The sequence below is a fragment of the Canis aureus genome, chromosome 7 (assembly GCF_053574225.1).
Source record: "Canis aureus isolate CA01 chromosome 7, VMU_Caureus_v.1.0, whole genome shotgun sequence".
Classification (NCBI taxonomy): domain Eukaryota; kingdom Metazoa; phylum Chordata; class Mammalia; order Carnivora; family Canidae; genus Canis; species Canis aureus.
The window spans coordinates 22,074,170-22,208,898 of NC_135617.1; the positions used below are offsets into that span (position 1 = coordinate 22,074,170).

General features: G+C 36.0%; 2 long non-coding RNA genes across 7 annotated transcripts; both read right to left on the reverse strand.

The window, feature by feature from the left end:
• Positions 1-1,637: 1,637 nt before the first annotated feature.
• Positions 1,638-95,795, reverse strand: LOC144316782 (uncharacterized). 2 transcript variants are annotated; one of them, XR_013382634.1, is made up of 5 exons: positions 90,719-95,795; positions 79,676-79,780; positions 78,343-78,483; positions 23,587-23,675; positions 1,638-1,930 (listed from the first exon to the last, which is right to left on the reverse strand). It is a non-coding gene; the product is annotated as an uncharacterized LOC144316782 (long non-coding RNA). The 2 variants fall into 2 exon arrangements; XR_013382633.1 differs by lacking the exons at positions 1,638-1,930; positions 23,587-23,675 and adding an exon at positions 72,195-72,777 and having other exon boundaries at positions 90,719-95,794.
• A 3,701-nt stretch (positions 95,796-99,496) lies between these two features.
• On the reverse strand, positions 99,497-115,282 carry LOC144316783 (uncharacterized). Of its 5 annotated transcripts, none has more exons than XR_013382637.1 (4): positions 115,185-115,282; positions 108,637-108,695; positions 102,638-102,803; positions 99,497-100,989 (listed from the first exon to the last, which is right to left on the reverse strand). It is a non-coding gene; the product is annotated as an uncharacterized LOC144316783 (long non-coding RNA). The 5 variants fall into 5 exon arrangements; XR_013382638.1 differs by having other exon boundaries at positions 102,638-102,852; XR_013382639.1 differs by lacking the exon at positions 115,185-115,282 and adding an exon at positions 114,207-114,410.
• Between the last annotated feature and the right edge of the window lie 19,447 nt (positions 115,283-134,729).

Genomic DNA, 134,729 nt, shown 5'->3' on the forward strand with positions numbered 1-134,729 from the left:
CCATTTTTTTACACCATACACAAAAATAGACTCAAAATGGATGGAAGGAAGACCTAAATGTGAGACAGAAATCTGTCAAAACCCTAGAGGAGAACACAAACAGGAACCTCTTTGATCTTGGCTCTAGCAACTTCTTGCTAGACACTTGTCTCCAAAGGCAAGGGAAACAAAAGCAAAAATGAACTATTGGGACTTGAACAAGATAAAAAGCTTTTGCACAGCAAAGGAAACAGTCAACAAAACTAAAAAGCAACCTACAGAATGGGAGAAGATATTTGCAAATGACATATCAGATAAAGGGCTAATATCCAAGATCTATAAAGAATTTATCAAATTCAACACCCAAAGAACAAATAATCCAAGAAATGGGCAGAAGACATGAATAAACATTTCTTCAAAGAAGACATACAAATGGCCAACAGACACATGAAAAAAATGCTCAACATCATTTGGCATCAGGAAAATACAAATCAAAACTACAATGAGATACCACCTCACCCTGATCAGAATGGCTAAAATTAACAAATCAGGAAAGGACAGATACTGGCAAGGGTTGCGGAGAAAGGAGAACCCTTTCACGCTATTGATGGGAAAGCAAACTGGTAAAAACCAGTCTGAAAAACAGTATGGAATTTTCTCAGAAAGTTGAAAAAAGGGCTATCCTAGGACCTAGTAATTGCACACTAGGTATTTACCCCAAAGATACCAATGTAGCGATCTAAAGGGACACCTGCACCCCAACATTTAGAGCAACATTGTCCCCAGTAGCTAAACTATGGAAAGAGCCCAGATGACCGTCAACAGATGAATGGATAAAAAAGATGTGGTATATACATATACAATGGAGTATTACTCAAACACCAAAAAAAAAAAAAGAAAAAGAAAAAAGGAAATATTGCCATTTGGATGGCAACTAGAGGGTATGGATGGAACTAGAGGGTATTATGCTAAGCGAAATAAGTCAATCAAGGGAAGATAATTATCATATGATTTCACTCATCTGTGGAATTTAAGAAGCAAAACAGAGGAGCATAGGAGATGAGAGGAAAAAATAAAATCAGACAAAATCAGAGAGGGAGACAAACCATAAGAGACTCTTAAAATCATAGGAAACAAACTGAGGGTTGCAGGGTGGAGGGGGTTGGGGTAACTGGATGATGGACATTAAGGAGGGCATATGAGGTAATAAGCACTGGGTGTTACATAAGACTGATGAATCAATGATTCTCCCTCTGAAACTAATAATACACTATGTTAATTAATTGAATTTAAATTTAAAAAAAAAACTGTCCTGCATTACAAATCTTTCATAAGTCAGGTATTTTCTCTTTGCTTTAAGTTCTCCAGAACAATTACTCTATAATGTCAATGAATTTTACAATTAGTAGGAGTATTAAAAATTATCTAATCTACCTACATCTGAGGAAAGAGATCCAATAATTAATGTCTTTTTCAGGAATATACAACTTTCAAGGAACAAAGCCATTATCCAAACTCAGAAATTCTATTCTCAGATCTGTTGATCTTTCTACTCCACTGGATGTTCTCTCATCATGACAAGGAAAAAAAAAAGTCAAAATACACTGCAGATGAGAAATGTAAAAAGAGTTTTAATATTTCTATTTCTGTGTGTGCTTAATAAAAGCTTTTCCTACAAAAATAAGGAGGACAAGAGAGCAAAGAAACAATTCTTGCTGGGCAGCCACTTAGTTAACTTTTTCCACTCGTTAAATGGGATTTTGTTTTTTTTCTGTTTCTTATATTTGTTTATATTAAGGATGGCTTCTGGGAGGCCTGGGTGGCTCAGTGGTCCAACATCTGCCTTCAGCTCAGGGTGTGATCCCAGAGTCCTGGGATCAAGTCCAGCATCAGGTTCCTGGTGGGGAGCCTGCTTCTCCTTCTGCCTATGTCTCTGCCCTTCTCTCTGTGTCTGTCATGAATAAAGAGATAAAATATTTAAAAAAATATATAGTAAGGATGGCTTCCAGTTCCATTTTATCTTTCATTTCAACTATTACAATTAGTTATAAATACGGAGTGAGTAGATTTTCCAGATCTAATCCTCAGCTTTTGGAAATTAAAATTCAACATATTTTTTGCTCTAATATCTAAGAAAAACTCAATTACATATAATTTTATTTAAATTTTAGAATGGCTACTATTTACTGAAAACCATATAAAATTCAGGAAGAATCTTTGAATGTAACTTAATTATCAGCAGTAATTACACATGGAAAAAATGCTTCTAGTTTATTTTGAGAGGTAGCTCAGCACAGCACATGTTGCTGATTACACTCATTGTCTTTGCTTAACTGAACATGAGCAATCTCATCTCTACATTTTACATCATAAAGCATCCTCAATTTAGAGTTACTGATATATTTTCTGTTTTCATACTGTCTCCATTTAAATGCTACCCTTGGAACATATATTTTCAGCAAATAAAAAATTCATAACCCTGTGTAAATGATTAGAATAAAAATATGGGTTCTGAAGAATGCTTTTCAAATAAGTCCAAGGACTAAAATATTACTGTTGTATTCCCCTTATTTCACTCCCTCAATCCTATGTGAAATGACCAGAGGTACATAATGGTTACTATTATAATATTTATGCAAAAAATGCACACAAATTATTATCCCTAACTTTTGAGCTACTTTTATATCTTTAAAAAAAATTTGTTTGCAAAGTGTAGTAAACACAATACTCAAAAAAAACCAACCTTAGAACTGTGAATGTATCTTTACATAAATTCTTCTCATAGGTAAAACTCTCAAAACTTTCAACAAATAACTCTTCTCCAGTGAGTAGTCAACTCCCAATGAACTATTCTTCTTTGTGTGGGAAAGATGAAGAAATGAATGTTTTTGTGTGAGCACACATGTACATTGGCTTCACAGAAACAATAAAGAATCTCATCCCTTTGTTGTGAGATAATATTCCATATATGACTTTTGACAGCTCCTAAGTTGACTTTGTATCCTAATTCTAGTGCAATTTTCACACTAGTCTACGTTCTGGGGTTGGAAGTTTATAGATATTATCGTAAGTATAATAACTCTTTGACACCAACAAACAAGCAGTTAATATACTAGGTTGATAAAATTTTAACAAATGCACAAAATAAACCATGTTAAGATTGAAGTGGAGATTTATTTGGTACTTTTTTAATTTGGGGAAAAAATTTTCCCACTCTTCACATAAATATATTGTTTTAAAGATATACACATTTAAAAATAGGAATCGGAGTATAAGCCACAGCCAGATAAAATTAATAAAAGCATAAATTTTGTATCATTCTTCACCCAAATTCACTTAAGTGCTTTAAGTGATCTGAAAAGAAACTATGGTTGAGCCTCCACTATTAGGCCAAATTTCTGGGATGTAGTATTCTAATCATGAATTTCATTGAGTGTGTATATATACTACATGCACATTATATTTTATATATGTATGTATAGTTATATGTGTAAGTGTTGTGTTATATATGTTCTACATTATATTTGTATGTATACATATGCATATGATGAAAGGGCATAACATATAGTATAATAATAACAATAAAAATTAAAACTGCAATGTCAAAATAAGAAACAGACAATAGGGCAGCTCAGGTGGCTCAGCGGTTTAGTGCCACCTTCAGCCCAGGGCGTGATCCTAGAGACTGGGGATGGGGTCCGCATAGGGCTCCCTGCATGGAGCCTGCTTCTCCTTTTGCCTGTGTCTCTGCCATTCTCTCTCTCTCCTCTCTGTGTTTCTTATGAATGGATATATAAAATCTTTAAAAAAATAAAAATAAATTAAATTAATTTTTTTAAAAAAGAAAGAGACAATAGTTTTTATTCAGCAGAAGATAACCTAAAATATGTTGACCTATTAAAATCAGAATAAATAGTTTTATTTTAGGAAAAGAAATCACTTGTCTTATAAATTCTGCTCAAATGAGTAAATAATTAGCACACTATTTAGTTTAAAGTGCATAAATTTAGTTTAAAATTAAAACAGAGGAATCAAGGAATTTAGGGCTACATCCTATTTTTCCTTAGGAAGGGTAATTTTTAAGCTATGCTTTCCACTCCTCGTGGGCTACCTAGAGAAAGACTGTGGACAATTGAAAACTTATGAAAATTACATAACCCTGAGTTTCATAAACATTATGCCAGAGCACACTTGTATCTCTCCTTTGATTCCTTTTTTTATTATCTGACCAGAAACAACTGACTTTCACCTCCTTTACAACTGCATTGTTTCCCCAGTCTATCCATTGGATATTGATAGTTTTCAGATTACGGAATGCCAGATTTTTATTTGCTAGCTATCAGGCAACTGGTATTAGTAAAGAAGCAAAAAGAAAATGCAATTTCCTTAAAAAGAAAGAGATACATAAATTGAGCCTGCCCTTTCTGACAAGAAAATAATAATTGTCTTACTTTTTGAAAACACAAAGCCTATTCTTATTAGTATGGGTTATCGTATAACCTTTGGAATCAGGTATAATAATATAAATGCATTTCATAATAAATAAATATTGTTACTATGGTTGCAATATGGTCCTCTGATGAGAAATTATGTCCTAAATCAATTCTGGTGAAATAGCTCAAGGCTTTATAGTACACAACACACTGCAGAATTCATTCTGACTTCTTCCTCTCCTCCCACTTCCTCACCCTGAGCACCATACTCATCTGCTGCTAAAATCCTATTGACGCATAATCTGCAGTAGAGCTTCTACTATCCCATTACTTCCATCCTCAAGCTATTCATTTAGTTGAATCTTTGTCATTTCTTACTTACACTTTGCAGTGGTTCCTTAATGGACTCTACTTCTCAATTCTTTTCCTCCAAGGTAGCCCGCACAGAATTAGTAAATCAGAGATCAGATGTCTTTTGCTCTTTTCTTTGCAAAATCTTTTAATTGTTTATAGAATGAACAAGTTTTTAGCTTAGAAACTGAGGCATTTCCTCAGTTCTGTGGATCCACCTGATGCTAACTTCTTCATTCTCCCATCAGGTCCACTCTCACTGCTCTCTCTCTATTCTGATCATACCAGGAAAAATCTGTGCATCTGTGACATTTCCTATGTGAACCCAAAGCTGAGCATGGCTATCCCTATATCTACACATCTCTGATTCTAGTCAAGGTTCAATTTAATACCTTCTTCTCCATTAGTTCTCCCTTATATCCTAGAGTGTAATTATGATGCATTTCACTGCCAACTGACCACCCTTTGTTTACTTTTTACTTGATTATGAATTCCATTATTCTCTTATAATATAGATTATAAATGCTTTAGAAAAATTATTGTTTTGCCCTAACATTTCTGTCTTTCTTTCTCTCCAAATCTAGTATTTTTTTCCCATCTACGAGGTGCAGCACATCAAAGTAGTAAAGCATATGGGCTATGTAATCAGATAAACTTTGGTCCAAATCTTGAATCTACTATTTAGGAGCATCAGATCCTGAACAAATTCTTTTTCTTTTTCTTTTTTTAAATATTTTATGTATTTATTTGACAGAGAGAGAGAGAACAAGCAGGGCAAGCAGCAGAGGGAAAGGGAGAAGCAGGCACCCCACTGAGCAGGGAGTCCAATGGGGGGCTGCATCCCAGGATCTTAAGATCACAACCTGCAGTGAAGGCAGATGCTTAACTGACTGAGCTGTTCAGGTGCCCCAAACAAATTATTTTTCCTATGCCCAATGTGATCTTAGTGGAATGGGTATGTTCATAGTGCTTTATATTAGAGGATTCTTTTTTTTTAAAAAAAGATGTTATTTATTTATTCATGAGAGACACAGAGAGAGAGAAGCAGAGACACAGGCAGAGGGAGAAGCAGGCTCCATGCAGGGAGCCCGACGTGGGAATTGATCCTAGGACTCCAGGATCACACCCTGGGCTGAAGGCGGTGTGAAACCGCTGAGCCACCCAGGCTGCCCCACATTAGAGGATTCTTATGAAAGTTTATTCAACAAATATTTATTGAGATACGTCTTTGGTCCAAGCATAAACTGGAGTATATAGAAACAAAATAGCTGCTCCTACCTAGAAGGGTTATTATAAAGATTGAATGATACAGTCTGTGATAAGCACTTTACTTATGTTGTAAGTGCCAGAAAAGGATTAGCCATGAAAAATGTGGTTTCTGTCATGTCTTATTTGAAAGTCTTCACCAAACATTTCCTGAAAAACTACTAAATGCCACAATTGGTGGTTACTCTAGAAAGAGAGAGAAGTAAGCAGGGCTCTTAAGCTCCAGAATTTAAATCATAACAGGGGAGCAAACTAGTAAGCAAACAACATGGTGCAGATATACAGGTGTTGATATGATTTGGATAAGTATATTTAACTTTAAAAAAAAAACACACAAAAAAAGTCAGTATTTTCATGTTACTCCCTGATTATTAAAACTGAGAGAATTTGGTTAGGCATACGATGTAATAGTTTAAGTTGAGATGATATTAAGTAACTGCTGCTACCTTTGGCGGTTTTAGAACAGGCATTATGATAAACATAGTTGGGTATTTCTTGATCAATCATCTTAGTCACTTCAAAATACCAATTAGCCCTTGTAAATGTTAATAATATAAGCAATAAAGAACAGATGGCCGCATGAGCAGAAAACAGCTGCTGTTTTCCTGTCAAACCAAAAGATGTGAGCAATGTTTCTAAACAAGGGCCCAGCAGAGAAATTGTGGTGATGAAATTTTCTGCTCCGGGCCCATGCCATATATCTTCTATCTAAAGCTGCTTAAAGGCATTTACAGGCGGTAAGGGCCATAATGGTGTTGATGATCTCCGCGGTGTGGAGTGTTCTGAGATAACAGGCAGGTCACCTTCTGCAGGCCTGCCAGCGAACTTGGTGGATAATCTCTTCAAAGCTCAGGATAAGCTCCCTGGCATCATTCAGTTCTCTGCTCTGAGGATCTTCAAGAGCTTAGGAACCAAGCTGGAGGACACTTAATCTAAATGAACTCCAGTGTTCCACACAAATGGGATCATTGCCATCAACAAAAGACAAAGGAGGATTTTCCTGAGTTTACCTGGAATGGCCGTTCGCACCCTGTACCTGCCTGCTCTACTGTTTTAATTTCCACCTGCTTGATCATTTTTCATTCTTTATTCCCCTTGCTTACCGTCCCCCTACCTCGCTCCTGTGCCAGGAAGAGTACAGCAGAGAGAGAAGGTGTGTCAGATTCTTTGGCAACGAACTTAACTGATACTGTCAAAGGAGCCCATTGTGCACGGATGCCTTCTGGAATAGTTGTCTTTGCATTCACCTGCCATAGATGTGCACATTATTTATTTTGAATCATTTACGTAAGTTAACAGCCTACATTCTCAACTGACCATAAGTATCTGACCACTAAGTACCTAGAGTAACTGTATAGAAATGATTGTGTGTTTGGATGGGTAAGGGCTTTAGGCACATACTTGTAGTTACAGAAAAGGCAATGTTCTAGATGTGGGGCCTATTCCTGTTTATAGCAGGGACTGAAGGCCTACAAAGGTACTTCTAGCTCCATCTATCTGTACCTATGGCAAACTTAAGTCAAAGCAGCTGATATGTTGGCTCAGAGCAAATGAACTTTATGGAGCCAGCAAATCGGCGCCCAGAGATCACTTAATAGAATTTCATACAATTTTGGAAGTAACTTTTTCTGAGGGTGATAGGGAAAGAGGTGAGCAGCTCTGCTTGAGCGGGATGTGCTTGCTCTTAGAATGAGGTCAGATGGATCATCCAGAGTCAATTTCATTTTCATAGCCATGGACACCTTCCAGCCTCTCTCTCTCTCTCTCTCTCTTTCCCAACTGCCAACGGGTGCTCCACTCTTCAATATGCATAGTCGTTGTCTCAGAGATTGTCTAATTCCATACTAAACTTAAATCCATTTCTTACTGGCTCATAGTCAGATCACCCTTCCCAGTTTCTCTTGGTGTTTTGCATGAACATGAGCCTGAGTTCTAGGTAATACGATATGAATACAAATAATGTGGATTTATTTCATAATTCCTTAAAGATCTCCCTTGTGTAATCCTCATATTTTTCTTCTTCCAGCTGCTTAATCCAAACAAACGTGAAGACCTTGAAAGCCAAGTGTTAAAGACAAAATGGACACAGGATGGAAGAAGCCTGGGTCCCCAGATGATTTGGTCTTATTGTTTGGGAAAGTTTTAGCTCAGTTCGGTTCTTCCTCTTAGGCTATATGGCTTTTCTTACTGTAGGAATGATCCTTGCCCCTGAGGTTTGGCCCTCTTGAAGTCCCAACCGGACTGAGTCTTCAGTGAAGTTTCTTTACTTCAGCTGTTCATGCCAGAACAACAGCACCTCCCAGCACTGAACAGCCTTGGGTAGCTCTGTTAAGCCCTCATCCCTGAGCCTCTCTCTGCTAAGGTCTAGGAAGCTTCTCCTGTTTCTGTGTAGCCTGATGGTTGGGTGGAAAGCTATAGTGAGCTAAGGAACAATCAATATACATATGTACCTCCTCCTTACCCTACACAAAGCTTTTACTCCCTTGTGTATTCCTGCAACCCTAAATTACAATATCTGCCACTTACATATCAGTAAAATCGTCACTCTGCTTGGAGTCCACCTCATTACACCAAAATTACTCACCAAATACAATGAATATTACTGAAGTGTATCAATCTGTATTATTCTCTACCTCTAGGTCACCAAAAGTAATTCATTTGTGTGATTCTAATGCTTTATTTTTTATGTGATTCAAAGGCCTTATTTTTTATAAACCCTATGCTTTTGCAGTTTTATGTGTATCTATTTTGCTTGCAAGTCACAGGAATCACCTGAGAGTGTTTATAATTTTGGAAGATAGTAATTGCTTTAAAATATCTGCTGTTTAAAACGTGGAGAAAGTGTGGTATAAATAATATGTTCAATTTGAAATCAAAAGAAGTGGTTGGTTAAAGATGCTCCCCATAAAAGCAGGGACTTAAGTGTCATTTCCAGGCATGATTTAACTTTAGTGTGATGGGAAAAAAAATAAGCATTTCTGATATTCAGAAAAGAATCAAGAAAGATTCACAGGTAAAATCTGAAAAGGTGATTTTAAAAACCCATGAAGGTGACCATTCTGATTGGAAAAGAGAAAAAAACAAACATGATTTTTTTTTTTTACATGATTTTTTTTTTAAGATTTTATTTATTTATTCATGAGAGACATAGAGAGAGAGAGAGAGAGAGAGAGAGAGACATAGGCAGAGGGAGAAGCAGGCTCCATTCAGGGTGCCTGCTGTGGGACTTGATCCCGGAACTCCAGGATCATGCCCTGAGCTGAAGGTAGACACTTAACCACTGAGCCACCCAGGCATCCCCAAAACATGATTATTGATGTAAATATATTTTTGTTGAAATATATTAATATTGTTTACCATGCACATTTTTACAATGAATGCATATCACTTACATAATGAAAAAAAAACTTTTAAAGAAGATCATACAGCCATGTGTAGATACTAGAAAACCCTTATAACAAAAACAAAAGAAAAATATCTCAGTTGTAAAAACATTGTATATTAGACTTTTTGAATAAAACTTTATACACTTTCTGCTATCAATTAAAGTAATAATGGTTGGATGCGTAAATAGCTCCTTAGACACTATAAGAGAAGGCCATGAGACTGTCTGGTATATGTTGGGTAAAAAAATATTAAATACTGATTATGTGATAATTCAGAGAAAAAAGTATATGGAATATAGATTAATTAAATTAATTGAAGATGGAAATTAGCTGAAAATATTCAAAGTATTCTGATTTTTATTACTATGTCTCTGTCCCTCCAATCTTAAAATAACCATGGCTCAATTAACTGATAATTTCCCATACAACCTTGATCCTTATGTTTCAGAAACTGAACAAGATATTGGACCTGAAAAGAGGCAGATGAGCAAAGCTTGCATTTTAGGTGTCTTAAAGATGAGGTTGAGAAAACTCAGCTAAATTGTATACTTTTGATGTCTCAGCTTTCATGTCAGTCCAGACTGAGCTCTGGTCTAAATGCAAGGACATCGGATACCTCCATTTCAAAGCTTTTCATTTCTCAGGATGAGGTGTTCAATTTTTTGAAATGTAACATTCCAATTCCCTCATGATCAAATGGTTTTTGAAAAAGAACAGAAGCTTCTGAAACATTGTTATAACCAAAAAATAATAAAAAAGGGGGAAAATAACTACAAAAGAATAGATTCTTGCTTAACCAAAACTAAAAAGCAAAAGGACATATTCCAAATAGTTCCATCCAAGGACAAAAACCAACAGAAAAACAGAAAAACAGAAAAACCTTTCAGCAGGGGCAAAACACTGCAAATAAAAGAAAGTATCCCAAGTGTATGTGTCTAAAAGAGCTAATGGTTATATAAACTTTTAAATATATCACTGAATATAAAGAAGTAACACGACTTAGCAATGGCAAATCATCAGAGAAGGTATGAACTGTTAAAAGACTATCATGATTCTTGTATATATGTTAATAGGAAAGGAAATACCTAATTTCAATTAAAACACAGTAACATTTAGGGTGCCTGGATGGCTCAGTTGGCTAAGCATCTGCCTTCAGCTCAGGTCATGATCCCAGTGTCCTGGAATGGAGCCCCGTACCAGGCTCCCTGCTCAGTGGAAGTCTGCTTCTCCCTGTCTCTCTGCCCCTCCCCCAACTCATGCTCGCACATTCTCTCTCTCTCTCACACACACAAAACAAATAAATAAAAATCCTTAAAAAAAAAAACAAAAAAAAAACACTGCAAGATTCATAGGATGAAATAGTACTATCCAAGAAAGCATGTGTGTATGTTTATACACATACATAAATCACACTCAAAAATATGTATGTGCCTAAGTAAATAGCATAAGATTAGTCAATTCATAGCACCTTTATTCAATTATTCTTCTTCCATTCAGTAAATGTTTGACCTCCTATGAGTTAGGTACGGTATAAGGCACTGGGGATACCATGATGAATGCAACATACATGATGCCTAATTTTCAGTTCTGAGCAGTCTATCAGGGGTAGTGGACAATATTTACATAGCAAGAAGTTTTCGGGTAATTTAAATGGAAGATAAGTGCAAAAAAATGTTTGGAGTTTTCATGTTTGCCAAAAAAAGTAAGGCATTTATGGCAGCAATCCCTAGATGAGTTATAGCAAGTTTAGACATTCCTGAGCCTGAGTCTAAGAGCATATTCTACACAAGCTAATAAAGGAAAACAGCAACTAGCTAATGGCATCAAAATGTCCCTGTCATCATTATAACTTTTACTTTTTACATTGAATTATAGTACTAATGAATTTTAATTAATTAATAGAATTTGGAAAGCATTTTATAAATAAGTACCTCCAATATTCCACATGGGTATATGTTCAGGAATCATTAAAAAAGGTTATTTATTATTATTATTATTACTATTATAATCTTTAAAAAAATATTGTTACAGTAGCAAAGAGCAGCAATGTCATACTCTAGGGACCAACATGTGCAATGTGATTATTAGAGCAAGAAGGCATAGTGAAAGGCATCTTTTGAATGCTGAAATATGAATTTAAGACTTGTTGGCAGAAACAGCCCATGAAACAAGTGAGTAGCTCAGAATCTGCATGAGTAATGATTTTCAGTTTTTAGTTATGAGAAGGTCCTAAATAATCTATATTTGATAGATAATAAAGTTCATAAATGTCATGAACTAAAAAGGTAAAAAGGCATCCTGCTTCAATCTCTCCAGACCTTTTGTTCTTAAATTAATTTTGTAGAGTCATTTCTCCTCCAAAGACCCATATGGAGAGGCATTTCCCTTTTCTTTTACAGATTTTACTCTAAGAATGCTCATCCATTTGTTTAGCATTTATGTGAAAAGAAGAGTCTTTTATTATAAATACAAAGGATATTTAAGGTCAAATTCTAAACAGAATTAATAGATAACAGATGCATCGTCTCTCACATATTTCAATTCATTTTGGCATAGGTTACTGAAGACTTGGCTTTCACAGACTCATGAACCTCCTTTCATCCCCATGTATAGCATCCAATGCATGATCAGAGTAGTCTTCCCAGTCTGATTGCCAATTCCTTTGTTAATTAAGTGGTAGGTCAATTATTCTCTGAAAAACTACCTACAAGTCAAGTTGGACAACGTCCCGGGTCTCCTTAGACTTTCTAGCAATGATTCTGAAAGTGTGGCGTGGCGCAACCAACCAACAGCATCAGCATCACCAGAGATCTTGTTAATAATGCAAATTCTCAGGTTCTACCTAGACCTATGGAACCAGAGACTCTGGAGCTAGGGTCCAACCATCTGTGTCTTCACAGAGCCTCCCTATGATACTGACACACACTCAAGTTTGAGGAGCACTGCTCTAGGGCCTCAAATTAATTTGTTCCACTTTGGGCACAAAGTTGCTTATAAGATCCCCACAAACTCTTCTATCTCTCAACATTTCTCTAAAAATTTTCACCCTTTAATGGGCTATTTTTATTTATCTTTTCCTAAATCTATATTCTTTCTGAAATATCCCACTTTTTGGTATATCTGCCACATTGAGTCACATTACCTGAGACTTTATTCTCCACTACAGATTCATCCAGAACCCCTTTATAGAAATAATGTAATGACACCAACAAACCCCCCCCAAAAAAAAACCAGTTGTCTTACTTTAAATAATAATAATAATAATTATTATTATTATTATTATATATTTTTCTCTTACTTGAATATCTGTAGGAATTTCAGGCCATAAAATCATTCAGGAACACAAGTTCCTTTAACCTTGTGGCCCCAGCATCCCTATGGGCCTATCCTCATCTTGCATAGCTGAAGCTGGATGTGAGCACCTCCCTGTTCTAAATCAAGAGAAAAGAAAATAGAAAAAGTTCAAGGAAAAAGATTTCCTTTTAGGCAAGTGACCCGAAAGTCACAGCTCACTTTCCCTCACCTTCAGTGACCACAATTTGCCTTAAAGGAGTCTAGGCAGCTAAATGTCCAGGAAGAAACAAGAGAGAGATTTGACTGGACAATCAGCAATCAATGCCACCCCTTCCCACTGATGTTCTTTCTAGAAGTCTCCCCTCCCACCCATTAAGATTATATACTCTCCTCTCTTCTCAGACAAATTGAAGCATGACTGTATCTTAATCAGCAATTTTCTACAACTTAATTATTTATGAATATCCTTTCTGTGATTCCAAGTCATCATGTGATTAATGGCAGAGGCAGAGCTCTCAATAACACAGAGATGCAAAATGTTGTCTATAAAGTATAAAAGAAAGTAAGTGTCAAATTAGAAGCCTGAGTACCACTGCTAAGAGAATACAAATGTCCCTCATTCTGTTCATAAATCATCTTCAATTTAAATTTATGAATGTAGTGTGTATACATGTGTATACATGTATATGTGCATAATTACACATACATACATACGTACATGTATAGGTAGTAACCAATATATAAATTTTCTCGCTACAATTAATCTTAAAATCCACTCTTTAAAATGTATATAATATTTCTTTTTTTGTATATAATATTTCTTAGGAAAAAAATTATTTAAAATAGAGGAAAAATTACTAGACTATCATGCAAAAGCATTCTTAATGTCTAATAAACTAATATGGGGCCATAGCATTAGTATTTGTGAAGACAATCACATGAAATACTATAACTAAATATATTTTTTTATGGACTTCAACTGGAGATTTTTAAAATGTGCCCTTCCTTACCTCCTTCCCACTCCCCAAAATGTGAATTTGGGAATGCTTACTACTCTGACTAAACTCTTACCTGTCAACTGTGAGAACAGGGACCAATTCTAAGCTACTGGGGTGATCTTGGCTTTAGCTAGGGATCCACCTCTACTGTGCACTGTAGAGGGGTGGGGATTGCAGATTCACTCTTGTGCATCAGGATTTCCTGATAAGATAATATTGTGGGGAAATTTTTCATTCACACCTTATCTCTCCTGAGATTCTCAGGGATTTGTATCTCCTTTAAATTTGATACATGTATTGTTTGTAGCAAAAGTGTTGGTCTGCTCTATCCTATAGATGAATGCATTCAAGAGTCACAATACTTATAAGATGGCCCTTTAGAGGAAAAACTACAGAAAAAAAATGAGGAATGAAATTTTCTTATGCCTTTGGCCTTTGACTTTCTCGTTTACTTTCAAAGGCTAAATCCCAGGTCCAGTGTTGTTCTGGTAGGGTCTGAAGATACATAATAGATTGAGAGAAGTCTACATGCCTTGTAAAAATATTGCACTAGGAGATTCTAGACATTTCACCATAAGACTTGGCATTAAAAAAAAAAGAACAAAAATAACAACAAAAAACCTGAGGTGACTTAAGTGGGCAAGTAGGGAAGGGAATGAGAATGAGGTAGCAACAGTAATAATGCAAGAAAGCATTCAACTATGACTGGAAAAGCTTTTAAATTACTGTCATAGGAATATGTAAGTTTTATAAATAAAGTATATGCGTAACATTACGTGAGTATATTTTGTTAAATTTTTACAATCACAGACTTAAGAGTCAACCTGGTATTGCAATGACATGTTCACCTATTTGTGATAGCTAGTGGAAATAAATAATAAATATACATATAATATCATGTTGCTTAGGGTAGGAAAAATGTTGAAAATAGAAGAAACTCCTTTCAACTTATTTAAAAGATTCTAATGAAAAAGTTATTTAATATGCAATATTTGCATATATATGTAACTTGAACCACAATCTAGGCATCTTATTTATTAAATTCCTCTAGCTCTGAGGTCTTTATTATTTAATTAGATTTAAGTATATCTCAGAATGATCTTTTCAAAGGAAATTGCCAAGCAAGAAATAACTATAGGTTATCTAAAAATGTCCTTACCCAAGAGAATAAAGTATTATTATGTCACTACACAATATGGTTACATTTTTGCATGGAATCCATCAATGTATTGATATGAAATAATCCCTTTTGATTCATTAACTCTATTATTCAAAACATCTACAGGGAAGTGTTCCCTAATTACTTATTTAGCATTATTTAAAAGTCAACACATTTCATAAATTAAAACTTCTCCTATAGATTGTTATTTACTGAATAATACCAGTATCTTCTAGATCAGTGTTTTGACTTTAACTCGGGCACACATATACCAAAGATTTTCTATTGGGTGCTTCAAAACTAATTTAAGAAAACCCATTTCCAGATTCTCAAATTTAATATGCTCTCTTTTCAAAAACTGGGCTGCTTGAGAAAGGACCAGTCCTCAAGTTCTCCTTCCTTACTTCCTCTTTAACATCACATTTCTCCCTGTTTTCAATAAAAGGTGTATCCCTCACTCAACTGGCATTTTACTATGATGCAAAAACCTCTAGATTGCCAAACAAAGGAATAATTTTGCAGCTCCTTTAATAGAAGTGCCATAAAACCATGCCCCAATAGTTTTCATTAAGAGATGCATTATCAATAAATTTACTTTTTACTTTTATTATCAAAATTTCTTATTTATTTTGCTTTGATCAAGTATATATCACTAATAATGGTTATAATACAAATAAGAGTTAAAAAAAACTTAGAGTTAATAGTCACAGGAAGCTAATAAAAGCAATTTTCAGATCACATTTTTTTTTTTTTGACGCACAGGCAAATGATAAGTGATCCATAAAAATTTGCAACCATAAAAAGATATTACTTTAGGATAAAAGTCTGTGAATGAATTTGGAATTAAAATATAAGTTTAAGGAAAAAGGAAAAGATAGAAAAATTCTAATTATTTAAGAAGCACTTCTTCATGTGTTGTTAAATGAATAGTGGAATATATCAGATCACTATGATATCTGTATCCATATCATGCACCTAAAATAATACAAGTTATATTTAAAAACCTCAATATTTAGTGCAATCTGACAAATATACCCTTTGAAATTATCTAAGCCTAAAAATTTTTAAATATCAACTTTAAAAATCAGCAAGGAGTTAACTTTCAACATTCTTTTAGAGAGTGAGTATACAAACAAAAAATTATTTGAGGACCTCTTCCCTACAGCATTCTGAATTATTTAGATTCTAATTTGCTGGACATTTGTCCTTACATTCAATCAACATATAAAAAGAATTAGTAAATGCCAGTAATTGAGTTAAATGTTAGGGCTTGGGAGTGGGGTTACCTAGAGATGAAAGAAGGGTTCTTAAAAGCAAAATGTTATAGTCTGGTGAAGAAATAACTAGAAACGATATTAACGCTTTAGAGTCATGGTGAAAATAAACACACTGCTAGGAAACAGTAGGAAGGACACCAAACTCAGGCTGTTGTGAGGTGGGCAGTCAGAGAAGACATCCAGATTTCATAGGTTGTATGATGATCCCTTTGCTGAATATTAGCAGTTTGTTAAAAGTTAGCCAGGGGGCTCTAGGTGCCTCAGTCTGTTAAATATCTGCCTTCCACTTGGGTCATGACCCCAGGGCTCAGGAGCCTGCTTCTCCCTCTGCCCCCCACCCCCACCCCTGGGCTTGTACTCTCTCTCTCTCTCTCTCTCTCTCTCTGTTTCTCTCTCTCTTGGTTTCTCTCAAATAGATAAATAAAATACTTTTAAAAAATATAATAAAAGTTAGACAGGTGAAGTACATGTATGTGTATGTGTGTTACAAGATGAATAATAGAAACAGATCCAGCAGGAAAAAGTAAGCAGGAGGTGAATATGTGTGACCGAATAATAATTTAGGATATTCATTCATGGATTTTCACCAATTCTTCTCTAAGCTCTGTCCAAGCAGCATTTCCCACTCAAAACATGAACACTGAGTCACCCAAACAGGAATTATTAGGCTCAACCCAGAGAACAAATGCAGCAAATTCTTAGCCTCTCAGCTCAAATAATTGCGACAAGGGTATAAAATGGGAACAGGTTTGAAAGAAGTTGCCATCAAATAGAATTATTTTCTGGTTCACACACCAAGAGCAGGAATGTCTTATCACCTGAGAGGAGAGCATGTTTCAAGAGTTGGCGGCTGTGGGGGGCGGGGGGGGGGATTAGATGTATTATAGGATCCTCTTTGCTCCACTCCAAGGTAACTTAGGGCCATGCGGGCACATGATGAAATTATTTACTAGTTTTTCATATATGATAATTTGGCAGGAGCTGAGTGCAGGGAGTGGTATTTCTTTACTCCCTGAACTCTATCAGGCTGATGCACTCCTTCGCAGGAGGGCTTGATGAGGGAAGGTAGGAGGTGGGGTGATGAGTCCAGGAAAAATAGGGACTCCTGCCAAAGTCTCTACTCCTCTCAAATCACATGGGCAGGGATATTGAACTTCTCAATATCCCGAGTACGACCAAGTTTATGGAAAAAAAAAAAAAGATTCTCTGGGACTTGTCATAGGTCACTGCAGCTGGAATAAAACAGTGGCACAGCAGATCATGGGGTAGATGGTTTTCAACTGGGACCTAAAGAGGTTTGGCCACCAGTTCCAGGGACCCAAGGTGGAAATGTCATCAGTATCCCTAAGGAAACTAGCCTAGAGCCCATTGAGATTAGAACTGATACATGGGGTCCCCTCCACCAAGTTCACCCTTGTAACCCTCAAATATACCATTAAGAGAAGTGGTCAGGGAAAAAAAAAAAAACATATAGCAGACAACCTGATTATGATTGTATTTCAAACCTGAATGGGCTGAAAAATGGGTGATTTGGACAGAACAACCTGGAAAAATGTCTAGATCAAGCTGTCTGTCAGTATGCAGACTGAGTTCCAAGAGTCAGAAAATCAAACTGAGTTTTTGAAATAAAGAAAGTTACATTTTTGCTCATCAGAGTTTGTAACTTAGATATTTATGGCTATCACACATGAAAGGCCTTATATGTCAGACTAAGGAGTTTGAGTTTTGCCCTGAAGGCAATGGGAAGCAATTGAAGAATTTTAAATAGAAAAATGAGAGAAGCAGATCTGAATTTTATAGAACTCATTGTAGCAGCAGTGTGGAAGGGATTGATGAATTAAGGAATGGAGATGTAGAAAGCAGAGGAAGAAAGCCCAGCAAGAGACTTTTGACCTAAAAACAGAAAGAAATAACAGAGCACAAGAATAAGCTGTGACAGTGGAGATGGAAAGCAAGGGATTCATCTGCTAGTCTTTAAATGACAGAAGTCTTCCCTCGCAGCTCTGTCCATTCAACCCCAACAGTTTGGTTGTTAGGGCAAGATTTTTACTACAATGCCACCAGTAAACCACCACCATTTAAACCAGTTTATACTCCAGTATTGGTCCCGACAGCCCCTGGACTCTTGCCCACTTGCTATCACATTTTAATTTATTTTACTTCTACTTCTTAAAAGGTGCTAAGTTACCACTCACACATATACATGCCATTTTACATGCACTTACATTATATCCATTGACCATATACCGTAGGTAAAGTCGGAAATAGAGTATTTGCAAATTGCAATTGTATAATTTAAAACAGAGTTGGTTGACTGAAGCGTACCCTTCTATTCCTAAAGCTATCTTGTTTCTACAAAAGCTTCTGGCAGAGTACTGCATGAGTTAAATAGTCTCTGAACAGAGTTCTGTGGTACAAATCTAGCTCTATTTAATAACGAAAAAAAAAAAAGGCCCCAAATGGTGTCATTTAGACAGAATTTCCAAACCAGTGTTTAATATATAAACGAATTGCAGTTTCAACCTCCTTTTAGTCTGAGCCAATGAGTCTGCCACCTGGGTCTTCTCCACTCCCCAAAGAAAGAGGAAGTAATCTGCATGATAGGATACCTCACTTTCCCCCCTAGAAAACTGTTGTCACTGGAACAATCTTTTTCTTTCACTAAGAGCTTTTTTGCCCCACCCTCCTTCTATGCAAACCTTTCATTTTGTACAACTCCTTGCAGTGGGTCTCAACTGTTAGATGGGATGCTGAACAATTCATGAATCATCATTTAATAAAGCCAATTAGATTTTTTAATTAACTTGGTTGAATTTTGCTATTTATCACCTCTAAAATTTGTTAGTCCCATGATCTTTAGCAAATTGGTTTATTTCTCTGTACTCATGTATTATTACTTATAAAACGGGGATGGTACTATATTCACTCTATTAGTCCATTTAAGGCATTTACACAGAACCAGTAACAAAGAAGGTATACTGTAAATGCCAATAGTTGATTGTGTGCCAAATTTGACATTCCTTAAATGTTTTTAAAATTTAAATTGCATTTAGCACCAAGAAGTTTCCTCATCAAAAATCTGTCTTACGCTAATATATACTCAAACAGGGTGACTTTCATATTAAAATCTGTGAGCACAGGGCAGCCTAGGTGTCTCAGTGGTTTAGCGCCATCTTCAACCCAGGGCTGATCCTGGAGACCTGGGATCGAGTCCCACATCAGGCTCCCTGCATGGAGACTGCTTCTCCCTCTGCCTGTATCTCTGCCTCTCTCTCTCTCTTTCTCTGTCTCTCATGAATAAATAAATAAAATCTTTAAAAATAAATAAATAAATAAATAAATAAATAAATAAATAAATAAATAATAAATCTGTGAGTACAAAAGAGTAAACAGTGACATAATTCACATATTTGTCGTTAGTTTCACTTTGGGTAACATACATACAGATATCCATTTCGCTTTATACCATCTCTAAAAATTACAAAGGGCAGAGTGGAAGCTGTCTTCTTTATTATATGTGGTGCTGAGTTCAGATGTAAGCATTCCATTTACAGCAATAATAAAGCTAAATAAGAAATAATCCAAATGGAGAGAAGACTCTTGCCAGTTGGGTTATTTCTGCTGAGCAGAATGTTTATTTTTTTCATAGAACAAATTAGAAGTTTTCCAGATGGTTTATCTAAAGTATTTTTCTTTCCTCCAGGCAGAGGATAAATTAGAAGTGTTAGGAAAAGGTCATTCCCACCTCTCCAAGAAGCACATATTCATAATTAAAAGAACTAAAGTTCAACCATATATGAAGTGATCTCTACTCAATAAATGAGTGACATTTGTATATTACAGGTAATTGTTTAATTTTAAGTTTGTCAAAAATATTTTAAAGCAAATAATCATCTTTTTTGACCTTTGGTAGAAGGACTAATCTTCATCATAACACAAGCAGAAGAAATGCATTACATTAATTTGGCAACAGCAACAAATGATTTTTTTTTTCAAATTTAACTCACTTGCTAAAAACACCTAGGTGGGTGCATGATTTGCTACATAACAACACATTGTCAGGGTATTATCCAGGAGAAGGGGAGTTTTGTCTTTGGTACAGTATCTTCAGGTTAGGTAAACAATTTCTTTCTAACTGGAGTCTCCCGAGATGGTGAAGAGGAAAGAATTTAATATAGAGTTTTGCAGGAGAGATTTTATCACTTGTCAAATTAAGATAGCTACTTTTGTGAGATGGAAAATGAATCAGAAAACAAAGCTCAGACGCTAGCAGAAATTCATCTCCATTCTGTGCTTGTTTGCCAAACACCCTTCCTTCTGCAATTCTACAGGACTGTGTGTTCTGGAAGTCAGAGGAGTACAGGCTCTCCACCTGGCAGGCAAGCAGAAGGGAAGCCTCCATCTCCCAGGTCTACGCACTACCAGCATACTACGTACACCTCCATCTACCAGCTGTGAGCTCCTACCTGGTCACCAACATGTTGGGACTTCAGGTTCTGATCATGCAGTTGTGCCAAAGGACAAGGGAGTTACTAATCATTACCATTCATAATTATGTGGGCAAACAAGATACATCCCATAGACAAGCATTCTTCTTTTCTTAATAATCATGAGGCAGTTGTATTTTATTTTATTTTATTTTATTTTATTTTACTATTTTATTTTAAAGATTTAATTTATTTATTCACGATAGACATAGAGAGAGAGAGGCAGAGACACAGATAGAGGGAGAAGCAGGCTCCCAGAAAGGAGCCTGATGCGGGACTCAATCCCATGACTTGAGATCAAACCTGAGCCAAACGCAGATGTTTAACCACTGAGCCACCCATGCATCCCAGCCTCAGTTGTAATTTTAAAGACATATTGTGTATGCTCTTCACTCGTTGTTTGAGGAGTTACTTGCCTAAGATGTAAACCTCATTTTTGCATAGTAGAGAATTTATTTATGGTTTAAAGGGTAACCAGAGTCTATTATGATGGATTTAGGATCATATCGGTATCTTCAAATTTCAAATTCAGGAGAGTGAAGGCATAGTAGCATCATCCATTGAAACTTCCTCATCATCCACTGAAACTGACATTAAGTCTCTAATGTCAGTTATTATCAATGTATCAATTCATTAAAATGAGAGATCAACAGAATTATTTAGTCTACAATTAAGAAAGACTAATGTGTTTCTCATTATGAAGTTTCCCCTCTCTCCCTACTATAACTACATGTGGCAATTTATTGGAATCCTTTTATGATTCTTTTCTATATTAAAAAGTAAACAATGTTTTATAGTTATAACATTTAAGTCCAAATGATCCAGGGGAATTTTAAAGACTATTATCACATCTCATGAGTAAGTTTGAACATAAACTCCAAGCCAATAAAAAGATTCCACAGGCTCCCTTACAATATTCCATCTTGGAGGTAATAAAATAATTTCTCTTAGAGTTTTTTGGCTCTTATAGAAAAAATGTACCTTTCTTTTCTAATGTATGAAAAAGAGAGCCCCTACAATGTATCCCCAACTTCCCTTCTTTCTCCTTTATCCTCAAAATGGTAGAAATTGGGGCTCTTAGCTTTCCAACTAATTGGCTTAAGCAAAACCAGTCTGTGGTTGTCTTTATGTGTGTGGTGGGGAAACCATCTCAGGAGCCATTCCGTATCTAAGCTCAGGGCTTTCTGTAAAGAGCAATATGTCCCCACATTCATACTCAGCAGCCTCCACAATGTCAGCCCCTGCCTTGAAAGGAGGAAGGCATCTTCATAGCCTCCACCCAAAAGCTGTTTCAGAGAACACTTCTTTGGGAAGAGATGTGATTTTTCTCAATTCTTACATTGTCTATATTTGATTTCTTTCCTTACAGTGGGAGGGTCCAGGGGCAAAGCAGTGGAAGGGGAAGGGGGTGGAGCTGCTTCCTCTGCATTCACTTCATAGGACCCCAGCAGCAGCTCCACATTCCTTTGTTTGTGTGTGTTTTATAACTATTTCACTTTAAGAAAATATTCCCCAGTTGATAAAACAAACATATTAGCTCTTCTACATGGAATTTCAGAATCAAATTGTTGCCAAAATTGCCTATGTAATGTATTCTTGTTCCCTGGGAGAAGAGAAAAGAGATCCCAATGTTGAAACCTTAGCACTACCGTGGTAGAGCGTAAAGTGGGCCATTCTATTTCTGAGGGGGAGTTGTCAGAAAAATGGTATTTCCTTCCACTATCTTCTAAGTTGGACTTCTACATTATTTAGGATAAGCTGTAAAAGTTACATGCACTTATATTTTAAAAAGGTTGCTTTTTAAAAATGTAATAAAGGCTTGTTATAATTTTCAAAAAGGAATTTTCAACAATTATAATTTTATCAAGGAGTATAGCTGAGATGCTATACTAATAATTTACTTTTAGCATGTCTCCACCCAAAACGTAAGTGCTCATTATTTATTCAATCTTGTCAGAAACTCTATAAATATGTTATTATCACTCTCACAGGATAGTATTTAAAATAGAGACAAATGAATGTATGAATGTAAAGATAACTATTAAGAGTCCCATAGTGATTCCTCCAACTTGTTGAGAGGGAGACACTTGATGCTTGGGATGTTCTTTATGAAATGTCAAAGAAGACTTAAATGTTTAATGGCCTCCCATAAATGTGGAATAATTTTAGTAGCAAAAAATTATGTCCATATTGCATGCCAGAATATGAATATCACAAACCAAGGCCACATGTTTCCATTAAAATAATAAGCTGCTTTAGGTTATATCAAATTTTTTTTCATTATTTGTATAGTGTATTTGTTTTGTCATCTGCCAGCATACAGTAGTTGAAAAATAGTAGCAGTCACCAAGATTAAAATTATTGGAGGAAAACAAAGTTCAGATATTTAACTGTCAGGTAAAAACCACCAAAATTAGATTTTACCAGAAGAAAATCTGAACCAATTTATGAAACTTTGATGTTCCCTAAGGGTGTAGTCTGAGAACTGTGTGTATAACTCACGTGTTGCATTTTACAAATGAAGTGAACAAAGCCCAGAGAGGTGAACAGTGCACTCAATGACATGCTGCTATCAGAAAAGCTATCTAGAACCAAAGTCTCCACCTGCTAGTCCACCTTGGGTTTTGTTTTGTTTTGTTTTTCCTATGTCAGGTCTGATACATATGAAAGCCTCTAAGGGTTTTTCAGTTTTATGTCATTGCTGTCTCACATGTTATATATTGACTTAATTTCACTAAGTACTAAAAAGTCAGTACCAGGCTGCCTACTGCTCACTGTTAGCACATAAGTGTCAGTTCTCCACATCCTCGCAACAGTCAACATAGCAGAAGTTATAACTGCCTTCTCCAAAGTTCTCCATCCATCTTTTTTCTTTGATAATTTTGTTTCAATTGACAATGAGCTCAACTCTGGGGGTAAATTGTCCTAAGCGCATTTCTCTTTGCTAGATACATACCTTTCCTGTATCCTTGAAGCAAAGGCCATGTAACAAACTTGGGATCAATGAGATGCAAAAGAAACTCTTCTAGGAAATACTTCATTATCCTGAAGAGAGAGAAGCATGCAATGAGACCCTGTTTGAGCAACTCCATCATATTTTTTTTTTTTCTGAATTTTGCCATCTAATGATGTGATGTCTAGAATACCAGCAACAACCTTCGCTCCTCCAGGTGACTACTCAAAGATGTAAAGCCAAACAAATGAGAAACCTGTAGGAAAAAAAGAGGCCTTGGTGGCATTGCTGAATTTCTGTACCGATCTAGAGACACTTACCTCTGGACAAATCATTATGTACGATATTTAGGTGTTTTGGTTGCTTAGACCAATGTTAGAGATGAGATGAGATGTTATTTTTGTCATCCATCTATTCTTTGTACATACCCTTTGTTAGAGAAATAGAACAATTAATTTTAATAGATTTATTTAGCGTTTTCTACATATGTGCTTTTAGAGTCATGCTTAACATGTTCTTTCCTGTCCCTTGACCAAAGATTTTTCTTGTATATTTCCTCCGATTTTGTTAATATTATCATTTTTCCCATTTAGGTATTTAATTTGAAGATTAATGATGGAAATTTTTGATTATTGTCTCAGGCAGGGATTATACTTTATTTTTCTCCATACAATTTGTCAGTTTCTCCAGCATCATCTAACACAGTTCACCTTTTCCTCTATGATTACTGGTGTCACCATGATCTGAAACAATATTACCATTTAAAAATGAGGGGTTTTTTGTCCCAGTGGCCTAGGTAGTATGTCTTAATATTTGTTTTTGTTGTTGTTTTTTTTTAAGAGTTTATTTATTTATTCATGAGAGACACTGAGAGAGAGGCAGACATAGGCAGAAGGAGAAGCAGGCTTCCTGCAGGGATGTGGGACTCAATTCTGGAACTCCTGGAGCACGCCCTGAGCCGAAGGCAGACGCTCAACCACTAAGCCACCCAGGCATCCCATTATGTCTTAATATTAGGCAGCCTGTGCTTAACTAATCAAGAACATGCATTTTTCTTTACTAATCTTAAAATCAGTTTGTTAATTTCCTCAAAATATCTACTGCAACATTGATTAAAATGGCATCACATTTATAGATTAATTTTTAAAAATCACCTTTATGGAGCATGTGGGTGGCTCAGTAGGTTAAGCATCTGACTCTTGATTTTGCCTGGGGCCATGATCTCAGAGTCGTGAGATTAAACCATGTATCTGGGCATGGAGCCTACTTAAGATTCTCTCTCTCTCTCCCCACCCCCTTCTCTCTCTAAGAAAAGAAAGAAATTTTTTTCTTTAAATATTTTTAATTTATATCATCTATAAACATAATTTAAGTCTTTATATAATTGGGTATTTTTTACTTACTTTCTTTTTTCTTTATTTTGTTTAATATTTAATTATTACCTATTTGTTTCCTTTAGTATTTAGTTTTTTATTTCCTTTAAAGTAGTTAAGTCTTTCTGTAAAGTTTGCATGCATTATTTTATTAGGTTATTTCTTAAACACTTTATAGTTTGATTCTTTCATAAATGTATTTATTAATTATCTTATTTTCTTGCTGTCTATTCTTGGTTTAAAAGAGCATTCTTAATTTTTGTATGTTTACCTTGAATCTATCAGTTTTGCTGTATTTTATTGGGCCTAATTGTTGACTATCAATTCTGATGAATTTTCTATGTAGATAGTTTGCATCTGTAAGTAATAACCCTTTTGTTTTTACACCTTTTAACTTTTTTTTAAAAGATTTTATTTATTTATTCATGACAGACACAGAAAGAGAGAGAGAGAGAGAGAGAGAGAGAGAGGCAGAGACACAGGCAGAGGGAGAAGCAGGCTCTGTGCAGGAAGCCTGATGTGGGACTTGATCCTGGGACTCCAGGATCACACCCTGGCCGAAGGCAGCACTAAACCTCTGGGCTACAGGGATTGCCCCACCTTTTAACTTTTATAGCTATTATTTCTTTTCCATTTTTCATCTCCTGCCAGTATCTCCAATACTAGGTTCAGTAACAGCCATTCTAGTCAATGGCATTCTTGTGCATCTAAATCTTACCCTACCCAAGTTTGCAGTACAGAGAGCTAGAAGTAAGATAACTGCCAGCAAAATAGCTACGCAAAATAGCTACACAAGATAACAAACTAGCTTGCCACAGTTTCATGGATGCTGACAAAAGGTACAAAGCTGTTGGGTCAAAGACAAAGGAATTTATTATCCCTAACAATAGCGGTAGTCAGAGTATTAGCATAATCATGTAGTTCCCCAAGCCCCAGAACCCATTGGGTGCCAGGTGCAGCCTCCATATACAATAGGGCACTCCACAGGAAAGGAACTCTGCTTCTAGTAATCTGCCACTTTTATAACAGTTAAGGGCACTGCACTTTGTCTGAAGGGACACCAGATGCATTGCAGGACTTTGTGATATATTCCCAAAAGGCATTATCTCACTTGTTAGAATTTCAGCCTGCAACAATCCTGAGAAATAGCCCAAGTGAAAACACAGTCGAGGCCTTGCAGTTCTGGCACACTCAGTATGATGTATAAGAAAACCCATGACCAATTTTTTTTCCCAATACTGTATTATTGGTGGTCTCCAATGGAATGATATAAAGTGAAATTTTCTGCTAAGTATAATGTTAATTTAGTTTTTTGTTAGAATTGGTAATTTCGGGATATTTTCTCCTGTTCCTTTCCAGTAGATTTATCATAAAGAGATATTGATTTTTTTTTTAAGTACTCTCTATGCCCAACGTGGGCCTCAAACTCACCAACCCAAAATCAAGGGTTGAAGGCTCTACAGATTGAGCTGGCTAGGCACCTTAAGAGGTACTGAATATTTTTAAGTGCTTTTGCTGTATGTATTGAGATAACCATTTGAATTTCTTTGGTAAGATATTAATGTGATAAATTATAGTTCTATCGTGAGTGTTCTCATATTTGTGGAATAGTGCTTCTTGACAACATATTTTTTCATGTAGCCTCCTGGATTCACTTAGCTAATATTTAACATAGATTTTTGCATCTATGTTTAAAGTGAAGTAGACCTATAATTTTCTTTTTATGGACTGTCACTTGCTCTACAAACTAAAGTCCTACTAGCCTTGAAAATGAGTAAGATTGCTTGTTTGCTTGCTTTTTTGTGGAGCAACCTATTTGTCTCCTTCAGTTTGGTAGAGCACAGTTGTATAAATGCATGGGTTGTGAGTACACATGCCTTGGTTTTTGGGGATTTTGTTTGTTTCTATTTGTTTTTAGATTTTGTTGTTTAGGAGCTCAGTTTGATATTTCAATATTCTTTAAGGGTTATTACTAAAATCAACTGTTATCTTTCTCCCTGCAAAACTTTATCTACTTTGTCTAAGCTTAAAACTCATAAAGCTAAGCATAATATTTTTTTCTATCTCTTATATCCTAGTTTTTATTCCCTTTTTTTTCAATATGTATAATTTAGGTGCTGCTATTTTTATTCTTTCTTCCATTGCATTCTACTCTTATTTTTATTCTCTTACTTCCTGTTTCTTTGAGTTTGTTCTGTTGCTCTTTTTCTAGAGTCTTGTGTTGAATTTTAGCTCATTAGTTTTAGTTCTTCTCCATTGTGTATTTAAAGCTATGTTTATCTCTAAGTACTGCTTTAGTTGTGCCTCACGAATTCTGAAAAAGAATACTCTCATTGGTATTCAAGTATCAATTATCCCATTGTTTCCTTTATAATTTTCTTTTTTACCAAAATGCTCAGTTATAGTTCTTTGACATAATGATTTTTTTTTTATTTTGTCACTTCTGTGTTATTTATTTTCTAATGTTATTAAATTATGGCCAAAAAGCATAGACTATAAGGTGTGCTTCTTTCTGATTGCAACTTTCTTTGTGGCCTAAGAAATGCTTGATTCAACATTACTTCAAAAATAAAATATATTTTCTGCTATGTATAAAGTTATTTCTATTAGTAAGGATGCTGGTAGAGATATATGTGTAAATCTAACTATATTAATCAAATCTCCTTTTTTATCTGCTTGATCTTTCAAATGTTATAGTTGCATTAAAAATCTTCAAATACAATTTTTTTAATTTAGCTACCTCTTCTTACATTACTCTTTGTTCCTTTATCTATATTTTTGTCTATTGTTTATCTATTTTATCTATTTTATATGAAAGGATATATTGTTAGATACACTTAGATTCATGATGATTTTATTTCTTTAAACTATTGTTTCTTTCCAGAATAGAAAAGCCTGATAAATATTCATTTAAGATGGGAAATAAATCAAGGAAAGACTATCTTTCCACAGTTTTAAGGAGCTTATAAACAGCTCTTTAAAAAATGTTATGTGTATTTTCTTTGTTTTAGAATATAATCAATGTTATTGATTATATTAATCAATACAATATTAGTGTGGTGTCATGTCCCAAGATAATCAATACATATGTGAACCATGACAAAGAGATGGATTCTGAAAGAGTTAAGTCCAATATCATAACTGTCATAGAGAGTTTCAAATAGTCCAAAACACTCCATTGTAACACCTTATATTCATTTCCAAGGACTACATCCTTCTCCACTGTAGTTATCACTATAAAAGAATCTTTCAAGAGCTCTTATCAAGGTTTCTATATGCTTGGTCTGATGGCTTTGAACAATAGTGGCAATTTGTAATATAGTAGCTTCTCTCTCCAATACTCAGAAAAATCAAAGCATACAAAAACTATTTCTCCTGATGCCGTTTAGGATCAAATGAAAGAAAAAAGAATTTGGTCCAAATAGGAAGACTACTCTTTACCTCACAAAGTTTTAGTAGAAAAATGTTTCTGAGGTTTATTTCTATGTGTGTTTTGTTACATAAAGACACGTGAGAAAATATACAATTTTTTCCACTTCAGTATTTCTTGACATGTTTATTTGGAAACTTTAAAAAATAAATGATCTTGCCAAAAAAAAAAAAAACAAATGATCTTGTCTTAACCAGACTATGAGTTAAATAAGTACAAGATTTAGTTTAAAATCTATTGTACTCAAGCATTTGATTTTTATGCCTTAAGAATCTATGTCTTCACTTCTCCCATACCGAGCACCTCAAATGACTGTACAAATTTGAAACATAATCAAATTACATATAGCAAATATTACTTTCTTAAAAAAAAAAAAAGATCTACTTTGATTATCAAGGGGACCTTCAATAAGCATATTCAGTACCGGGATGCATGGGTGGCTCAGCAGTTGAACGTCTGCCTTTGGCTCAGGGTGTGATCCCGGGGTCCTGGGATTGAGTCCCACATCATGCTCCCTGCATGGGGACTGCTTCTCCCTCTGCCTATGTCTCTGCCTCTCTCTCTCTGTGTCTCTCGTGAATAAATAAATAAAATCTTCAAAAAAAAAAAAAAAAACCAGCATATTCAGTACCTGAGATTTCCATCATCTTATGGAACCAAATTACTATTGCCTTCCATGAATACATTCTTGTTAAAATTTCAAAGACCTACAAACTATAAACATACAATCTGAACCTAATAGACAAGATCAATTTGTCAATGAAAAATTATTTAGCAATAATTACTCCTCACTTATTAAACAATAATTACTCCTCCCTTATCAAACAAGTTACCACTTGTCAGGTAATAAAGAGCTTAGTATGTCCCCCTGTCCACAGAAAGCTCACACTGTAGTAGAAGTATAAAACATGATGCTGAATGGTATGAATACATTCATTAGTGTAGCAGGGTGACTCATTGATAACAACCAACAATCAACGCTTTCTTTTCAAATCTAGTAATTTCCTTTTCCTGGTAACCCTTTCCCTACCTTATAATACCATATGCGGGTTGCTAGGGCTTTCCCTTCCCACATCACCAGAGAATGAAGGTGACAAGGAAAGAGTTTAGAGTCAAAAACATTTTGGTCAAGGATCACCAAAATCCAAGTTCATGGGATGAATAATGAATTTAGAAGCAATTAATGATGATATGAGTCAGGTTTGGTTTTGTTTGGGTGAGTCTTTTCTTTGTTTGTTTTTCATCCTAGATTTGATACAACTTCCATGACCTAAAATGTAAAATGAATATTCTAAAGAAAACAAGACAGTTGTAACCAACCGGAATGTCTGACAAGGAGTTATGAACACCCTCCAACATCCCAACAAAGGATTCATTTTTCTTAACAGGAGGTTGTAAGAGCTGATACAACCACCATCTAGGTTTAGAGAATGTTAGAATGAAAGCGTTGATTTGGACCAGATCTTGCTTCCCATCTGGAACACTGGAAGGTAAAGATAATGCTTTCTCAGAAATTCTCCAAGTCACCATAGTCAGAAAATTAGAGTAACAACAAAGACACTACATGACATGCCAGGTGTAGAGAGAGCCTGAGGCAGTATTCTCAGTGTCTCCTCCTACACAAAACAGCTTTGGAGAACAGCCAATGTTTTCTGTGCACTAAAGGAGGGAACAAAAGTTGAGAGTGAGAGTGTGTATCAAAAGACCTGAAGGTATCCTGGGGGATTGACAAGAGGATGCCACAGAGGAATTTGGCATGCACTAGACACTGGAATTAAATGGAAATGTGGACACTCAGGGGATATCAATAAGGACAAATATAAACAACTGAAGTCAAGTTTCGGTAACCACATTCCTCAGCTCCTGTCAACATTCCTCAAAGCATAATGTTACATTAAATTTCCAGAAACTTAAATATCATGTGAGAGGAAAAAGAAAAGTCACTAAATGAATGAATTTAATCCTGAAGTAACTGCGAAAACCTACAAGATATTAATCTTTGTTTCTTGAGGTATATTTGAGGTGGGCGACTAAAAAAGAAGCTAAGGTAGAGGCTCCTGGGTGGCTCAGGTGGTTAAGCATCAGACTCTAGATCTCATGGTCTTGAAATCAAGCCTCATGTTGAGCTCCATGCCAAATAAATAAATAAATAAATAAATAAATAAATAAATAAATAAATAATAAATACATACATACATAAATAAATACATAAATAAATACATAAATAAATACATAAATAAATACATAAATGAGATAGAAGCTAAGGTGACCTATAGAAATAGAACTTTTTTGCATCTCTAAAATTTGTGGATTATTTAAAAAGTTAAATGAGAAGAACATTTCTAAGTGCTTAATATAGTGTCTCCAGCCAAAACCTGTCAAGGGTCCAATATTTTACCCCCCTTCCAAGTTAGTTTGGCATACTTGTGTGGATGCTGGTAAAAGAGACAAGACTCTTAGGTTAGTGATGAAAGACCATTCATTACTCATAGCAATAATAGTGGCCATAATACCAGCATTTTTGGTGCCAGTTCCTTGAGCCCCAATTCCCACGGGGCAAAGATAATAGTGTGGAATGACACCTGCAGTGGGATGCTTTATAAGACAGCAACCCTGAATTTAGAAAACACAAATATTATATAATGAGCAGTAAATATGGCTGTCCTTTCCTCTGGAGGAAAAGCCATCTACTTTCCGGGGCTGTTCACAATTAATCATCCTGAAAAGAGGGTTGAGAACACAGGGCAACTGGTGCCTCACTCACAAGATGTACAGAAACCTGAGAAATTCGTGGAGTTTTGCCTTCTAACATCATACCTAGCAAGCACTAAGTAAATATTGACTATTTTTGTCCTTATTATTACTATTAGAAAGCAGTTAATGCCATATGAGCTACCATATCAACAATTCCCAAACATACTATATTATTAACCTAAAAAGTTTTTATTCAGGAAGCATTTGATACTATTATATGTCAAATTGAAAAGGCATAATTTTTTACAAATCACTAAAACTGGCCAAAGATTTTTTTTTAATCTATGAAAGTCAGCTTTACCCATAGGAATTGAAAACATTTCTGTGATTTTAGATCCTTCTTTGAATGGAAAGAAAGGGAGGCTTTAATACATTTCTCTTCACTTTGATGAAAGGAAGCTGTAGCTCTTCTTAAAGCTGTACAGTCATTATTTTAAAATAAGAATACCCTACTAGTTTAATTACAATATAGATGTATTAAACTACAAGTCCCATCTTGGCTGAACTTGTTGGCAGCTGTTTCTTGTTCCAACAGTTACAGAAACTATAGGCCATGGTGATTTAAAGTATTTGCATAGTTTTCTGATATGCCAATAATAACTCGAAAATAAATTCTATTCCTTAAAACTCTGAGTTTTGTGCATTCCACTAGATTCTACTACTCTCCTTTCAGAAAATAGGCCTTGTAGGAATATTCTTAAATTAAGAATAGAATTATCCTAAATGTAAACACCTCAGTTCTTTTTTTTTTTTTTCTTTTTTTCCCTCTTTTAGGCCTAATTCGGTTACTACTTCATAGAATCTTTTTAATTTCTCTTACTTGGCAGTTTCTGAGAGCAAGGTAAAGGGTAAAGAGTTTACAGATTTTTGTAATCAATTTGCTCAAAATTCAATCCTGGTATGAACTTCCATATTAGGTCCAGAAAATAGATGAACAAAACTAGAAAGGAAAGAAGAGCATATTTATATTATTTGAAATTCAAAGTTATATGTCTATACTTAATAATTCCAGAAAATGGCAACTTACGTTCATGTCCCAAATTCTTTCAGCTGAATTTCAGTCCCCCAAAAGTATAATGTATTTGATCTTTAATACTTTATCTTATGAAATAATGTTCATGAAGGTAAACATCACTTATATTATCTCTGCAATTCAATTTTAATTATATCCTTTATTAGATATGATATTTAAAATTACCATAAGAGAACTCCTTATATTTAAAATATGTAGTTTAGGTAAAAGAATGCAATATTTTTTTAAAAAGGACTAATTCCTTAACAGTAACAATTCTGTTTATCCAAGAAGACTAAGAAGTAGGTTTCAGTGGTTAATTAAATATTATGTCTTTAATCAACAATTAACAAACAGGACATATGCAGTGATATTGTCCCAAGATTTATAAAAGATGGTTAAAGAATGACAATTTTTTCCAGTTTATTATTATTCCTGAGAATCATCTTGTAATTATTCAGGGTCTTAATTCTTATCAAAGAAAAAAAAATGCAGGACTATAAATATAGAGCATATAGAAAAAGTATTAAGCTAAGCTAGTCATGTGATATACCATAAAAGTATTTCTTAAATAACCCCAAAACTTCTTATTTTAATTTTAATTTGATATTGTTTTTATTATCAAAATCAAAGTTCAGAATATGTAAAAGATTTTATTTTTGCTCTGAAGATAATTTACTTATGACATATTTGCATAAATAAATGGGCATACTTTCAGGTATTTAAAATATTTTTTTTTTAATTCTGCAAGAAAATATGTTTCTAAACGCATGATAACACTTTCATTAAATCTGCTGGCTAGAGATAAGATATTGACAGCAACTGAAATTATCATATTTGAAAAGCAAAAGAAAGAAGAAGAAAGAAAGAAAGAAAGAAAGAAAGAAAGAAGAAAGAAAGAAAGAAAGAAAGAAAGGAAGGAAGGAAGAAAGAAAGAAGAAAGAAAGAAAGAAAGAAAGAAAGAAAGAAAGAAAGAAAGAAAGAAAGAAAGAAAGAAAGACTTGTGACTTAGTCCATTATTAAAAAAAAAAAGGTAGTAATTTTTCCCGACATAGGAGAACATAGAGCATATCAACATCAGTTAATTGATTCATGCCAAAATTTCTCAAATTGTGAGCGAGATAAAAAGGTGAAAATGGCAGATTTTTTAATTCTTATTTTAAAACTGTATACATGAAACAAAATTGCAGTGTTGTAGACTGAATTGTGCCCCCCCCCCACCCTGACCCATTCATATGTTGAAGCCATAATCTCCAACACCTTAGAATGTTACTGTATTGGGGGATGGGGTTTTTAAGAAGATGGTTAAGGTGAAACAAAATCATAGGCTAAGACCCTAATCCAATGCATCTGATGTCCTTATAAAAAGAAGAAGAGACACCAGGAATGTAGACACTGAGAAAAGGCCATGCAAGGGACACAAGGAGAATATCTGCAAGTCAAAATGGAGGTCTCAGCACAAATCAAACCTCAGACTTGTGATCTTGGACTTCTGGCCTACAGAACTGTGAGAAAATAAATCGTGTTTAAGGCACCTGGTCTATAGTACTTTGTCATGGACATCCTAACAAACTAAGATATGCAGCTTCAAATATTTTTGTTATTACATGATAATCTGAATTTAAGAAATGCTATGGTTTTTGTTTTTCGTTTTTAGATAGAAGTGAATGGAAGTTCAGAGGGAGAGAAAGAGAGAATCTCAAGAAGACTCCATGCCCGGTACAGAGCCTGATGGGGGGCTCAATTCCACTACCCTGAGATCATGAGCTGAGCCAAAACCAAGAGTCTGATGCTTAATCAATTGAGCCACCCAGACACCCCAATTCTGTGCTCTTTTAAAGAATATGTGAAGGTTATCTTGGTCCAACTGGTTTCACTGTGCCCTTGTTACCATTCCCTTTTTAATAAGAATTTATTTTTTCTAATGGGTTTTCTTCTATTCTGCTCTAATGTTTAAATATATATGCCATTCAAGTTTTCACCATTTTTGTCGCAACTGAGTTACTGCTGTATAGTTTTCACAGTCTGCTCTAGTCCACTATACAAATCTCCTTCTGGTATTCTATCAGCGCAGTTGAGTATGCATTTTCAATTGCTCCTTGGTAAAGTGTATATAGGAAATGCTGATGGAGCAGACCTAAAATGTAGCTGCATCCTCAGCAAAATCCATACACTGCAATATTATGTGAACAAACAATTGACAAATAATGATAGTTAAGTGTGTCCTTTCCCTACCCTGTCCTTGTTTCCCAATCAACTTTGCATATACTCTCTAAGCAATGCCTTCAAAACAGTGTTGATATAAATGCATCTGTAGCCGGTTTCCTCAGAACTAAGTACAGATTATTCTTACTCAGTATAATTTAACTCACCTCACCTTTGACAAATATTTTATAATACTCAGTTAGAATGCCCCAGGATGTATGTTGACTGTGGTTTCACCCATCATTGTTTAACCACAGGGGCCTCTGAAGCAGTAATTAATTTTAACGGTCTGAAAGTTTATGAAATCCTTCTTTCTGTCAATCAATAGCAAATTCACTTTATACCGTACTATACTATATAGTACACACACACACATATATACAGGAGATCAGTATCTTCATGCTGATATTCCTTTTACAAGTACAACCCACATTTACTAGACCTGCATGTATTAACTTTTCCATATTAAACCAATTATATCTCAATAGCCCTTAAAAGGAATTTCAACACAAGTACCTCAATCCTGAATAGTTCAGAATTCTTCTCCTTAGGAAAACTTACATTTTTTCAGCCTTGTCTAGTATTAATATTTGGTCCTTAGCAATGTGTGTGTGTGTGTGTGTGTGTGTGTGTGTGTGTGTCTCCATGGTATAGAAAACAATACGTATCTGAGAGGATTAAAATGTATTCAGATATCAGCTTCCAATTTGCACTGTAGATTTTTCTTATATGGTAATATAAACTAAAGAAAACTAGAGTCGCTTAAAAATGTCATTTAATCCCTAGTGTAACAAGACAACAAAGAATGTAACAATGTTCACATGCTTAGTTCTACCATAATGAAGAACCTTAGCACCCAGGCAAACTTTTCAGATCAACAAAATGTGTTTAAGTGTAAGTAGATCCAAGCTTTGTCAATAGTGCCAAACATTTTTGTAATAAGGGCTTTCCTCCATTTCTGCCAAGAAAATTAAAATTGTAGTCTGATTCACTACATGGCATTTTTTTAAGTGTTGGAACTCAGCATTTTTTAGCAAGTTTTTAATCAATCTAATTGAGATCTGTAACTGTATAGTGATGAAAAAGAATGAGATACTAAAAATATCCCGATTTTCTTTTTGAATGATTTAAGTAACAATAATTTGAGTTCTTAGTATGTGGTAGACACATGTTATTTACCATCACAACATATAAAACAATTATATGAGAAGTAGTATTTTGTGTAGGAAATACTGAGGAACACACAAGAGGTGTACTATCATATATAGCACAGATATAATTCAAAATGTACTGAAGTACATTGTATATATTATATATTGGTAAATATAAACAAAAACCCCCACACATGCATATGATATATATATGGGAGGTTGCATTGTGTATAGAGGTAGAGAGAGAGAAAAAAATAAGGGGCTGCATTGCACATAGAGATTCGAGAACAATAGTAAAAACAACTAAAAGCCAGTCTACTTTTTTATTATGAACATGCACTATGGTCATAAGATATTCTTTCCAGAAAAAAAAAAATGTTCTAAAAAATATATCTAAGTCCTAAACAATTGCTACAATTACAGTTGAGATTTAAACTACCTTACTTTTATCACTTGTTCTTTGATGAACATTGTGTTCTACATAATCATTTTAAAGTTGAAACACTAAAAACATAAAAATAAAGTTGAAAACACTAATCATGTTTGGATGTGAAATAAATCCAAGAGTATCATTATACTATGAACAAAGAACATATATTACACATCTCTGGTAGCCATTTACAGGAGGTGAGTTGTTGGTCTTTCTCTGAAATCATTCTTACTCTTTCCCTAGGAAACTAAGATCATGGTTGTCTTTTCTTTTCAAGTTTGTACTGCATGAGTAAATACATAATTACACACACACACATACACACACACACAAAGTGGGATTGGGAATTGGATGAGAATTTGATAGCATTTGGTATTGTTTGACTGTAGAATTTTAGATTACCCAAGCCATGCTCTGCAAAGCACTCTTTTCTCTGGGTTCCTGGAGAAGATCTATACATAAGAAAAAGGGGAAAATGCAACACTTCATTATAAGCCAGGCCAAGGCACAATTCCTACCAAATGCAAGAACTTATGAATTATGGTGGAAGTAGGAGGCTCCTGGTCCTATTAAATACAAAACTCTTAAGATCAACTGTTTTCAACTATGTGTTATCCTTTTAAAGATTCTAATAACCCTCCCCTCTAAAGTTTGGTCATGTCCTCGGCTTGCAGAGATGAGAGGTCTAGGAAGAGTCAACTGGCCCCAAGATGCATTGTAGAGTCACAAAATACAAGGGGTCCCAGGGCTGCACTAGATGTTTCTAGTGGTGGTAAAAGACCCCTAAGACCTGAAGTGCAGCTTGTGTGGCCATAGAGGAAGTGTCCCCAGCCTCTTCCTCTCTCATTACCCTCTAACACATGGGCATCCAGAACAACCTGTGATATCTATAGTTTAATAGTTTGATAATCTCCTGCTGTAGAGCTGATTGATCTGTATGAACATTATAATAAAGGCTTCTGTGCTTCCCCGCCCCCCCCCAGGGTCATTTACTATGAAAAGCTGCCACTATCTATACTTACTCCTGGCATTAGGCCCAAATGGTCCCTGAATCTCCAAAGGACTAGTAAGGCAGTGACTAAATAACTCTTGTGACTCTTAATCTATTCATACTGGTCCCACCTCTATATGCTCTCTTTAACTTTCTAGGTCAATGAGGATGAGTGATCACTGGGCAGTCCGCCTATGATCTGGAACCCATTTCCTCTTATTTTCCTACACTGAGCACATTTGCATTTTATTATTCAGCAGTTCCCTCCTAGTTGGGGTACAAGATATTTTGAGGGTGATCTTCACAACCCCCTTCCCTGGGAAACTTACTTCCCTCATTCATGTGGTCATAGGGGCAAAGCTCTAATTAGACATATCTGTCCCCTGGGACTTATCCCCTGGGCATACTTGATAGGTCTAGTGTAAGCAGTCAACCCAACTTGGCTAGCCCTTCATCTTAATCCTATGGTTGGCAAGAGGATACTATATTCTCAGTTGGGAGTGGTTTCTAATATAGAAGACAAATAAAATGTGTAGGCTATGGGTAGAACATATTTTCTGCATATGCACTGAGAAGCACATAAAACTGATTTTCAGCAATACAAAGAGAAGACTGAAGAGGAATGCAGGGAGTAGGGAGGCAGACATTTTATGTCTTACCTATTTCTGCATTCTTAGAGACTGGTATAGTCCTGGCACAGAAATGCTCAATAAATATCTGTTAAATGAGTACCCAAACAAATATGCAAGGACTTCAAACAGCTTTTCAGCTCCTGATTCCAATTTCTTCCTAAGGTCTATGAGAAACCCATTATACTCATGTAACAATAAGTTTTCTATTTCAACTAGGCCAAGCTTTTTTTCTTTTTTCTCAAAAGACAAAAAAAAAAAAATACAGTTTATTTCTATATTCCTATACACCTACTAAGGTCAAACTCTGCCAAAAAAAAATCAATGTGATAACATTTACAAACCTCTTTCAATTTCAAGTTCATAGAACAGGCAATTTGTTCCTACATGACTTTACAGATTAGCACCAAACATTTCCAAACTTGGCTTATGCACATTTACTTACAGAGGGACCATACTGAGAAAGTCTCTCTCTCTCTCATACATATCTTATTATTTATCCATTTTTTATTCCTTTCAAAGAATGATAATGTGTAGAGAGACAAGGTGACACTGTGGTCCTCCCCACACTTCAGGTCTACAAAGTGGTCTTAAAAAATGATTAAAGACTATTTAGGTGAAAAAAATGTATTTAACATTTCATGAGCAAATGATATCTTTTAGAAGGACTGCAAAATGAGATGGAAGGCAGGAAGCTTTTATAGTATAAAGAATAAAGAGCAATGGAGAGAAAAGTAAGAAATCCCTGATTGGCTGGGATCACATAGTTAACCTTGTTAAGGGTGAAAAGGCCCAGAGTTATCTTGGTGTTTGAGGATTAGCTGACTGAATATATCGCATTTCTGGTCAAGCAGAGTAGTTAGAGGGACATAAAAGTTATCAAAGTTTGTTTTTGTTTTTTTTGTTTTTTTTGACATGGCACTCTGAGCAGAAGTGGCTACATCCAGAACCCGCAAGGTTATTTCACTGATGGCATAGTATTGTCCTATTTGATCTCTGATTAAATGATTTAGGCCTATTATCAGTAACATATGCACCTTCCTTATATCTTCTTTGTTATTATCCATAGGCCATATTGAATGTCAAATGACAGTCTAGGGCAGTGGTTCTCAACTAGAGACAATTTTATCATCATAAAACATTTTGGGTTGTCAAAACCCAGGGAGGAAGGTGTTACTGACATCTAGTGGGCAGAGGCCACAGGTCCTGTCTTGCTCAAGGCAGTCCTCTCCAACAAAGTATTTTCTATCCCAAGTGCAAGAATGGCAAGGTTGAGAAACCATGGTCCAGGACCACTCATCCTGAAGTCCTGGAATAGAGTTCAACAGTATACATATACCAATTGTGAGGGAACACACAAGAGATGGCTGGTAAGAAGCCACAGACAGCCTGATGTGAGATAACCATTACCAAAGTGCTTTGATGAAATACTTAAGACCCCAAGGCACAGTATAGCTTATAATGTGATATTCATATAGATGACAGGAAAGCCACATGACAGACAAGCCTCAAGACATGACTATTACCAGTGATCTTTGATAGAGATTCACAGACCATTTCCAACTGAAGTATTAAAGCTTCCTGAAGCTTGGACTCTAGACATGAATAAAAGTAACCATGACCGAGAAGAAAAAGCTGTGGGCCACATCCCTTATTTATTTCTCAAACACTAATGGACTATGATCCCCATCAGCAGCAACATCTTCAAACACAAAAGATAAATACGAGTGTGCTTGAGTATATCCCAGAGAATAATCAAGCAGAAAACAATGTCCCGGGAAATTGATTAAAATAGAATTGTAGACGAGAGCATAATTCATGCATTCCTAACGTGTAGGCTTTTAAAAAATCCTCTATCTAATTACTAATGTCATTGCATGATAATGTTGCCAGAGCGGTCTTTGTTCTGAATCCATTCCATGATGTTGTCTAAAATTTGAACACATTATTTAAAAATTTAGCATACCAACTCATGTTAATAACTACAGGTAACTTTAATTCAAGCTGACAAACAGTTGGAAATAAAAGATGATCTAACAGCATCCCAATCAATAAACATTAATTATTTTCCTTAGTTCTAGGTTAATTTTTAGTAAATTAATGTAAACACACCTACAAAAACATCCCACACAATGTCATAATATCATTAACCCATTTTCTTAGCTTGATGAATGTTTATCACCACAATTTGACTACAACCCTAAACTAAATAAGCTAGGTCTTTCTCTGTAAGGCCTACATCAGTGATTTTCAAACCATACGGCATGAGACTACTGTAATGGGTCTGCCAATCTGTATATTTACACAAAGCACAGTCTTTGGAATAATGCATCTCCCTTTACACTATTTTTTTCCATACATGGTTGCTGGTGAAATTAATAAAATAAACATTTTCTTCCAATTATTTAATTGATAATAATGTATTTTTGGTCAATAAGGGGGGTAGAATTATAATTGTTATCCACTGAGCACTTTTTCATTATTTTTAAAACAAGTTCTTCTCTTCAAAATGTTAAGAACTACTACCCTATGCTAGAAGAGCTGAATTTCTGTTTTTATGTTCCTTGCATTTATGTAAAAAAAAAAAAAATGTCAGTTAACCATGGGATATTTCTTCTGATTCCACATTTGCTCACTGTGGCATTCATAGCACAGCTGTCCAAATCTACCTTGGAATTCATATTTTCCTTCAAGATCAAAGTTTAGTGTACTTAGCTGTGGGCTTTGTTGATCCATTCCTCTTGAACTTCGTTTGGGCCCATAATTACATGCCCAATATAGAGAAAAATGTCAAGAAAGAAACAGATTTCAATTTCAAGCTTCAGAGGAGTTCTGATAATAAAAATGTGGTGAAAATGATGAAAACCTACCTTGACTGATGTACTCTTGTTTTTAGGGACAATGTACTATATGGTGGCTGTGAGAAAGGATACATATCAATTCTGAGATTAGGCCTTTGCCAGGGTAAGTTGTCATTTTAAAAAAGAAAAAGAAAAAACTCTTTTTGATATAGGAAAAATGTCCAGCCATGCTATTTGTTATGCAAAAACAGTGGGATTGCTTTCTGCATGCCAGAAGCGGGGCAAAGGTACAACACACCCACTGCCGGGGCCCATTAGCATCTTTTGTCATAATACATGGCAAATGGACCAGTAACTACCCACTGCCAATTAGAGTGATGATGAGCCAACCTAAAATAGGCAGGTGAGCAGACTAAGTGCCCCTGTGGTTTGCCAATTACCTAAATTATCTGCGGTAGTTTTAGTGCACATCTACCATGAATACAAATATAAAACACTCTATAGTATTCGGGGGAGTTAGGCACTGCTTGGTGTCAAAAAACAGAAAATAAGCAGGATTTTCAGAAGCTGAGTTCTAGCAACTGCAATATTCAATGTCACCTCAATGAAATACTATGCTGCATTTTGTTTGACAATTCTCTCTCATCTAGGAAGGGCTCCCGAAACAATGAAGCATCAATTCTGTGTTCAATGTCACCAATCAATTGCACAAATCATTCTCTGTGATTCTCGCTAAACAGACATTGGAACGGATCTTTGGCCTGGAAAGAAGAGGTAGTATCAGAAGACCACAACTAAATAAAACTACTTTTGCCAGAAAAAAATTTTTTAAATCGTTTAACATAGATATAGAGAAATAAAAAGAAAGAGAAAGCAAGCAAAAGACTTATCAGTCCTGCCATTCCCTCAATTACAAAGATAGACCATAAAAGAAATCAACAGTGTCCTTTGTTGCAAATGCCTCTGTGCAATCATGAAATCTGAGCCATTGCCTTGTGAAAAGACCTCATCCTAGAACCTTTTCTTTGGTAATACCCCTGTTTCCACTCTCATTGGTTTCTCAGTGAAGCCTCTTTCACTTTCCCGTTGTTCTCACATTTACGTCTCAAAGAACTAGGAGAGAGTGCAACACCATTTTAAAGGCAATGCAACATTTTCTAATGAAAAAAAAATGGTGTCAACTTATATGTTTAACCTTTCCCCCGTGTTTCAGAAAATTACAGATACATGCCTCCAATTTTGGCATCGGGTGTGAATACATGATCTGATGCCATTATATTCATGTTCCCTCAAACTTCTTAATAGGTTAGCAGATAGTAAATGATTTCCAAAGAACGGTGCCACACTCATTGGATAATATGTACACTGGCTGTGCTTCATGTTAATAGCAGCAGTCAGAAATCTGAGTTATATTGCTCTGGTACTGAACTAATATGTGATCTTTGACAAGTCACTTAATCTTTCATCTTTCTTAACTATAACTACAGTTTATCTAAATTATAATAGCAGATAATAATACCTCGCTTGGAGTAGTGTGGTAAGACTTGATTAATTGTCATGTGTGGAGCACGTTAAGGTCTTTGGATAAAATATATGACTAAAGTGCACAGCATTAATATTATTCACCCATTAACAATGTTTTCCTGTGTAATTGTCCAATATACTATCAGCTTAAGACACATATGGGGATACTGTTAAGGTGTAGTAATAGAATAATAAGCATTTTACTGCTCCTTGCATACATTCACGTTGTACAAACTAGTCTACTTTATAGAATATTCAATATAGTTACTAAATTCCACACTGACTGTTTTATTATGCTAATTGATAATCTAGTGTGCTCCAAAGATTAAAGAAAAATGAAATTAAACTGAAAAATCAAAGGGTAACAACTTTATAATGCCTCTTTAATTTAGCGAAATACAATTAAAGTCACACAGTGATAGAATTGACTGTGAATACTAAGATGACTATAATTGACAAAGTAAATGTTACAGAGCCAAGCTGAATAGAGCAAAGGAAAATGCCAATACAGTTCAGTGCCATGGGATATTTTTGTAGGCTCACAAAAATGAACTATATGACGTCTATAGATGTTACTAAAAAGAACGTTCTGAGGAATGCTTATGTCACCGAAAAATGTTTTTTGAATCAGATAAAAATACGTGCATTTAAAAGTAACACATACTAAAAAAATAAATAAAAATGAAGGACAAAAATTCACTGTTGTCTTTGCTAAAGGGAAAACATAATGCCGAGAGAAAGGTTTTTTTTAACTAAGCTTATTTGAATTACTTGATATTTGTAAATGCGTAGGATTCAATACCACCTGCTTTAAATAAAAACATGTACACAAAGCATGCAAGAGTGTGTGCATGCTCAAACTTGCACACAGAAGAGGTCTATGAGAATGTGGTTTAAATGCCCAATCAAATTAATAGCTCCAATGAGCTTCCCTTATAAAGCCAACAGAATTGGACCTCTTCTGCTACATAATCCCACAGCCAAAGATCCTCACATGATTACAGCCTGACTTGAAAAACGAATATACCTACATACTCCTGGGGGGATAGTAAATTGGTACAAAGTCTTAGATCAGAAATTGCATAATATCTTAAAAATACTTATAAAATAGCCCTAGAAATTTAGCACTCCTAAGGCTGTATTCTCTCATTCTCCAATTTATTTCACCAAAAAATCTGGAAAAATGAATGGTAACCTTCATGAAGGGCAAAATATTTCCGAAAAGTAAGGTTTTCTTTTTTAAAATAAGGTAAATTTACCTTATCTATTTTATCTATCTTTTTTAAAATAAGGTAAATTTACCTTATCTATTTTACCCAAAGCATACAGTATATGCTTTGTTTTAGACATAAATAAACTTTCTCCAAATCTTTGAAATACAATTGTTCCACTCAGATGGTATATCATGTTGATTCTACATCCATCTGTAACCCTCAGCACACTGCAAGCAAAGATACAAAGAAGTCAAGAATGGGGGGACAAAAGTCAATCTCACATGAACCTGGAGAGGCAAGGGTACCTGGAAGTTGGTATTTGAGACGCATTTCTATAAATGTATATATTTACTTTTTTAAAAAGATTTTATTTATTTATTTGACAGAGAATGAGAGAGAGAGCAAAAGCAGGTAGAAAGAGAAGCAGACTCCCCACTGAGCAGAGAACTTAATGTGGGGCTTGATCCCAGGACTCTGGGATCATGCCCCAAATCGAAGACAGATGCCCAACTGACTAAGCCACCCAGATGCCCCAATATTTACTCTTAATTAGCTTATTATAGCATTGTGAGTTTTAAGAGTGCATGTCATGTTTTAACAGAACTGAGTGCAACAGCTTTCTCTGTGTGATAAGATTATGGGTGATTTTTAAATAAACTATCTTTCTTATTTGAGTTTTTGCAATGTTTGTACTAGTCTTATGATTAGAAAAAGGAAAAAGCTATTAACATTTTTGGCAGAATATAGGATGCTGTCACTTCCTGAGACATTAAAGTTGTTCCCCAAAATTCCACATTTCCTCTCATCACTGACAAAATCTTACTCAATATGTAGAATTTATATTATTAAAACACAAAAATTCTATATATTACATCTATAGCTTTCATTTAAAAAATGTGTAAAGCAATAGTATCTTCTGAATGTATCAGCTAGAAATGTCTTTACTTCAAAGTGAAATTTCAGGGAGGCCGCTTCCAACTAAAGACAATAAAACATTCTGGATTCAGAATGACACTCTTTCAAGTAGCTATGTATCTTTGGAAACTGGGTGACACAAATAATGTGAAAAGCATTGATAATGCAACATTCTTACTCCACACCTAAACAAATGAATGTTCATCATGCTTCCCAAGATACCAAAGAGAAAATTAATTCTTACTCTTCCTATAATATTTCTGAAGAGAATAATCATTAGCAACTGAAATAATGTAAAAAAAAAAAAAAAATGAGACAATGGCAGTCAAGATCTATGTGCCAGGCTGTTTGGACAGATTTCTGCTCAGTTGGATTTCTTCAGAGCCTCACCTCCTGTGTAAAAAAGTAGTCATATTAGCCAAAATCACCTCTATTCACTATGGATCACTCAACCAAAAAAATCTCTAATAATTCTGTATAAATACATAAACTCAATGGACTATGCATTATACATATCTGCGATAGAAAGAAGGACCAACTTATTCTTGGGTACATACATACCATTGTACATTCTGTTGAATCAGTATTGGGCCCATGGCATTTCCTAAAAATTACTTTCTGGGTTACTTTGGCTAGAATGTAGTGTAGTTAGTGCCGTTATTCAGAGTAAATGAGAATATATATATCTTTCCTGGAATATACTATAGCTCTGCAAAATATGTAAGTAAAGGGTTGAAGCAGCATTCTTCTAGTAAGGCAGGATCTTCTTTTCTTCGATCAGTGTAATGTGTTTAAGAAAATGATCCAACTTCCCAAGAATTTGATCTATTCTTTATTATTTTGTTACCAGTTATGTCATTATTGGCACCCTGTACTAAAATTTTATGAGGGAACAGTGTTATTATAGTGGACAATAACGTGCATTTTTAAGAACAACGCATTAAAATTATTCAAGTGGACTCATTTTTTTCTGGTTTTACCACTTTACTATCTATGACCACAGGCAAATTAATTGGATTCTAATTATCAGTTCACCCAGTAAGATTCTCATAGAAGTGTCACAACAATTAAGTGAGATAATCCATGTGAGGCAGTTAACACAGTAACTAACATATACTAAGATTTCATATTGTAGTTATTATTAGAATTTATCTCCGAAATAATGATTTTCCAAAAAAAGAACACTGCCATCTTGCAGACTTGGGGGAAATTGCTATTAAAGAAACTGCTATTATTAGGTTTCTAGATAAATAAATTTAAGATTCTACTGTCATATTAAAAAAAAAAAAGATTCTACTGTCACATATCTGGTGGTGTTGACATTATTGAAAATATTAAATTTCATTTTTTACCTAAACGATGATTCCAAATAAACTCTTGGACTCTTTTATTTTCCATTGTTTAAAAATCTTTTAGAAGTTGAGGAATAAAATATATTGTCATTCAATGAATAAATAATGCTGATTTGTTTCTCCATCCTTAAATAATGCACAGATACTTAATTTTTTAAAAAATAACATTTTCTTAAAGAAACTAAACTGTGATTTCATATAAAGATATTTTATCTTTGTCCTTGGTCCTGGCACAGAGCTCCCAGAACCCTTGGAATTTCCTGAGTGATAAGGGTGATAAGATACTTTTTGTTTCAATGAAGAGATTCTTGGCAGTCCCTAGATAACTTTAAGATGTAGACTAGTCACCAGAAAAACAAAGCTTTGATTAGAAGCTTGGAACTTTCAGCCCTAAACCTCAACCTCTTGGGAGGGGAGAGGGGCTAGAGATTGAGTTAATCAGAGTAACAGACTGAGTGGTCATGTCCCACTCAAATTCATGTATCAAAATCCTCAGTGTGATATATTAGGAGGTGGGCCTTTGGGAGTAACTAGGTTATGAGGGTGGAGCCCTCATGAATGGAATTAGTATTCTTATAAAAAGAGACATTAAGGAAATTGCTTTCTCTCTCTTACTCTCTATCATGTGAGGACACAGCAAGAAGATCGCCAACTGCAAACCAGGAAGCAAGACACCAGATCTGGTGACACCTTTATCTTAGACTTCTCAGCCCCTAGAACTGTGAGCAGTAGATGTATATTGTTGAAGCCATCCAGTCTACGGTAATTTGTTATAGCAGCACAGATTGGCTAAAATAATCTTCAATGGCCAATGATTTCATCAATCCTGCCTACACAATGAAACCTCCATAAAAACCCTTAAATTACTGGCTTCAAGGGATTTTTGGATAGGTGAATGCCTCCACATGGCAGAAGAGTGGTAAACCCCAACTCAGAAAAGACAGAAGCTCCTGCACTTGCAACCTTTCCAGACCTCACTTCTATACCCCTTCATCTGCCTATTCATCTGTATCCTTTATAATAAATGGATAAATGTTAAGTGTTTTCCTAAACTTTTTGAGCCATTTCACTAATTATCAAGCCTGAAGGGAGAAGGTTGTAGAAACCCCAACTTTGTAGCCAACTCAGACAAAAGTGTGGGTAAACCAGGGGACCTGATACTTGCAACTAGCATCTGATATGAGGGTTATCTTATTGGAAGCCCTTAACCCTGTGGAATCAGACTAGTTAGGGTTGGAACTGAATTGACTTATATGACATCCAATTGGCATCATAAATTGTTGGTGTCAGGAAGACAAAGTAACGCCTCAAAAACCCTTCAGATTGTTTCTCTTAATTCTGAGCAGATTGATTTTCCCTTGTTTTTTCTTAAAAATGTTGCTATTTCAATTTCAATAGAAAATATAAGTTGTGTTAATATTCAACTTATTTACATTTGTAGGGTTTAGAACTATCTTCACAAGTCTTTCAGAACCATAAAAGCTTAAAATTCCTGAAATCTAGTCTCTTAAATAAAAAACTACACTCATTAAAATTCAGCCTCTCGGCTGTATCTCTATCTTTCTCCTCATTGGGCAGTTCATATCTATTTTATATTAGTTATCTTAATTATTTGAAATTTTATTTTTTCCTGAAACTTTAATATTTTTAAGATCAACTCAAAGTTATTATATGATTTAAAATATATATATATATACATAAACTTTTTATATTTGTGTATAAAGGTAAGCAAAATTACCCTTGAAAGTTTTATATACACTACATTCAAAGGGAAATCTTTTTTTTTTTTTTTTTATGTGCTTACATTGTGACTGTTACATGATAGCATTCAGTGCCTATGGCAACAAAATAATAAGGACAATAAAAGGTTTATTTGACTACTTATTGCTTGATTAATCTGTAGCAATTGTGGAAGCAAATTCTGTTTTCTAAGAATAGTAATAATGTTGCAAACACCTATTTTCTGTTGTGGTTAAGTTGGAAATGCATGAGGGAAAAACTGTCCATCTTAAAAGTAAAAACAGGGGCTCCTGGGTGGCTCAGTCATTAAGTGCCTGCCTTCAGCTCTGGTCATGATCTCAGAGTCCTGGGATCAGCCCTGTGTTTGACTCCTTGCTGAACAGAGAGCCTGTTTGTCCTTCTGCACTCACTGCACCCCCTCCCGTGCTTCTGTGTGCGCGCTCTCTCTCTCTCTCTCTGTCTCAAATAAATAAAATCTTTTAAAAAATAAATAAAACCAAAACCAAAACCAAAAAGTAAACAAAGAAAAGTAAGCAAACAAATAAATAGGAAAAAAGTATATTACTTTGGGGATTTCCTTTATTGAAGGAAATGCCTTTTAATAACAGTATTAACAGATTTTTAAAAACTCTTAAAACTGAATCATTCATTCATCTTGTAATTCCATATTTCAGATCTCGTGTTCAATGTTTACCTTGAACATTACTTTTAAATTAATATATGGAGTATTTTTCCCTTTTATAACACTATGTGTTTTAAATAACCACATGATTATATAGTTTAAAAATGCAATTATTTTTTTTGAATACTGATTCTATACCAGGAAACAGATTAATCTCTTTCCTTTCTAGTTCCTCAACTACAATTTGATAATGCCTCTTCTGCAATATTGTTACAACTGCACACAGTATTTGGAATTTTCATTGAGTCTCCAAGAGTTGCTCGAACTACTCCTGCATGGGACCTTGATCCCATTGTTCACTGATTGGGCTAAGGGTGGCCTGCCCCAAATATGCTATTTTGGTGTATGGATTGTTTTGAATTAAAGTTAAGAAGCAGCCAATGCAAGGACACGCTTACTTCCTTAGTCCCCATAAAAGCAGGAGATAAATCTCTTATATGAAAGGTATCCTCACTGTACTGGGAAAAAGAAAGACATCCCTATCACCAAAATTAGGGGACCTGGAGCCAAAAGCCTGTATAAACAAAGCTTGTTGCTTCTTTGCTAATTTATTACCCCAAGCCCAAAACCCTTTGTCTTGTCAATTCTTCACAAATTCTGTTTTCTTTGTCTAAAAGGTATAAAAGCTGCCTGCTTTGGTCTTTGAGTCTCATATTTCTATAAGTTCCTATATATACAAAATTAAATTTGTTTTTTTCCTGTTAATCTGTTTTATGTCAATTTAATTATTAGACCAGCCAAAGAACCTAGAAGGGAAGAAAGGAAAAGCTCCTCCCCACCCCATATTATCATATTAAAGTCCTTAGCAGCTGCATCATTTTATGGGATCCATGAAAAATGTAAGTCATTTTCACTTTAACAGATGTTTTGTCAAATTTCTCTTATTAGAAACTCATGGGATTGGTTTCTTAACCCAAATGCATAGCTTTACAATTATCTATAAGGTCTCACTTTAGTCTACTGGTATCAGTTTACATCTTTATTTTATCATCAATTGTATTTGACACATTTCCCACTTTTGTGTCATCTAAAAATGTGAAAAACATGCTATTCACTCATTCAGTAATTTTAAAGTCCTAAATTTTATTTATTCTCACTTGAGAAACTCTCCAAATAACTCTTGAACATTTCAGGACTCTGTAAAAAACACTCCTCTCATACATATTTTTTTCAGTTATTGAATAGAATAGCCAGGCTATCTGATTCATCAGTAAGTTTTCTCCAAGTAAGGACCACTCCATTAATTATCCATTTCCAAATACGAACATCTATAAGATACAATCAAAAAAAGGGAATGGGCTTAGGAAGGCATCACTTGTTCTTAATGTATCTGTGCCTATTTCTACCAATCACATGTGGTGTTCTAAGGCCTCACAGACCTAAAAATTCATCCTCTGCTCTAGAATGTCAACAAAAATCAATACTAATTTTTATAGCCTGCATTCTCTAGAATTCGTATTCTTTTTTTTTTTTTAAGATTTTATTTATTCATTCATGAGAGAGACAGAGAGTGAGAGAGAGGCAGAGACACAGGCAGAGGGAGAAGCAGGCCCCCCACAAGGAGCCTGACTTGGGACTCAATCCCAGACTCCAAGATCACGCACTGAGCCAAAGGCAGAGCTCAACGGCTGGCTGAGCCACCCAGGTGTCCCTAGAATTCATATTTCAATCCATTTTCGTTTAATGAGATTATTTTTAATCACTTTTCATCTCTAAGGAACCCTCCTTTTCCTCTGATTTCTCCAAAACTATTGGTGGTAGCTACAAGCTATGATATCTCCAAATTGTTGTAGAAAACCTCAGAGATTTACCATTCAAGAGATTGTTCAGAACTCAGTGCAAAGGAATAAATAACTCATAAGGTGTGGATTAGCCATCACAGAATTCAGAAGAATTGGAAAGTTCTTGGTTAGACTCCAGGAGGCCTGGATTCTGGACTAGGTTAATTTTTAAAAAGTATCATGCATTATTTAAAAATATCATGCATTATGTTTTTAAATTTCTGTATCTAGTTTCAGTGTCTGGTGTAGCGTGATTATTAAATATCTGTTGAACCAAGTAGAATCTAATTTATCTGAATTGGAGATAATTCAGAGGAAGTCTGTAAGCACTCTTTTACTATTTTTTTTCTGTTTATTGGTCCTTAATATCTCTGCCATATTTGTGTTGCCCTTGGTGATGAAGATCATTCTCCGTAATTTAGAGAAGTTGAAAAAATATATAATAAATAATTATACTTTTTAAAAAAATCAGTATAATTTAACTACTTTCTCTATGCCATTGGTTGTAAGAAGTTGGGAAGATGTATCTGTTTTGTACTTCATGCAAAAATATATCCAAAAACTGAGCTGGGAATAAACTTATAAGTGTTGAATGAAATAGTAGGTGACTTAAAGTTAGACTCAAATCCAAATACTTTTTTTGAAAAATTAATTAAAGCAGACTGTGTAGTATACCTTCATATTTTGCAACATCTCTTGGACTAATCTTGGAAAACATCTCTCTCTTCCAGTAGAATAGAATCTGTAAGCACTCAGGATTTGGGGTAATTAAAGTAAAATGCCTGAGTACAGTTTGAAAATGAGAATGTAAAGTGAACATATGATGTGCTGAATATATATTTCAAGTATAATATCCTACTCCACATAGATTTTCCTGATACATTGTAGAATACCCCCCAAAATGATTGAAAATGTATGAGGCTCGGGCAGCCCCGGTGGCACAGTGGTTTAGTGCCATCTGCAGCCCAGGGCGTGATCCTGGAGACCCTAGACTGAGTCCCATGTCAGGCTTCATCTTCCTCTGCCTGTGTCTTTGCCTCTGTGTGTGTGTGTGTCTCTATGAATAAATAAAGTCTTAAAAAAAAAAAAAAGAAAATGTATCAGGCTGTAGAGTAGTCAGCAGTACACTGATGAAGACCCACTATCAGGTCTCTAACTGAACCTGGCTAGGAAGGAAACATGAGCAGAATTAATAGCCCTCAGGCTCACCATACATGGTTATTTAGTCCAGATTTGTTCTCTTTGTAGCTCTTTCTAGTTGGTCTTCTTTCACTCTTCCTTTAAAACCCACCTCAGTATTTTCTTCAACTCTCATATTTGCCTACAATAGTCCTGCTCTGGATCTTTTTACTTTTTCTCAGTAAAGTTCAGTTTGACACCTGAACCTGGCTAGGGAGGCAAACATGAGCAAAATAAATATAAATGCAGGGATTCCTAGGTGGCTCAGCGGTTTAGCACCTGCCTTTGGCCCAGGGCACGATCCTGGAGACCCGGGATTGAGTCCCACGTCAGGCTCCCGGTGCTGGAGCCTGCTTCTCCCTCCTCCTGTGTCCCTGCCTCTCTCTATATATATCTATCATGAATAAATAAATAAGTCTTAAAAATATTTTAAAAAAATAAAAAATAAATATAAATGCAGTACAAAACTGATGGATAAAGAGCTACGGATGCAGAGAAAAAGTAAAAAGATTCAGAGCAGGACTATTGTAGGCAAATATGAGAGTTGAAGAAAATACTGAGGTGGGTTTTAAAGGAAGAGTGAAAGAAGACCAACTAGAAAGAGCTACAAAGAGATCGGATCTGGGGCAGCCCGGGTGGCTCAGTGCTTTAGCGCCGCCTTGAGCCCAGGGCCTGATCCTGGAGACCCGGGATCCGGTCCCATGTCGGGTTCCCTGCACGGAGCCTGCTTCTCCCTCTGCCTGTGTCTCTGCCTCTCTCTCTGTCTCTCATGAATAAATAAATAAAATCTTTAAAGAGAGAGAGAGAGAGAGAGAGAGAGAGAGAGAGAGAACAGATCTGGACTAAATAACCATGTATGGTGAGCCTGAGGATTAAATGTGGCTCGTTCACTGGTAGAAGGTGAGCTGACATAAGACTCTACAGAAAAAAATTGAAGTCTCATTGTGATGTCTATGTAATCCTCAGTAGGGAGTTTGATTCTTATTTATTTGTTTGTTTATTTATTTATTTATTTATTTATTTATTTTTACCTTGTAAGCAGCAGGAATGCAGAGGGTATTTTTTAAGTAGTGAAGAGACCACATATACCATCTTAGGGGGGTGTTGTTGCTGAACTATTCTAAAGCTTACTTCAAGCATTCCCCTGAGGGAGGAAACTGAATAAATGTGGTAGTAAAGGAAAAGGAGCATTGGATGTTTTCTAGTTTTCTTTCCAGAATAGGTAACTTGGTAGAAACAGTTTTGAAATTAACTCAGATAGACAGCAGAAGGGACATTAGATTTGAGAATGAGGTTGAGTTTAGCTTGATTCAGTTTTTGTGGTGATGGGGAGATCTGGAAAAACTCTTAAAAGTCAGTTGCCAAGTCTCTGTAGAGCAGGCCTGGGGTGGTGGGAGGGCTGTGTGAGAGGGAGAGACAGAACATGGGCTTTCATCACTTCTTGAAAGAGGAAGGAAGTACTTCCTTTTGGGATTGTTAGAGTAATCAACAATAATCTCAAGAGACATGAAGGCAGCAGTGACTATTCATGTCACTAAAAATTGACTTGTGGTCTTCAGGTTGTCACATTGTCCTCTGCACTTTAGGACTCAGGAACTGGTACAATAATTCTAGACCCTTCCCAAAGATTGGGAGTGTGTGTGTGTGTGTGTGTGTGTGTGTGCATAGAATTGACTGAAATCAAGAATGATGATTCATCATGTCACCATGTAGATTGAAAAACAAAAATCTACCTATTTAGTAGTTACTTACTGAAGATGAGGGTGAGATAAATGAAATAAGAGACCCTGCCATCACAGAGATAACCCAACTAGGATAGGAGACAGGCAGGTAGGAGAAAGAGCATACCAAGTCTCAGAGGAAAGGAAGGCTTGCTCTGTTGCTCATATCTCACATCTGTTTATTAGTGGTCGAGCACTATGACCTCAGCTGCACATAGTCAGGGATTTGTCTTGTTTCCCACCATATCCACTGGCTGGAACAGTTCCTGACTTACAGTATGTGCCCTCAGTAAATGTTTACCCCACTTGATTAATACACCATGAAGTAAGTATTATGATAATGATTTTGAAGATTAGGAAACTAGGCTAAAAATGGTCAAGTACCTTGCTAGAGTATGTAGCTGGTAAGTGCCAGAGATAGAAATCCAAGGCTAAGATCACTTGTATAAGATTCCTATTCCAGGCACACATTTGCCTTTTAAATATCAGTCACATATAAACACTTTGAAATTGATATGTGGAAAAAACAGGTGTGGTCTTTACTTAGTCTGGGTCAATTTGTACAGCTGAAATAGGGAAAAACATTAATTGTCATTTAATCCACCTAAAATGCCAATGCCCTTAAAAATAGGGCCATTAGTAATGCAAATATGAGGTCCTCAGGATTGAGAAAAGCCTGCTTAACTAAACAACAATTCTCATGAGGCTAGCTTGCTTCCAGAACTCTTTTCTGGCTTGGCTGTTCTCCATTTTTTTATATAAACGGCCAGATCTGCCAACCCCTGTAGAGCTAAACATCTATAGCTTCTGACAAAGGTTCTGCAATAAAGAAACACTGTACACTGTGTATTCAAACTCCCCACTTTTCATATACTCTGATCACTATATATTAAGTGATTCTTGAGCATCTAAACAATCTTTTAAATCTTGTCTAAACTAGGCCTAGAAGATATAGACCTACTATTTCTTTTCATTGGAAATACCTAGAGCAAGATATATTGGCACAGTAGAATCAACCCTTCAAGTTCATAAGATGACAAGTATATATTCTTGAAATGGAAGTTTTCCAGGGCTCAAAGACATTTGGTCAGCATTTCTGGAAATCTATAGGAAACTAGTTTAAATTTATGCTCTACGAAAGTCTCATATTATAAGATGAGTTATAAATTAAACTAAAAATACCAATCACATGTTGTCATCTCCCTTTCTCTTGTTCTCTCATTTATTTGTTTTATTAATATCCTCTTGTTTTTAATGGCATTTAGAATATTTGTCTAATACATCTTTCTGTGATAAACATTGATTTTTAAGGAAAGAAAAATCAAGTTAAATAAATGATACATACAATAACATTTTTCTTGTTTACAATGTTAAGCTGGAGAGATACATTGTTTCTAATATTGATTTAAATGAGAATGAAATATGTCATGGTTTTCATACTGGTTCATGACTCTTATTCTTACTGTCAAAATTAAGAATCCAAGACCAATCCAAACTAAAAAAGTAAAACTCAGTGAACAACATGTATAAAATAAATTTAGGATTATAATTAATTACACAGTATGTAACTATTTATGACATACTAAAATGCATTATTACTGACAGTCATTTTACTTTGGATGTTAAATGGCATCATTTAATCAGATGGTGCATATTATAAAAGTAGCTATCCTCTGGCCCAGGGGCCAGAATCTTTTTCTCTAAAAGGCAATATAATATATATCTTAGGTTTTGTGGGTCACGTCTGGTCTTTTTTTCAAAGGATATTTTAAAAACATCCTTAGTTCATGGTCTGCATCTGACCAGTGGCTGATAGTTTGCCAAATTCTGCTCTCCTCTTCTAGGTTGGCATCCACAGACAAAGATCCAGACCATTTGCTTTTTTTTTTTTTTTTTTTTAATTTAAAGAGAGAGACAGAGCAGGGGGAGGGGCAGAGAAAGAATCTCAAACAGACTGAGGACTCAGAGTGGAGCCCAATGAAGGGCTTGATCTCACAACCCTGAGATCATGCCCTAGAGTCAAAATCAAGAGTCTCTGCTTAACTGACTGCACCACCCAGGCACCCCTTGCTGATACTTTTAACTTGGTTGTGTGGAGGAGGAAATGTTTAAGAGGTAATAAAAATGAAACCTTTCCTAATCAATTCTTCTTTTTCTTTTTCTTTTTTTTTTTTTTAACCTAACAGTTGCATGCACAGAGACTTGTACATTCACAAGGATAATTTCACGGCCTGCTGTGTGCTGGCAAAGGGGTTTAGGACTTTCCCGACACAATCTCACAGAGAGCAAACTCTCAGTCATGTGGAGACCCAATCCTAATAATACATGCAAAGGAAAGGTGCAGTTTTATAGTGAACTGTGTGTATGCTGAGTTTGCTGGCCTGACTCTGTCCTTTAATTTGACAGATGGTCATTAAGTGCTTGTACATCTCAGTGAGACACTTGCACCACTCAGGGTCTAGGGCAATAGATCAAACCTGAAAGTTTCATGCCCGTGTGGCCTCGAATCAGAGACAGGGAGATGTGTGATGGAGAAAATCAACAAAGCCATGTGATAGGGAGCAGCAATGTTTGGGAGTGAGGGTCAATTGCTTTTTAAAATACAAAGCTTATATAGATTGATTATTTAACTCAAACAGAGCCATTCCTTCCAGGCATGCTCAGTTACAGTCAACACTATTCACTCAAGTTGTGGTCCCATATGTGAAAAAAAGGGATTTTTTTTTTCATTTTGGATTAATACATTCATTGCTTTTATTATGGGGTGCTGAATATAAATAGGACAGTCAGGGAAGAGTGCTGATTTGCTTGTAATCTCTAAACATTACATGAGAAATAGCAGCCTCCAATGTGAAATTTATCAAGAAGAAATAACACCCGCCATGGAACTTCAATAACTCTAGTAATCTGGTAATCTTCAAAATTTTCACAGGAAGATCTTGGCAGCTTACTCAGTTGTCAGCAAAAATGAAATACCCAATAGATAATGCTATTGAGAAAATTCCCCAAATTTAAGCAAGAGTTTTATATACATTTGCCAATGCATTATGAAGTATTAGAAATAGTGAAATAGCCCTTCAAAATAAATGCAGAACATTTGATATCTCTAATTTCACATCCTGTACTTTTCATATTCTTACTAATCCATAAAATACAATAACTTGCAGTAGATCACCTCATTATTACAAATTAGCGAGCTTCCATAGCATTGTATTTCATTTCTTATCATTAAGTATATTCACTTTAAACTGATTTATTTTGCCTTTCATCTCACTATGTAAAATTTATTTTGAATATAATCTTAATGAAAATAATAAGATAGGACATATAGTTTTTCTGCCACAAATGCTGCCCTGAGGACTTTACTGAGTTCTTCAGGTACCAAGTTACATTTTAAGAAAGTTTTGATAAATCTCGTAAGAGAAAAAGTTGTAGAAAAAGCTCTAAGATCAGGTTTTAAGATGAGGCCTTTGCAGAGAAAGCAAAAGGAATATGACAGTTTGTCAATGAGGAGCAAAAGATGGGAACAAGCCAAATCTTCTCAGATGCAAAGAAGTTAAGAGAAAAAAGTAAATAGTTTTATTATTTGCAGAATTTGAATTATGGCTATAAATGGCTGTTTGATATAAAATGGAATGGAAAGAGAAATTGTAAGAAAACTAGGGAAATCTCTTTATCATAAAGATATTATAAAAATAGGCCCTTATAGATCATTATTATATATAAAAATAGCACTAAAATTCAATTCATTCCTGGATTTTATTTTTAGTATATCATAAAGATCTTTCTACTTTCCTACTATTTCAATGAGGGGGAACTCTAAATTCTTTGTCATCACCTTGCACTCATTTATGTGATAGATAAATCTGGGTGAAGAAAGTGAGCTTGCTTATTTTGGCCCATCATGGTTTTCTTCAGTTTTTTGTTTGTTTGTTTGTTTTTTCACTTCTTTTTGACAGCCCATCCTTGAGAAGCAGACCCTCTCCTCTCTTCTGTATTTTATGATGTAACATGTCCTATATATTATATGCTGTATATTATTTGTGAATATATATGTATGTACATATACTATCTTTCTTTTTACTTTTCTGATTTTCAACCTTTTTTCACCAACATTTAAAATTTACGAGTGTGTATCTTATGACTAATTTCATAAGATCGTAAAACACTGGAAAATAAAGTACCTCATAGTTTTTAGTAAAGACATGTTAAAGAAATCACAATTTCCATTTAGATCACCTAAAAGAAAAACAACTGATAGAAAAATTACAAATACTTTCACATTATATCAATTTATCTTCCTGGAGTATTAAATATCCTGGAGTATTAAAGTATATACTTTTGTTTTTTGATCTTTTTAAAGAAGACCTAGAGTCCCCAAATGACTAAATCCAGTAAAATTGGAGAGGCTATCAACTTTCACTTTTTAGTAAATAATAATTAGATATCACTAATAATTTTTAGGCTTGCATATGACACTAATTTTCATATGTATTCCAAAGTCAGTGAAAATAGAGTAAAAGAGAGAGAATGAGTGGGGAAAATCAGAGAGGGTGACAAAACATGAGAGACATCTAACTAGGAAACGAACAAGGGGTAGTGGAAGGGGAGGTGGGTGGGGGTATGGGGTGACTGGGTGATGGGCACTGAGGGGGGCACTTGACTAGATGAGCCCTGGGTGTTATACTATATGTTGGCAAATCAAACTCCAATAAAAAAATATACAAAAAAAAAGAATTTTAATATTTCCTAAAGCAATAAAATACAGTGTTTGAATAATGCAAGCTTCATGTTCTCAAAAGAAGATAGGGTAACATAGTTTATATTTCCTCTCATGTAAATCCACTTTGGATACAAAGGTAATGTGATCTATAATTAAAATGCCTGAAATATGAAAACATACCATAAAAGTGCTGTGATGCATCAGCCTTCCCAAAATAATTATAGACTTAAAGCCAACAGAATTGCATTATCCTCTAGAAAGATCCAATATTTCAAAACAAACAAACAAAACATTTCAACACTGTGTAAAGCAAACTGGAAGAGTGAGAGTTGACATCCTGGAGATTCCCATTTCAACTCTACTTCTCGGACGTCAGGCCCGATAGTGGACATGTCCAGGTAACAGTCTCTTCTCCAGAGACCTGCCTAGTCTGGCAGGTCACTGTGAAGTAATTAACGCTAACTTCCTGCAACATACAAAGAGCCCAATAAGTCAATTACTATGTTAATTAAAATACAATCTTATATTTTTGTATTTCCAAACAAATGCTAATAATATCTCATATTTTCCTCCAGATGATAAGGATTGATTGTTCAAACCAAAAACAACCTTTCCTGTAAAGAAGCATTAACACATTCATAGTCTTCCCTTTGTCTTAGGCTTTTACATAGATCTTCCTATTTGTTGTGTCATGACAAAGTTACTCTTTAAAAACAATAAAATTGGGATCCCTGGGTGGCTCAGCAGTTTAGCGCCTGCCTTCGGCCCAGGGTGTGATCCTGGAGTCCCCAGATCAAGTCCTACATCCAGCTCCCTGTGTGGAGCCTGCTTCTGTCTCTGTCTATGTCTCTGCCTCTCTCTCTCTCATGAATAAATAAATAAAATCTTTTTTAAAATTAAAAAAAAATAAAAACAATAAAATTATGAGGTGCCTGGGTGGCTCAGTCAGTTGAGCATCTGGCTCTTGATTTTGGCTCAGATCATGATCTCTGGGTGGCGAAACTGTTGGACTCCATGCTGGGCAAGGAGCCTGTTTGGGGTTCTCTCTCTCTCTCTCTCTCTCTCTCTCTCTCCCCACCTCTCTGTTTGCATGCACCTGCTCTCTCTCTCTCAAATTAGTAATAATAATAATAATAATAACTAAAATGAGACTATTTTTTATTCCTTAAATCTGAAGAATCAAACTTGGAAAGAATAATAGATGTGAAACACTACAAACCTAACAATTTACGACCACATTACACTGAAGCATCTCTAAATGTTCATGTGCCTAATAAATATTTCCAAGTAATATTTGTTATGGTGTGTTCTAAAATGTGTTAAGTTGGTTATTACTGTAGAAACAATGGTTATGTTTTTATAGACCTGTATAAATCCATCCATAAATAAGGCATCTTTTATGGACTAGTGTGGAAGATTTTGGACTTTCAGGTCAAAAATAAGGTTGTATACATATAAAACATATACCTCAGGGGAAATATTTTTGATGTATTGTCATCACTGACTGGATTATAAAAAATAATGTCAAAGCTTCAATAAAGAAATGTAAAGACTGATATGAGAAAGCAATATTGAATTGTTATGCTCCATTTCTCAGCATATAGGTCATCTGATTTTACCCAGAGGGTATTACATATCTGGGATTCTAAGTCCATTTAGAATATGCTGAAGGTACACCTTCCAGACACACTATGGCTTTAACTAAATAAGTAAACTGTCTATAATGCTTTCTGTAATTTTTTTGACCTGAGAAAATCATAAAGATAATACTTTCTGCTAGTCCAAGACACAGAGGGATTCCAGAAACATGAGACATGCACTGTTTTATACAAAATCTACATATAAAAAATCATCTAAATGTCTTTTGAAAGAGATCAAGTGTGGGATGATCTTCCACAATCAGTAGCACTATCGTTTGGTAGTTTGTTTGAATTTTATTTTGTTTTCTCTACTTCCTTCTAAACCTGTCTTCCAATATTTTGTCCACATAGTATATACCCAGCATATTTTGAGACATGACATTTTATGACAGAACAGATATATTTATAATTCTAAACACCCAAGTTATGTGATTTTAGTGTTATACTTTTCCTTTTGATATTTGTAAAGTAATATATATTTTTCTATTATTTACACAAATTTAAGCAAATGCAATGCTGCCCCTTTGTTGTGGAAAAGTTCATTTACTGTATTAAGTAACTTGTTTTGGATGTAAATTCTTTTGGAGAGTCTCTAACTTTCTCAAATATTAGGTTAATATATTTTGTAAGATTTGGTATGTATTCCACTGTGTATCAATTTTCAGAGTGACAGTGAAATCTTTTATAGGCCTGGTTGAAAATCAAATGCACATGGAAGTGATCTGAAGTCTATGAAATGCTCTGTCTGCCCTAGTGCCACCCACCAAGAGGGAACACAATAGGTATCTTAATGATTAGAGAGATAGTGATGATGTTAAATCCAAGTTCCTCTTAATCTTTAACATTCCATTTGTATGTGTGTGGCCCTGCACGGAACAGATGTTGGAAAATGACCAGCAATGGATCATTTTGCAGAAGAGTCTTAGCACGAGGGAAGAAAAAACATAATCTATGCAGTCAGATAAATAGGGATGCCATTGCCAGCTCTGCCAATTACTAACTACTTAATAGATACATTAATATACATAATCAGCTTGTACTTTAGTTTTAGCACCTATAAGGCAGGGATAATCATTCTTACTTCATAGCATTGTTGGAAAGATTATTTTTCATATATGTGTAAAGCTCCTAGCACATAAACTTCAGGTATATCACTCAGTTTTTCCATAAGTGTTAGTGTCCTTCTTCCTTCTTCTTCTTCACCACTTAAACTTTCTTTCTTTCTTTTTCTTTCTTTCTTTCTTTCTTTCTCTTTCTTTCTTTCTTTCTTTCTTTTTTCTTTCTTTCTTTCTTCTTCTTCTTCTTCTTCTTCTTCTTCTTCTTCTTCTTCCTTCCTTCCTTCCTTCCTTCCTTCTTTCTTTCTTTCTTTCTTTCTTTCTTTCTTTCTTTCTTTCTTTTTTTTTTAAGAGGGGGAGTGGGGGGTTGGGAGATGGGGAGGAGCAGAGAAAGAATATCTCAGGCAGGCTCCCCACTGAGTTCAGAGCTCTCCTGCACTTAATCTCAGGATCCTGAGATCAGGACCCTAGCCAAAATCAAGAGTCAGTTGCTCAACTGACTGAGCCACCCAGGCGCCCTGCCCCCCACTTCTTCACCATTTAAATCAAATTCAACAACAATTTACTGAGCAATTCCTATCATAATGTACTAGGCACTGAGGGATGCTACCCTCAAGCAGCTTGAAAGATAGAGTGGGAGATTACACACAGGCCATCCACCCACATACACAAAGAAGGACACTCAACAAATAGATCTTTTCTGTTAATGGTGCCATTATCATCTATCTATTCCTTCTTTTCCCACAAACTGAACCCTGACTAGCCATCAATCATCATACCCCATTAGATCTCCCTTCTTAATATCTTTTGCATCTAGTTTATTACTTGCATTTCCTTTGCTGGCCACTGCTCTAATTAAGTTCTTATTGACTTAACTATTGCAAGAGTTTCTTAACAGGTTTTTCTGCTTCAATACTTTCTAATCCACACTTCAATACTTTCTAATCCAAGCTTGGTTATTATCATTAAAGCAAATTATATTCCCTTCATCTACCTTCTAAATTTTTGACTTCCCCATCAAAAACAAAAAACAAAAAACAAAAAAACATTTAAGTCAGTTGACACCTTGAACTTTTCCTACAGTTCTTTGACTAATTGGCCAACCCATTCTAGATTACAATTGATAAATATTCATTAAGAATGACCTGCATCCTTTTGCCTTTCCTCTATTTATCAACTTGGAAATACTTTCAATGGCATATTCTTCCCTCTTCACAAAATATCTCCTTGTCAGATCTCACCTAAACTTTGTAATACTGATCTGTATTGTTGGCATGAATCTTTCTTCCCCATGCTCATGCCTATATTATGACCTCCATATATATGAACTCTCTTAGATGTATGTATGCTTATGCCTATATATCTCTTCCACTGGAATGTAAGATCCTGAAGAGCAGAGAATATTGGATCCAGTTATGGATTTCTCCAGGCCTTAGACAAATGCTTTGCTTTTTGGGAGGATGAGGGGAAGGTTTAAAAAGAGAGCCTCTCAACTGGAACTGGATTCAGCTTTTCTTGATCTGTTCTCACCAATTTATCTTTCATTCCTCTTACATTTATTCAGATATTACTTTTTTTCAAGTCTTTGACCTAGTTCCCTAACCTTTGGCTAGTGGGATTCAATCCCATACTCCCTTTTATTTTACATAATTTAACAATTTCCTTTGATGAATGAGGTATATAGTTAGCCACCTTTATATATTGACTGTAGTGGAGCCATGTAATGTCATTTGCCCAATTCAATCCTTACAAAATCTCAAACTTACAGTTGAAATTTCACATACCAATTTGATAAACTGACTGAAGATCAGAATATACCCATGTCCACAAAAGGAAAGGAGCATCACCAGTGGGAACTCCTAAAAACAAAAACCCACAATTTTGCTATCCCTTTTATCCATCAATGCATAACAAACTATCTCAAATCTTAGCATTGGCTTCAAACAATGGCAGCATTTATTTTGTTCATAGATCTGGAACTTATTTTCTTCACATACTTTACTTAGTGTCATCTCAGGTGGCTTGAAGACCTAGGGGCTGGAAGCAAATGAAGGCCCATTCATCTTCATGGCTAGTCAACTGGAACTTTACCTGGGGCTGTGGTGAGGGTACCTATAGATGGCTTTTCTAAGCGCTTCCTCATAATGTAGTGGCTAGGTTCCAAGGACAGCCATTCCAAGAGGAAGTGGTGGAAACAATAATACCTTTTTGATAGCCTCAGAAGTCACACAGAATTATTTCTGCTGTAGTAACAGTCCCACTCAGATTCAAGGGGGAAGGCACATAGACCCTATCTCTAATGATACTGTATTGTTAAGAGTATGTGGATGAGGTATATTGGAAAGCAAAGTCTGGAAAACACAATCTTCTACATCAAGCTTGAAGAGGATATCTGCAGATATAATCTATTTCTTGATAATGTTCTCCACTGTATATTATGGGATGTGAGTTGTTATAATGGCAGGGAAGAGATTAGGATTATTAAAGATGTTGCTCTGTACAGTTTACTCCCTGGAGTTGGGATTTAGACATTTCACAGCTAACTTCAGATATTCTCAAACGCTAGAGCACTTGCTTAAAGATGCAGGTTCCTGGTAACCAGAGATTTAAAATCCCTAGGATGGACTTAGCGACAAGGTATATGATAAACATATCAGTGATTCTTAGGTAGTTGATTTAGGATCCACATTTTGAGAAACACTGGTTTTTTCCATGATTTCAGCACATACCTTATGATAAAAATAAGACTTTTGAGTGAGTCTTTCCAATCCACAACTAGCATATTGGAGGGGTAGAGTGGGGAGAGGAAATGGCTATGTTGAATGGCAAGCAGTATAACAAGCTGTGCTGATGTCTTATTTTCTCAGCCTTACTATCTTAGTCTTTAGAAGCCAGTTAGTTAACTGGTACTTGCCAAATGAGATGTGGGATGTGGGAAATAGACATTATTGAATATGCGCAAACTCTATACATCTTTCTACATTTTATACTTCAAACCTACTCTGTGTGCATTTTTCGTTTTAAAAAAGCTCACATTTAGGGGGATCCCTGGGTGGCTCATCAGTTTAGCTCCTGCTTTTGGCCCAGGGCATGGTCCTGGATTCCCAGGATCGAGTCCCAGGATCAAGTCCCACATCGGGCTCCCTGCATGGAGCCTGCTTCTCCCTCTGCCGGTGTCTCTACTTCTCTCTCTCTCTTTCTCTCTCTCTCTCTCATGAATAAATAAATAAATCTTAAATTAAAAAAAGCTCACATTTAGAGAGATGAAATTGCATACATTCAGAAAAAAAACAAGAAATAGATTCAGGATTCACAGTTTCTCTGACTCCAAAGACATCATCTCCTTGTCCATGTTGCTTTGATGCTCAGTATCAGTAGCATAAATTCTAAAGTTGGATTAATACCCTCCATCATTTATGTGAATAATTTGCTTAAAATCAGACATCATGCAAGGACCATGGAAAGACTTTTCACCCCCCAATGGACTAGAGTTTTTAATAACATTTGCCATAAATACGTTTTATCTCAAACTCATCTTGTCTTTGCAATGCAGCACTGAACACAGAGGTTCAGTCAAAACTGCTTTGAAATGCTTTACAAGATAAAACACTCTTCTTTCTGAAAGATTGGCACCACTTTTAGGTAACCCTATTCCTACAACCGAAGATGAATCGAGGTGACCTTCTGTCTGGACAAGAATATAAGTTTCTCTCTTAAACTTTCTCAATTCAGTAACCACTTTTCCTTCTTAACTGTAAGTTTTTAACTTTAGCACACAACACAGACTATCTGCACTCTGAGAATTTAGTCATGAGTTAACTGTCACCCAACACAGACCAAAGGCTCTCATAAGACGTATGATGTTGGAGGCAGTATAATGGGTATGTTAACTACCCCTTCTCCCAGTCTCCAAGTGCTATCCTCACTATCAAGTTTAATCATCAGAAAGTGGAATACCTTGGCCATTTCCTCTTATCCCCCACAGAAAGGCTTTCACTGAGTACAATTTAATGTTATGTTTCAGCCTGCAAAGTGAATCAATACCAGAACTGTCCATTTGAACAGTATTTTTGTTTCTTGAAGACATTGTCTATTATGCTATTCAGCACCTCTTCTACAAGGAACCACATGATAAATTCTCCTAAAATTTAGTCCCAGGAAAAAGTTCGTTTCCACAGACAAATGTTTATTTTCTTCTGTCAGAAAAGAGAAAAGAAAATGTGTAAACCAATGTGTTTATCTTTTTGCCTTTCCTGCTAGAAAACTTATAGCCATTTTGAGGGTCCAACTATAGTAATTCACTAATACCAAGGGCCTCTTGACATCTGTTTGATTTTCTTGCTCCTTTTGGAAAATTTCTGATCATTTTACATTTTTATTTGCATTATTTTTTTTTAGAATTAAAATTATTTTTTAAAGAGTAAATTATAAAGAATGCAAAGTGAAAAAATGAAGATAAAATTATTTAAAACACCTCCCAAGACTTAATAATTTCTCACCTCAGTATCTTGTAAATTTTCTTTTAATAAAAGTTGCAAATAACAGGATTTTCTGACTAGTCCTAGAATGCAGGTTTTGGAAACCCAGAAAGCCTTTTTTATTCAAAATTACCCCTTTCATCTCTTATCAACAGATTAGGGAAATCATGTCATTGTCAAGTGTTGCTGTCAATCATTTGTCAGTTACCAAGATGATGGTAAATAGTGTAGTCATGTCACATCTAGACCACTTTTAACCTCTTTATTTCTATTACCCAGATTAGCCTGGCTTTAAAGAGAGGATTATGTTTCTCTCCAAATGTCTATGAGACGATTCTGAGTAACAGTGTCCACTGAGTAATAGTGTCCAAACCTAGATCTCCTTAATAATGTATTGACACAGGATGAATACAGCTTTACAGACTGTTAGCCTAAACAAGCAAAAATTTTAGTGAGTAGAAGAGCATGGAATTTAGTGGATAAAGTGGAAACCAGAAAATGTGAAAAATTACACTTAAATTTATCTTGCATAAGCTAAAACTATATAAATGAATCTGCTCATATTCTCTCCAAATTCATGACAGTGTTATTCTAATTAATAATTTGGCTACTTGGTCAGAAATTTCTTTAGTAACCAATCATTTTAATTGGTCAGTCCTTAAAATATTACAAATTTTTTGAAAGGTTATGATCGTCTCAACTGGGTCACTTGAAAATACTTTACTGTTCAAATACATCCTATAAACATTTGACATAATTTGTCTGAATTCAACATAAAAAAAGTATTGCTTTTCTTGTTTTTAAATTGTAAAGCCAAAGGAAACTAAAATCTTTTTAAGCTTCAGGAATTCATTGGCTTAACAGGACAAAAAGCTCTAAATTTCAGGGTATGTGACTCCTGTCCATCTCCCCACAGAAACATACACACAAGCATACATGTTTTCAGAGAGGAATCCTTCCTCTGCTCACCGTGCTGAAATGAAAATTTGGCCCAGTGCCCCCTAACAAATATGGATGTGAACATTGTGGAGAATCAGACTATGACTCATAAACAAAGTCTTGGAGTACCTTCATGTTTTCTGCTCATCTCTAGAAATATCAGGTATATTATTTGCAGATGGATGAGGGGCTGTCCCTGAATAACAGGCAGTTATTACCAATCACAGAGTCAAGAATGCTATTTAGTTGCAAATTCTCATTAACTGAAAATCTACATCTGTAAAAGTGGTGTTTAACATACATTATAATTTCTCTCATTGCATGCCACTTTCATGCAAACATAAAGAATAAATTACATGGTGGAAGTTTATTTAAACTTAACCAGTCACTCTCCAAAAAGATGATCAGAGCTCTGAGGTAATCATTAGACTCCACAAAAATGTTTAACACAGGTAAATAAATAGCATTCTTTATGCTCTGATTACTAAATGGCTAACACCACACCCAAAATGGCCTTTTTAAAAAAAAGAAATTAGGTTTCACTAAGCCTAACCTAGCATCACTATGTTTACAAAAGTGAAAATCTGTAATAAGGGACACTAGAAATATGTGCTGTCAGGATTTCATGCTAGTAATATTTTCTTATGAACATAGTAATTTAGAACAGTTTTACAAAGTTTACTTTTTTCTTATTTTATAAATAAAAATGAAGTAAACTTTTTTTTCATTATTGAAAACTTAAAAAATGAACTACTGGAATATACGGCTACGATATGGGAGAGCTTGGTTTTTGTCTCATGGGGTTGAAAAACATATCTCTTGGACAACAGTGAGCAAAGCGATAGAAATTTATTAAGCAGAGATAAAGAGAAAGCTCTCAAAAGTGAGAGGGGTCCGGACAGGGTTGCCACTGAGGGCATTTATGGTCTGTCTTTTATAGGAAACTGACCAGGGAACTTGGCAAATTTCTTATCAATATCAGGGCAGATTGGTAAATATCATGTTTATATGTAGAACAAACATGGTGGACTTGTAACAAACAACATGTTTCTTTGTAAATACACAAACAAGGTGTTCCCTCCTCTCTGGTTAATATCTCCTCCATAACATTTCTCTGCATCTGGGATTTCTGTAATTACTTAGTAGGCATTAAAGGGAAATACTCCCTAACATTTTGGAGCTAGGGAGCCAGGTTTATTTTTTTTTTTATTTTTTCTGTTTTTACTGTCTTAGCTCTGTTTTCTTGGGATGGGTAGGAGCCTGACTCAGAGGGTTTATGGGAGCCCATAGACTCCTGGAAGCCCTTATCTTTCCCTGCCAAGCCCCATCTGCCCCTAAGCCATTCCTACATTAGCGAGTTTATGTCACTTATAAAAATGTATGCCCTTTTCAGTTTTGCAGCATGTCCCATGCCACAGACAGTAATGCACCTATCTCATTTGATTCTGTGAAGCAAAAGAAATCATGTGTATGTTCCTCTTACATACGTGAGATCAAGTTTCCTGCATCTACTTTCTCATTTTCCCCCATACATTGTGATGCAGATGACAATTGTAAAAATGCTTTATGCTCACTTCTCTTTACTTATTAACTGATTAAGCAGTAGTTTAGGTAGAGAAATTTTTAAGTCTAATGAGACATATTTCTTTTCAAGTGCCTGATTCATGTAGATCCACTCACAGAACTGTCCTGGAGAATACTCCTCAAAGGCTTTTTTTTTTTTTTTTAATTATTTATTTATTTATTATAGTCACACAGAGAGAGAGAGAGGCAGAGACACAAGCAGGCTCCATGCACCGGGAGCCTGACGTGGGATTCGATCCAGGGTCTCCCGGATCGCGCCCTGGGCCAAAGGCAGGCGCCAAACCGCTGCGCCACCCAGGGATCCCCTCCCCAAACGTTTAGAAACTTGCACCATCACTCTTGAGTGGAACAGGACTACTGCTCAGGAAGTCTCTGAAAGATAAGCAGAGGTGTAAACAAATCCAGGGCAAATTGGATGGAATTCATAAGGGGAAAAAGGAGATCTTCTAAATCAATGGTAAGTGACTTAGAATCAAAGGCATGAAATAAATTTTTTTTCCTGGAAATATAAAGTCAAAAAATATAATTATTAATAGCCTTCCTAAAGAGAATTTCCCTTAGGCATTAAAACTTGACTATAAATAGAAATGACAAAACATTATAAAAATCATAGATGTTAAGAGTAGGAGGAGATCTAGAAGTCTCTGATGATGAGGGTTTAGAGTTAATGAGCACTCATCTTGGGCTTGGCATGATGAAGGTACTTTTACATAGATATCTCCTTTAACACTTGTAAGAAGCATGTGAGAAAAGTATTATCATTCCTTTTTTATGGATGATCACAGTAAGGCTGAGAGGTTAAGAAACTTGCCCAGGGTCACACAGCCCCCCAGGAGAAGTGCTTGGAAGGCCAGCCAGAGAACCTAGTTTCAGAGTCCAGGTCTTATAGCTCTTCTTAAATGACTAATTTAACCCCTTATCTTCACTGCTTCGGAGTAGGGAAGTAGTATATCTAGAGCCACTTAGGCATTTAGGAGCACAATCAGGACTAAAAGCCGCGCCAGCTTGTCACTTTAAAAAAAATCACTTCTGAAAGGAGCCAGGAGAAATGCTATTCCTTTTGTGGAGCAAAAAGTAGGAGTGCCTCTGAAGCAGGAGTTTGTGGGTTTAGTGTGCCATTTGGTGAGGCCTCTTCCCTCTACTATTTCCTCCCACCCATTGTCCATGTATCAAGCCTCATAAAATACTCCTGGATGAATTAACTGGCCAAGCACACCACTGCAAGGCAGGCCTGGTGCGTGTAAATTGCCTCTCAGTGGGTGGCTATTATATTTATATTGGTTTAAACTGTTTCCATTGCCAATCCATTATGCTGGAATTCCCCCTTGCTGAGGGCAGCTGTGTTATTCTTTTCTTTGACTGAAGCCCAAGAACTATCTCTCCAACTCCTTGGGAACCAACCCTTTAAGAGTAAACATCTTGAGTCAAATGGGGCCCCATCTTATCCCACTGCTATTTGCTAAATTGGGAGCATTCCCCTCTGGCCCCAACCAGTTCATATTGCTCATTTTTCAAAGAGATAGAAATTGGAGTGGAGTGAGAAAATAATGTGATGCATATTTATCAGAAAACCAAAGGAATGCAGTGGGAATATCACTTGTACTAGTAACTGCTTCCTTAGAAGGCGAAGGATTCAAGCATCACCATGAAAGATGCTCCAGATGGCCCCAGGTATGTCCACAGGAGCGCCGTTCAAATAAAGTGCCAAGTTTGTGAGTGCCCTTTCCTGAACAGAATCTCCTAGCAAATACTTATAGCTGTCTCAGTATTGAACACGCATTCTTAAAATGAATTTCCTTGATCCAGTTTTGAGTTCAAAACCAGTGACTAAGAGTCATGAACCAACAGAACTTCCATAATGTGCATTTCTACATATAACTGAACGTCAATAATATGTATTTCTATTTCTAAATGACATGTAGAATTTGGAAGCAAGTTTATGAATTTAATTGTTCCCTTGAGTGCCGGGTTTATCACTACTAAGTGACTGTCAATGACCCCACCTACTTGTCCTGTAAACATAGACTTTTGTTCCTGGGGGAAATAAGGGAAAACATTTGGAAATAGTAAACTTAATGATACATGTGCAAAGGCAGCTCAAAAAGCTTTTGTCTGATAGTGTGTCAGTTTCATCAACTTAATTAAGAATTGACACCTAAAAGCAATTGTTAACGCAAGGACAAATACAAATTAAAAACAAAAATTCTCCCTGTTAAAAAAATGGACAAAGAAATTACTCTGTTTGTCTGAATAAGAGGATGAGATTTCTTTCTGTCTTGGCAATCTCTTAGTGATTGCCTGTGATTTGCATCACATTCTGATTTAAAGCTTACTCAATAATGAAAGTGAATTTAAAATATCATAACTAAAATGATAATGAAAAGTAATTTTTAAAAATTTTTTTAAATTTACTTATTTATGATAGTCACACAGAGAGAGATGAGAGAGAGGCAGAGACACAGGCAGAAGGAGAAGCAGGCTCCATGCCCCTGGATCCAGACGCGGGACTGGATCCCGGGTCTCCAGAATCGCGCCCTGGGCCAAAGGCAGGCGCCAAACCACTGCTCCACCCAGGGATCCCTGAAAAGTAATTTTTAAAAATAAAAATTCATGTCATTTTGTAATTTTTGTCTAATACCTTTATAAAGACGATTTCAAAGTTGAAGGAAGATTTTTTTTTAAAGATTTATTTATTTTAGAGAATGAGAGAGAGGAGAGGGACACAGGGAGAAAGAGTGGGAGAGACTCTCAAACAGATTCCTGGCTGGGCGTGGAGCCTGATGCGGGGCTCCATCTCATTGATATGCGAGAGCTTGGTTCTTGTCTCACTGAGTCGAAGAATCAAACTCGCCAACATTAGAGAGTAAAGGGATAGAAGTTTATTAAGTAAAGATACAGAGAAAGCTCTCAGATGATGAAACTGATGATGAAAGGGGTCCCGACAGTGTTGCCACTAAGGTCTTGTAGGGTTGGTCTTTTATGGAGAGCCTAATCAGAGAATCTAAATCCTTTTAACATAATCATTGATATCACCATTGAGTAAGGACTAGTGATAACATCTTTAATGGCATATTTCCTTTACAGAGTCTGATGATTTTTTTTTTGTTGGTTACAAGTAGCTGTTATAACAAGACACCCTCCACACCCACACCTTAGGGTGGGGTGGTCAGGCTTCTTCCCTTATCTCTAGTTTCCTTACACTCAGCATTTTTGGGATTTTGGGGAGCCTACTTCTGCAGCCCCCTACCTAGCCCTGCCTAGCTGTTTGTCCCTAACTCATCCTGACCTCTAAGATCATGACTTGAGCCAAAATCAAGAGTCAGACCCTTAAAAGACTGAACCACTCAAGCGCCTCAAGGGAGATATTATTTTTAATTATGTTTCCCTAACATTGCAAAGTTTTGAAGAAAAGATTTATATGGACTTTGGAGGCTATGTGTAATGGAACAATGACCTGAGTCCTCCCATCTAATACACCAAGGTTCTCTGCCTTAATCAACCTCTGTTTCAGTCAAGACCACAGTCAGACACAAAGTGCTTTTTGCTTCTCTGTGTTCAAGCAAACTTTGAACTTCAGTTCATTAGGTAACTTGTTATAGTAAAGTCTGTAAAGTGAAAAGGAAAAATAAAAAGTTTTCCAAATGTTCATGAGATAAATGTTAAGTTGAAAATCATTTCAAGGGAATTTTAAGGAAACAAATTTTTTAAATATATATGAAATTAGCATGTACAACAAATGATAATACTGTGTTTGATACCTGAGTAGGGTGATTTATTGGGACTGAATTTTAGTTCTTGTATTTAAAGTATATGCCAGTAGTTCTCAAAATTTAATAAAAATGAGGGTCACCTGGGAAAATTATTTTATTGTGGTTTCATAGGACCCACCTCTGAGATCTTGGTTCAATAGAAATGGAGTCATTACCCGAAATCTCCATTTATCAGAGCACCCCAAGTGATCCTGATACAGGTAATCCAGAAGCTCCAAATTAAAGAAACAGTAGTATATACAATAAATACATGACATTCCAAATTCCCAACCTAATTTGGAACTAGAACAAATCTAGTCTCACTTTTAAATAAATGAAAAAATTATATTGTAAATTATTATTCTTTTATTCAAGGACTGTTAATTTGTTACACTATTTTTACATGGCTAGCCAAGAAAGAAAGTTAATTATGGAAGAAAACACAAAATAAAAATGTTTATATTGATGTGTTTCAGTATAGTTAAAATAAAGAAAACCCAGAGTTATATTTGAAAGCATTATATTAATTTGCAATATCAGGAGCTAGAAAATAAGGAAGGCAAAATTACATTGACATAAGAATGAAAAAAAATAATAATAATTTGCCCTTAAAAATCCCATGCCAGAAGCTTTATAAAACAATAGAACCTTTACTTAACCCTATTGGAAAAAAGAGAATGCAGCATCTGAAATGTCAAACGGATGTCAGGGAGTGGAGAGAGAGGTTCAGTTGCTGCTGAAGAGGCATGTGTGGTACCTGGATAGTGCACAAAGTAAGGATTTCTGGGAGGCAAGTTCAATGGGAATTACTTTGGAAATTTTTCCTTAGGGGCACAAAATTTAAACTTACACCACTGTGGAAAGATTAGCACTGTTGAAATTGAACTCCCTTGGTGAGAGTAGCAGCAGAACAGTATCTCCTGTTAAACCTGCTGTCGGATTCCGGCTAACTCAATCTCAATTTCTTTGCTTTTTAAAGCCCCCCAAAGCTTTATAAAATGCCGCTGATATACTTTCTCTTATGACACAGATCAGTACTGTCATATAGGAAAGTATTCCTTACTCTATCTCCATATTTCCAATATCAGCACTGTCTTCTTATAATATTTCAAATCAGTAAAGTCTTTAGTCATAGAAATCATGCATTGCACTATTCAAGCTTTCAAACTGACAGGTCATTTGACAAAACAGAAAAAAAAAATCCATGGTAAATCCAGTGTGTTGTAGAGCTGGATTCCTATTTGTTTTGTTTTGTTTTTCGTTCTTTTCCTTCTCTTAAACCATTTTTACATCACTATCCCTCATGTGCTTTATTTTTTCTGTGTTAACCTTTTATGTGTTCTATTTCATCTTTGGAAACTATTCAGGGATTCCTGGGTGGCTCAGCGGTTTAGCGCCTGCCTTCCGCCCAGGGCATGATCCCAGAGACCCGGGATCAAGTCCCACGTTGGGCTCCCTGCATGGAGCTTGCTTCTCCCTCTTCCTGTGTCTCTTTTAATAAAGACACAAATAAATACATGTCTCTTATGAATAAATAAGTAAAATCTGTCTGTCTCTCATGAATATTTATTCAATATTTTTAAAGTAAAATCTTAAAAAAAAAGGAAACTATTCAACTTCTTTTATTTTGCTTACTGAACACATTGATACATTTTATTATTTCTTTGTTGGCTTCTTTTTCTTAGCTTTTGTTTCCTATATAATATGTTCTAGCTATGCAGGAATTTCTTTTATACCTTAACCTCTATGCCCTAGCCTTCAGCCTCTCTTTGATTCCATTTACCTTTACTCATTTTCACACTTTACTTATTTCCTCTTTTTTTTTTCTCTATTCTGGACTGAATTGTGTTGTTTCAAAATTCATATGTTGAAGTCCCAAACCCCAGTAACTCAGAATGTGACTATATTTGGAGATAGGACATTTAAAGAAGCAATCAAAGTAAAATGAGGTGATTTATGGGCAGCACTAATCCACTATGATGGGTGTCCTCTACAGATAGGAGATTAGCACACTGACCACACAGATTGAAGGATGACCATGTGAAGACATAGCTAGAAGGTGGCCATCTGCAAGCCAAAGAGAGAGGCCTCAGAAGACACCAAACACACCAATGCCCTAGTCTCAGACTTCAACCTCCAGAGCTGTAAGAAAAAAAAAAAAAAGTCAATTGTTTAAGCTACCCAGTTTGTGGTATTTTGTGATGATGGCTTTAGGAAACTAATTTTCTGTGTCCATCTTTCTTCTCCTTTATATTCCTATTAGAGCTCATCATTGTTTTTCGAATATTCAAAGCATCAGAGAAGCTCTAGGTTTTCTTCACTTTTCTTTCTCCTGTTTATTCACTTATCTTCCCCTCCATTGATCAACACACAAAATATTAAAAATACTTCCAAAATGTGTGTTTTGCTCAAAGCATTGTTCTGGGAGGGTTTCAAATTCTCTGGAGTATAGTTTCATCATCTGTAAAGTGGGGATAGTAAAAGTATTAATCTCATATAGGACTGTTGCAAAGATTTAATGTATTAACCCATAATGTGTCTAGAGCAGCATCTGGCAAATAATAAGCTAAAGTAAATAGTGAGTGGTTCCATTATTATTACTGCTCTTTCATTCAACAAGTATCCACTGGGTGCTCATTCTGTGCTGGAAACTATATTCATGGAGCTCATGGTCAAGTGGGGAAACATGAGACTATATACAAACTAAACAATAAGTAAATACTATTAGATGTTGTTAAGCACTATGCAATCAATTTTTAAAGGTGATATGATACAAAATGATGGGGTAGCTATTTTAAATTGAGTGGTCTTTAGGGAAGTCACTCAATTCTGCAAAAAGAAATAAAGGAGGGAAGGAAGGAAAGAAGGAAGGAAGACCATCCATGCAAGGCTCAGGTGACAATGGAGAAAAAGGCAGTGGGAATAGTTGGTGCAAAGACACTAGGTTGGGCCTGAGTTGGTGATTTTAGGAAGCTGAAAGAAGGCTAACACTACAGAGAAGTGGATAAGAAGGCAAGTAGCACAAAATGAGGCCGACTGAGGATTTAGGAAAGGCCAGTTCATATTGGACCTCATAAGCCACTGAGACATTGAGAGGTTAAGCAGCTAGCTGATATCAGTACTGCATGCTAGTTTATAAAAAGAGCATGAAGAGCTCAACTCAGAAATGCTTGGAAACCAGGGCTCAAGACACCAAGAGTCTTTCTGTCTGTCTCTGTCTGTCTCCTCACAACTTGTTTCAGCATCGTCTGCATCCAATTCATCCTGTCCCTCCAGTCTATTGTGCTCTGAGAGGGGCATTTAGAGGAATTCTACTTGGCTTAGTTTGGGTCTCAAGTCCATTACTGACACCATCACCACCATGAGTCACAAATGTATCCCTGAATCCAGGGGAATGACAGATCCAACTAGGATCACAAGGTTTGAAGGAGTTCCCCAGAAGACAGAAGGTGCCAGAATAAAACAATAAATCTCTATAGTCTGAAAAGAATCTCTTAATGGGTAGCAAGTGTTTAGGAATATGGGATTGGTCTTTCCCTTGGGCTGCAAAAGGGAGCTCAGTGGGGGATAATGGGAACCATGGGACTGTCTAGCTCTAGGAAAATACTGCTCTGGCCAGCCTCACTCTGTCGTCTCAGTCTGAGCAGGTTTAATACAACTTTGTAATAAGTTATCCTAAGTATTCTCTATCCTTATGTCCAGATTTTGCAAAGTCTCTTCATGACAAGGTATTATTATTTTATTAGCAATTCAGAAACTTGGGGCTTTCCCAGACACAAGCACTGTGCATTTTCTGGCTGGTCTTCTCACCCCTAGGACATAGGATATGAATGCTGGGAAGCTGGTTGGGCCTGGTGAAGTGCTGAGCTGCTACGTAGCACATTGCCAAGAGACTGGGGATTCCCTGGAGAGGTAGTGTTAGTGCCTTGTGTGCTTTACAGAAGCTGCTGTAAGCTCAAAGGCATGTCTCTGATTGCAAACAGATACCAAAATATAAAACGTGCATTCTCTATTATCCCAATCCTAGGAATTTACTAGGAAGAGACACTAGAAAAGTAGGTCAAAATACATATGCAAGGATGTAATTATAGTAAAAAAAAATAATTTGGGAAAAAGAAAGGGACATTTTGGGTAGGGAGTCTGTTTAATGCATTGTTGCCATTATAAGCATTTATTTCCTGACTCTAAAGGACATAGCTACTGGAATATCTTCCCATAGTACAAAAATACCCCTACTTTAAGGTCCATCCCCCACCTCCACCATGACAATCCACAGAGATAGACTGGCAACAGCTATTCAGTTATGCATTCAAAAAAGACTAATTGTATGGTTTTGACCTCTGTAGATGATAGAGATCCCAAGAAATCACAGGCCTGGTTCTTTACTATTTAGGATAGTGCTGCTATGAACATTTTAGGATATGCCTTTGGTTGAATATATGTAGGCCCTATTGCATATACACCAAGGAATGGAATTGCTGGGCATAACATATGCCTATGTTCAACTTTAGTATATGCTAGAATTGTGCTATTGAAAATAAATATGATGCAAACCATGAACATAATGTAAAATTGTCAGTAGTTGTGTTGAAAAAGTAACCTGTTCTAACTAGCTGAAACTGGTAAACTACCAAGAAGTTTGAATCGCTCCAAAATGCCAGTCCTTTACTGGATCTAAATGAAGACTTTTCCTAACCAATGACCACGTTCTCAGACCTACGAGTAGCTCAATATGAGGAGAGGGTAACACAGGTGTTGTTGCATGGGATGACAAAATGCTGCAGACATAAGCAAGATTTTACATGATTTTATAGACATGGAGGACTTTATCATTTAAATCAGTATTTCTGAAGTGATTTGAGTGCATATGAATCACCTGGGAAGCTTGTTATAAGAACAGATTCCAAATTGTAGGATGTACGTCTTTAACAATGATTCTGCTGTAGGAGGCCCAAAGCTCACATTTAGAAACGTACTGTTGTATTTTGAGGAAACCTAAGAAAGTTTGGAATGGGTGAAGGATATTCCAAGTTTATTTTGTTTTGTTTTTTAATAGCTCCCTTCTAGAAACACTTAGCATGAATTTCACAGGGTGTAACTGGAAGTAATTTAAAACCAATACAAAGCTGCAGCAATTGTTCAGATAGGAAATAATAAGAGCCTGAAATTGGGTACTTTGGGCTGGAGATAAGAGAGGGTGAATTCAAGAGATATTAGGACTATCTGAACCTAGTGTGATGTAGAAAATGAAGTCAGGAGAGAGACATGGAGTCTGGCTGCAATTGTTAGATGGACCATTGTGCTATTATTCATCAAGATAAGAAATACGAAGGGGAAGTGGAAAATGAATGTTTGCCCATTCCAATGCAGAACATGAGCATGCTATTTGAATAGCCTATATTGTCAGTTTCTCTCAACCCATCTGCCATTTCTGGCTAGCAATGGTCATAATGTGAGCCATTGTGATATTAGAAATGGAGGGATTAAACAGAAATAGCAAGAGCTACTATTGCCTCAGAGAGGTTTAATGCTCTGACCCCTGAAATAGCCTGAAAAGCCACATTTAATTCTTGTGACAAGTTAGAAAAGATTTTTCTAATCAGAATAACTGAGTACCTCTTCCTTTCCTCAAAGTTTCTAGAGAACCCAAAAGAGATCTGATTCCTCGGGGAGAGCATGGCTACTGGAGAGACTTCAAAGAATAATCAAGTTAAGAGTATTCAAGTTAAGTACAACATTATATCCCTCCTGGAGTTGACAAGAAAAGCTTTAGACTTACCAGAGATTAAGAGTAAGGGCACCAAAGCCAGAAACAAACCTGGCAGTGTCTATCAGAGCCCTTGATATCATGGAATGAGGCCTTATTCATACTGTAGTCAAGAAAGTCTTTAGAAAGTTCTCAACGAAAGAATCTTTCCAGGTTTTGTTAGTTTGAGATTCCACACTTGGTTGTATCCTACTGGACTATTAAAATCAAAGTTCTGATATCCAGAATGAAGAAAATTAGAGAAGCAGTCCTTCTTTAACAAGTTGTATATGTGTGCACTGCACATTACCATAGCATGTCTTTCAATAATCAGTTACACAAATGCAATAAGCTGTTTTTGGACTAAATTGTTTCCTTTACTGCAACACCTCAAAAGGTACATAACAGAAGCTTTCCCTACACTTGCAGAGAGTAACTGGAAAGGGTATGAACACTATACTGTCTCCCTCTGTGAGCTTTCTAGCTCTTGCTAGGATGGAATCTGAAACCAAGCTTCTATAGTGCTAAAGCTCAGATTTTTCATGATTGCAAGAGCTGCCTCTCAGTGTTAAAAAAAAAATCGCTTTAAAATTTGGCTGGTATTTCTGCTTGCATCTAAGCTGTGATCACTATAGGATTTAGAACTGAAAAGTATTTGAAATATATGCATTCAGGTCAAGGACAATGAGCTAGGCTATCCATTTACACTGACTGGCTTCCAGATACCTGCCCAAATCCCTTCTTAAGGAATCTCCAATAAGCAACATTAAAACCAAAGAGAGGTTTCTCTAGTGCCTGTTGGACATCAAAGAGCTGAAGCTTCCGTAGCTTGGTGCCAGCTCGGAACTGGCAAGAACAGTGGCAGCAACATCAGCCTTGGAAGTGTCCCAGTCCTTCCTGCAGTAACAGTGATGCCTTTGAGATTTTGGCAATGAGCTACAGTTTGGGGATCAGCAGTGATAGGACACATCATTTAGTGAGACAGAGCTAAAGCGAAAGAAAATGGTGGAACTCTTCTGGCCACCCCTTCTCAGTTTTCATCAATCCTTCTCCATGCTTCAGTTTCTAAACATCAACATGCAAGAGGATGTTTAGTCTTCAAGAGCTCTTCTCTTATCTATCCATACTCATTTCATAGGTGATACCATTTTGTTCATAGCCAGAGTCTTGCCATACCCCACTGATGATCACATTTATACATCCAACTTAGATTTCTCCCTAGATCTCGTGATTTGTTTATCCAAACAGCTGTTTGCTCTTTCCATTTGGATATCTAATAGGTATTTCAAACTTACCATACCCAAAAGCAGATTTTGATCTTCCTGTCTAAGTCCCCTCCTTCCGTACTTTTTTCCTTTTCTGAATAGCAACTTTGTTCTTCAAGTTGTTCATACCAAAAATCTTAGTCACCCTTGATTCCTCTTCTTGTCACATTCCATATTCTGTCCATCAGCAAATCCTCAGAGTTTTAATCCTCGAAATATATCCCATATCCACTCCACGTCTACTGCTACCACTTGTCCCTCCAGCATGTCTGATCTAGACTACACATATTAGCTTCCTTGATGGTCTTTTGGCTTCTAACTTTATTACTGGGTATGCAATGGACAGAACCTTGGAGTGGAAGTCAGGATACCCAGGCTCTGGTCAGAGATCTGTCTCTATTTGGATGCGTGACTTTATGGAGTACATTATGGAATGGGCCTGGGCTCAACTCTCTTTTGTAAACTGAAGTTCTTTTCTTACTCCAAGGGTCTACTGAGTCCATGACATAAGCTCAACCCCTTCCTAAAGTAAAAGAAATGCCACTAAAGTCCTCTTCTGTCCTGAAAATAAGAAGCATATCAGTGTAGAAAGAGTGGGTGAGGGCAGGAACCAAGGAACAGGAACTACCTAAAGATAATTCAAGTCAACTGATACAGAATGGGATTCAGAATCTAGGAAAAGAAGTAAGTGCTCACTCATTTATACTCAGCTTCTCCCATCCTGGGATAGAGAGGAAAAGGCCCAGGTCCATTAAATGCTTCGTTGTCACTTTACCATGAATTGGCTTCAACCAAGTGCATTAGGAGAGGAACTGTCAAGTCTGATGATGTCCTTATCTACAGCAGGAAGAGTAAAAGTGATGTTCAGTTTAAGGATGTCTTAACTACTGTAATTATAACACTAGTTTACTTTAATCTTGAAAATATCGCTTCTCCATCCAAACTCAGACTGCACTGAAAACGACTTGCTTTTCTTTTTTCCCTGAGCAGGCCAGATGAACAGGAGTGCATTTTCACAGTGGTCCTCTGGGTAGTCATGTGGACAAATGTATGCAGCTAGGTTTTTTCAAGTAGATTAAGTGAAGGGAAAAGTTTAACACAAAGGCTCAGCAATTCTGCTAGGATCTCACTTGCAAACAGCCATGAAAAAAAATTACGCAGGAGGGAATGGCTGATGCTTGCTGTCTGCTACAGGGCATCTCAGAAGCAGCAAAGGAAACCACAGACCTGGCCAAGGATTGTTGCATCTTAACTGGCTTCCCTGGGGAACTTAGTGCCCGATATTATCTGGGAACTGGATGGAAAATGACCCACACATAACACTCCCTCACAGGTATATAGTGCTTTTCATATTCAAAGCTCTTTAATGCTTCCCTTAGGAATCTTGTGAGATAAGAGAAGAAGTGATTATATCCCCAGTTTGTGAAAGAGAGAATCAAAGCTGAAGGGTCAAGCAATTTGCACAGAAAATAATTGGAGTCAGTGTCCAAGCAACATCAGGCCTCAGGGGTTTCTGATGTTGAAGCCAGAGCACAGAAAAATGAGGCCCAGAGCCTGGGTCTGGAAACTTCTATCAAAAAAGTACTCAAGCCAGGTCTCAAAATTAAAAGTGATCTGGACAAAACTCAGTCATGGTGCAGAATAATGCAGGTAGATCCATAACTGAAAGGACAAATAAGTGGCTCTCTGCTGAAAATTAAATTAATTTCCTAGAGCTTATTTATGTAGGCATATAGCCATTTGATGAACATCAGCTATGCATTGATAAGAAAGCAGAGATTAGAATCAAGAAAACTGGATGCTTGAATTCATCTCCAAAGAATAGTTGGAATATTTCAAAAGGAGCTTGAAGTTAACTTGAATTAACAAAAGCTTAAATATAAACTCCCTTCCTCTGTATCTAGCCTTTTTCTTTCTTTCTTCCATTCTACTCTTTTTCTCTTCCATGCTTCTGGCCAAAAGAAGGAATTATAGGAGAAAAAAAAATAAGTTGGGTCATCTTTAACTTTAAGACTATAAGAATTCTTACTTCTTAGCTATGATTGAATCTCATCCATAAATAAAGATATCTCCATTCAGGCTTCTCTGATGCTTGCTTGAGAAGAACATGCTGGTAAGTACTCCTGAATCACACCTGCAAGTACATACATATCACTGGTGACTGATGGAGGTACAGAGTATGAGGCTTAGAGGTCAGAATCCCATGGGTTTAATTCCTGATCCACTACTGTGGAGCTGTGTATCTTAAGAAAGTAAGCCTTAATACAGTAGTCCCCCCATGTCTGTGGGGGATGCGTTCCAAGACCCCCTGTGGATGCCTGAAACCACAGATAGTAATAAAGACTATGTATACTATGCTTTTTCCTATACACACATATATATGATAAAGTTTAATTTATAAGTTAGTTCCAGTAAGAGATTAATAATAAAACAGGACCAGGAGCCCTGGGTGGCGCAGCAGTTTAGCGCCTGCCTTTGGCCCAGGGCGCGATCCTGGAGACCCGGGATCGAATCCCATGTCGGGCTCCTGGTGCATGGAGCCTGCTTCTCCCTCTGCCTATGTCTCTGCCTCTCTCTCTCTCTCTCTCTCTCTCTGTGACTATCATAAATAAATAAAAAAAAAAATAAAAAAAATTAAAACAGGACCATTATATACTATAAGAAAGATTATGTGACTGTGGTCTCTCTCTCAAAATATCTTATTGTACTGTACTTACCTTTCTTCTTGTGATAGTGTGAGATGATAGAATGCTTACATGATGAGATGAAATGAGGTGAATGACATTGGCATTGTGATAGCGGTAGGCTACTATTGACCTTCTAACTATTTGTCAGAAAGAGGAATCCTTTGCTTCTGTGTTGCGGTTGACAGCCACAACTGAAAACTCAGATAAGTGGTGGGGGGCTACTCTATTCATAGGTATTAAACAGAGACATTGCTTCAAAAGTTTGTTGTTTCATTGTTTCCCTGAAAATCGTATGAAATAATCTTCATAAATAAATTAGCATAGTAACTGATGGAAAGGAAGTCCTCAACAGAGGTTAGTTTTAAAACAGAGCATTTTGGCTTCTTCCTTCTAGCAAATTACACAAACTTAGTGACTTAGAACAACCCAAATTTAAAAAAAAAAAAAAAAAAAAAAAAAAAAGAACAACCCAAATTTACTACCTTACAGTTCGATAGGTCTCGCTGGTCTAAAATCAAGGTGTCTGCAGGGCTGCATTCTTTTCTGAAGGCTCTAGGGGAGTCCACTTCTTTGCCTCCATCTTCAAAGCCAGTAATGTTCCAACTCTGTGTCTTTCTTCCATAGTCACATCTCCTTCTTACTCTCTTCTGCCTTCCTCTTTCATTTTTAAGGACCTCTGTGATAGCATTAGGCCCTCCTTGATAATTCAGGACACTCTCTCCATCTCAACTCATCCCACCTCACAGTTAGCACCTGTGGTGGGTTAAATAATGCCCCCTAAAAGATTTCCACATCCTAATCCTTGGAACTTATAAATGTTAACCATCTTTGACAAAAAAAAGGACTTTATGGATACAATTCAATTAACTGTCATGAAAGGAAAGATTATCCTGTATTATCAGAGTAGCCTCTAAAACAGGCTCATATGAGTACTTCTAAAAAAGAAGCGGAAGGAAATAAGATGCATAGAGGAGAAGGCAAGGTGACTACAGAGGCAGAGATTTTAATGATGTAGACACAAGCCAAGGAATATTAACAACCACCAGAATCTGGGAGAGGCAAGGAACAGATTCTCCCTTAAAGCTTTGAGGGAAGTTCAAGACTGTCCTCATCTGGGCTTTAACCCAGTGAAACTGATTTTAGAGCTCTGGCCTTCAGATATGTGTGATAATTAATTTCTGTTGTTTGAAGCCACCAAGTTTATGGTAACTTATTATAGCAGCAATAAGAAACTTATACTGCAACCATAACTCGCCCTGCAACCTCAATTCTCTTTCGTCATGTGATATAACATGGTCCCAGGTTTTGAAGATTAGGACATGGACAACTTTGTGGGATCATTATTCTGCCTATTGCACTCCTTTAACCCATCAGTTCCATAAATACATTCCAACCATTTTTACATAACACATTGCACCATGGCTCTTCCTTTTAAATGCTATTGCTTAGTGGTTGAGAGTGTTGGTTCTAGAGTGTAACCTCCTCAACACCTACTACCTATGTGACCCAGAAAAGTGGCTGAATTTAGGTTTCTCACCAATAAAGTAGAGATAATGTAGTTCCACCTCATAGGATGGTTAACTGATTAAATTATATAATACATGTGAAGTTCTTAAAATGTTGTTTTACGCATACAATTTTACACCACCACCATATAGTATTATTATTATCCTTGTTATCATTATCATCTTTATCACCATCTAGGTAGTAGAAGGAATATGGGTATATCAGTTTTCTATTGCATACAAACAGAAAATAATGGCTTAAAACATAATCATTTCCTGTTTTATAATCATATGGGTCATAAATTTTGGCTGAGCTCATTTGGGCAATTCTTCTGCTGGTCTCATTTGAGCTCAATTGTGTGGCAGCACTTGGCCCAGTAGGTTGCATGGTCCAGCAAAGGCTCGTTCCCATGGGTGGTGGTTGATACTGATGATTATAGCTGATGCACCTTCGGGGAAATTAGCCCAGACTCCTAAGCATGGAATTCTCAGGAGGCCTATGTGTTGAGGCCTAGGCTCAAAACTCCCAAGTGTTGCTTCTGCTACTTTCTGTTTGTCAGAGCAAGTCTCAGGACAGCCCAAATTCAAGAGTGGCAAAATAGATGCCACCTCTGGATTTGAGGAATAGAAAAGGAACATGCATAAGTGATGGGAGGAATCTGTGGGCATTTCTTGTATCTACTACAATAAGTTTGGGGAAGATGGCCTTGGATCTGAAAAATTGTAAATGCATGACCTTGGGCAAATCTCATAACCTTCAGTACATAACAGCATTTCAAGGCCTATTTATGTGCCAAACGCTATGCTAAAGTCTAGAGATACCAAGAGAGTCTGAGACCTGCTCCCTCCCCTAAAGAAAGTAGTTCATAAAATCAATGTAATATTTATCTTAAAGAACTAGTGTGAGGACAAAATAGATAATATATAAGAAATATCTAGTATAGTGACTGGTAGTACGTGGCATGTAGTAAGAGCTCAATAATCATGAGCAATCATTATTATCTAATTTTCACAAGAATGGCCAAATTTCACTTATAAATGGGTATGGAAGCTATGTTGTCTGTATTAGTCTGCTTGGGCTGTCATTAACAAAATACCATAGACTGGATGGTTTAAACAATGGAAATTTATTGTTTATAGGTCATAGGTCAGGAGGCTGAGATGTCCAAAGTCAAGGTGCCAGCAAGGCAGGTTTCATTTTGAGGTGTCTATTCTTGGCTTGTAGGAAACTGCTATCTCACTGCATCATCACATGAACTCTTCTTTGGGTATGGATGTGGAAAGAAAGAAGCCATCTTGGGGCTCTCTTCTTATAAGGACACTAATCGCATCTTGAGGGCCCCACCCTCACAAACTCATCTAACCCTAATTACCTACCAAAGGCCTCATCTCCGAATCCCATCACAATGGAGGCTAGGACTTCAACATAGGGATTGGGGTGGGGGTGGGAGGTTGTGCACAAACATTCAGTCCTTAACACCATTCAAAGCTTTCCATCCTTCAGTCCCAGAGGATAAAAAGCCTGCATATGAGGTCTTTAGTGGCTTCAAACTGGCTCCACAGCATCGACTTGGAGCCATCTTTTAAGTAAACATTTATAATCAAAACTAGAAGTTTGCATTCAACCTCAGATTTGTTCTAGAAAGACAACTGAATGCATGGGGTGCAATTACCAGAGCTATAAACACATAATGCACTAATTCACTCTTCAACAAGGACAGGTGTTTAAATGCTTTTCACTGTCCGGGGAGTGGCAAAGCCTGGGTAATAACTTCAGTCTCAGACACAGCTTATTTTTTTTTTTTTTTTGTTCAAAGGCTTATTGCAAATCCTGGGTGTCAGAACCAGGCGGTATGTATGGAAAGAACAGAACTGGGAGTTTGACCACCTGGCTTATAGACCCAGCATTAGCACTAACAAGCTCTGTGACCTAAAGGAAGCTAGCTAACCTCTCATAGCTTCGGTCTTAGTGCACAGTAAATGCAGAAATTGGCTTGGTGTTTTGGTGCTGTGCACCATGATGCCCTGGGGTACCATAGACCAGCAGCAGGAGTAGGAGACTTTGACAGCCCGAGAGCCCTCAACATCTATATCAGCCCAGCTTCCCCCACCTTGTCTGAACCTCACTTGAGTCATTTGAAGAAAGGATCCAGTGGAGGAAAAAAATGTAAATGGTTGGAATGTCAGCAGGCTAGATCAGAGAGTTCGAGCTTTAATGTGCTTACAAACAACTGAGGATCTTGTTGAATTTCAGATTCTGATGCAATAGGTCTGGGATGGGGCATTTCTAAGAAGTTCCTAGATGATGCTGATATTGCCTGTCCCCAGATCATGCTCTGTAGAGGAAGGGACTAGATTACAACATGAATCTTTAAGTCCAAATTTTCATTTACTGAAGAAAAATATTTCCAGTGCGGGTGCATGGGTATCAAATGAAAGAGACAAATGAAGCTTTGTAATCTTAGGGATATTCCAAAGGATCTCATATCCAAAAAGCTTTCCACCAGAAAAAGCAGGTCTGAAATTACATTTGGAGGGACAGGTATGCCTGAATTGACTTAGTTGAAGTCTGTAGGTGCCTCAACCTTCATGTGGAATTCAAAGCAAATCTCTTGGAGGGTTCAGTGCAATTCTATTACCTTTCCCATTGTTCTTTTCATTTTCTCACTCCTCTGCCCTGCCTGTTTCCAGGTGAGATGGGAAATAGAAGGACCAAAATGCCAATAATAAGAAAGGATTTTCTTGCAGTATTTGCAGTCCAGCTGGAATTGGGAAGTAACAGAAAATCTCACGAGCAAAGCAAATCTTGAGGCCATCCAATTTGGCAGAGCCCTGAGTGACTGACTAAGAATCTAATGGGGAGGACACCTAACGGTTCAGGCCTCGTAAGGCTCCCCATCATTCATTTCGATACAGAAGTTTCCAGTCCGTACACTTCCGGTTCTCCAACAAGTTGGGTAATTAGCTTACTATCTGCCTGGTCAGGGAACTCATCTTAACACTATTATGTTCAGAGGCATAAACCTCCCTGATGAACCATATTATTAAAGGTTGCAAAGATAATCCAGAGACAAATAGTGTGCAAAGCCACATGAAAACTGCAAAGATGAATTAAATTACATTCCAGAGACTAAAGAATAAATTGGAAATGAGGCAATTTTTTATTCAAGAAGACTTCCTCTCAGTTCTTTCCAAATGTAAACAGGCGGCTCTCTGCAGAGGATGGGGTCACCCACTGCCTGGGGAAAGCAGCTTGAATTTTATTACCTTGGTGATCCCTGGCAGCATACACACTTCAGGAGGCACACACCCTGTTCCCCTTTACTTTGTCTCATGTGCTGGTTTCCAGCTCTCATAACATTTTAATTAAATTTGGGCTTGTCTTTCTCTCTCACCTTACTCTGCATCAAAGGAGAGGCTTTTCGCATGCTGCCTGGCTGGGGTCCCTGCAATTCTTACATTCCAAAAGCAGGCTGCCTTGCCATACAAGGAGAGCGGCAATTAAATCAAAGCAGAGGTAACCTACAGCTTCTCAGAGAGATAGCTGCACAAAACTTCAATGTGACTTATATATGAAGGTAATGAATTCTATAATGCAAATTTATATACAGGGTCAAATAAGAAATGGCTCTGCATTTGATAGTACACTGGGTATTAGGTAGTTGTCACACAATAAATAATTCATCTGGCATAGTCACTTGCTATGTAAATGATAGTCTATGTATATTAACGCATTTAGCACTTAGAATAAAATGGACAGCTGGGGCCAAATGAATCTCTCTCTGGACATATTACCGTTACTGCTCCCCAGTGAGTTTAACTCTTCACTTCTGAGGATGGTAACGAGGATATTAATTGAATAGGGCACGGGATTCATTTTGATGAAGTCAGGGTTACACAAAAACAAGTGAATAATTTTAATACGCCTTGATGGTATTGCTTTTGGCACAGTTTGGGTTAACAGTAATGACCCACATGTCAATCTGGTTGGGATTCAATGGAATTTGGGAAAATAACAAAGGTTAGCTATTTTCAAGTGACAAACTCTATTTACATTCATTTTCCTTAAATGCCATTTGGCCACATGAAAAATACGTTTAACCTTCTAACCATTGAACCAGATCTCTTGGTTTCTTCCAAAGCAGCTATTTATGGAACCTCCATGTTAACATTTATTATCCATTTGGATACCAAATCTGTGAAAGCAGAAATCATTTTCTCATTTTGCTTCATAATCAAATCATAAAAAAGAAATTTCCCTGTGATGTGTGAAGCTCTGTGAAATTCCCCCCAAGACATGTTTGTTGCTGGTGGTATTAAGCAACATCTCCCCACAGTATGTCTATTTATGTTGGAGTGAGGTATATTTTGAGAAGTCATCAGAACACTGTTTAGCATCAGGATTTAGATGATCGATAGACTGACGTGGCCAAGCAGAGATCTAGTCTAGGGAAATTACACAGGAAGGGAAATGGTAACCCCTGAGAAAGTACTCACCATTACAGAAGCATTTTGCCATTGGAGCCATACTCAGCCCCAGGACCAAAGAGAAAAGTTTGTAGGAGCTGGTATAGTCACAGTTCATCCTGCAAAGGAGAACTGGTAGGATACATCTCAATTTATACAAATGATGAGCAATTTGGGACTGGCTAATCAAAGCCTAAAGTCCACAAGGTAGCAATTAGGAAAGAACAATCTCAAGCAGGCCAAAACTGGAGGAACACAAGCTGAAGCTTGTCAACCACAGGTGTCCATAAAGAGGAAAGATCCAAGGGGAAGGAAGAGCCATTATAGACTCAAACGCTGTTTGGAGTCGCTGGGCTCAGGGAAGGCCTTCCTACTAACGAATCAGACCCACCAAGGAAAATCTCTCTATTGATTCACTTAAAATAGTTGATGCATGACTATAACTACATCTACAGAATCCCTTCAGAGGAACACTTAGAATAGAGCTTGACTGAATAACTAAGGGGTTATGTTATGCCAAAGCATGGCCACCACTGCCCTCCAACTTACACTGCATCCTACCCAGAAACATGCTAGAAATGGAATTCTGGAGACTCTAGTTCAGTGTAGGCAAGTTGCTACATCTAAATGCCATCACAGAGCTAATATAAAAATTTATCTAGATGCAACAACCCTCTAAATGTGTGTCTTCTTCTGGGGAGAATTGAGTAATTATATGAATGGAAGAGTGAATTGTATGAATTATGAATCATATGAATGATTTTATTTACTCATGAGAGACTGAGAGAGAGGTAGAGGGAGAAGCACACTTCCCAAGGAGCAGGGAGCCAGATACAGGACTCAGTCCCAGGACTCTGGGATCGTGACCTGACCCTTAACTGACTGAGCCACTCAGGCACCCAATCTCCACTTTTCTATCTGAATTTGGCCACAAAGTAAACCCTGGCTTTGAGTTCTACCTGGTTCCCTTGCAGAGATCTAACCACAACTTGCCATTAACCCTAGGAACACCTAGGGTGTAAGAGGGTAGTAAGAGTTCTTTCTGGAAATCTCAGAGACAAAAGATAATCCCAACAGAGTTGATAAACTCGAACTTATCATCGCTTGAAAAGGAAATACCATTTGGCTGATTTAAGTAGATTTGAAAACTTAAAATTCAGCCTAATGCTGCCCTCCACTCTTCCCATGTGGAAAGTTATATCATGGAAGTCACAAATGTAAAACACAAAGAATATAAACATATTGAAGAACAATTTATTATTACATTATGAAAATGGAATGAGAAATCCAGAACCCCTTGAATGTCTTGTGAGGAGAATAGACAGGAGGGATGAAAAACACAAAATATGAAAATATATAAAAGAAGTTTTTATTAAAATGGAGGTTATCAAAATTCCACCTACAATCAAGACATTTATATCTGTGACACTGGTGGTAAATATATCTATTTCCTATCTTCATATATAAATACAGAATATACATCTATAACATGGATTTGGTTTTCTTCTGGGGCCTCAGAGCTAGAACTGTAAGTAGAATGGGAGATGAGAATGGCCGGTGTCACCAAAAGAAGGAGACAAAGAGGGACACCTGGGTGGCTCAGCAGTTAAAGTGCCTGCCTTCAGCCCAGAGTGTGATCCTGGAGTCCTGGGATTGAGTCCCACGTTGGGCTCCCTACATGGGGCCTGCTTCTTCCTCTGCCCATGTCTCTGCCTCTCTCTCTCTCTGTTCTCTCATGAATAAATAAATAAAATCTTAAGAAGAAGAAGAAGAAGAAGAAGAAGAAGAAGAAGAAGAAGAAGAAGAAGAAGAAGAAGAAGAAGAGGAAGATGAAGGAGGCAAAGAGAGATAAGATGGGAAAAAGGAGAAACAGGAGCAGTGAATGAACAAGGAGAAGACTGAAACAAGGCAAGGGAATGTAAAGGCAAAAGATAAAGAGAAGTCCTTTGGAGGAAGGAAAAAGAAAGAAGGAAATACAAAGATGAGAAGAAAGACAAAGAGGAGTAAGGAGGAAGAGAAAAAAAAATGTATGATGAAGTTTAAGAGATCCTATGCTAAGTCTTAAAATTAATGAGAAAATAATGGGTGGCTCACTGTCCTCCTTAGATCTTTGATCTAATTAGAAAAAAGCCAGAGAGAGTTTTTTGAGCAGCACTGACTCGGGAACAAGGGATACACTTTGCAGTTAAGAGTCGTACTTCTGCAATCCTTCTCCCCCCTTTCTTCTAGTGGCAAAGAGAAATCACACACATCCAACTTCTAGGAAGGCCTTTTCCATTCCTTCTCCAGGTTCTCAATCCACCAGGTGTTGTCCATTTCCTGCACCTTCAACTCCCCGTCTACCAGACCCTTCCTTTCAGCAGCCAAAGCCCACTGTGTTATTTTCCATCTGCCATGTCCCCACATCCCCTCTGGCTATTGCCATGCCTCTCTACTCTTTAGGAAGAAGAGATCAAAGAGTTCTTTAAAAAATACATCCCATCATGTCTCTCTTTCAAAACCCTCCAAGGCTTGCCGTTGTATTCTCAACATCTTTAACATTTGATCTACAAAGTATTGCCTGATCCAGCCCCTACCCACTCTCGCTCACCCACTATGTTTTCACCACATGGACCTTCTTTACGTTCCTAGAACACACCCAGCGACCAGTCCAGTTTGCCTGCACGTGGTCTTCCCTCTGCCCAAAAGTTTGGCCTAGACTTTCATATGCCATTCTTTAACTGAAATGTTACATCCTCAAAGAGGCCTTCCTTTTGACTAGAAAATAAATTATGCTATATCACAGCACCCTCTACTTCTATTACAACTCTTTGAGAATATATATTTTTGTGTGGAGATCGTTGTTGAATGTCTGCCTCTCCCACTAGAGTGTAAGAACGACCCTGTACTTTTTACTTCAGTATCTAAAAAAATAAATAAATAAATAAACTCACTATTCAGCCTAAGAGCAGATCTTATGAGTACAGGAGTAGGTGCTTCTAAGTTTTATCCAGGGATTTTTATGTGGGGAAGCTTAGCAATATCTGGAAAATTCATCATCTAAGTCAAATGTTTTCTGTAAAGGGCCAGATAGTAAATATTTGAAGCTTTGCTGGCTATGGAGTCTCTGTAGCAACCACTCAGCTCTGCCTAGAGGGCGAGAGCAGTCAGAACTAATACGTAAGCAAACAAGCATAGCTGTGTTCCAACAGAACATTATTTAAGAATGCTGAAATTTGAATTTCACATTATTTTCATATCACAAAATACTCTTCTTCTTTGGATTCTTTTTGAAATTTGAAAAATGCAAAAACTATTCTTAGATTAGGGGTCATCCAAAAACAGGCAGAGGGCTGGATTTGGCTTGTGGGATATAGTTTGTTACCCGATTTATGGTATAAACACTTGTCATCTAGTACTCATCTTCCCCTTTCCAACCTATACTTCATTGTAAATAAATGACAAAATAAGAATAACAACAATAACGAGTACTGCTTCTTAGCTCGAGAAAATACTCTGATTACAGTGCATACACACACTCTGTGTGTGTTTCTTCAATGGCCTTCCATTTCCTTAGACTTATGTCCTCCTTCTTTCACAGGCTTTACAAGGCTTCTGCAGGAGTTGGTTGAGCCCATTCCCCCAGTCTGTACACTGGCTATATCGAATATCTTTCCATCCTTGCTCTTCTCACCCTTGCTCAACTCTAGGCCTCCACTGGAGGCTGCTCTTACATTTCTAACCCTGCTCTTCCCAAGCTAGTGGTCACTACTTTTTTGGTGCTAGTTGACTATTCTGTGTTTCTGGATGCCTGTTCTCAGCCCATTTAGCAGACACTCTAGGTTGCATACCCAGTAGCCATTTAGACCACAATGGTCAAAAGACACTGTGTGTAAGAAAAAGTTTTTAGAAAGTATTTCTGAAACATTCAGATTTGAAGAAATAAATCATAGTAAGTTAGAGAGTCCATAGATTTTTTTTTTCATTTAGAAAGGACTTGGCCAATAAGCTAATGAACGTAAAATCAATTAGAAAACTTAATGCAGATATTATGCGTGTGTGTGTGTGTGTGTGTGTGACTTAAACACTTAGGAGACCTATTGAAGGTTGCAGTGCATACAGTGGTCCTCCTCCCAAGTCCTTCAAGGCCTTTGCACCCATCTCCCAGCTGCTGGAAAGATCGACTGCCACTGGTGCACAGTTGAACCTTCACTAACACTTACCCTCTGCAGGTAGGAACTTCCTCATCCAGGGCTATAAGCCCTGCCCTGTGCAGCCAGGGGTTATGACTATTAGATGCTGGGAGACAAAGGCCTGGCCTTCTGTCTAGTCAGGACCATTTTTAAGGCCATCCAAATTCTGGAATTTCCTCTGGAATATTGTCTGAATCTCAGATGCAATCAAATTGTAGAGAGGCAGTTCTACTTTACTCACTTGCTTAAGAGAATATCTCCAGAGAGTACTTCCCAATGCAATTCTCCCTTCAGAGTGTATTTCCAGGCAGACGAAGCTAAGACAAAGGTTAATTCTGAAAAAAAGTAGAGCATGTATATATATTTTTTATCTACTTGGTTGAAAATTTTATTTCTCAGGAGATGAATAAAACAATATGAGGGAACTGCTAAACTTAGCTTATTTCTGAATATATTTTAAAAAAAGGTAACAGCTTGCTGAAGTAGAAGGTATGAAAACAAGGAAAAAATATCATCTTCCACCAGATATTTTAAATAGTATTTTTTGATACATAAAAACAATAGATATATTCTTTTTTTCTGAAAGCCAAGAATAGGAACAATCCCAATTAAGAATAAAATATATTCAATTAAGATAGGAACAAAGTAGGCTCACAAAGAACTGTGATGAAATTATTTTTATAAACCATAATTTGCATTAGGACAAGAAGAGGATCACACAATAAAGAGACATAAAACTAAACTAAAGGGTTAAGCCTAAGATTAGCTAAAATATGCAAAAGAACGATAAGGGAAACTCAAGTTTTTTTTTGTAGTTTTAATTTTCCCTCCTAAGCTTTTAAGCTTGAAAACTACAGATTATTCCAATGTTTCCTTTACCAGCTCATTCTCCTTCTACATGTATACAGTTCCTGAAACCTAACTGGTGCTTAATGAAAGAAAGGAAAAAAGCAAAAGAACAAAGGAAGGAAGGGAGGAAGAAAGGAAGGAAGGAAAGGAGAGAGGGAAAGAGGGAGGAGGAAAAAGAAGCTCCAGAGAGAGGAAAGAGAGAAAGAAAGAGGCAAGAAAGAAAGAAACGGAGTAAATACTGTAATTTAAAAAGACAACACAGAGAGAACAACATTGCTTGATCCTATTATGTTTCCATGTTATTAACTTAGGAAAATAATACTTGATATGATGAAATAGTGTCAAAGAGAAACTGAAGTGCAAAAGAGAAGTATAATGGAAAAAAAATTTATTTTGATTCCTTCAGAACTGGGTTCAAATCATAGCTTTATGACTTTGAACAAGTTGTATACAAATATTTTATAAATCTTTTTTAATGACCTGGTGATTATAAAAATTATAAAATACATGAAATGATTGACATTAATCAAAATATTCTTAACTCTACTTTTAGCTAGTTATCACCTATTATCTGTTCATCATTCACCCATCCTATTCATTGCTTGAACTGTTCTGTCTGGTGTGTATCCCCTCCCATGCCTGCCTTAGGATTGGTTAAAATGATGTCTATCCATCAAGACAATTCTTGCCTTTGCTCATGTCTTCTATTTAATATGATGTCTTTCTACTTTTACTTAAATTTTCATTCGTACTCAAGTTAGAGTATTGATATTTTCTCTTGTACCTTAACCCTCAAATCTGCTTCTTCCTCATTTGACATCATCAAATCAGCTAGGAAAGGCTCATACTCATACTAGTATTTCAACAAATATTTATTCATTATATAAACAAGAAAAAATGTAGTAAGTATGCCAACGACATTCAGAGAGTTAAATTCCCTCCTCAAAATTCATATGAGGAACTCAGCACAGATTGTAATATGGTCCATGGACATGCTCAGGCTTATCTAAAAAAAAAAAAAATTCTTTTAAAAGATATTCTTAAAATAATAATGTCTAAAATTTTTGTAAAGGCTACAAGTAAGAAAGAAATACATTCTCCCTTTGAAAAACACATCAGATAGAAGTATACCTAATGGTCATCAGCACCCCAGGGGCACTGAATAGCTATCATACAAGAAGAAAAACGGATTGTTCTTGTTTCTGCTTATACCTGTGCTAGACAGGTTGATTTTTTGTTTTATTAAGACTATAAATTGTAATTAGCACTTACAAGTATGGGGGGGGTATTTGCTTTTATTCTATAAAATGTGACTTAGAAATTCAAGCTACTTACAAAATGAAAACGGATATTAGCTGACCCATGGGCTTTTTATTTAATGGTCAACTTTGGAATTAAAAGAAATAATATATTAATTCAATAATTGTTTGTTGTTGATACATTGTTAGCCGGTTAGGTCTCTAGCAGACATTTAGGCTTAAAGGTCAAGAGCACAGCTTTTAGTCCCCTAGAAAAAATGATGTTCTAAATGATATCTTGATGACCCATAGGAATTAATGCATTTCCTAAGCAAGCCCCTTAGATCACTGTTAGTGTTAGAAACGACCCTAATAATGTATAGCTAGCAGAGCATAAACATTGTAAAGATATGTGTCTTACTTGAAGCACTAAAGGTTAATTAAGAGGGGATGTATTTGCACTAGGAGAAGGAAGCTTTCCTTTAAAAACAGTATTAAGCACTGAATTAGCATAAGATTCCTAAACAATGCCAACACATAATTGAGACCACAAAACAACTTCCTGCTGAAATACTCAGCCCAGAAGAGCATTTCTCAGGCAGTTATGATTCTTCACAACAGGATTTATGAGCTAGGGTCAGTACTCTGAATTATACTAACCAACAACTGGAAGAGACTTCAGGATAATCTAAGGGCAAAGACCTCAGTGTAATAATTACTCCAAACTTTCAACGTGTACAGAATCCAAATAAAAAGCCTAGAAATATATATCATGTAAAGGTGACTGATGCTGGCAAAACCATAGAGTACAGAGTCAGTGAAGTCCAAGCGTGGGAAACTTGACACAATGAAAAGTTATGCCGTTCTAAACTTCCCAAGACCAAGGACCTAGACCATTATGTAGCTGAGCCAATATTTCAGTCCCCTGGCTATTGGATTTCGGTTTGTTCTGTGCTATTAATATAGTCTCCCCATTCATTTCTTGCTTTGCTTGCAGTGTGTGATTTTAATTTATGTACTCCCTTTATCTATTTAAGTCTTGGGTTTCAGACGGGATGTTATGTGTTTTTCTTTTTTCTTTTCTTTTTTTTTTCATTTACTGTGTTTTTTTATTAGTTTGAGTAAAATTTTATCTCTACTTTTATGACTCCTGTTTTTATTTTATTATTTCTAGGGTTTACATTCTCTACCTCAATAGCCTACTCTTCTGAGATCTTCTAAAGGCAGTTCTTATCAACATAGTCTCACTGAAGTCTAGTGATAATGTTTTATTAAATGTTACATTGAGGCTGAAATTCCCCACAGCAGGTAGCCTGGAATCATTACCAGTCTGAATATTTTCTGTACCAAGATGATAATGATAAACACAAAGCCTCAGTTGGAGGCTTACCACTTATTACTTAATCTACAAACCCCCTGCAGGTATATTTTGGTGTCTTCAAATGCCCACCCAAGGGCTGTACAAAAAGCCTAAGTCTAAAGTACATAAATAGTTTTTAAAAGGTCTCATTATACAACATAAGCTTTTGCTTTAGAGATATTGTGATCTTACTAACAAGAAGCCCAAAGTAACCAAGTATTTGAGAAAAAAAAAGTGCACACCACTAAGTGCCCCTTCTAAGTATTTTGAAAACTCTTCCTAAAATATTTTTCTTATTTCAGCTGAGAACCAAGGAAAATACTTCAAATTGCCGTTTAACGAAATGTTTAGATAAGGACAGTGAAAGAGTTTTTAAAAGAAGGACTGTCTCCAGACATCATAAATTCTGCAAGTCAAGCTGAGCGCTATTCAAGCTATAATGAGGACTGCATGCCAGGCACAATGGGCCAAAGGGCTTGAACATCACCCTCAGCAAAAAGATGCTGAGAACACACATGTACATGAGAGCAGAGCATTTATATTCTTATCGGCACTTAGTGTCTCTAAGCTGCAGAGTCACGTAAAATCCCTTTCTTATAATATCATACAAACTTGCCAGATCTGCTTTCGTTTAAGAAAAAATATATATCAGATAGGCAGATAGGTTTTAAGATCAAAACAAAGAGGTGAGAGAGTCTAACAAAGATGCTGCAAGCCCCCTGTTCTTCCAAACTGATGCCAAGGAGGGTTTAAGATAGCAATCACAAAGCGAAAAATTTAATCAACTGAGAGTTGAAAAACAAATGCTCTCCCCATTTAAATTCCATTTCCAGATGACTATAGGAAGGAGGTTTCAAAAATCACCTTTTTACAAGACAAAGCTTTTTAATTTCCAAGTAAAATATTTATGCTGTTTGAGATATGGCTTGCTTTATAATAATAGCTGAGACACTGCCCTGCTTATCCACAGGGAGTCACAGGGAGTCCTGGGCAAAGCAGTTGATACAAATTGGAGGTGACCTGGGCAAGGATCTGATTGCACACTTTTGGTCCAGTGAGACATGCATTCAAAAGTGCCATGATGGGGCTGGACTGTGCTAAAGGTCGTGCATATCATAAGGAAAAACAAAATGTAGCGCCTGTCCCCAAGGAACTGATGAATTAGAATTTCTTGAAAAAAAGCAAAAGTTAGATATAACTATGATACAAAACAAAAGAGTTTGAAGAAGAGTCGTCTGCTGTGACTGAAGAGATCAAGAAAAGCCTAATGAATGGAAGAAATGGTATTTGATCTGGATATGAAAGCACAAGTGGTACAAAGTTTTGTTTGTGTGTGTGTTTTTAGTTTCTCATATCAACAGCACAAAATATACATTCATGGGAGGAACTTTAGAGAATATAAATAAGCAAAAAGAAGAAAACAAATACTCTAACCCTCAAATATAACCTGTGTTGACATTTTGGTGTACATGCTCAGAATAACTTAGTTACAGCGTTAAAATTTAGTTAACACATGTAACTTAAAACATTCTACTATTAGAACTGATAGAATGGATATGATTGACATGGAGATATGTTCATGATCTATTGTTAAGTGAAGATTGGTTATTTACACATACATGCATATAAATATATAAATTGAATCATACATGCTGTGGTAAAATAAGATTTGTATTGTATTTTACATAAATTTTTAAAAAGATTTATTTATTGAAGAGAGAGAGAGCACCAGAAGGAGGGGCAGAAGGAGACAGAATCTGAAGGAGCAGACTCCACACTGAGCATGGGGCCAGAAGTGCGGCTTGATCTCACAACCCTGAGATCTTGACCAGAGCTGAAATCAGGAGTCCGGCACTTAAATGACTGTGTCACCCAGGCACCTCAGATCTGTTAGATTTTAAAATTAACTACATTTCTTCTCCCTTCATCTTTCTTTCTTTCTTTCTTTCTTTCTTTCTTTCTTTCTTTCTTTCTTTCTTTTTTTCTTTCTTTTTTTTTTTTTTTTTGGAAAAGGGCTTTAAAAAACATTTCTAACTTAATAAAATACTTAACAGTTTTTATGCCCTGGTTAGTTAAATAAAAATCAATAAGATAATATCTGCTTCATTACCACAAAGTTGGTGAGCAAATTGAACACTTAGGACAAACCTGGTTTACAACTTCAAGTGAACGGAAGTCTTCTACAATAAACAGTCTTATAACTGTGGTTTCATAGAACAAACATGTTGTCTCAAGGTTATAAGCCAACAATTCCGGAGGGGGGGAAAAAAACTATTAAAGTAGAATTATGAATTTTACACAAAGCCTTTGTCCTTTTTAGTAAACAGAAAGAAACTCAACTTTATGATGACAAGATACAAGAAAAGTATAGATTTAACTTAATATTTATGGTAATGGAATGCAAATATTCTTTAACCTTCTTCCTTATCTTTCTAAACAAAGGGTAATAGCCAAGTCTCTGCTTTGCATTCTCAGAGACTCACAATGTAAACAGATTATTAAAGCCAAAATTTTCCACTAAGCACCATTTGAAAATTACGGCATATGGTTTCAACTATAATTTTAATCAAGACAGAATCAAAGTATTTGGGCCTTTATAATTTACTATTTCCATAATGCATACTGTTGAATAATATAGTGTTTTACTTAACATATAACAAACACATCTATTCCTACCAGGGATTAATATAATATTATTTTAATGGTTGCATTATAGTCCATTCTAGTAATAAATCATACTCTAATTAACAATTATCTTATTGTTAAAAATTGTAAATGTCTCCAATTTTTCATTAATATTAATAATGCTTCTGTGACTATCCTATTATGAAATACTTTTTTATATATGAGCATATATTTTTGCATCTCCTCATAGTTGTTTCAGATAATCACTGAAACGGGGAAACTTTGGCACAAATATGCCCACTTTAAAGGTTATTCTTCAGTATTGTCCAAATGCTTTCCTGAGAATTGTATAAATTTATTCATTATAAATTCCCCAGAAGGATGTTACAGTGCCTATTTTCCCACAACCTTTTAAACACTGGGCACTACCATTTTTCAAAGCTATCTCCCAACTTTCGGATGAAAAGTGGCATTTGATATCGTTCTTTTAAAAAAATTATTTTTTCATGAGAGATACAGACGCAGAGACATAAGCAGAGGGAGAAGCAGGTTCCTTGGAGGGAGCCTGTTGCAGGACAAGATCCCAGGACCTGGGGATCATGGCCTCAGCCGAAGGCAGACACTCAACCACTGAGTCACCCAGGTGTTCCTAATATTGTTCTTAACTACATTTTATTTCTAGTAAGGCTTTGTTCCTTTCAAAGTTATATTTGGGTCATTTTGGGTCATTTTCATTTGCATGTTTTGAGTCATTTGCATTTGCATGTGATTTGCCCATTTTGGGAGCTTGGATTATAGTTTCCCCATATTCAGTGCTTCTCCTCCCTAAGGTGCTTCTCCCCTGGAGAGGGATACATCCCCCCACCAGTGGACTCAGGTGTAGCCACACAAATTGCTCGGCCAAAGAAACTGGAGTGAAAGTAACATGCCTCTTAACTGAAATATTAAGAATTAGCTCTTCATTTAGATTTTATCTTTTCTTCTGCCGTGAGACTGATATCTTAAAGAAAAGCTGTGCCTGGGGAGAAGTGTTCTGGGGGAGAAGCTATTCCTGAGAACAACAACCTTTGTCACTATAAAATGATCATGTAATGTGGTGAGAAGTAAAATTTTATTGCTGTGAGTCAGTGATAGTTTGGGGTGACTTGTTTTCTTAGCATAACCTAGACTTTTGTGAATAATTTAAAAACTTGACCCAAAAGTGAGCAATAACAACGACAACAAAATAAGTGACACTTAGTTCAGGGCTGGCAAGTGGTCAGCAAATAAATTATTATCAGAGCCTAATGGATGGTGATCCATGTCATGCAATGGTGAAACATTCCTAACTTGGAAGTCAGATTTTGAATCCAGGGAGTGCATTACTTAGTGAAGAACCTGGAAACAGAATGGTACTAGCATGCCTTGGTTACTATTTGATTCATCTAGCAAGAAACTTTAAGAAGGAAATGAATTTTTAAAAGAATTTACCAGCTTGCCACAGAGAAAAGATGGTCTAGAAATACTGAGATCACAGTGTTGTTAGATGCAACTAGTTTTCATCACCAACTAGGGAAAGAAAAGCTGAGAAAGCCTTTGAGTGACAAAGGATAATTAAAATTCAGCTTCATAGCAAGGTGCAAATCAAAATTGTTGAAACTAAATTGGTTGTTAACACCCAGGAAATTCACATAGAAGAGGCTAGAGGGATGACTTTCCCAAATCCCAGCCTGGTAAATTCAAGTTCCCCATGATTAAGTATATAGTCAAGAACTGAAAACATTGTGGATGTGAATCCTATACATGATGCTAATTGAAAGAAAATAAATGAGAAGCTGAATATGTTTTTGAACTGAATGATCAAAATTGCCAGTGACCTGCCCTCAATGAGACTATGCCTGTTTGGGAATTAAAATAACCCTACTGCACATAATAATTAAGAAAGCTTAAGGAAAATATGTATGGCACAGCAAAGGAATCAATCACCAGAATGAAAAGAACCCATAAAATGGGAGAAAATATTTGTAAACCATATATTTGATAAGGGGCTAATCTCTAAAATATATGAGGAACTCATACAATAACAAAAGAACTAATAACCCAGTAAGGTTTGTTAGGACTTGAATAGACATTTCTCCGAAGATGACATACGAATAGTCAACAGGCATATGAAGAAATGCTCATTGTCACTAAGCATCGGGAAACTTCAAACTGGAACCACAGTAATTTAGTGCCTCAAGCTTATCAAGATAGCTATTAACAAAAAACCTAAACAAAAACAAACAAACAAACCTAAGACAAGTATGTGGAGAAATTGGAACCCTTTCACACCATTGGTGGGAATGCAAGTAGAGGAAAACAGTAGAGGCTCCTTAACAGATTAAAAATAGAGCTACCATATGATCCAGCAATCCAACTTCTGGGTATAAAGGAATTTAAATCAGGATCTCAAAGAGATATCTGCACTCCCATGTTCTTTGCCGCACTGTTTACAATAGCTAAGAAGTGGAAACAAATGTCCATCAACAGATGAATGGATAAGGAAAATGTGATATATACATACAAGGGAATACTATTCAGCCTATAAAAAGGGAAGTAGCTCTAAAATATGTGCTGACGTGCATTGACTTCAGGGACATTATGCTAAGTAAGTACGATAAGCCAGAGACAGAAAGACAAGTACTGAATCAGTTCACTTATATGAGATATCTAAAATAGTCAAATAAATAAAATCAAAGACTGGAATAATGGTTACCACAGCCTGGGGGAGTAGAGAGGGAAATCAGGAATTTTTAATAGAGAAAATGGTAAAAAGTTTCAGTTAAGTAAGATGAAACAGTACTATACATCTGCTGTGCAATATTGTACCAATAATTAATAATAATGTACTTAACTTTTGTACACTTAACTTTTGCTAAGGTGAAGGCTTTCATGTTAAGAGTTCTTGCCACAATAAAATAATATAATAATAATAATAATAATAATAATAATAATAAAAAGTGTTCTCTGTAATCTCTGTTGTCATTTCAGAAATAGTAGAGGAGGAAAAGGGAAAAGGAAGAAATTCCCAGAGAAAAGGGACAAGGACCATAGGAAAAAATGGTGTGGGTAGGTACTCCTAAGGAAGATGATGAAAGTTTATACAAGAATATTCCTCATCTACAAACGAGGGGAAATTACATCTATCTTGTGGAGTTTCAGCTTTGCTGCAGACCGGAGACTGATATATCCCTCCATTTTGTTTCATTTCTCAAAGAGAATTGTACTGTGGGGTGATCCATTCCTGCTCCAACAGTGTGTGCATGTTGGGATGATAGGACACAGGAAATATAATTTGTATTTAGTTTACAAGTTTCCAGTTTAAGAGGCACCTTAATTCACACTTGGTACAGGGACAGTGTGGCAGCTCTCAGAGATCTGAATTTTAAGATCATTGTTAAAATTGGATGAGTATTGGGTTTTCTCCCTCAATGGGAGTGGCAGATTAAATTACTACTGTTCACTCATATTTGGTACCCCTCCATATGGTAACTCCCCATAGGCAGATTATAAACTCTTATCCTCTGAAATTTAGGGATGGCCATATGACTTGCTTTGACCAATGAAATATGAATGGAAATAATACGTGTTACTTCCAAATGGAAGCTTTAACAGTGAGATTGTGGTTCAGAAACTCTTTTCCTTTGCTACAACAATAGATTCCAGAAAAAGTTTGCTCCATTAGCCTGGATCCCATCAGGAAGACAAGATGGAGAACAGCTCCAGCTAGCTCATGATGGACATGAAGCATAAGTGAGGAGTAAATCTTTATGGTTGTAAGCCAATCAGCTTGTTTTATATTTGTTGTCTCAACATGACCTAGCCTACCTATCCTGATTAATACATGTCTTATCTTTGCTCAATTTATTATATGATTTTTAAATTGACATAATATACATTTGTATATGAAATACATATGTATATGCATACACACACAAAATGGTTTTTCATAACAAATACTGGTTCTATTTTGTTGTCAAATTTTTTTACAGATATTGTATCCTAGAACAATGTTTTATTTTTATGTCACTCAGTCTCTCCATTTTTTCTATTTCATGTGTATGCATGCATGAGAGAAAGCAAAGTAGAATAGGCAAATTTTACCTCACTGTCCAAGTTTATATAAAAGTTACACATTACCCCTAAAATTTTGTAGTCATTTTAAAAAAAGACTTATTTATTTATTTTAGAGAGACAGAGAGAGAGAGAGAGTACAAGCAGGAGAGCCAGAGGGAGAGGGAGAGAGAATCCAAGCTGACTCTGCTAGGCGGGAAACCCAACCAAGGACTTGATTTCAGGATCCTGAGATCACAAACTCAGAGAAAATGAAGAGTTAGACACTTAACTGACTGCCAACCAGGCATCTCAAATTTTGTAGTCATTTAAAAAAGGCATTTGTCTTCAATTCTTCTGGGAGATAGCCTGGTGAAGAAACAGAATACTAACTTAGTTATTCAGTTATCAAACATCATTTATTAATTTTTTCTACCCCCACTGATATGAAAGGTTATCATTATAATATTCTGTATCTACACTTGAGTTCATTTCTAGATTTGGTGTTCTATTCCATTTATCTGTATTCCAGGTACACTACATCTTAATGACTGGAAATTTATATACATTTTTATATCTTGTAAAGTCAGACCTTCTCACCATGACTATCATTACTTTGGTTTTTCATTATTATATTGGCCAATCTTATCCATTCACTCTTAGAAATTAACTTAATAATTATTTTTGTCAAGTTCTTTCCAAAATTCATTAAGAGGATGACTTCTCACACTATTTATAAGTTAATTAAGAGAATTGACATCTTTAAATATTGAGATTTCTTGTCAAGGTAGATGGATGTCACTTAACTAACTCAAGTCATCTTCTATTTTCTTCCTTAGTAGAGTTGTCTTCTCTCAAGCCCATGGAAAGTTATAAATTGCTACTGTAATTGGGATAATTATCTGTTTTTTATTTTTAAAATTATATTTTAATAGTCACCTTACTAAGATTTTCTATATTTTAAAACTTTTTTCAACTAAATCCTTTTTCAATTAGGCAATTATTTATAAATATGGGTATTTTATATTAATTTCTAAAACTGATATATTATTTTCTAACTGCAAGACTAGAATTTCCTGAATAATGTTGAGATAGCAGATATCTTTGTTGTGTTATTTCATCAGTAATATTTCTTATATTTCAGTTTTAAAAATAACAGAAACTTTTGGTTTCTTAATAAAACTTGTTTTATGTTAAATAACTATAAAACCTTAGTATACATGGAATTTTTATCATACATGTGTATTAAAAGTCTCATCATTTGAAAGGATTATAAAATGATCATACTATCAACCAATACATTGATTATTTTTATTTCATTAAGATATATCTTAATAGCTTTAAATTTCAGAAATAAATCCAAGTGTCTATAGTGCATTATTTGTTTAATACCCTACTGGCTTCAATTTGCTATATTTTTTGGGATTTTTCTTAGCATATTAGCTCCATGAGAACTAAGATCCTCCACCGTATCTCTACCACAATTTTCTATAACTTGTAACATTAACTAAATTATTATTAATGAATAGATGCCTATATATCTGTAAATAATATTTCCCTTTTTAAAATTTGCTGTCACTGTCAAACTATCTCATTCTAGTGCAGGAGCTATGAATCTGAATATGGCAAGTTAAAATGACATAGATGATCCTTCTCCCCTTCTCTCTGCTATAAATATTTTTTTAAATGATAAATAAGACAAGATTGAAAAAAAATTTCATTAAAAACAAAAACAAGGGGAACCCTGGATGGCTCAGTGGTTTAGTGCCTGCCTTCAGCCCAGGGCGTGATCCTGGAGTCCCGGGATCGAGTTCCACCTCGGGCTCCCTGTGTGGAGCCTGCTTCTCCCTCTGCCTGTGTCTCTGCCTCTCTCTCTCTCTGTCATGAATAAATAAATAAAATCTTAAAAACAAAACAAAACAAACAAAAACAAAAACAAAGAACGAAGGAAGGAATGTCTCTGGTTCCATGAATAAGAAAAGCTAAAGTCAGTGTAATAAGCCTGAAAACAGCTTACCTGGCCAATCCAGGGCTTTTAATTATAGATAGATGCCCAAGAGACTGGAGGCTGGGTCCTACTGATCCACAGAATCAGAATATGTGGCCTCGGTCCAATCGGAAGAGAGACAGGAATCTAAAACCAATCCATTTGTATGAGCCAGGAGTGTTCAAGAGGTTCCCTTCTGTTCGGAAGCCAAGGAAAGGATGAGGAAGTTTGCCTGTGTCTACAGCCTTGGGTGAAATTTAAAAAAGTCAAAACTTCAGCTTCATCAAATTCATCTGCAAGGCCTAAATGTAGGACACTTTTGTAATTTGGCTGCAAGTAAATAAATTAAGATTTTAAGCTAGTGCAGGACCGTTAAACCCTCATGGAGTGGTACAAGCTCCACACTGCTCTGAAGCATCCTTTCACACCTCAGCGCCCACAGTAAAACTAAATCAACATCAAAGTAAAGATCTAAAGATCATGAGCTCACAGAGAAATGCTGCAAATTATATAAGAAACAAATTATAAGGTAGAATCAGCACATACCACCAACAGAATAGTTAGCACAGGGCAAACTTCAGATTACAGAAAAGCCAAAAGATACTAAAAACTAATTATGATAAGATTAAAAAAATAAAAGAAGAATTGAAACTATTATGAAAAACAGGACATTACTAAGAAAATATTTATAAAATAGCCATACACAATTTCTGCAAAATGGAAAGAATGGTTATTGACTCTAAAAGCTCAGTGCATTGGTTAAATACCAGAAAACTCATTTCTGAAGAGAAAAATTAGTGTATAAATTAACATATTTTAAGGTATATATAATCTATAAATATATTTTTCAGCTATATCCTTATGACTATATTTTCTCATTACATTTGATTTCTAGATACTCTGTGATTTTTCATTCACTTCATCTTTGATATATTAATTGATAAAAATAGTGCAATGTACCAAGTACTTAGATGATATGTAGAAAGTGCTTAACACATCGACTGTGCTTTGTTAACGTTTGCTGTCATTATTTACATGATTTACCTAATATAGTCCTTACAGCAATCTTATAAAATAGGAATTAATATTATTTCTTTTTACTTGAAGGAGAAAGATACCTGGAGGCTAAGTGACTTGCCCAGGTTCACACAGCTATTAAGAAATAAAATCAGGTTTTCATACAGACTCCTCATAGTGTAATGACCCTCTGAAGATGGTCACACTACCATAGGTCATTTTGTAATTACCAAGTAATTTATGTTTTGTTATCAGTTCCTACACTGAGGAAATATTTGAATTTTTTTTAAATCATATATATGATTTCTGATTATAGGTTATACATTCTTATATTCAACTATTTGATTCCTGAGGTCATTTTTCAGGAAAAGTTCATGAATAGTACGACAAATAATTTTTTTGTATATCTAACAACATATGTGCATGAGTTTGAGTTAAATGAATGCTAATTGGGCAGTAAATAGAATTATGGGAAATCAGTTTTTTATCCTAAGAAAGCAAGTTGTACCACCTGTCACTGACAGAGTTGTGTTTTATCCAAACCCACTTTGGTTCCTCCTGGGCATTGTTTTACAAGCTTTCTGGGAAGTTAACCATGGCTATTAGTGCAATGGGACATTAGGTGGAAGCAACAGAAGTCACATTTATGTTTGTCCCATAAAAACCTCACAAGCTTCTCCACTCTCTCTTTTCCCATATACTGACTGAAAGGAGAGGTATCTGAAAACTTGGAAAAGGGTGGAACCCCAAAGAGGAACCCAGATTTCTGAATGAGTACAAGGAAAGCCACTTGCTCAGAAATACTTGTTGAGTTTTATATAAGCAAGAAGTAATTTCACTGTGTTAAGCCACTGAGATATGGGGCGTTGAAATAGTATCTTGTATTATTCACCATAACCAATCTAAGACAGTTTTCTGGATCATAGTGTTTCACAGGTTTTATGCTAATGTTATTCTCTCCTTTATTGATAACCAGCTCTTAAAATCTGATGCTTGTTAAATATTCTCTTTGTCCTTGTAATTTATGTTACATGTAAGTATGAGTGTCTTTTCATTAGTTTTGCCCTGCACTCACTGAACTCCTTCCTTATGGATGCACGGGTTGTGGCTGGAAGAACAATGGCCCTCCGAAAATGTTCACATCTTAATTCCTGAAGCCCGTGAATATAAACCCTCTTATGGCAAAAGAGACTTTGAGCTGGAATTAAATTAAGAACCTTGAGATGGGGAGATCATTCTGGATTTCCCAAGGGGGTCCAAGCTAATCACAAAGGGCCTTAATAGCAGATTAATTTTCCCAGTTGTGGTCAGAAGAAATATCACAAGAGAGGCTGGGCCAAAGAGATGCATAGTTGGAGCATTGAAGGGGAAGGAAGAGACCATGAGCCAAGGAATGTGGTAGTTTCGACAATGGGAGAAGACAAGGAAGTAGATGCTCCCCTTGAGTCTCTAGAAAGAAATGCAACCCTGCTGACATTTTGATTCATCCCAGGGAGACCTATGTCAGACTAATATACTGAGCTGTAAGGTAATGAATTTTTGTTGTTTTTTACCCATAAAGTTTGTAGTATTTTGTCTTAGAAGAGATAGAAAATTAATACACAGGACTTTGGTCAGCTCAAAAAATTTATTGTATTATATTATTATATTATTTATTGTATTATTATTTTATTACTGCTTTTCTTCTGTAAATTCTATTTCTTCCTCCTAAAATTCAAATTATACATATATTGGATCATATAGATATATCCTTCATTACTTCTATTTCTCTAATTCCATTTCATGATTATTTGTCTTCATCCAAGTTCCAGTCTTCTAATGTAATAATTTTGTTTTACTGATATTGAAAATTCCCTCCTTAGAACAATTAAGATTTTTAGTTCAGCAATTATTGTTCTAAATTTCTAAAACTGTACCACCATATCAACATCTTTTGTGACTACAAAATTTTCTTGAGCATCATTTAGAATCTCTATTAGCTCTAAAAAATTATCTCTAATTTCCTGTAATAGTTGTGATATATTGGTGAACATATGTTCTGAATGCTCAAATGGTTTCCCTCTTTTTGAGCAGCTATATATTTTTAATATGCTTGGTTATTTTTTTCTGCTTGATCATCCTTATAGAAGTAGATATAATGATTATTTTTGGTATCTAAAATACATGAAAAAAATGAGAACAAATGTTTAAGATGCATTGGATTTTTCCTTGCCTAGATAGTAACTGACATTTCCTACATGATAAAGATGGAGTTGTAAGCAGCAGGTGGTGTCTGAAGGGGTTTGGAACTTCACCCTTGTTTAAAATCAGCTTATTCTTTTGTGTCTCTTAGCAGAGTAAAGCCAGTTGGACATGCAAGCTCTCTCCAGACACAATATGACAGGACTTAGCTGGGTCTATCCCTGCCACTCAATTCCTCGCTACCATTTTGATTTGCAGACTCTGAGGGGAGGGGATTTTAGATATGGAGAATAGCATTCTTTGCAATAAGAGGCAGGCAATGTATGGGAGAAGCAGAAGGGACCCTGAGTTTGACTGGTATCAAGGTTTTATATCACCACTTTATACCACAAAGGACTATTTAAAGAGCCATGAATTTTCCTTTGGGTTTTCAGAGCTATGAGCATAATAATCATTGTTGGTTAAAGAGGAAATAATACCAGTTAGCAGAAATGGCATTTTATGGAATATTTATTTTTCATAATCCAATTATATTATTTGAGACCTGGATATTGCTGGATAGAAAAATAATCACATTTAATGAACAGTACTGTGATAAATGCTTTTACAAATATGATCTTATTCATTCTTGTTTAATTGTTTAAAAAAACCTATTGAATAAACTTTGTAATCTGTGTATTACAGAAGAGAAGATAACTGCAACTCAGAGGATTGTTGTCCAAGAAAAGATAGGTATAAATATTGAGCAGAACCAGGATCAGAATTTAAACAGAGATTGGCCCACTCTAGATTCAGTTCTGAAATTGAAGTGCAAATGTATTTAGTGGTAAACAATTCCAGGATGACATGTGAGGTCTGTGTCTAAAGGAAATTTTATGTCTTAACTCAGACATCAGTGGTATAAATGAGATCAGTGGTACTGGCTGTTCTAGAACTCCATCAGAGCATAGTCTGAGGTTACCTATATCACAGAAGTAATGTAATTGATCAAGCATCTTTTGCACTTTTTAATATAAATTACATTTCTGTGATTTTTCACAATGTAATTGCTCTGTGTGTAGTTCTTTTTCATGCTAAATTTCACATTTCCTTGATGTGGTCAGTTCCTATGAATTCAAATCAGTGGAATTCAAACAGGATTACATTTCTTTCATCTAAATAATTTATCTTAAAAAAATGGATGTGAAGAGAGTGGCTTAGAAATAGAAAGCATTAGATACACAGAATCTGCTCTTGGCTTCTAGGAGTATGAAGGAAATTGCACAATAAATCAATTTTTATGGATGCTATTGACTTGCAACATTTGCTGCTTTTAAAAATTAATAGCTGAAATAATGAACATTCAAAAAACTCTCTCCACCGTCAGTTTGATTAATTTCTTGATATGAAGTACAGATGACAGATGCAATATTTTAAACTAGATTTTCCTGCAGTCCCATCAGAGAAAATCCAGATAGAAACCACGATTGCCAATATGTTCTTTTAATTTTTTTCAGTTAATTTGTGCAAAAGATCCTGTTGTAGAGAATGCTCTATCCAATAAAATGAAAGTTTAATTATTTGTATAAATATTATTGTAAATGCACAATAGTGCCTCCATAGTCCAAGTGTCATAATTTTATATTAATATTGCATTACAGTAAAACTGGTAATAAAGTGCTTCTCTGAAGAAATTGTGCATGGATTTTTAACATGGTGTTCAGCCAGTAGATGAGTTTATTAAAGTTACTGAATTATGTAGTGGGGAAAATGGAGTTACTAAAACCCTACCCATGGAAACTGCAACAAAATGGAGACAATGAAATGGTTATAAGAAATTAGAAGTCAAACTTTGTGATTTTTTGCACCAATTTTAAAAACATGAATAGCTTCAGCTTTCTATGAACTATACACATCCATCTAAATTAGTTTCCAGTAAATTCATGCAAGCCCATGAAAACAAGAGATAATGTAATGCAGAAAAATGCATACTAGAACAGCAGACCCAATTATGACTGTGGAAATAAAAATCCTCCCAGAGCATTTCTTGAGTATCTTAGAGTCTCATAGGCAGAGGGAAGAGACAAAGAAGGATATAGTTCTCATTTGGATCTTATCAAAAGGGTACTTATTTATCTCCTATTATATAAACTTGAATGGCTCACATACTACTTCTTAACCCTCTGAACTTACCCTGAAGTTGTTATTTTATATTGGGAAACATTCTTAGATCATCTAGATGAATATGTATTTTATTAAAGGTAGGTCAGCACATCATTTGGTCCATGTGAGTATAAAACAGTGCTTGAGAACATGGCTTTGGAGTCAGTCTAGCCTCCAATTTGCTTTGCAACTCTGCCATTTGCTATGTGAGTCTACACAAGTTAACTAACCTCTATGAGCTTCTCCCATTCTTAGAGAGCTAAAATAAATAAATAAGGTATTCCCTGCAGTATTAAGATAATAAGGTATTACTATGGTAAACAGTTTGTAATGATGTTTCAAAGGTCTCCAAGGTCACTTCAGGTTTGGTGAGTTGCTAGAAGTACTCACAGAACTCAGAAAAACTCTTGGACTCATGGTTATGGTTTATTACAGAGAAAGGATACAGTTAAAAAATCAACAGAGAAAAAAGGTGCATAGTTTGGAGTCCAGGAGAAACCAGGCTTGAGCTTCCAGTTGCTACCTCCCAGTGGGGTCACATGGACAGCTCTTAATCCTGCCAACAATAATGTGTGATGTGTTTCAATTATTATCAATGAGGAAAGATTGCCTAAACCTTGCATCCGTAGGTTTTTTTTTTTTTTTTTTTCAGTTTAGTTATGCAGACACAGAGCACCCACATCACTGACCTTGGCTACTCAGGCTCTAGCCCCCTGGAGGTCAAAATCATACAGCATGGCCGAAGATCCTAGGTAAGCAGAAAGAGACGTTCACCATAAGTCACATCATAAGTATAAATGACCTCACAAGGCTGAAGACCCTAGGCATATAAATATACTCTTCACAGGCAGGATATTCCAAGGACTTAGAGATTTCTCCCAGAAGCTGGTTTGTGAAATAAGAATGGTAGCCACAAAACAGAGGCCATCCCAAGACATCTGGAATCAGACGAAACATGAAGGGGCACTTCCTTCCCCCTGATTCCTTCTGATGAAAATGTGATAGATGTAAAGGAATGAAACCCTTCTCAAACTTCTTAGAACCTGGCCCAGAGCTAAGCTTTCAGAAATAATCAGAATTGAGTAAGGATCAGCATCAGGTTTGAGTGGGATTCTCTTGCTTGAAAACTGACCCCATTACAGTGGTCATGGCTCCAGATATAATGTGGGGCATCTAATACTGTGCTTCTTTAAGGCAAGTAGTGGAGGCAGCAATTTGAGATGGTTTGGTGAATCATGTGCTTAAGAGAGAATCAGTACTTGATAAAGAAGTTGTTAAAACTCAGATTCCCTTTCTCTTCTGTCTTCCTCTTTCTTCCCTTTCTTTTTTAAATTGGCCCAAGAAACTTCCATACTTATTTGCAGTAGGCAGGATAATGGGCACACAAAGATAGCAGATTCTAATTGTGAAGCCTGTGGCTATTACCTTATTTGAAAGAAAAGATATTTACAGATATGATTAAGACTCTTTGGATAAGTAGTGTTACACAGGATTGTGTCCCATCAAAATTCATATGTTGAAGTGCTAATCCTGGTATCTCAGAATATAACTTCATTTGGAAATAGGATTTTTGCACATGCTATTAGTTAAAATGAGGTCATATTGGAGTAGGGTAAGCCCCTAATCTAATAGGACTGGTGTCCTTATAAAAGGGGAAGGTTTGAGACAGACACACACGTACAAAAGGGGAACATCATGAGAAGATGAAGGCAGAGATCAAGGTGATGAGACTACAAGCCAACGAACGCCAAGGATTGCCATCAAACCTCCAGAAGCTGGGGAGACAGGCATGAGATAGATTCTCCTACACAGCCTTCAGAATGAACAAACTCTGTTGAACCTTGATCTCAGAGTTTTAACCACTAGGACTGAAAGACAATAAATTTTTGTTTAAATCACCCACATTATGGTATTTAGTTATTACTGCAGCCTTAGGAAATTAATACAGAGAGATTTTCCTGGATTATCCAGGTGGACACTTACTGCAATCATATGTGTTTTTATAAGACAGGCATAGGGAGACTTCACACAGACACAGAACATGACAAAGCATATACAGAGGAAGAGGAGGCAATGTGACTATAGAGACAGAGACTAGAATGATGTGGTCACAAGTCAAGGAACGCAGGCAGCAATCTACAGCTGGAAAAGGCAAGAAAGATATTCTCCCTAGAGCCTTTGGAAGAACAGCTCTGTCAACATCTTGATTTTGCCCAGGGATACCCATTTTAGACTTCCAGACTCCAGGACTGTTAGACAATAAATTTCTTTTGTCTTAACCCATCAAGTTTGTGGCGATTTGTTACATTAGTCATAGGAAACAAATACATTATATATTCAGCTAACATAATATCTATGAATACCTGTCATATTTTTAAGAATAGAACATTTGACTGTAGCTGTGGCGAAGGACATTCCACAGTGCTGTAATAGTGGATGGTCAATGTTTCATCTATATGTCAAGTTTATACTTTCATATTTAAGACAATTTATAAAATATAGAAATTAAATTACAGCAGCTATGAGGTTTATGATTTTAAGGATATTTTATCCTGATACTAGTGTAAAGTATTTTGAATGAACTTAGTGTATTTGGTTACTATAAAGATGTAAGCTTTTAGACACAAAATAATGATCACTGAAAAACAGCATGGGTTCATTAATCAAAAGTTATATCAGATCAAATGTATTTATTTTCTTTGCCAACATTAGTAGACAATAAATTCTCAGACATATGATGGGTCTGGTATGACTAGATGAAGATCTTTGAGCAAAGGTAGCAAAAGACAGGTTGGATGTAAAATGGTTACATGGTAAATCCATCTGTCATCGATCCATGTAACTATCTTTCTATCAATTGATTTATTTATTGATGTCACAACAAAAGGAGGTTTCAGGTAACATGGGCAGACATTTATGAGGCACTTTCTATGGGCTAGCCACTGGTCTGAATCCTTCTGCTTTTACACATTATTTGTTCTCTTCACCTTGGCCAACATTTTCCTGCTGTCACTCTCACTCTTTCTCCTTCCCCTCTCTCTTTTCTACTTTCTTTGTCATGCAGTATTTCTGCCCATTTCTTAGGCAGATTTAAAGATAATTAACTCCAGGGACACCTGGGTGGCTCAGTCAGTTAAGCATCTGACTCTTGATTTCGGCTCAGGTCATGATCTCAGGGTTGTGGGAAGGGCCTACCTTGGACTCTGCACTGGGCAAGAAGCCTGTGTGAGATTCTCTCTCCTTCTCCCTCTGCCCCTCCTCCCAAATCTTGCATGCTCTGTCTCTCTCTCTCTCAAAAAAAAAAAAAAAAAAAAAAGATAAAATTTAAAAACAAGATAATTGAGTCCAATTCTGTGCTGTTTTAATATAATAGCTACTGAGCACTTGAAATGTGGCTAGTTCAAAGTGAGATTGCCTTAAATACAAAGTACATAACTAAATTTTAAAGACTTTGTATTAACGATGCGAAATAGCTCATAAACAATTTCTTACGTGGGCTACATTTTGAGATAATAGTATTTTTGATATTATTCCATAGAATAAAATACATTCCTAAGATAATTTGACCCAATTAATGTGGCCACTATAAATTTTAAGTGATAAGTGTAGCTCACTTGTGGCTTGCTCTAGGTGAAGGGTAAGGACCTTGCCTTTGTATCATTAGCAAAAAAATTGTGTTAACAATTTTTGCTAAACATTCCTGGAGTAGGTAGGAAGGTAATCTACCTCAGGAAAATTTTTGTGCCACTACTTTAGAGCCAAAAATGAGTGCAGGCAATTGTAGTTTGAAATGACAATTATTTTTTTCTGTAACCAATGACAAAAGCTACTTAATCAGTTCATTAAACTTGTTGGACACTATTGTATGATCGTTGAAAGCAGGCATCCTCCTCCACAGTATGTCCTTCCAAAAGTGTTCTTTGGAATTGCTCTTTCCCACCTCTGATGAAATCTCAAGCAGTTCCCAAAGGTTTCTGGTCTCTTTCAGAAAGAATAACAATCTAATTTCAAAAATTTAAAAATCTCATCAAATCTAACATTACAGTTTAATCTATTATACAATTCAAATTATCTTTCCCCAGCTGGGGCCTGCCTCAGCTGTGCATCCTGCAAAGAGCAAGAAAAGCACACTTGGTGTCTGAATTCTTCAACTCTCCCCTCCCCACTGCTGCTTTTGTCCCTTCCAAAGCTGCAGAGAAGAGGGAAGTGCCAGGGAGAAAAACTCTCAAATACCACCTGACTTGTATAGTTAGCACATGGCTTCAGGGCTCTGTGGGCAGCAGATAAGTAACTGGTTTTTCTCTCTGGGCCTTTGTTCAATGCCTCTGAGATCATTCTGGTGTAGACCTCTAAACATAGCCCTTGTGAGGCAGGAGACATAGCATCTCGTTGACCACTATCTCTAAAGCCTGTGTGCTTCCAGCAGACAGCCCAGTGCTGGGTCTGTTCACCTCTTCATCCCTTTTTGGTATGATTCCCTATCAAGATGGCTGCAGGCTGCTTCCCTTTGGTGGAGTGCACATTTGTTTCCGGGAAACTTGACACATTTCTCTCTCCTCTCTCCCAGCTTCTTTCCTCTGTCACCATGTAGTCTGCCCTAGGTTTTAGGGAGTTACCAGTGTCTCTAGGTGTCCAGATTCCAGGGAACATAAAGCAAATGTTCCAAATGACTTGTTTCACACAGCCCTTATTTTGGCTTGAGATGGTGGTGTACATTGCCTTAACCTCCATCATGAGTAGCTGGAAAGAAGAAATGCCATAGTACTATAACAACTCTTTCCAAGATAATTTAGACTCTGTATTAGGATAGTTTAGGAAATGATAAAAAATGGAACACCAAATTTTAGGATCTTAAGAAAGAAGTTTATCTAGCTTTCCCATATTAGTCCTGGGTGGGACTTTAGAAAGTGGCTGGCTCTCTTCAGGTGATCATTCAGGGACTCTTTCCATCTTCAGCCACATGAGTTCCTAAGGCCTCGTCATCATCTGTATCCATATTGAGAAAGGAAGAGTACGTACACATCTGTCTCTAGAAAGCCCTAGCCTAGAAGTATCACACACCTCTTCTGTTCCCATTCCATTGGTCATACCAGCTTGCATGAGAGCCTGAGAAACACACTGCAGCCACATGCCCACCTATTGCTCTCTCTATGGTAGGAAAGAACAGATTTCACTTTACTGTTGATGATATTTGCAACAATCTCAAGGAACACTAAGCTCCCCATGAGTCTTTTGCCTTTTCCTTCCTTACATACCCTGGGAGAGAAACAGCCATTAAAATTGGGAGAAATCATTTCATAGCACCATACAGCATGTCAGGAAGAGTGGCTGTGTCTATCATGTTGGGAAATAGAGATACTTGTACCCATATTGTTGTTTTTCTCAGCATTTTGAGTCTCAGTAGAAACAGAGACAAAGTGTATCTCTATAACTTTCTATTACTCAATCATTTAATAAGTACCCATTCTATGCCATAAACTTTATATCTGTCATCTCATTTATTCTTACAACAATTCTTTGACATAAGAATGAGGCTCAGAGAGGTTATTTGAGTTATTTTAAGCAATTAAAACAAAGAATACAAAGAGAAGTTGAAATTGAAAGTCAATTTTTCAGGCTCTTATGATAAACTACCTTTTGACTACCCCCCCTCAATATTGACATTTTATGATAATTACCTTTCTCTTTTTTAGCTAATTTTTCTTTTAAATTTTGACATCAATTATATAAATAAAAGAAATGCATATTCTTATATATGTATATATGTATATAGCTACAGTATTTATTTCCTATGTATATACGCAGTACCTATGCATATGTATACTGATTACCTTTGAAGGGATATAGGAACAATCACTGTGAAAAGTAAACCTTTTTTTCAAAAGGGAAAATTCTTTCTTCAAATTATTTACTATCCACGGAATATATCTTAAAATTTATTATTGAAAGAGAAACATGCAAAATGGAAAACATTATTCTGAACATAATAATTTGCCAATCAAAATAAAGCCAATTGCATCTGTATTAAAAAACAAAAAGCTTGACTATAATTTCTAATATATTCAAGCATTTACAAAGTCTTTAGGGATAAAGTATTGTAGTATGATTTTTGACTTTCAGTGACATATTAGTCAGGGTTCAATTACAAACTAACTGGATGTGTTAGGGGAACAGGTTCTATACTAAGCTTCAAGAAACAACTCCCAGAACAATCATAGAGGGCCTGCCAGAGAACTGTTGCCTCTGCCATGATTCTCACATGGATGGGTTCATAAAGGCCACCATAGCTGCTGCTTCCAAGACAACACCCCTCTGTGTGCTCAGAGCCAGGCAAGTGATCGCCATAGTCTCCACCACTTGACACCCATGGATTTAGAGGATGGGCATTTCAGACCTCTGCTGTGGCTGGTACCAAAAACCTCCACAGAAACACTTGTCAGCAGAAATAGCAGAAGCAACAGAAGTGTGGCCTCTGCCTCTTGACACTGATACCTCCCTTTCACGTGTCACCATGGCTCCTCTGTTGAGTGAAAGCTCGATTGTGTTCAGAAGCTAAGCTGTAAAGGAGTCTTACTTTAGCCTTTGGCCTGCACAAAATTATGCTGCAAAGAGTGGGAATGAAGCTGGGGAGTGAATCTACTGCACCCACCACAGGAGGGAGGGCACGGAGGTTTGAATATCTTTTTCACATGCAAAAAGGACAAATTAACGTTAGGTGATTTGCAAGCAGGCATTGGTTTTCTGATTGTGTGTTTTAAATGTGCAGTCACTCTTCAGATGAAAATATTACTCCTATTTGGAAAAGTCTTGACATGACAAATAAGCAGCTATCCGCTGACTTCAATTATAGCTGTTTTTACAAGGACCCTCGAATGGGTCATGCTACGACTCATTATTTTTTCCATTTCAAACAAAATAATTAATTGTTCTCATTTGGAAATAGTTTTGTCTGGATGAAGAATATAATTTTATTCAGGAAGTCTATTTCCCTTCACTTAACTATGTGTCAGGCACTAAGATATCTCTTAACCCTTACAACAACTTTTAAAGGTAGGAAATATTAGTCTTGTTTATAGGTAAGAAATTGAATCTCAGAAAGGTTAAGTAATTTGTCTAGAGTCATACCACCAGGAAAAAAGTCCAAGTTAGGTTGTGACCCCAGTTCACCTGACTCATCCTTAATATTAGGAGATTGCCACACAGTTGGTGGTATCCTGTGTGTTTAAGAACAACTCACACATTTTCTTTATGCCTGTGTACTTTGCCAGGTTTCCACATAAGCAGTTGCATGCCATCTTCATGGTGTGACATCTCAGCTGCATCTTCAACCTACTGAGAAAGAAAGTCAGTAGCTTTAACTGTCCATTAAGGAGACAGTTAGAGAAGGTGGTAAGAGTGAAGCCGCTCAGAGAGAGAGTACACCTAATGGCAGTGTAAGCAGATAGAGAGCCCGGATCTAGGAAAACCAAAGCTGCCTATATAAGAAGTGGAAGAGGAGTGAAGGAAGAGTGGAAAAAGAGAACATAATTACATAATTCCCATGGAGCTGCTAAGTTGACATCAAAAAAAAAAAAAAAAAAAAAAAATTCTGCCACCATGGCCAGAAAAGGAAAAATAAAATGAAGCAAGAAGGAAGAGCCACTATGCAGAAGATAAGAACTACCATTCACACCTAAGTAGATGCATAAGGCAGTCATACAGGTCATTTTGGTTATGGTGAACTTGTCAAAGAGTAAAGAAAGTCAAAAGTGGGAAAGATGATTGAATTATGAGTTTGAATGCTTACAGACCAATGATAAAAAAATAACAAAAACCTATAATCACGTCTCGAGTTGCACATATAATTATAATGTTAACAAAAATATATATTTATGTATATTCATGGGGAAATCACTTTGTATTAAGATAAAGTAAATGGCTGTATCCTAAAAAAAGTATAATTCAGTTAAGTTTTAAGCTGCTTAATAGAATTCAGAGTAAAAGTAACATCACCAAACACAGAAATTTTAAGGCATCTAAAAAAATATTTTATTTATTTATTTATTTATTTATTTATTTATTTATTTATTTATGAGAGAGCACAAACAGGGGGAACAGCAGAGGGAGAGGGAGAAGCTGGTTCCCTGCTCAGCAGGGAGCCCGATGTTGGGCTGGATCCCAAGATCCTGGAATCATGACTGGAACTGAAGGCAGACATTTAACCAACTGAGCCACAAAGGTGTCCCATTAAAGCATCTTATAATTATGATATAAAAATTTACAGTTTTGGTGAAATTATGGGTATATTATTTCCACATTGATATCTTGGCTTTGGGACAACTATGGATAATGTAAACAAGGAGAACTCTTTACTCAATATGGTCAATACATTTGAATTAATATCTAGTGATTTTTTTTCCTGGTTAGCTCATTCACTTATTCAAAGAATCTTTATCGAGCATATTCTTATGTGACTTGCCTTTGAAAAAAGGATCTCCAGGAACTCTTAATTTTGGAATATGCTATCTATATGTAATAAAAAACCAGAAGTGAATATTATACTATTGTGACGCTATGAACTTTTCTATTCATAGGGGAAAAATATACCTCTTCACATTCACCAATTCAAATGCTCTCTCCACGTAGAGGGATTCCTGTGCCTGTATATTTTGTTCTATTACTACACTAAGCCAGTCCACTTGCATTTAAAACTCAAGGCTATCTTCATTTATATATTCACTTATAGGTAGTATGACATAGCTATTGGAGTTTAACTCTCGACCTAGAACACTGTGAATTAGTTTTTAAGAATTGAAGGGCTATTCATTTTTATCATGAACCAATAAATCATTCAGAAGTTATTTTATGGCACTGATAGTTCAGATATTTTTCAGAAAAGTTTAAAACATCTTTCCATTTAAAATAATTTTGCATTTTAAGTAATTTATAATCACAAGAAATAATCATTTTTCAAATTTATTTCAAAGTTAGCATCACCTCAGGTAGCAAAACAATAAAATTTATTTCTAATGACATCTTTTTTATTAGGTGCCTTTGTTTACAAACTATTTGATAACTTCAATCTCCTAATTTAAGAGGAAAATAGTGAGTCCAAATAGCTATACATCTATGCAGGAGTTTCTGGTTATGAACTGAAAACTAACCAAGACATAAACTAAAAAATTATGGATAGTGAATCTATCTGCAGGGTGTTATTACTGCATCCCTAAAGGTCTCATCTGTATGAATGCAAACATCTTCCTGAACCATAATGAGACTCAGTGTAAATCTCTTCAGGGTCATGTTTAACAGTCTATGCCTATGGAAATCATAAGATTATCTGCAACACTGCTCAGTTTCTTTCTGTTTCTAGCTGAATTAATTCTGCTCCATTGCACAGTTGAGCATCTGAGTGATTTCTAAAACAATAAATAACAGGCTCTGATAGGCTGACTTTAACTTTCTTGAAACTTCAAAAAATAGTGTATATTAATCATAAGGGTAAAAATTCACTAGATATTTATTGAAATAAAAAAATACAGCTTAACATCTTTACAAATCCTACTGTCTATCCTGCTGACTCAGGGACTGGGCTAGCGACATTCAATAAATATGAAAACAAAAAGCTACCTATCTACAAAGCTTTACTGGGCTTTTGCTCTTAGATATTATAATGCTAATAAATGAGAATGTGGAAACTATGCTTATACCAATAACGAGGTAGTGAAAGGAAGTAAATCAAAGAGGAAAGAGCTATACTTTCTTCTGGACATAAAATACAAACAGTTTGTGAAGACAGAGAAATATTGAAACAAGAAAGCTCTAAGTCTACTTCTCCTTACTACAAGAAACATATTCAGGAAGTTACTAGTGGTAGCATGTAGAGGGAACCAAACATTTCTCATTAAAGTGATTGAGGAGGGACACCTGGGTAGCTCAGTAGGTTAAGCATCTGCCTTCAGCTCAGATTACGATCTTGAGATTTTGGGATTGAACCCTGCCTTGGGCTCCCTGCTCAGTGGGGATCTACTTGAGATTCTCTTCCTCCTCCTCTTCCTCTCCCATTTCTCCTCCCTCCTCTCATGCATGCATGCTCTCAAATAAATAAAACATTTTTTAAAAAGTGATTAAATGAAAGAACATGCATCAGGAAAAATATATACACACATATGCATACATATTTGTGTGTGTGTGTGTGTGTGTGTGTGTGTATATATTTTTTTCCACACAGAGGGACTATATCAGTTTTAATAGATAAATGTAATTCCATGCTGTACCAGTTTTTAAATGAGTAAAACTATCAATGGGACCACCATAGAAAAAGAAATATATGTTAAAATTAGCTTTACAGTCACTGATAAATTACTTAAATAAAAATTACAAATAACAAACATAACTTTCATGACAAGTGAGAAGAATTTTATTTGTATTTCATGTCATCTAATTAGATATATTATTCATGAAAGACTCCAGATGGACAGAAGTGAAGACTGAAGTAATTTACACAAAAACAAGTCACATTTCATGAGGTAGCACATTCTCACGGCCAGGACTCAGGTTAAAATCCTGCTTCTTCATGCAATGTATACTTTACTAATATCTGTTTCCTCACCATCAGACTCAAAACTTTACTATCAATTTTATCCCAGCAGATGACTTAAGGTTAAACAGATGAAATGTTCCCTAAATAACACTAAGAGGTTAAATCTACAGTAAAATAATTCCTGTATAAACTCACAGCTACAAATTAGTAAAAACAAGTAGTTTTATCTATGGATTTATTATTTACTTTTAACATAAGGTGGAAGCTCTTACAGAAAACTATTTCAAAATGTTTTAACTATCCATTGATTACTTATCCATTTTTTCCCTCCAACCTAATATTTCTGGGCATGCTCAATTTACAGAGAAAATGGTAGTGATTAATGACCTTGATTTGAAGGTCAGAACAATATAGAGGAAGAGGGCTGGACTTTCATATTCGCACTCCAACATCATTTGTATTATTACAAGCAAGTTTTAAATCTGTCAGTTAGTCTTCTTCTCTGCAAAATAGGAGACAGTAGCTAGTTCATAGAGTTGCTCCGCAGGATACAGTCTAAGTACTCAAAAAGCCCTGGCTGCATCAGAGAGAGTCACTGAATTTGAAGATAAGCCAACATAGTTAAGGTATTAGCCACTGTAAGTGAATGTAGTCAGAGGTTTGAGTTTTCTGTCCTAAGGAGTAATATGTTAATAATATGTGGGCAACTTGGAAAACATCTCTCCTGGTCCATCCCCCCTTCTCTATTGAAACTGTGATAAATTTTTAATTTAAAAAGTTTATGATAAATATAGTAAACACAAATCAAAATGTAACTCCATGTTAACTATTGTTTCAGAGAGTGCTTCACATTTATATTAAGCTCTCATCTGGCAAGGAATCTAGCTTAGATAGCTATAACTCTCTAGTAACCAGGGGGAAATGAAGCATGAAAAGTGTGGTCCAGTAGCTTTTATGTTTTTAATCACTTTTAATCAGCAGGATTTCTGGGCAATACTAGTCTCAAGTTAATTTGCAAACATTTTTTTAAAATTATTTTATCTATTTTTAAAGATTTTATTTATTTATTTGTGGGAGACACAGAGAGAGAGAAAGAGAGAGAGAGAGAGAGAGAGAGGCAGAGACATAGGCAGAGGGAGAAGCAGAGTCCATGCAGGGAGCCCAATGTGGGACCTAATCCCAGGCCCCAGGACCACGCCCTGGGCTGAAGGCAGGTGCTAAACTGCCAAGCCACCCAGGGATCCTCCAAACATTTTAATTTGTATTCAAATATTATCATTTTGACAATTGACATAAAATTATTAATTTCATGTGTAAAGTGTGAAAATCTTGGCACTGATTATATCTTATGGCTGTGTAAGTGTATGCATATTTTACCCCCACTCCTTTTCCATGAAAAAAAAAAAAAACAAGTAGGAAGATATAGGTCAATTTATTTTTTATTTTGGAAAAAAGAAAGATCAAAAGCGGAGAGTAACGGATAATGTCTTAAAAAGATGTTCTCTACTGCAAGCCCAACTTCTCTTAGCTGGACCACAATAGCCTCTCAAGTGATGCATTTACTTCCTATGTCCATGCAAGTATCCATCCTTCCTCCCCCCAGTATCCACCACCTCCTATACTTAGGCATTGATTGCAGGAAGACATCCAAACATGTACACAGAGCAAATGCCCTTTGCAGCCATCGCTTGGGCCATGAGCCCTGCCAAGGCAAGGGCAAGGATTTTGTTAATCATTCTTTGTCTTATTCTAGTGCTGACTGAAGGTTGAATTGAAGTCATCCCTAAATGTGCCGTGGTCTCACATGCTCTTTGCTGCTCCCTCAGCCTGAAATAGTTTTAGTTTTCTTCCCAACTGCAAACTCTTAGATGTCTCTTATGGCCAACTTCTATACCCTCTCTTCCATGAAACTTTCTCAAAACTCTTGCTCACTTAGGGCAGACCTGATCCCTACTCACTTCTCTATGCACATGTTGTGCTTTCTCCTTATCTCCACTACTATTTCTCTTAGTGTATGTAAATAATTTTAAATTTTTTCAGCATGTTTCATGAGCCAGTCACTATGCTATTATGTATAATTAATGAAATATGAAAAAGAAACACCTAATCAGAGTATAAGTGGGCTATAAAGGAAACTTTATATAACAGAGTCCTGAAATATATATATATATCTTCCATGCTCTTTTCTGTGTGTGTATATATATATACACACACACTGTTTTTGGTCTGCGTGGACAGTGCAGGGCCTGAACAGTGTCTTCTAAAAACCAAAACCCCTTCTTCTGGGATTCAAGTTGTGTTAAATTATTATAGCAAGCACAGCTCACCTTTCTTAGATAGGAGTCTAATTTTTTGATGTTAAACATTAGGGAGGATACATGGCTCTAGCAAATGTCCTTGATGCCAAGAGACCAGGACATGTGACTGAAGAGTCTCCCAGGGGGAATGTCTGTGATATACCAAAATACATCAAGAGTTCATACAAAGACAAGATCACCAGATTAGGCCTTCAAACTGGATGGAATTTTTCTACTTACACACTCACTTCTATTTCCAACCATAATATTCTAGTTTCTGTAATGGAGTATAGGTTGCCATGGTAGTAGAAGATTGATATGGAAATGGATTTTGGAAAATGGGTCATTGGAAAAAATAAGGTTTTAACCGATAAATTTTTTTGTCATGATTACTCATTTGAAGTTTGCCCAAAACATCAAATTGCTTAGTCCTATGTTGCTGGCAAACATTCTACAGACTAAAACATTCTAAGATCATCTACACCAAAGACAACTCGAGGGGTCAGAATTCTAAAAGGTATTCATATTTACAGTCATTCCATATAGTCTGTGTAATAGTTTCTCCATTCTATAGGTGGAAAAACCTAAGATAATAAGGGACTAGTACAGATTACTCATTAGTCATTGAGTTAGTAATAATACCAAAATTTCAACATGCGTCTGTTCAGTTCAAAGCCTATCTTCTTTTCCAATTTTTGGTCATTCATTTAATAAATGTACACATTGTTCTCCATGTGTAAAACATGGGTGGACTCTGAGGATGCAATAGAGAACCCACATTCACAGTTCCTACCTTACGGAATATTTATAATCTAGTGTGAGGTCTATATAATAAACAGGTAAGAAATGTAAATTACAAATTGTGCTGTGAAGAGAAAACTTAAAACCAATTGCTAAGGTAGGAAATAACAGTACAGACTCTAATTTACATGGACTATACAGAAAAGGCCTCTATAAAGTTATTTAAACTGAGACAAAGGATAAAAAAAGAGTTGGCCTGTGAAGGGCAGAGGGAGGTCTGGTAGACAAGGATACACTATATATATATTTACTCATATATATATATATCCCTTGAGCAAGGAAGAACTTGACAGGTTGTAAGGCCAGAAAAAGACTAGAAAGGCTGGGGCACAGTTATTGCCATGAGAAGCTACAAGCAAAGAGCCCAGGGAAGGGAGGAGACAGATCATAAGATCATAGGTGGCCTTGTAGGCTGTAAATATCAGACACCTCTAGAGCCCCAGCTCACATGCATGGGGCCAGTGTCTCTCAAACTTTTATATGCATATTAAATCACCTGGAGATCTTGTTAAAAAGTAAATTCTGGTCCACTATTCCTGGGGGTGGGGCTGAGTTTCTGTATTGTAACAGACTTCTGAGTGACACAAAGGCTATAGGGCTGTGGACCACACATTGAGTAGCAAGATTCTACGGCCCACTTTTTTTTTACTTTACCATGGGAAGCTGTGGACTCATTTGGCCATTCTGATGCATGACCAAATTGGAAGTGTAAGGGCATTGACACTCCTTGGGACAACTCTTAACTGATGGGAACAATAAAGAATATATTAAATTCTCTCCTCTGCCAACTCTCAAGGATGTTCTCTATATGACTCCTCAGAGTTTCCCAGTGGGATGGAGTCTCACTTGCCCACAGTGGTGACCAGTTCAGTGGTGTACCTTTGTTTTACCGATCCCTACTTCTTTGAATTACTTTGTTAGACATTTAAACATGGACTAATTCATTAATTTGTAAATTGTTTAGTTAGTTTTGACCAGTCTACATTGTCTCTGACTGTGTTTATATATTAAGTGGGGATAAGGGAGTACTGGGGACCTGAGTAAATACAGGTTTGAGATTAGAGATTTGCTTCACACTCAACCACCTCTAGAAGTCAGGGGTAAAGTAGCTACATAGCTCAGGATCAAGAGAAAGATGCCTAGATTAACCACCACCCAATGAAAAACATTTATTACATAGGAGGTAAGCTCCTGGGAATTTGCTCTTTTTATTTCTGAGTTCTTTGTTCATTTTCATAATCAGATTCTCATTCTCAGAAGTACCATTGTACTATCCTGTACAAGTTGTGCACATTTGTCAGCTCCTGAATATGCCACTCTTTAACTTACATCATTAAAAATTCACACATCAGGGTATTAAATTCACATTATGCATAAAAATTAACATTTACAACATAAGGTACCTGGAGATTAATAGATAAAATTAAGAAGTAAGAATAACACTATGCTCAGAACTTAAAAATACTGTTTTCAAGTTAAAAATTTACAGTAAATGAAAGAAATATGCATTGATTATGACTACTTTTAAACTTTTTCTATATGTGAGTTTCCAACTTGAAAATATAAAAGCATTTTACCTGTTTTACAAGGACGCAGTGATGTCAAGAACTTTGATAAGAATATCACGTCTTCCTTCTGGCCAGGCACATCCATGCCTTCTTATCAAGTGCAGGAATGACTTTATGTTTGGCATTTTGAATACCTTGTGGGCAATGACAGAAGAAGAAGCAGTCGTTCATCTCCTCCAAAAAAAAAAAAAAGAATCTTAGGATCAGGCTCACTAAAATTTAATAACTGAAAAAGCAAACAGACTGAATCCAATCTTTTCATTAAATTGCCTAGCTTCAATTACTCTAACTGGATTCCAAGTGCCCTAAATGTGTTTGAATATTGACTGCCAGTTTCTCACAATCATCTTCTTTCAAGATGATGGAGGTATTCCCAAGCCTCACCACAATGGGAGGGCTCTATGCTGGCTGAGCAGAGGCACAGGAGAACCATGAAGCTGTGCCCTGTTTCTCTGAACTGGGTGAAGTTTCATTCAGAATAAAGAGAAACAATATTGAAAACAATGGCAGCAGAGATGTGTCTAAATGAATTAATAAAATAGTATTTAGAAATTCACCAGTGCTCTGAAGGAACCATACACCATTGTTCAGAGTTTGATATTCCTTATGAAATTTTCCTACTTTGTACAAAGCAATTGTTCTATATCTACCTCAAAGTTGTAGTAAGTGATCTGTTGATGAAGTAAAGCATTCTGCTCTTCCTCATGAAGAAGATTGGTTTTATTTATTTAAAAAATGGTTTTTGTATTTCTATGTAAAATTAGGCCATGCTCTGTCACCATAAACTTGATTCACATGAGCTTTTTTATAGGTCTACGTGTTCATAGTCAAGGAGCAAAATCTATTTGGTGGGAGGCACTGACATTTTGATTGTAGGAAGAAGGAAATGGCAATAATTTCTCAGAAGCTGGGCAGATTATAAAAGAGATATAGAAAATGCGACCCAGGCTGATACTGTAACACCTCTAAAACACAGATGGTTGGCAATACTCTGATAAGATGTCTCCCCACTGAATAAAAGTACAAAGATTAAATAAATCAAATGCCCACCATTGTGAACCAGCAAGCGCATGGAACCATTTTCTCTACATTCTATCCCTTGTTCTATATAGACACAAATTACATGACCTCAGGCAAGACGAAGAAGCTGTGTGTGATAACCCCCCAAAACTCCCTAACCTTTTCAAATTCAGTAAGGTGTTTTATGATAACAGCTCTCCAGTTAGATATATACAAATTGCCTGCAGCACTGAATAATTGTTCTGACTAGCTGCACACTTGCTGTATCCTCACAACTGACTTTTTAAAAATGTAGGATATGTGGACTCTAGATAATAAACATAACAACTACTAAATGTCCCCAAAGTCACCATTGAAGGTGTTATCAAAGAAAGCCTACAGCACAGGCATAAAAATGATGGACATATTTATTCTTTTTTAAAATAAGAGAATGGGGTGCCTGATGGCTCAGTCAGTTAAGTGTCTGACTCTCACTTGGTTTTGGCTCAGGTCACTATCTCAGGGTCCTGGGATTGAGCCTGCATCCTCGGGCTCTGCACTCAGGGAGAGTCTGCTTGGGGATTTCTCTCCCTCTCCCTCTTTCTCTCCCCCCTTGCTTGTGCACTCTCTTGCTCTCTCTCAAAAATAAATAAATAAATAAATAAATAAATAAATAAATTAATTAATTAATTAAGAGACCAAATATCTAACAATAATTATATGTTGAGGTTGTTTTAAGACTGATAGAATGGTGCCATCCCTTGAAATAGTCTGAAAAAACAATCTGATTATACATTCATCTAAATGTCTTGAGAATGCATTATTATCTATAGTCCTCACTTTGCCCAAATACCAAAGAAAAATTCTGCCAATATATCATAGAATATAAGAACATAATTAGCTGGTTGAGGTATATATAAATTATATCCCTTTTGTTAGAAATTGTGTATGTTAAACTAGCAGAAAAATTTCCCTACTAAAGTCAGAACTGTGCAGCTAATTTTCAAAGCCTAGTCTTGGCAAAGAAAAGGGAGCCTCTCTTTGAAGTAGATCTGGGCTCTAGGCCTACAGAGACCACTAGGAAAATTTTAAATGAATAATAAGAGGTTAAAATATTAGACAATAAGCTTCTTACTCTATATTCCTTACTGCTGATAAATTATGCTACAGTAGAATAGAATTGTCTATTCAGAATCAGGCAGCACTCCTGTTTCTAGACATGTTACCTCCTGTTCACACTCATCCCCATGGCAAATGAGGTGATAAAATCAATAATTTGTCTGGTCTTTGTCCTGAGTTGTGGGAGGGTGCATCAAAAGACCTTGAAATTTCTTAAATGATGAGTGTACATGTTATGCTAATGAGATGACTCACTGTTAAGTCTAGTTAGCTTCAGAATGGGAGGTGGCCACCAGAAAGACCAAAAACTTCCTTAGAGGGCCTGGATACTCAGCTACCTAATCTGTAGGAAGGTGAGAAGGGCTGGAGATCGATTCAATCATGCTTACATAATAAAATCTTCGATCGGACGCTGGGGTGGCTCAGCGGTTTAGCGCCTGCCTTCCACCTAGGGCATGATCCCAGGGAACTGGGATGGAGTCCCACTTCGGGCTCCCTGCTTAGATGGAGTTGCTTCTCCCTCTGCCTATGTCTCTGCCTCTCTCTCTGTGTCTCTTATGAATAAATAAATAAAATCTTTTAAAAAGAATAAAATCTGGATGAAGAGCTTTGGTGTAGCTTCCTGGTTTTGGTGAACACATCACTGTGCAGTGGAGGTGGGGAGTAGGGGAGACATGCCCTGATTCCACAAGAAGAAGGTGCAGAAATTCTGTGATCCTTTCCAGGCCTTGAACTATTTGCATCCTTTACAACTAAACTGCAGTCCTAAATTCAGCAATTTCCTGAGTTCTGTGGGTCACGCTGGCAAATTATATAACTTGAAGGGGTCATGAGACTCCTCAATCCTCAGCCCATTATTCAGATGTGTGGATGACATAGGGATACCCTGAGAGTTGTGGCTGGTGTCTAAAAAAAAAAAAAAAAAAAAGGGTGGAAGACTCTGTCCTTAACCTATGGAATCTGTGCTAACTCCAGGTAGTTAATGCTAGAAATGAATTGCAGTATATATAGTTGGTGTTAGACCAGTTGGGGCGGTGAAACAGACTAAGTGGGGATATTTTATTAAAATTAAATTTCCAGGAAGTTCTAAAGAAAAATCATTTGAATAAAGAAAACTATAGAAATCTCTAAGTATTTCTGAAAGAAAAAGAAAAAAGTAAAAGTTCACATCACATTTATCCTTTCTGAAAACAAAAATTGCACAAATAATCCAGGTAGGTGGATTTACATTCAAGAGTTTGTAGGACTAGAACTTGGAAAATGTTCATACTGTAACAAATTATGTATCTCTTTTATCAACAGAAAAAGAATTAGAGGAGGAGTACCTGGGTGTAGGTGTAGCCTCAGTTGGTTGAGTATTCAATTCTTGGTTTCCACGTGGGTCATGATCTCAGGGTCATGAAATTGAGTCCCATGCTGGGCACTATGCTCAGTGCAGAGTTTGCTTGAGATTCTCTTTTTCTCTCTCCCTCTCCCTTTGCCCCTCCCCCTGTTCATGCTCTCTCTCTAAAATAAATAAATAAATAAATAAATAAATAAATAAATAAATAAATAAATAAGAAAAAGAAAAAATTAGAGACTCTGCAAGTGAAAAATAAACCTTGAAATAAATATAACTCATAATATACTGTGACTAGATTTTATATAACTGATGAAATTTAGCAGAACAAAATCCATTTGAATTTTAACTTGACACAAATCTTATCTGTGCCACATAGGATTTGTGCCATGTAAGATTAATAAAATAGGAATATGTTTCCTATTCTAAAGTATAATCACACACATACATTTGGTATTCTATTTAATATTTGTATAATTGTAATATGATAAATGCTGTTTATTGGTTTTCAATTTTTAGACTAACCAATATATATGCAGTACTTAATGTTTGTGCCACATTAAAATTGCTTAAGTATCTTATGAAAAATAGTAATTCATAGGCTTAACACCAGAGATCCTGATTTAATTGGTCTGTGGTGAGGCTTGGCACCAACACTTGTTTTAACATCCATAGATGATTAATATGCAGCCAGAATTAAGAACTATTGCAACAATAGCATAGGACGCTTAATTATAGAGAATGAAATGTAAAGGTAAAAGAAAAGAATAGAGCAGCTGACAAAGGTGCAGAAGCAGGGCAGAGATAAATGATGGACAGAGGGTAAGTTCAGCAGTGTACTCAACACAGCAAGAGCCAGGGATGTCTATTTAATGTAGATATAGAAATAGAAGTTGAAATACATAGTTAGGGTTATGAAGATAACCACCAGAACCATTTAAAAAACAGCAATGGGCTAATTAAGGAACTATCTTAGTGATAAGTTAGTAAAGGATGTGGGAGATAGACAAAGAATCTAAATTTGATTAATCAAGAATAAAGTTAAGATATCTGTACCTCCATGTTCATTGTGGCGTTATTTACAGTAGCCAAGACATGGAAACAAGTTAAGCAGCCACTAATGGATGAACAGAAAAAGAAAATGATGCACACATACCCGCCCCCCCATGTGGTATTATTCTGCTATACGAAGGAAATCCTGCTATTTTTTGACAACATGAAAGGAACATGAAGCATTATTCTAAGTGAAATAAGTCACACAGAGAAAGACAAATACTGTGTGATTTCACTTATATGTGGAAACTAAATAAACAAAAACAATGATCTCATAGATACAGAGAGCAAATTGGTGTTTCCAGAAGCAGGGCTGGGGGATGGGTGAAATGAGTGAATGTGGTTAAAAGGAACAAACTTCCAGTTATAAGATAAATATATTCTGGGGATATAATATACAGCATGGTAACTATAACTAACAATAATGTACTGTATATTGAAAGTTGCTCAGTGAGTATATCTTAAAAGTTTTCATCAAAAGAAAAAGAATCTATAACTGTCAGGTGATAGATGTGAACTAAATGTATTGTGTGAACTGTTTCCCAATATATGCATACATCAAATCATTACATCATACTGTACAAAATGAATACAATGATATATGTCAATTAAAAAAAAGAAATAGAGGCATAAACACTTTGGAATTATGTCTGTATTCAACAGAAGAGCCAAACACATAATAAAAACATGGCCACTCCTGGAAAATGATCCTGGTAAGGGATGGGAAGGAGGTAAACTTTTGCCTTTAATTTTGCACATTTGGTGAGGTATAATCATTATTAAATAGGTTTATATATGACATTTAAAATTATTTTATTAAAACAATATTTCTCAAAGCTGGTATCTAACTTTACAATTAAAGGTCATAAAGAAATTCTGTAACATAAAGTAGGGAAAAGGATGTAAAGTCAGGCACAATATTATATCAATCTTTTCTTTTGAAAGCAAAGGTCAGAGTTTAATCATCACACCCTTCTCTTTTTTAACTCATGAAGTCAATATGATACTGTTACTCAACTTGAACCAAGAAATATATAATACAATTATTTTATAGTACTTGTTCCAACTTATTCTCAATAAGTTTTATAAATACTTTATATATTCAATAAATGAGACAAATGCATTTTACTAAAGCCATCAGATTTTCATAAAGGATTTTTAAAAAATTTATATTACTATTTCCTATTTATTGATATACAATTTCTATAACTCAAGTACAAATAAAGCAACATTTTTTTCCAGACAAGGATATTGTACATTGTTCATTCTTTCCCTTTTAGTCATTATGGCATAAAAATACTATTTGTCTGTAGAGTGAAAACAATTTTTTGTGTGGCTGGCAAGTAACTCAGAGTCTAAGGACATAGTAAATAGATCCTCAATTAATATGGATTGAAGTCCTTTCAAAAGGGACAATTTCTAAGGTCATGTAGCTCACATTAAAATGACATAATTCCCAACCCGATTTTTAAAAAACATTTTACCCTTCCTGGTCATTATTTTTGTTATTAATAATGGCAACCTATTGTTGCATAGTGTATTATAAAATGTTCACAAAGAACCTTGAAATATATTATCTTAGGTAATCCTACAAATAGTACATAAGATTGATACTATAGCCTCATTTAAAAAATGATAAAATTGAAACTTAGTGTAACAATTTTCTAGAAATCTATAGATTTTAATGAGAAACCAGTTTAATTTTAAACCAGTTTTCTGTCCCTCTCCCCAGCTCATACTCTTTTCCTCACCTCATTGGGTTGAAAGAAATAACTTGTTATGCAACTCATATTCTCACGTATAGACCATTGGTAGTTTAACCAAAAGAAGCTTAAAACTATATTATTTGTACTTATTAAACATTTATACTCTGGTAGAGAATTATATCCTTGCAAATTTTCCATCTCACCATGATGTGGGGAAGCAAAATGACAATTTAACTTCCTATTTTTGCAGGAATATTCAATTTTCTTAAATTAAATGTAAAATAATTTGCCTTGCAGCATTCAGAAATATATTCCAATACAACAAATATTAATTGTTAAGCACTGACAGTAAACAAAACATTTAGCTAAAAATGTGTTTTATGGAAAACTGGTTAAGTTTTGCCCTGCTGCTTCATAAGCCTCTACCCATTGAGGTTGAAGCATTCAGTGACTGAGTGACTATAACTTCAAAGTTGAATTGCAAAATGAGCATTAAAAAACTGAAATAATTTTCAGTTTCAATGGTTGTGAGAGCCAAAGCATTTATTTACCTGTGCCAAATTTAAGAGAGATAAACTCCAGACACTTCCCTCTTAAATATCAAGAACCAGAGGCTGGCACCCCAACCAAACAAAGACTTTCTAACAATATAAATTAAAGAAGGTACTAGATAGAAAGTACTTACAGTTTCATCTGTCCCATAACGAGGTAAAATATCCTTTCTGGGTTGGATTGGGGGGAAAACTAGCAAAAGAAAGTGATGGGGGAAAAAAAGAAGGAAAAAGAAGGTGGTGGAGAAAGAAGGAACTGAATGGGTTGCGACTTGTGATGTGAATATATGGCCTCATCCTACTGCTCCTTCTGGGACTTGAAACCTCAGACACATCACAACACAGGATATCCATAGGATGGTGGTGGGATGGAAAATAAAATCTAAATCCCAAGAGAGATGTGGCTTCAATAGCTGTAAGATTGGCATGGGTCAAAACATTTGAGAAAGTACCCATATTACTAGGATTGTCTCCCAATTCTTTTTCTTTAGCTCATTTTGCAACAGCCACATTTACCTTGAGATTCTCTAAACAGATTCCTGCCAAAAAATAAATAAAATAAAATAATAAAATAAAATAAAAATAAAATAAAGTAATAAAATAAAATAAAATAAAATAAAATAAAATAAAAATAAAAATAAATAAAATAAAATAAGAGACTTCTGTCTTAAAGCCTCTGTGCTAGCTGTTTCTTTTGCCTGAAATGCTCTTCCCCAAAATATAAATATAACTAACCTCCTGCACCTCCTGTAAGTCTTTGCTCAGATAGCACCTTGTCCATGAAGCCTACTCTCACCCTGTTTAACACAGCAGACTGACCCACCACCTGGTATTGCGGATTCCTCTCATCATGCTCGACTTTTCTGTTTTCAATACCACTCATAACGTTCTAAATACTATGCAATTTACCTATCCATTACTCTATGCTCCCCATACTCGAACATGAGCTCCAGGTGGGCAGAGATCTTTGTCTTCTTTATTCATTGATAAATCCCAAGCACCTAGAACAGCACTCAGAGAAGGTGCTCAATAAATACACAATGAATGAAAGAATGTTAACATTTCATATCCAACCTCAAATACTTCTTATATATCTTTTTATCTTCAGAATAAATCCTTTCATGTAAGAAATAAGAGCTGTTCTCTCAAGTTCTAAAGATCAAAGGGGTCTGAAGAGTTCAGGAAGTATCCTAATCTCTAGACCGTTGCTTTCACACATGCACTGAGTCCTTATTTTGGAACATTCATTCTAAGAGTTTGTAGTCAATCTAATACACTTTGAATTCTTCCTTAAGAAAGTACTTTTGCAGGATGCCTCAGTGGCTCAGTCAGTTGAACGTCCAACTCTTAGTTTCTTCTCAGGTCCTGATCTCAGGGTTGTGAGATGGAGCATGATGCTAGGAGTTTTTTTTTTTCTCTCTCTCTCTCTTCTGCTAGGAGTTTCTCTCTCTTGCTCCCTCTGCCCTCCCCTTGAATAAATAAATAAATCTTAAAAAAAAAAAAAAAAAGAAAGTGCTTTTGTACATAAGCCTCCATCTTTCTAATGTATCACTTTCAGAGATTCTGAGCATTGATCAGAGATTAATGTAATGCCCCAAGACTCCTAAGACCCTTAGATTCTCTGCCCATTTTAATTTCACATCTTTTAAAATTTTCAGAACCCTCACCTTTACCTTAGTTTCCTGATAGTCCAGCCTTCCCCAGTAATCAATCCCCTTTGATCTACACCTAGATGACAGGCTTGACCCCTTCACCCAACTATTTACCCCCCTTTGAGAGGCCTCTTCATCCTTTATTTCATAAGGGAGTAGTTTGCAACATATATCTCCTAATTTCCAGGCCAGTAAGAGCCATCCACAACTCTTTTTTGTCCCCAGGAGCTCTAAAATCAATTATCTTCCATGATCCCTAACACTGACAGCCAAAACAAAACAAAACAAAACAAAACACCCAAAACATAACAAAACAAAACAAAAAAACCCTTTCATGACTAAAGGAATTAATTTTGTTCATTTTAACAACCATGATGCAAGTTTCTTTTTTTTTTTTTTTTTTTTTTTTTTTGATGCAAGTTTCTAAAATAATTTAAACAGGGACATTTTCTTCAAAATGTCATCAGTTACATTTAAAATTTCAATGCCTTAAATCTTGACCTATAGGCAAAATTTTATATAAGTCTAAGAACTCCATGCCCATTTTCCATGTCTATAGCCAGTGAAGACTGTGAACTTTAAAAAAAATTCTTGAATTCTAACTTTTCAGACACTCAAATATCATCTCCATTCCAACTTCTCTTCTATGCCCTCAATAATCTCACTTCTGGGACCTTTCCCCTTCAGTCTGGTTTTTCAGCTGTTTAATAATCCTTCTAACTTCCCTTGACCCTGCTCTACAGAGTTTCATCATGATCATTTCAATTTTGCAGCTACTCTTCAGCCACTTCTGCTGGCAGAAAAGTAATTTTTTTTACAAGAATACAATATAGCAGATATCTACATTAAGGTGCAGCACGTATAAAAAAGTCTCTTTTTTGTCTTTTTCTTTTTTTATAAAGAAAATGTCTAGGATGGCCTTGATGATAAGAACAGAAATGATATCAGATCATCTCACTTTATAGAATCTTAAATACAAAGAGCATTAAATAAAGTGAGTCAAATCATACACATATATGTACTACATACACACACAAACACACACACTAATGCACATACATTAAGAGGGAGTAAGGCAAGAAAAAGGGAAGCTAGATTGCATTCTTCACTAAAACATAATATATCCTCCTGCTATCCATGGTGAAGAATTTTCTTTTCTTTCTTTTTCTTTTTTTTTAAATGAATGAGTGGGATGAAGAAAGAGCAGGGCTTTGGAGTTGTAATTTATTTCTGAGACAGAAGGATAATTGTGCTCTCTAGTTCAGTAAATCTCAGTCTTAGTTGAGTTACAGGCAAGTACCGACAGGACAAACTGAATAGTTGAATTCAGGCAGTATAAATGATAAGAAAGACATTTGAATAAGAAACTATTAAGTTCAAAGATTTGAGAAAACTAACATGGCAGTGTGCTGGCTCAAACATACAATCAAACCCATGAGCTTCCACAAAACACAATTTCTTGGTTGTTACTTGACTATTTTTCATACTGATAGATGTTTTGCCCTTGGGGTGCACTGCTTTGCACATAAAGAATGATTCTGCTTTGTTCCCATTAGTTTGAAAGACAAGACAGTGACACTGTGCAGAACAGAGTCCAGTGTGAACACTGTATTCAGAACAAACCCACTTTCAAAAGCCCTATTCCGATGATAAAGAAACAGATGATATTTTTTTGTGTCTGAATTTGTGATCCCTGCAGTATGAGGGGAAAGACATCGAATGTCTTCCCTGAATAGCAATGAAGTATTGGAAAGCAATGACATTCTAATCACTGCTTCAAATGTCAGTGCAAGGATGCCGTGGGTAGCAGCTCCAGTACATAAGTTAACGGCTTTACTGTAAAGCCACCGGGGAGCAATTAATGGGAAGCTGTTACTAACCTTCATGCATTCCATTGCTCAAGTGTCTAGAGAAAAGGTCTAATTATAGTTCTAACCTTTCCCAATGGGCCATGAATGACTCTCCAAATATAGGATGTTGTGTAAGAAAAACTATGATGAAGACATAGAATTGACATATAATTGAATTCCCTAACACAGTGTACCCATAGTAGAACAACAAATCATGTTGGTAACTTGATTTTCACCAGTTTTTCATTAGAACAAAAATATTAAACTCTGTGAAAAGATATATGATTAGGAAAAGTGGACTAGTCAAACGTCTAAAACTCCACATGAAAGATATAGTAGACATAGGATCAGAATATTACATTATATCTTAACTAAAAGCATAACTACTTAAGACAAGTATTTTATCTGAAGGAAGAACTAAGGCCAATATAGAATGTGAGACTTAGCAGCCCATGAACCAATGTGATTAAAAGGAACCTGGTTGGCAAAATATTTCATCCTTTCCCCTCCAATTTCAATAATCAGAAAAAAACACAAAAGACATTTGCTTATAACAGAAAAGAAAACAAAAACTGGAAGTGCAGTATCACTTTTTGGTGGGCATATATTTCAAGAAGGTGGAACATTTGTTGTTTGTTCTAGGGGAGTTACCTCTTGTAATGTGGAGATTGACATCTCCATAAAGTCAAGAGACTCTATTCAGTTACAAAACATTCACTGAGTTCTTCCTGCAAGGCAGCTATACTGAGAAGGATAACAAACTCATTATATATATAATATATATATGTAATATATATATAATATATATATATAATGTTTCAAGAAATATATAATGTATGTAAAGAAATATATGATGTATGTAGAGATTGAAGAAAATACTGGATAAATATATAAAGCAAAGATGTAATGGGAATCCTGTGAGTGCCTGGCAAACCCAGAGATACCTGACACCCAGAGGAAATACTGAGTCCAGAGAATTGGGGTGATCACAGAGGCTTCCGAAAAAAGTTTGGGCAGATGACTTTGCTGGGTGTTCAGTCAGGGAGAAGCCCTTCCCTAGGTGATCCTCTTGAATACAAGAGGGAAGAATTATTGTCTCCCATTTTATCAAAGTAAAAGCTATAGATCTTCAACAGTCTAAAAAGTCCCACATGATCAACTCCTCTCCTCCTCCTTTCTCCCCCTGACTTGTGTTCCTCTTCTCCACTTCAGTTTTTACTACTTTTGCCTTTGCTCATAATGCTCCAGCCAGACTGGCCTAATCCACAAACACCCCCGAGACTTAGGCACATGCTGCCTTAGACATTTGCACAGCTCTTTGCCAT